The following is a 144,179-nucleotide window of genomic DNA, read 5'->3' as shown; positions in this document are numbered from 1 at the left end:
AGCTGCACGGGACACACACTGCCAGTGTGAGCGCCGCTGATCCACTGGAGCTCACAACTCCGAAAACGCCAGATAAAATGTACAAATAGGCACTCTTTATATAAATAAACCACAGATTTGAGCTTTAAACAACTACATTATCGACTGAAAAAGTCTTAAAACTCCGTTTTGTCACACATTAACAGTAGATTTTAACAAAAAAAAGATGTGTAGCAGCCCATGTCAGCCATTTCTCAATGAGACGAGCCGCTGGCAGAAGCCCCGCCCATGACACGGATTTGCGTCTGTTGTGCAGTGAATGTCACACGCGAATGAAGCGAATTTCACCCGCGAATGAAGCGAGTAAACTCAAAATGTTCAAGCGTCCACCTTCGCGCGAACAGCGCGATTTATTTGCGTCAATCGCGTCCGGTGTGAACGCCACATGAGACGGGCGTGCGCGGCTCCCGCTGCACATGTTCAATGAGTTCAATGCAGGATTCGCACAAAGGCTTGTCCTGAAAGATGGATTTAAAAACAGAAGCTGTTTACGGGCCACAACCTGTAAGTGTGATTTATTTTTCTTCGCAGTGTTTTCCTGTAATAGTTTGTATTGTTAATTGTACGTTAGCAAGGAAATAAACAGATGACAACGCTCATTTGGCTCTGCAAACCAGTTCGTTAAATGCTCATTCATACTTAACGTTATCCGACAAACACTTAACGTTACAAACTGCTCAAATTTGTATGGTTTTATAGACGCCATTGTACTACCCAAAGCACAGGCTAGTAGCCTGAGGCTACCGGTAAAGGGAAGGGGCGTGGCGTTTCCGACATACGTGCACTAGGCGGTTAGCGAATCACAACACACTGGGCCAGCTAACCAATCTGAGCCCATTGCGTATTTTTGAGGAACCGGCTTCATACAACCCGGAAACCATCAGACCGTTTTTACAAGGAGGGACAGAGCAGTGTAGAATAAAGGTCAAATATATGAAAAATAATGCTTTTTTTTTTTAAACGAAGCATGAACACATGTTACATTCCACCCCACAAACACAATCAAGCCTTCGAAAGAATGTGTTTTACCACCCCTTTAAAAGTAGTGTAGTTTAGGGGGATGGACTTGGCATCCCCAACCGCTTGGACTGTTCCAATATGGTGAATTACCTACGTATAGCAGCTCATAGAAACAGATGCTAAGGCGGCTTGATCTACAGATCTAATAAAGTGTTTATTGTACATTTTTGTTGGTGTTTTTTTACTAGCTTGTTCATGCTCTTCCCTACTGCTGTGCTGCTTCTTCTTCTTCTTCTTCTTCTTCTTCTTCTTCTTCTTCTTCTTCTTCTTCTTCTTCTTCTTCTTCTTCTTCTTCTTCTTCTTCTTCTTCTTCTTACATTTTTGGTAAACTGCTTAAAAACAAAACAGAAACATGTGCACATCTAATTTAAATCAATCAAGCAAATGCAAAAAGTGATCCAGAATCTCAAATTCTAGATATGCCACTGATTTTTTAGCTTCGACTAACATTTATATATCTTTAAAATCGATTAGTAGTTAAAAACTTCCATCTTGTCTTACCAGCAGATTCAAGGTCAGGGCTTTCCAAGGCTAATAATCCAAGAATAAAATAATACTGTAATATACAGTAGGCACTGCTTGGTCTACATGAACTGAATCAAACCTTGCTAAACATGCTAGTTAAATGAGATTAATGCCCATACCTTCTGAGGTGCCTGGAAGATCCTCGACAGGTCGCCTAACTCGCTTCAGTGCTGTGGTATGAATAATATAGCTTAATATTAAGGTTTTGGTGTCACATGTTTATTTATATACAAGAATAAACTAGAGTAAACACCATGATGGCTAGATCTCATCTCACTATTCTTTTAACCAGTCTAATAATTATCTTTGGTCTAGGCTTGTTTGAATGATTGCTAGTCTTTACTAAAGTGTTGAGTGGCTGTTTTGGCCTGCTTGTTTTGTAATAGGGAAGCAGGTTTGTACCATTAAATTTTTTTACCATTCTTTTAAGATTAATGTTTAATTGCTTTCCCAACCTGTATATACACCGATCAGGTATAACATTAAGACCCCCCTTCTAATATTATGTTGGTTACACAGTAAATATGAGGACATTATACACAACACGTATCCCTATCTGACTGTAGAACCCTCACCTGGATCTTCACTCAACCCCCACAACATGACATCAACAGTAAATATGAGGACATTATACACAACACGTATCCTTATCTGACTGTAGAACCCTCACCTGGATCTTCACCCAACCTCCACAACATGACATCAACAGTAAATATGAGGACATTATACACAACACGTATCCCTATCTGACTGTAGAACCCTCACCTGGATCTTCACTCAACCCCCACAACATGACATCAACAGTAAATATGAGGACATTATACACAACACGTATCCCTATCTGACTGTAGAACCCTCACCTGGATCTTCACCCAACCCCCACAACATGACATCAACAGTAAATATGAGGACATTATACACAACACGTATCCCTATCTGACTGTAGAACCCTCACCTGGATCTTCACTCAACCCCCACAACATGACATCAACAGTAAATATGAGGACATTATACACAACACGTATCCCTATCTGACTGTAGAACCCTCACCTGGATCTTCACCCAACCCCCACAACATGACATCAACAGTAAATATGACGACATTATACACAACACGTATCCCTATCTGACTGTAGAACCCTCACCTGGATCTTCACTCAACCCCCACAACATGACATCAACAGTAAATATGAGGACATTATACACAACACGTATCCCTATCTGACTGTAGAACCCTCACCTGGATCTTCACCCAACCCCCACAACATGACATCAACAGTAAATATGAGGACATTATACACAACACGTATCCCTATCTGACTGTAGAACCCTCACCTGGATCTTCACTCAACCCCCACATGACATCAACAGTAAATATGAGGACATTATACACAACACGTATCCCTATCTGACTGTAGAACCCTCACCTGGATCTTCACCCAACCCCCACAACATGACATCAACAGTAAATATGAGGACATTATACACAACACGTATCCCTATCTGACTGTAGAACCCTCACCTGGATCTTCACCCAACCCCCACAACATGACATCAACAGTAAATATGAGGACATTATACACAACACGTATCCCTATCTGACTGTGGAACCCTCACCTGGATCTTCACTCAACCCCCACAACATGACATCAACAGTAAATATGAGGACATTATACACAACACGTATCCCTATCTGACTGTAGAACCCTCACCTGGATCTTCACTCAACCCCCACAACATGACATCAACAGTAAATATGAGGACATTATACACAACACGTATCCCTATCTGAGTGTAGAACCCTCACCTGGATCTTCACTCAACCCCCACAACATGACATCAACAGTAAATATGAGGACATTATACACAACACGTATCCCTATCTGAGTGTAGAACCCTCACCTGGATCTTCACTCAACCCCCACAACATGACATCAACAGTAAATATGAGGACATTATACACAACACGTATCCCTATCTGAGTGTAGAACCCTCACCTGGATCTTCACTCAACCCCCACAACATGACATCAACAGTAAATATGAGGACATTATACACAACACGTATCCCTATCTGACTGTAGAACCCTCACCTGGATCTTCACTCAACCCCCACAACATGACATCAACAGTAAATATGAGGACATTATACACAACACGTATCCCTATCTGACTGTAGAACCCTCACCTGGATCTTCACCCAACCTCCACAACATGACATCAACAGTAAATATGAGGACATTATACACAACACGTATCCCTATCTGAGTGTAGAACCCTCACCTGGATCTTCACTCAACCCCCACAACATGACATCAACAGTAAATATGAGGACATTATACACAACACGTATCCCTATCTGACTGTAGAACCCTCACCTGGATCTTCACCCAACCTCCACAACATGACATCAACAGTAAATATGAGGACATTATACACAACACGTATCCCTATCTGAGTGTAGAACCCTCACCTGGATCTTCACTCAACCCCCACAACATGACATCAACAGTAAATATGAGGACATTATACACAACACGTATCCCTATCTGACTGTAGAACCCTCACCTGGATCTTCACTCAACCCCCACAACATGACATCAACAGTAAATATGAGGACATTATACACAACACGTATCCCTATCTGACTGTAGAACCCTCACCTGGATCTTCACTCAACCCCCACAACATGACATCAACAGTAAATATGAGGACATTATACACAACACGTATCCCTATCTGACTGTAGAACCCTCACCTGGATCTTCACTCAACCCCCACAACATGACATCAACAGTAAATATGAGGACATTATACACAACACGTATCCCTATCTGACTGTAGAACCCTCACCTGGATCTTCACCCAACCTCCACAACATGACATCAACAGTAAATATGAGGACATTATACACAACACGTATCCCTATCTGAGTGTAGAACCCTCACCTGGATCTTCACTCAACCCCCACAACATGACATCAACAGTAAATATGAGGACATTATACACAACACGTATCCCTATCTGACTGTAGAACCCTCACCTGGATCTTCACCCAACCTCCACAACATGACATCAACAGTAAATATGAGGACATTATACACAACACGTATCCCTATCTGAGTGTAGAACCATCACCTGGATCTTCACTCAACCCCCACAACATGACATCAACAGTAAATATGAGGACATTATACACAACACGTATCCCTATCTGACTGTAGAACCCTCACCTGGATCTTCACTCAACCCCCACAACATGACATCAACAGTAAATATGAGGACATTATACACAACACGTATCCCTATCTGACTGTAGAACCCTCACCTGGATCTTCACTCAACCCCCACAACATGACATCAACAGTAAATATGAGGACATTATACACAACACGTATCCCTATCTGACTGTAGAACCCTCACCTGGATCTTCACTCAACCCCCACAACATGACATCAACAGTAAATATGAGGACATTATACACAACACGTATCCCTATCTGACTGTAGAACCCACACCTGGATCTTCACTCAACCCCCACAACATGACATCAACAGTAAATATGAGGACATTATACACAACACGTATCCCTATCTGACTGTGGAACCCTCACCTGGATCTTCACTCAACCCCCACAACATGACATCAACAGTAAATATGAGGACATTATACACAACACGTATCCCTATCTGACTGTAGAACCCTCACCTGGATCTTCACTCAACCCCCACAACATGACATCAACAGTAAATATGAGGACATTATACACAACACGTATCCCTATCTGACTGTAGAACCCACACCTGGATCTTCACTCAACCCCCACAACATGACATCAACAGTAAATATGAGGACATTATACACAACACGTATCCCTATCTGACTGTAGAACCCTCACCTGGATCTTCACCCAACCTCCACAACATGACATCAACAGTAAATATGAGGACATTATACACAACACGTTTCCCTATCTGACTGTAGAACCCTCACCTGGATCTTCACCCAACCCCCACAACATGACATCAACAGTAAATATGAGGACATTATACACAACACGTATCCCTATCTGACTGTAGAACCCTCACCTGGATCTTCACCCAACCCCCACAACATGACATCAACTGTAAATATGAGGACATTATACACAACACGTATCCCTATTTGACTGTAGAACCCTCACCTGGATCTTCACCCAACCCCCACAACATGACATCAACAGTAAATATGAGGACATTATACACAACACGTATCCCTATCTGACTGTAGAACCCTCACCTGGATCTTCACCCAACCTCCACAACATGACATCAACAGTAAATATGAGGACATTATACACAACACGTATCCCTATCTGACTGTAGAACCCTCACCTGGATCTTCACCCAACCCCCACAACATGACATCAACAGTAAATATGAGGACATTATACACAACACGTATCCCTATCTGACTGTAGAACCCTCACCTGGATCTTCACCCAACCCCCACAACATGACATCAACAGTAAATATGAGGACATTATACACAACACGTATCCCTATCTGACTGTAGAACCCACACCTGGATCTTCACTCAACCCCCACAACATGACATCAACAGTAAATATGAGGACATTATACACAACACGTATCCCTATCTGACTGTAGAACCCTCACCTGGATCTTCACTCAACCCCCACAACATGACATCAACAGTAAATATGAGGACATTATACACAACACGTATCCCTATCTGACTGTAGAACCCTCACCTGGATCTTCACCCAACCCCCACAACATGACATCAACAGTAAATATGAGGACATTATACACAACACGTATCCCTATCTGACTGTAGAACCCTCACCTGGATCTTCACTCAACCCCCACAACATGACATCAACAGTAAATATGAGGACATTATACACAACACGTATCCCTATCTGACTGTAGAACCCTCACCTGGATCTTCACCCAACCCCCACAACATGACATCAACAGTAAATATGAGGACATTATACACAACACGTATCCCTATCTGACTGTAGAACCCTCACCTGGATCAACCCCCACAACATGACATCAACAGTAAATATGAGGACATTATACACAACACGTATCCCTATCTGACTGTAGAACCCACACCTGGATCTTCACTCAACCCCCACAACATGACATCAACAGTAAATATGAGGACATTATACACAACACGTATCCCTATCTGACTGTAGAACCCTCACCTGGATCTTCACTCAACCCCCACAACATGACATCAACAGTAAATATGAGGATATTATACACAACACGTATCCCTATCTGAGTGTAGAACCCTAACCTGGATCTTCACTCAACCCCCACAACATGACATCAACAGTAAATATGAGGACATTATACACAACACGTATCCCTATCTGACTGTAGAACCCTCACCTGGGTCTTCACTCAACCCCCACAACATGACATCAACAGTAAATATGAGGACATTATACACAACACGTATCCCTATCTGACTGTAGAACCCTCGCCTGGATCTTCACCCAACCCCCACAACATGACATCAACAGTAAATATGAGGACATTATACACAACACGTATCCCTATCTGACTGTAGAACCCTCACCTGGATCTTCACTCAACCCCCACAACATGACATCAACAGTAAATATGAGGACATTATACACAACACGTATCCCTATCTGACTGTAGAACCCTCACCTGGATCTTCACCCAACCTCCACAACATGACATCAACAGTAAATATGAGGACATTATACACAACACGTATCCCTATCTGACTGTAGAACCCTCACCTGGATCTTCACCCAACCCCAACACCATGACATCAACAGTAAATATGAGGACATTATACACAACACGTATCCCTATCTGACTGTAGAACCCTCACCTGGATCTTCACTCAACCCCCACATGACATCAACAGTAAATATGAGGACATTATACACAACACGTATCCCTATCTGACAGTAGAACCCTCACCTGGATCTTCACTCAACCCCCACAACATGACATCAACAGTAAATATGAGGACATTATACACAACACGTATCCCTATCTGACTGTAGAACCCTCACCTGGATCTTCACTCAACCCCCACAACATGACATCAACAGTAAATATGAGGACATTATACACAACACGTATCCCTATCTGACTGTAGAACCCTCACCTGGATCTTCACTCAACCCCCACAACATGACATCAACAGTAAATATGAGGACATTATACACAACACGTATCCCTATCTGACTGTAGAACCCTCACCTGGATCTTCACTCAACCCCCACAACATGACATCAACAGTAAATATGAGGACATTATACACAACACGTATCCCTATCTGACTGTAGAACCCTTACCTGGATCTTCACCCAACCCCCACAACATGACATCAACAGTAAATATGAGGACATTATACACAACACGTATCCCTATCTGACTGTAGAACCCTCACCTGGATCTTCACTCAACCCCCACAACATGACATCAACAGTAAATATGAGGACATTATACACAACACGTATCCCTATCTGACTGTAGAACCCTCACCTGGATCTTCACTCAACCCCCACAACATGACATCAACAGTAAATATGAGGACATTATACACAACACGTATCCCTATCTGACTGTAGAACCCTCACCTGGATCTTCACCCAACCTCCACAACATGACATCAACAGTAAATATGAGGACATTATACACAACACGTATCCCTATCTGAGTGTAGAACCCTCACCTGGATCTTCACCCAACCTCCACAACATGACATCAACAGTAAATATGAGGACATTATACACAACACGTATCCCTATCTGACTGTAGAACCCTCACCTGGATCTTCACTCAACCCCCACAACATGACATCAACAGTAAATATGAGGACATTATACACAACACGTATCCCTATCTGACTGTAGAACCCTTACCTGGATCTTCACCCAACCCCCACAACATGACATCAACAGTAAATATGAGGACATTATACACAATTCGTGATCCATTAAGGGAAACGCCTGTTTTACACTGCACATGTAAGCAGTATATTGATGATGTGGGGGCATAAAGGGTTTATTCACTATAGGAGAGAGTGATTTGTGATGCAATCATTTTTCCTTTTTTTCATATTTGTGAATGGCGAATGAAATGTGTAGTTTGAAGCCCTTCTCCTTTACTGTTCTTGATGTATGGCTTCTGTGTGAATGACTAAACACACAACATTGCTCCCTATTAAAGCAACATGCGCTTGATGGAACAAAGCTGGCTGAGATTTTAGCGGAAATATGTCATCGCCACATAAGCATATACCCCAGTCAGCATGAGCAACGCAGTAAAAATAGACTTGGCTCTGAAATTATGTAGGGCCCTATAAATTCCGCGATCACGGATGGGCAGACGGAATCGCAGAATTGGCACATTAACGCGGAATCTAGTGTTAACACGGAATTTCACTGAATTTTACATATTTGGAATGCAATGCTGTTTTGTGTGGGAGAAGAACGCATGTCTGGGGAAAATGCAGACCGGGGGAAGCACAACCCCCCCCGTCATTTCAGCCCCCCCTTCAAAACAATGAAAGCATGGCAAAGCGGATCACCACGGCTCTGCTTTCGCTGGCGAAAAAGTTAAGAAACTCAACGCTAAGCCCTCGGTACCGAGCAGTTCCCTCACGGGGAGTACTTACTGTATTTTCCCTTGCTTTTAATTCACTTTAATGTACTGTATGGAAAATTTCTTAAATTAACTTGTGAGAAAATGAGATGCGCGAGACAGCGTCAGATCTGCGTCATGTTCGTCAGTGGCCGTTTTTAAAGGGACAGGAGCACTGATGATGTCTGTCATTAATGTTCATCAAAGAACAAAAGGAACAGAGACAAATGTAGCTTTAATGATGAATAATCTAGATTATTTATGCAGTTAATAAAGGTGTTGATAACTTTATTCAATTTCTATTTAGGCTATGTCTAACAGGGCTAGGCCATGGGTAAATATAACATTTATTATAATGGGTTTATGTAAAGATTGTTTTAAAAGTTTTTTTAAAGCCTAATAAATGTTAAATTGGTATCTTTCAGTGATACTGTAATGTAACGTCATTAATGTTTCAAAGAGACATTAGTATCAGTGATACTGGCCTTCATTCATAAAAATCTGCTGTCTTTAAAATTGTATCTACATTAATTTGGAGAGTAACTGAAATTAATACAATATCAAAATATTAAAAACTCCAATGTTTTTTAAATGCAATTAATCATGATTAATTACAGAATTTTTTTTATTAATTTGAATTGATCTATTCACAGCACTAATATTTTGTTGTGACTTGAGGTACTTAGAGTGCAGTGTTATGTTGCATCATGCAGTATTTGTCTTGAAGTACAGAGTAAATGTTTGTTTGTTTCCTCAATCAATTTTAGGTCATTCCTATGTTCTATTATATTAACATTAAAAGCACAATCTTTTTACGACTAAAATAACAGTTAAGGATAAAAAAATATATAATTCCCAAAAATGTGAATGGAAAAAAATGTAATTTGGGGAAATAAAACGGAATTTGGGAAAAAATAAAACAGATTTTATAGGGCCCTAATGATGGCTGCACTGCTTATGAATGCTTTGTGATTTGCTCTTAGGTGCCAAAAAAAGATGTGTTGCTTACGCATTGCTTACACGTGCGGTATGAAATGGGTGTAACTCTCTGAAGGACATTGGCTCTCTAGGAGCAGGATTCCTTTACCCTTATTAAAGGGTTAGTTCACCCAAAAATGAAAATTATGTCATTAATTACTCACCCTCATGTCGTTCGACACCCGTAAGACATTCGTTCATCTTCGGAACACAAATGAAGATATTTTTGTTGAAAGCTGATGCTGAGAAAGGCCTCCATTGACATTCAGTACATTTACACTCACAAGACCCATAAAAGGCACTAAAGACGCCGTTACAAAGTCCATCTCACTACAGTGGCTCTACAATAATTTTACAAAGCGACGACAATAGTTTTTGTGCGCAAAAAAAAAAATCTAAATAACGACTTTATTCAACACAAACTTTGGCCTCTGCCGTGAACTCACGAAGCACCACGACGCATGTGCGAGAATATGACGCAGATCCGGCATTCGGACACGTGACCCAGACGTGAGGAGATGTGTTTACAAGCAGAGGAAGACGCGCCGTATCTAAGCTGTTGAATTCTACATTGATCCTGCTTTAGGTCTCGGCGTAGAGCTCAATATGGGACTAAAGTGTGCATTTCATGGATTCCCGAACGCCGGTTCTGCGTCATATTCTCGCACATGCGTCGTGGTGGTTCATGAGTTCACGGCAGAGGTCAAAGTTTGTGTTGAATAAAGTCGTTATTTAGATTTTTTTTTGCGCACAAAAACTATTGTCGTCGCTTTGTAAAATTATTGTAGAGCCACTGTAGTGAGATGGACTTTGTAATAACGTGTTTAGTGCCTTTTATGGGTCTTGTGAGTGTAAATGTACTGTGACTGTGTGCGTGACTGTGTGCGTGACTGTGTGCGTGACAGTGTGCGTGACAGTGTGCGTGACAGTGTGCGTGACAGTGTGCGTGACTGTGTGCGTGACAGTGTGCGTGACAGTGTGCGTGACAGTGTGCCTGACTGTGTGCCTGACTATGTGCCTGACTGTGTGCGTGACTGTGTGCGTGACAGTGTGCGTGACTGTGTGCGTGACAGTGTGCGTGACAGTGTGCCTGACTGTGTGCGTGACTGTGTGCGTGACTGTGTGCGTGACTGTGTGCGTGACTGTGTGCGTGACTGTGTGCCTGACTGTGTGCGTGACTGTGTGCGTGACAGTGTGCCTGACTGTGTGCGTGACTGTGTGCGTGACAGTGTGCGTGACTGTGTGCGTGACTGTGTGCGTGACTGTGTGCGTGACTGTGTGCGTGACTGTGTGCCTGACTGTGTGCCTGACTGTGTGCGTGACTGTGTGCGTGACTGTGTGCGTGACTGTGTGCGTGACTGTGTGCGTGACTGTGTGCGTGACTGTGTGCGTGACTGTGTGCCTGACTGTGTGCGTGACTGTGTGCGTGACAGTGTGCCTGACTGTGTGCGTGACTGTGTGCGTGACTGTGTGCGTGACTGTGTGCGTGACTGTGTGCGTGACTGTGTGCGTGACTGTGTGCCTGACAGTGTACGTGACTGTGTGCGTGACTGTGTGCCTGACTGTGTGCGTGACTGTGTGCGTGACTGTGTGCCTGACTGTGTGCGTGACTGTGTGCGTGACTGTGTGCGTGACTGTGTGCGTGACTGTGTGCGTGACTGTGTGCGTGACTGTGTGCGTGACTGTGTGCCTGACTGTGTGCGTGACTGTGTGCGTGACAGTGTGCCTGACTGTGTGCGTGACTGTGTGCGTGACAGTGTGCGTGACAGTGTGCCTGACTGTGTGCGTGACTGTGTGCGTGACTGTGTGCGTGACTGTGTGCGTGACTGTGTGCGTGACTGTGTGCGTGACTGTGTGCCTGACAGTGTGCGTGACAGTGTGCGTGACAGTGTGCCTGACTGTGTGCGTGACTGTGTGCGTGACTGTGTGCGTGACTGTGTGCCTGACTGTGTGCGTGACTGTGTGCGTGACTGTGTGCGTGACTGTGTGCGTGACAGTGTGCCTGACTGTGTGCGTGACTGTGTGCCTGACTGTGTGCGTGACAGTGTGCGTGACAGTGTGCCTGACTGTGTGCCTGACTGTGTGCCTGACTGTGTGCCTGACTGTGTGCGTGACTGTGTGCGTGACTGTGTGCCTGACTGTGTGCCTGACTGTGTGCCTGACTGTGTGCGTGACAGTGTGCGTGACTGTGTGCCTGACTGTGTGCGTGACTGTGTGCCTGACTGTGTGCGTGACTGTGTGCCTGACTGTGTGCGTGACTGTGTGCGTGACTGTGTGCGTGACTGTGTGCCTGACTGTGTGCGTGACAGTGTGCGTGACAGTGTGCGTGACAGTGTGCGTGACTGTGTGCGTGACAGTGTGCGTGACAGTGTGCGTGACTGTGTGCCTGACTGTGTGCCTGACAGTGTGCCTGACTGTGTGCGTGACTGTGTGCGTGACTGTGTGCGTGACTGTGTGCCTGACTGTGTGCCTGACTGTGTGCCTGACTGTGTGCGTGACTGTGTGCGTGACAGTGTGCGTGACAGTGTGCGTGACTGTGTGCCTGACTGTGTGCCTGACTGTGTGCCTGACTGTGTGCGTGACTGTGTGCGTGACTGTGTGCGTGACAGTGTGCGTGACAGTGTGCGTGACAGTGTGCGTGACAGTGTGCGTGACTGTGTGCGTGACAGTGTGCGTGACAGTGTGCGTGACTGTGTGCCTGACTGTGTGCCTGACTGTGTGCCTGACAGTGTGCCTGACTGTGTGCGTGACTGTGTGCGTGACTGTGTGCGTGACAGTGTGCCTGACTGTGTGCCTGACTGTGTGCCTGACTGTGTGCCTGACTGTGTGCGTGACTGTGTGCGTGACTGTGTGCGTGACAGTGTGCGTGACAGTGTGCGTGACAGTGTGCGTGACAGTGTGCGTGACTGTGTGCGTGACAGTGTGCCTGACTGTGTGCCTGACTGTGTGCCTGACAGTGTGCCTGACTGTGTGCCTGCCTGTGTGCGTGACAGTGTGCGTGACTGTGTGCGTGACTGTGTGCGTGACTGTGTGCGTGACTGTGTGCGTGACTGTGTGCGTGACTGTGTGCGTGACAGTGTGCGTGACAGTGTGCCTGACTGTGTGCCTGACTGTGTGCGTGACAGTGTGCGTGACAGTGTGCGTGACTGTGTGCGTGACAGTGTGCGTGACAGTGTGCGTGACTGTGTGCGTGACAGTGTGCGTGACTGTGTGCGTGACTGTGTGCGTGACTGTGTGCCTGACTGTGTGCGTGACTGTGTGCGTGACTGTGTGCGTGACTGTGTGCGTGACAGTGTGCGTGACTGTGTGCGTGACTGTGTGCGTGACAGTGTGCGTGACAGTGTGCGTGACTGTGTGCGTGACTGTGTGCCTGACTGTGTGCCTGACTGTGTGCCTGACTGTGTGCCTGACTGTGTGCGTGACAGTGTGCGTGACTGTGTGCGTGACAGTGTGCGTGACTGTGTGCGTGACTGTGTGCGTGACTGTGTGCGTGACAGTGTGCGTGACAGTGTGCGTGACTGTGTGCGTGACTGTGTGCCTGACTGTGTGCCTGACTGTGTGCCTGACTGTGTGCGGGACTGTGTGCCCGACTGTGTGCGTGACTGTGTGCGTGACTGTGTGCCTGACTGTGTGCCTGACTGTGTGCGTGACAGTGTGCGTGACAGTGTGCGTGACAGTGTGCGTGACTGTGTGCGTGACAGTGTGCCTGACTGTGTGCCTGACTGTGTGCCTGACTGTGTGCCTGACTGTGTGCGTGACTGTGTGCGTGACTGTGTGCCTGACTGTGTGCCTGACTGTGTGCGTGACAGTGTGCGTGACAGTGTGCGTGACAGTGTGCGTGACTGTGTGCGTGACTGTGTGCGTGACAGTGTGCCTGACTGTGTGCGTGACTGTGTGCCTGACTGTGTGCGTGACTGTGTGCGTGACAGTGTGCGTGACTGTGTGCGTGACTGTGTGCGTGACTGTGTGCGTGACTGTGTGCGTGACTGTGTGCGTGACTGTGTGCGTGACTGTGTGCGTGACAGTGTGCGTGACTGTGTGCGTGACTGTGTGCGTGACAGTGTGCGTGACAGTGTGCCTGACTGTGTGCCTGACTGTGTGCGTGACAGTGTGCGTGACAGTGTGCGTGACAGTGTGCGTGACAGTGTGCGTGACTGTGTGCGTGACTGTGTGCGTGACTGTGTGCGTGACAGTGTGCGTGACAGTGTGCGTGACTGTGTGCGTGACTGTGTGCCTGACTGTGTGCCTGACTGTGTGCCTGACTGTGTGCGTGACAGTGTGCCTGACTGTGTGCGTGACTGTGTGCGTGACTGTGTGCCTGACTGTGTGCCTGACTGTGTGCGTGACAGTGTGCGTGACTGTGTGCGTGACTGTGTGCGTGACTGTGTGCGTGACAGTGTGCGTGACTGTGTCTAACTAACTTACAAATATATTTATAAGAACCAATAAAACCATATACATACCATAATTGTTTTCCATTAAAACGGTATTCAAATAAAAACACTTCAAGTGAACTGTCATAGGTTTGGAGTCTTCTTTCATATTCCTCTTTATTAATGACCTCTCCTCGATATTCCATCAGAACATCTCCTTTTTGAAAGTGAGAAGTGGTGAAAACTCCCCGACCTAACAAAAGAATTAGTCTGATTAGTCAGAGAAAAGTTTTAAATAAAGATTTAGAGCAGGGGTGGAAATCCCTTACTCAAACATAGGTCTGCGTTACTTACCTTTGAATGAAGTGATATATTTTGCTTCAAATCCATCCTTGTCTTTTTACACATTGATCATAATATACAGCCTCCTCTTCTGGGCCTTATTCCTGCAATTTTCTGCAAAGGTCCAGCAAGTCATTTTTTTGTGATTTATTGTTTTATACATAAAAGCATCTTACATAATGAAAGAAACATTCTGTGAAAACATATCCTTGATATTTTGAATACTGAATAATACTGAACTTAATGATTTGACAGACAGGGTTACAGCTGAAACATACCTGAAACCTTAAGACACATTATTTATAACTCATAGCGATCTATTAGCTCAGACTAAGTAAAATGACAACATTAAAGTTATCATGCAGTTACAGAATCTGTTGCATTTCTTAGGGATGCACAAATAATTATTTCAGTACCGTTATCATTCAGATTCAGATTAATGTGTTACAGTAACAGCTGAAGCTGAGAAGCATTACGACATTTCGCTAAATAATGTGATCTTAAACGACAGTAATTATAGTTAAACTAAAGTTTGGGGTAAAACTGTGGTTATTTAAATGGTAATCAGTAAGCCAAACAAAACATGGTTACACTTTTACTATAATAAAACCATGGTTTATTTTCGTAAGGGATGTTTCACCAAAGCTAACTTGATTAAAAGTTCATGCTCTTTAATTTCACAGTTGTCTTAATAACAGTCATAGTTTAAATCGTTATAAACTAAAGCAGATTTTAACACAGATAGCAGCTGTGCTGATCATTGATCTTACCTGTGCGATGAGTGATGATATCGTCAGAAAAGACTTCGGTCAGGAGAAAAGGCTTCAGTGTGCAGTGTTTTTATAACTTAGTCCATGTAACATGTGGCTATTATTTTATACTTAGAATGATATATTTTCCAATACCGTCGTTGTCGTCGACCTGTGTTAAAGGGGCTTGAGTTTGACAAATTCCAACATTATGAGGACTTCTAGCGGTCAGCCAATCAGAAGCCGCGATTCATACACACGTATTAATAATTAATGAGGAGGCGCAGTACCAAGTCCGTCCTACAGAGGCGCACTTCCGATACACACGTCATACACAAATTCAGGTCTATGTGAATTATAAAGACATGTGGAGAAATTTTGGATTTTAGCTCCCCCTAGCTTCTGGAGCACTTCTACATTCCCCGAATTATGAGGACATCGGCCCTGTCCTCATAATTCAAAATGTCCTCATAGTGTGGCGTGTATTCATGTCAAATGTCCTCGTAAATCACATAGGCGCACACACACACACACACACACACACACACACACACACACACACACACACACACACACACACACACGATATAATTAAAGTATAAATGTGTAAATAACACAAGCCGCTAAGCATATTATATAGTTAGTGTAACTTATACCACATAGAGATAGTCGTTTCTGCTCTAGTCGTTTTTGCTGCTGCTCCTGTTCAACTTCAGCCTCTGGGTCTGATTCCGGATCATAGATGTATGGCTGTATCTGATTAAAAGCCATTTTTTATGTTGAATAAAGTTTTTTCCCGCTTTTAGGGATGACGCAGCTTTCAGACGCACTCAACACAGTAACAGCGGCGCGCGCTCGTCATTCTTTAGCTCCGCCCACACGATACGCCCCCAGCCGCACGGCTTTTTTCGGAAAGACTCGGAACAGCGCATCTTCCTTTTATAATTATAATAAAAATAAAGACTTTTCGGAGATATGCAGGATGCAATGCTACTCTATAGGTACTCAAGATTGACATGAGACTGACTGAAACTGAGTGTTTCCCCCCCCTTTAACATTTCTGAGCTTGTTTGCTACTTGCTGGTCAAACACCTTCAGACAGTCGTTATTTGTCACAGACAGCGTTGAATGAACCTGTTTTAACAATGTGAGTTTTGCCATCTCAGTATTAGATGGCTTTGCCTTGGCTCTGTCCAACCGAGGCCTTTTAGCAGTGTCACCACGCACAGACGCTGAGGTTTCCCCTTCCAATGCTGGGCTGCTTGGAGGCTGGCTGCAAGACGACATTTCAGACCATTGGCCGTTATCAATGGTGCACACGTCAAGCGTGGGATCATCTGCTTGGCTGTCCTCTGTTGCTCCAATGTCCTCTGAATCAGACTCAAGCTATAGTAAACAGAACCGGTAGAGACAAAGGGTAAAGGTACTTAGGTAAGAAACTTTCGCATTTACATTAATTTAGCTGATGCATTTGTCAAAAGGAAATTACAATGAGGATGAAGGACACAGAATGAAGGATAACAATGAAGTTACAATGTAATAAGTGCCCTCAGTGTAACAATAAGTACTATTTTGTATGCAAAGCAAAATCAGAGGATGACAGTGCAGAGTGTAAGCCAAGGGATGTAGTAGAGATACAAGAGAACAGAGCACAACTTAGGCTTGCAGACATTTGATATCTCTAACTCTCAAGAGTTGATTCGGTGGGTCTGTGCATCACATGGGCCTTTTAAAAAATCCAGATGTCGGAGGATCCAGTTTTGCTTGGAGGTAAGGGGTTTCTGTTGAGTTATGCTAAACTACTGTTGCAACTAGCGTTGCATTCGGAGGAAAATAGACGATAGAGATGGATCATCTTTAGCCGTTCTTGGCATATTTATTTTTCTAGCTGCCGACACATCAGTCTCACGATCAGACAGCTTTCAGTAAGAGATAACCGTAAATCAACTGGGACAAACATAACGCAAAACGTGTCTTCTGTAGTTTACACTTTAGTGCCTACTTGTGGCATACACATATGCATAATAAAGAACAGTACAGCATTACATTAATATACAACTGAGGACATAATGAACATATTTTAACAGTTTCTGTTATATTATAATTTTAACAGGCACTCTTTAACGAACAACAACACACAGAATTATTCCAAAATGTTTGTTTTGTTAAGTATCCTAGCAGTCTTAAAGGTGCCCTAGAATGAAAAATGTAATTAACCTTGCCATAGTTAAATGACAGGAGTTCAGTACATGTAAATCTCATGTGAGTCTCTTAATCTCTTCAGTACATGTGAGTCTCAAACACCATTGCCTCCTCCTTCATATGTAAATCTCATTTGTGAAAAACACCACGGAAAAATAGGCAAATCTCAACGTAACACCGAGAATGATGCACTCGTCGGGATCATTAATATGTACGCCCCCAACATTTGCATATGCCAGCACATGTTCACTGTCAGGCGAAACTGCGCAGCCGAATCATCTCTGCAGGTAAACAAGCGTCACGTGAGGATAGCGAACATGGCAGATCATGGAAACAAATGTTATGTTCCAGGCTGTGCAGGGGATGTGAAGACGTTTCGTACTCTTCCCAAAGATAAAACATGTCAACAGGCATGGTTGATGTTTATTTATAATCGGATACCGCAACAGTTTAATTCAAAGTTGTTAGTTTGCTCAGCCCATTTCACCACGGACAGTTTTTCAAACCTGGGACAATATCAAGCAGGCTTTGCTCAGCATCCGACACTGAAGAAAGGGGAATATTCCTGCAAGCAGTAAGTGATTTTTTCCACTTCTTGACTGTCTAAACAATTTAAATCGAAAGTTTCTTAGAGAGACAACATTAATGATAATATCCCCGTTTTTGTCTAGCTAGATCCAACGCAAGATGCTAGTACAGTAACAATAGGATAATCCAAGTAGCTTACATAACTAAATAGTATGTCTAATGACAAACGTTAATATTATTTCATGCCAGTGTTGTCCTAAATTACAAAATACAACCGTAGATACGTAACATACTATGTCAGTTTAGTTGCTTACACATAGCTCACTCGATCCTTCTAGCTAACATCACCTTCTCCACCATTTGTTGCATAATAGTGCTTTTCTGAGTATTCAAAAAGCTTTTTTTTTTACATATAAAAGGGTGGCTTGTATACATTACTTTGTTTGGCTAAATAAATCGACTTTTAAATCAGTACTCTACTGTCAAACTCAAACGTTACTGTACAAACAACATATTTAAGCGCTATCCAGTTCAGTTTGTGATTCAAAGTGAAGAAGCTATCATTGTAAAATCATACAGGGACACATTACAGTAATTAAAATGTTTTTACAATGCTAAAAAAGTTGTGACTGCTGATGTGTATATTTAATGCTATATGCTAGTTATCGTTTAGGCTGAAGTTCTGGTATGGACGTAATGATTTTGCAGGTTCCTAATTAAAATAAAGACTTAACTTACCATTCAGAAGCGTTCATTTCCAATCTCAAAACATGTTGTTGTTCCTCAAAATCTGTATCTTCGTCAGAAACAGGCTCAAACATATAAGGTTGAATGCCTAATCTCTCCATCGTCATGACGGTCAGTATAGATGTGCCTGCTATCATTGAGCCGCAGTGAAACAGCCAATCAGAGTAGAACTCTGCATTAATATTCATGACCCTTCCAAATAAGGCAAAAACAGACCATTTCATCCGTGGGAATATTTCTAGAGTTGTAAATGGACCTGTAAAACCATATATGGACAATTATTGACCTTAAATAAGCCATATACCCTCTATGTAGATATGTAGATACCAGAGAACAATTTAAAATGTTGTTTCAAATCATTCTAGGGCACCTTAAATAACGTCTTAAATGACCGTAAAGAGTTGTGAGGAAATGAGACGCATGTGAGATCCACGTCATGTGCAGCAGCGGCAGATCTTAAAGTGTCAATGAAGTGTCAATGAAGTGTTATTTCATACAGTAGAGACATCAGCTGTATTAGTGAGACTGGCCTTCATTCATAAAAACATGCCATTAAACAAGTATTTAAAATATACCGTCTTTATGTTGTTTCTACAGACATTTGGAAATTAACTGTGAAATTATTACATTATAAACCTTTTTAATGGTGATTAATCACAATTAATCACAGAGTTTTATTGATTTATGTGTATTTAGCCTGCCTCTGCCATCCAGCACCCCCAGAAATGTTCAATGTTTGAAAAGATTAGTACAGCGCTGAGCTGACTAGTACAAAACCTCCTTAGAAACACATTAGATTAACAAAACAAAAGAAATACAAAGTCACTTGTATTTAAAGGGCATTGTGACAGATTGAAATATGTATTTAAAAAAAATCATAAATCTCTCTAATATTCACGCTACTTTGAGCATGTAAAAAGTTTCTAAAATGCAAATATGTAATTTGTTAGTCATTTTGGGTTTATCAGTGATCAGTTAGTTTGGCACGATAAGGTGTGCAATCGATTACTCTGGTCTGGTTGAACACTAGGGGGAGAACGCGCGGGATTTCTCCATTCCTCCACATAAAGTTTGCAGTGTGGCAACAGCGAGGTTTTGTGCTTTTAATCTTCTTCCCCTTTTCAGGTATTTTAATGATTAGTTAAGACAGTGTAAAATGATGTTATATAATGTTTAAGAGTATGCACATCTATTATATCGATTGTGTGTTGATTGAAATGTTAAAATGTTGACTTAGTTCAGGGATGCACAAGCTCAGAGCTCCATTTTGAGTATGTTAGTAATGGCTTGAGGCCCACATAATGGTGCGAGGCTAGATAATGTTTAACATTACGTGTCTATTTTGTAAATATTTTTGTATTTAATGTTTAATTCTGTTTATTTTGTGTTGGTTTGTTGATTCTGTAAAGAAGGTGAATATATGGAATGTAAAAAGTGAATTAAGAATTTAAGATGCATGTTTTAGATAAAATAATTAATCGAAAGAGTGCATTTACATGTTTTTAATTGGTTTGTATTAATTAATATGCATCTATGATTAACCCCTAGAGGTCGGCCACCTCAATTTTTTTTCTTATCAATGCCAAAGAGACTCAAATAACTCTGTTGTTTTGTATGCATAATCTGCATAATCTGTTAAGTATATACTTTTATTTGTGTACAGAATAATTGGAGAATAATTTCTAACATTTTTCTTGAGGAACACTTGTGCTCCTAATTAAAAAAAATTAGGAGCACAGTCAAAAATTTAGGGGCACTTTCTGATCAATAACACTCATTCCAATTATACCTTTCCCATTACAGGACGATCTTTGTCCCTTTAAATGAATGTCCAGGGGCATTTTTACCATTAGAAGAGCAATGTTTTCTAATCTTATTAAATGTATGCATCATCTTTTGTAAATTTCTTCAATTAAAATGGAAAAGTTGTTTTTAAAATGTTAATTTAAACAATAAATTCAGTTAGAGTAATAAGACACAACCAGACTGTTACCAATCTAATTAAAGCTACACTGTGTAACTTTTTTAGTTTATTCTTAGCTAAAAACACTTAGTTCTTTCAAATATATGTGCTCATTAATGTATATTTACTTCTTCAAGTAATAAAGTAAAGTATTCTCGTAAGTTTATAATATGCCATTGAAAACACATACGGGTGAGGGTTTGAATGCGGGTCGCCATGTTGCCCCTCCATCTTGAAAGTACATTAGCCAAAGAGGGACATACCCGTAAATTCAAGCTTCGCCTTTGGCGTTTTAACACTCGATGGCACCGCGACGAATGGGTACGAGGTTGAACTGGAAGCCATATTAATCTTGGACTAAATGGGACACCGTAGGAGTTAAAACAAAATCAGAATTGAGAGGAACAGAAACTAATATTCACTGGATGGTCATATACAAGTTCACCACTAGATGGGGGAAAATATCACACAGTGTAGCTTTAAAAGCACTGAAAGATCCATCTTTGCAGTGTAGAAGTGGCACTGCAGCTCTATCTGAAGTGGCGTTTAGATACATTTACATAGACTTAATGCAGCTCATGGGTAAATAATGTTGTATGAATGTTTTTGAATTTAGAAATAGGTTATGTACAAGTTATACTTAAACTTAGTTAAAATATTTATATTTTAAATAAAAAGTACATGCAAAGTATCAATATGAAAATAACACCGCCAGTATACGAACTGGATAGTCAGAATATAAACACTTATTATATGTGTACCATAGTGATTCAGGGTAAGATAAAAACACGGTTTGGAAAATGGATTCATTATGTACTCACTCACATATACATCTAGTCATTATTTAAACACAATAAAAGTTATGGACTGCAGCTGATAAAGATTAAATCAAAAACTCTTTTTGTAAATATTTTTTATAAATTAATTTTTGGTGGCTCCAAATTAACAAGTATTTCAAGTTAATTTGGACTGGGCTGCAAATTAACATCAGCGCGAGGCGTCTGGAGTCCGTCGCACGCGTTGTTTGCACTTGCTCTGCTGACAGAAGACATGAAAAGCAGTTGATTGCAGCACGAAACGTAACAGTTGCTCAGCCAGTGTTGATGCACTTTGGCAGTTGTAGTTTTTATTCCGATTGTATTGTACATCTATTCATGAGAATCGATCGGGTTACTCGCACCAGTGCGCCTAAATATTTTTTCACAGTCGCACGCAGTAATTTTCAGGCGCAAATGCGCCCGTAATGGTCGCATTTGGAAAAAAAAATTTTTTTCACAATTTTTCCCCCAAATTTTTTTTGCAGTGTTTAGTGATAAACTCCTCTGCAGCTTCCGCTATAGTTGTTTTCGCTCTGCACGTGAGATGCGAATGACTATGTTTTATCGTTGTTATCACGGGACTAATTCTTATCGTGGGTAGAATTTTTACCAGTTTAATCGCAAACAATAAAATATCGCCCATCCCTAATCTCTGTAAATGATGGGCACAGAAGCGCGGTTTCATTTGCAGCTCACATGCACACGCGACACTCGCTGTCTATTTAGCCTGAGGACATGAAACCATAAACTGTCATTTCATGAGAATATACCGTCTCAAGGGTCTTCACGGCAAAATAAAAGTTAGGTTTAACTTGAAGAAATTGACAGAAATATATTAGGCTACTTTTGTACAGTAGATTTAGCTACATCTCTATGCAATAATAATAGGCTACTACTACAACTACTACTAACAATAATAAATATGCATAGATGGTTGCTTATTTTTCACTTGATCTTTTTTATAAACAATGTTTACTTTTAAACAGCATGTAGCCTTTTAATGTTTATGTATTATTTACTTATATTGATTATCATCATACACAATAAACTCATTGCATTTAATAAAAAAATGTAAATAGTTAAATATAAATAAAAATATAAAATTGGTACCGAGAACCGTAACTGTATTTTTATGGTATTGGTACCGACTACTGGAATTTTGGTATCATGACATCCCTAGTTAACTATATTCTAAATACACTACAATAAAATATTTATTTTGTCCTGTTCCTTAGCTCCCCCAGTCACATACCTGACTCAAAGGCTCTTTCATTATGCAGCTCATTATGGGTTCTTTTGTCCTCATGTGTAAATCACAGCATTATTCATGATCATTCACAGCCCTTCACATACATTTCACATGCCTTTGTAAAGAAAACGTGTCTTACAAAATGTAAATCAATATATTGTTTTATGTGAATGAGCAGGCACAGTGATTCTCACATCAGTTTAAAGCAAAAACTCTATGCAAATACACACTTTAGTCAAAAGTCTTGTAGACACAAATCTATTGTGTATCTATGTGGCATTAATTCAGTGACTTACTTTTTTTTTTTTTTTAAACCACGCATGAACGTTATTCTCTCAAAAATACAAGCATGTACATACATGTTGCTCATATATTATTGTAACCCAGTTTGTGCTTAATACAGTGTAATTACACTTTTGCCATTTAATGTGTTTATAAGCAACTGAAAAAAGCACAAATGTCAGAGCATGTCAACTTCTAAAGGGCCCCAAAACAGCTCAGACTCCTAGGGGTTAAAAAGAAAAAGATGTTGATTCACGGGTAATTGTAAAATGCCTTCAAAATATTTAATTGTATTTTCTGTACACTTTAAATAGTGTTATTGATTATCAAATTATTAATTATAAGTGTGTTAATAATTATAAGTGTATTTCTTTAACAACATATGTATGGCACAAATTGTTGAATGTGTGCATTTACGAAAGAATGCCAATGATGTTTTTTGAAAAGTTGTTTAATGTCAATTGTTACAAAACGGATTCCACATAAAGCACATACATAGCACGTCACAAAAATAATCCATGAGGGAAGTCCTTCTCCCTTGCTCTTAAACACTCCTAACAAAAAGGTAAAAGGCAAGGTCGATGGTTTGTTGAATTTCTTCTCACTACGCGTGTGAAGTACGGTGACTTGAAAGCTTCAGTTGATTTGATCAAGCTCTCATTTTCTGTCATCAAAGCCCTACAGTGAATTGTGTCCGCTCTTTTCTGCAGAAAATGCTCTATTTTTAGAGCAAGGCCTGGTGCTGTGTAAGAGTTGTTTTCTTCATCAAAACCAGACACTTTTTTCACAGCTTTGACAACTTTGTGAAAATTTCCAGGCTCAACAGCATCTTTGATTGTTTATATTGAACCACCACGCAAAACCATCAACACGCGTGCAAGTTCCCTTAATTTCTGACGAATATACTCATATTTTGTTGGGTCAGCTCATGCTTGTTTAACAGAGCTTGTGCCAGCTGCAAAATGCCAAAGCCATTACGAACAACTGTTGTTATATCATCATGTCTGGAAGCATGCAAACCCCTTGAGAGATACTTTCAGAGAACACGGACTGAGTTGTGGCCAAGACTTTGGGCTTTGTAGACTCACCAGAAGCCCGTTCTGGCATTAAGTGGCATCTGTGAGAGTGTCGCCACAATTCTTTGTGGGAAAACATTCCTTTGCAATACACACAGTGATTTGCTCTGTTCCATTTTTGAGAACATCTACATTGTACTGAAAGTTCCCACTCTTCTGTAACTTCTCCAGAAGTCGTCGTCTTTTTACTGAACGTTTTGGATAACTGAGAGCCTCCATCACTTCTGCTTCTGTCTTGTGTGTCTCTAGACTTCTGGCAAGTTTAGATTAAGGTTTTTGACAAAGATAACAGTAGTTTATTCCATTCACACCTGCTTCGTCTTCTGTTGCTTCATCTGTGGTTTTTGTTCTAGTATAAATATTCAATATTGCCTGAGAGCGGACCCTGGGACAGACTAGAAACATTCACAGAACTTGTATCCGAGTCGTGGTCTGGTACATAATCCTTATCTTCATGCATGTCCTCATCTGAATCATTATTATCCTCTGAGCTGAAATGATGTTTATCCTTAAATATAAAACGCATTTTTGTTTCAAAATTTACAAAAGTAAATCTGCAAAACCAAGCTTTACCAGTTCAACCACTGTACTTACTCTCTACTACTTGCGAAGTTGACTGGCGAGGTATGGTTTGATATTCTTTAGTATCATTTTGACTTATTCTGTCAACGGTTTTCTCTTTGGATTTTGGTGCGGACATGCTCAGCTAGCTTATCTTCATAATCCTCAGAAAGAAATGCTGAGAGGAAGGCTGTCTCAGGCCTTGTCCACACGTACATGGGTATTTTCAAAACCTATGCGGTTTGGCTGTTTGTCCACACGCAAACGCAGTATCCAGTCATCGAAACCAAACTTTATTGAATACTCCTGCTAGGGTAAAGATTTTTTAGAAACTATATATTAGGGCTGGGTAAAAAATATAGATTTCTCGATTTTAATCGATTCTCACTGTTACAAAACAGTATCGATTCTTAAATCCCAAGAATCGATTAGTCATCCTGTTTTCAGTTAATGAATGAAATAAACATTGTAGCACGCCTCCCATCCAATAAATCGCAATCATCTTTGTGCTTTATTACTATTGATATGAAACAAAGACTCAGATCTCAAATTACATACTTTTTTTTTTACGAAATTCAAAAACATAAATACCGTTTTGGCGCTGTGGCTCGAGATCGCACACATGAACGGATCTTCTCTTCCGCCTTAATACCAGTAACAGCGCGAAATAAACATGAATGAGCTTCTGAAAGTGTGTTAAAAGATGCAGTACAACTTACCAAAATCAGTATCATGTCACATAGAATAGCTCAATCCGTGTTTCAACCGCAGAAAGATGTCAGTAAAACGGCTTGTAAACAATATCATGTAACGTCACATTTAGCTACCTCAGAAAAACCATATCCAATGTCCATAATTCGTTAGTCAGCTAGAAAAATTAACTCTAGAGAGAAGCATTTTGCTAATAATATGCACCACATTACATAGGATATTCATTGTCAATGTTCTTCAATATTTAATGCATGCATGAATAAATCTGGCAAGTTTTTATGCAGCCACCATTTAAATGTTTATATTTCAAAAACCTTATTGGAGTAGAATTATGATTATGTAATTGTGAATTTATTATAACTTTATTATATATATATATATATATATATATATATATATATATATATATATATATATATATATATATATATATATATATATATATATTTAACATAATTTTGTGTCATTTTAAGTGTTTGTATTAGGGATGTCAGCGATTAATCGACGATCGATTAATTGTCGATAATCCTTTTAATCGATAAACCTTATCGATGATCGATTAAGCATTATTATTGTCATTATTAACGTGCATAGTTTGAGACGCGAGTCACGCCAAAACACAGCAGATGAAAGGGGGAAAATGAAGCGAGCACGCGAGAGTTTTGTTTGGGATCATTTTATTTCAAATGGTGATAATGTTAACTGCAAACATTGTGATTGTGTTTTAAAATATAATACGAGAACTAGTACCATGATATATCACTTGAAGAAAGTGCCTCCAGCGGTCTCCGGGACAGGAGGATTTGAACAATCGACACAGCCTACAATTACTTCTGTTTTAGCCTGGAGAAAAGTTGGAGCTCAGAAGGCAGAAGCAATTACTGAACTAATCTGTGAAATGATTTCAAATGACTTGTTGCCCGTAAGCGTTGTCGAAAGTGGTGGATTTCGAGATCGTTATGAAAAGAAAAAAGAAGAGCTAAAGATGTTGCTGAGTTCAGTTGAAAAGATCGCCCTCACAACTGACTGCTGGACCGCCCTAACAAGGGAAAGCTACATAACAATAACATGTCATTACATAGACCCTGAATGGCAAATGAGGTGCACGGTTCTGCTTACAGAGAGCTTGTCTGATAAACACAGAGCATTACAATAGTGTAATCGTGACGTAACGAAGGCATGAATCAGTATCTCAAAGTTTTGTCTAGAAAGGATAGACTTTACCTTGGCTAACTGCCTCAACTGAAAAAAGCTGGAATTAACGACTGCTTTAATTTGTGTGTCGAAATTTAAGTCTCGATCCATTTTAACTCCCAGGTTTGTAACTGTAGGTTTTACAGATCTTGTCAAATAACCAAGGTCCACCGAGAAAATTTTGCTAGTGTCCCTTGGCCCAATTATCATGACTTCAGTCTTTTTTCCATTAAAATGTAAAAAGTTCAAGGACATCCAATGTCATCAATGTACTCGAGTAGTTGACGGGCACAAAAGGTATTTCACGCTTCAAAGGGACGTAAATTTGACTGTCGTCAGCGTATAAATGGAACGAAATGCCATGTTTGCGAAGAATTGACCCAAGAGGCAGCATATACAATGAAAAAAGAAGAGGCCCCAGGATTGACCCCTGAGGCACTCCACACGTGAGAGAAGCCGTGGAGGACACAGTCACCAACACTTACACAAAAACTTCTGTTGGCTAAGTATGATCTGAACCACTGTAAGGCCAAACCCCGGATGCCCACCCAGTTTTCTAAGCAGGTCTGATGCATGCTCTAACGGTCTCAACCTCATTAGTAAAAAAGCCCAAGAAGTTCTCACACACTTCATTTGAGGCTTCCAGACTGGCTGATGGTGGGACATTAAGCACAGAATTTATAGTTTTAAAAAGGACATTAGGCTTCATTTAAGTACAGCACTATGCCAATGCTTAGCACAATAAACTACACATCATCATAAACATACACTTCAACTATATATCACATACCTGGCCACAGCTTTCAACAACTGTTTTCAAACCCAGGTACAAACCATCAATACCGTCTGTACAAAATATTGTAATACACATGATTATACAAAATAGCATGTTTGAAAACCATTACATAAAATTTGATTTACCTCAGAAAGAAATAGATTGCAGCCACCTCTCTGGCGTTGTCACACACGGCTTACGACAACTGTTTTCCAACCCAGGCATAAACCATCATTAACATAAAGAGGATTGACTATTAGCATGCAGTTTGGATTGGCGGTATGGTTCTGTTCTGGGCTAGAACTAAAAGGACAACTGGGGTGGAGAACCTTTGTGCGTCATCAATGGACTTTACAATAGGATTCAGTTTAGAAAGGTTTTTTATATTTCACACAAGAAAGAACAAATAAACAACCACATTGACATCTCAATTCTGGTTCATAAACACATCAAAAGAAAAATAAACAACAATAAATCAAAAATCTAGAACGGTCAATGCTGCATTAATTTTCATTTAAAGACCCACAGATTCGTGAGTTCCGTTCTCCCATAAACAAGAGCAAAAAGGTAAGAAAACAGTCACAATTGTATTGGGCAAGGAAAATAAATGACAAAACAAACAAAATAATATATGTTTCCGCTGCAACTTTCAGCAACGGTGAGACTCTGTTTGATGGTGAAAGGAAACCGCAACAGCTCCGATAGAAAAGATCCAGATGGTCGTCAACCCAGCTTGTGTTCTGCCAAGGTATTATTATTAAAATCCATAGAAAGCATAATTTCATAGTGCAAATCTGTAATTGTTGGCTAACATAGCAAAAACTTACCCTGAAGAGATATGCAGTCTCCAACAGACACTTCATCTCTGCTGATAGAGAGAAATGATAACCGTAAAATAAAATAAAGAAATATAGAAGTGTGGTGCATTTTACAGCATATTGTAAACTATATAGTAGTATACTAGTATAGAATATTGAATATAGTAAATGTCTCGGTTGCAAGTGTAACTTTGGTTCCCTGAGAAGGGAACAGCATCTGAAGTACAGGTCTAAACGTGACAATCATTAGCCAAATAAGGCTGTCAGTACGTGACATCACTAGCGGTGCGACCGCGAGTATAAGACTGGCGCCTGTAGGACACGTCATCAACGTCCTTGTCTCTAATCCTGTGTTCACACCAAACACGAATAGAGCGTCAGGAGCGAGTTATTTCAATGTTAAGTCAATGGAAAGGCACGTTGATGTGCGTCTGGAGGTCCTGCGGCGTGTTAGCCGCGACGCGATTCCGCTTCATTAGCGCGTACAATCCGCACGAATGACGCAAATTGAGCGTTTTGCGCGAGTGGTGCTTTTTGTGCATTCCCACGTTTGAAGCGAATTCGCGCCTGACGCTCGAGTTGAAAAATGTGAACTTTGGTGTCAATTCGCGCCACGTTAACCAATCAGGAGCCTGCTCGCTGCCGTTACGTGGTAAAGTGATGTGATGAGAAACCTGCATAATTTTAAAATACTATTATTGTGTCACAAAATGTAGTTTTAAGACTTTTTCAGGTGAGAATGTAGTTTCAACTCAAATCTGTAGTTTATATATAAAAAGAGTTCCTATTTAAAAAAAATTATCTTGCGCTTTTGGAGTTGTGAGATCCAGGCGCTCAGCGGCGCTCAGCGCTCATTAACCCCGGCGAGAGCAGCCTTTCCTCGGCTAGACCTTCTGCCGTCTGCCGCTGGCTCTGATGTCCTGTAGTGGTTCGTCTTGTGTGGATCTAACGGCTGATCTTTGGTGTCATGAATCTATAATTTGTTGTCTGATAATGTATAAAGGAGTCTATAAAGTAAAAAAAATCTATAAAGGAGTTGCCTGGACCACATTTGTGTGGCTATTAATGTTTAATATATATTTTTAAAGAAACTGAAATAAGGCAGAGTGGTGTTTTATGACATATTTCTCCTGGAGCGCCTATTTCGCTTCAAATGCTCGATTTATAGGCGTGTCTGATTCGTTGCGAATGCGCGAATGGATTTCAAAATGTTCAAGCGTCCAACTAGACGTGATTTTGACGCTCTATTCGCGTTTGGTGTGAACGCAGCATAAGGCCAGGAAGAAGCTGTTTCGGTGAACAACAGTCTCTGGTGGGGTTTTTGCCTAAGATTTCTAACTTGAGGGCTGAATAGATGGGAAGAGTATGGTTTATTCCACAACCTCGAAACTTCCTTATGGAGGTCAGGAAAACATGGAATTGAGGTAATGATTTTGGTGAAAAAAAGCCCAATCTCCACTTGGCAATGCTACTGGAGTGAGTATCTATGCCCTGTTCAAATTGAGGAGGGTAAGGGATCCGAGTCTAAATTTCGTGAATTAATTATTTACAATAATTCATGTGACTGTATATTTTTAGGTGGCTTGTCATTTCTCTTTAAAAAAAAAAAAGTAAACTCCCCTGCATCTAAGCGCATGACCCTGTTTACTGCTTGCTTGGCACAGTTCTATGAAAAAGAATGAAAAGAATACTAATAAACCCTCACTTGAGTCAGGAAGAGAAAGCTTCTTGCTGACTTTGATGGGGTTATTTTCTTCTAATCTTTCTACTTTTTATTTATCCACTTTGTATTCCTTACCTACATATATTGCTCACATTTAGGCATACTCATTTTTCATTATTACAATTTTAACATTTTATAATTATTGCCAAGTCATCAAAACTCACTCATGTCCTTAAAACAAACGATTTTGTGACAAAAGAAATGTGAAAAATAATTCCAAGGTTCCATTCCAGGATGTTTTAAATTTTGGGTAGCAGCTGTCTCTACCGGCATGTCTCCAAAGTTTCCAGGCCTTCTTGGAGGTCATCCAGCAGAGGTTTGCGTTACCTGGAGGTATTGCGAATTCGGTCAAGTTTCGAGATGAGGAGGGTCAGAAAGAATAAGCAGAAGCCATCCCATCTGAACATCGATTTCAGCCTAAAGAATGTTGAGGGCTTTGGCAAGGGGGCTCATGGTTCTGGCATACTCCTCCAGAAAGGCCATTTCAACTGGACTCAACCTATCACACATTCAAACAACAACAATTGATCATTTCATGTCATTACATTACATTACAATACAAGTGTGTGTGAAGGGCTCATTTTACAAATAATGGAATTACTAGGCCATAAATATGAGTCATAAATATGCTCCCCTTGTATTGTCCCCTGGATCTACTGCAATCAGATCCTTACTGGGCATTGAGTAGTTAACCCTCATCCTTCACACACTGTAACAAATCCTTCCCTCGTGGGTCAAAATGACCCACATTTTTTTATTAGTCCAGAAAGCGTATATCATTTCATTTTGATATTTTTTCTAGTTTTCTTTTTGTAGTTTTCTTTTTTCTTTTATGTACCTTTTAAATTACTAGATTTGATCAATAAATAAACAGCGATTTAAGCACATTCTTTCAAGTTCAATTCAAAATAACTTACAATTTCATGCATAACACTTTTAATTCAGCTAAGAATATCTTACATTCGATGTCTACTTGTGGAATAAAGATAATATATCATATTTCATGACTATTGCCTCTAGATGGCCTTATAGCTCTATATAGAGCAAGTGAGCTGGTCTGCTGGGTCCTAAAGTCAGTTTCTTTTTTTTTTACACATGTAGAAATTATAAAATAATTATTTGGTTGTTTTAGCATTTGTAGTTTGAATTGAGCATTTTTAGGTTTTTCTGTGTGTACTGAAGCATTCCTATGGGGGGTCAAATTAACCCGCGAGGGAAGGATTTGTTAAATTTCAACCACAAAACTCCTCGAATCCAGTCAAAAAATTTTTTGTGCATTCGCGGTTTAAGTGCGACAAAAGTCCTAGGGTCTTGGACCACTCTGATGAACTCAATTTTGATCAAAATGACCCCAGGGAAGGATGAGGGTTAAGCAACTATACAAAGTAATGCGTTTTTAAAAGCAGTTTTACAATTAACATTTCATTACTGGAAAACATTCCAAAAAACAGCTCTTACATTGGCAACCTGAGTGAAGTGCAGACAGTTCTGATAGCCCCCTTTCCCTGATCTTTAATGATTCAAAGCATTCTCTCAATGGAATTCCACCTCAATGTGTTGGGGCGGACCAGCTGAATTTTGCAAGTGACTTCTATAATCTCTGCAGCAGCAGCAGATCTGCCACACTTATTCCATTGAACAGGCTTTTGGCTGCAGCCACTGTGGAAACCAAGTTTAATCAGTGGCAGACACATTGATGATGTTTCGAAGTTCGTAAGCATCCTCATCTAAAACAGCTGTCACCTCTACAAAGCCCACCTCAACACTATCCACATCTCATCATTGAGCTCATCTTCGTCAGCCTCATCTGAAGCAGAGTAGTTGTTCTCATCTTGCTCTCCATATATACGAAATGTCTTTAAATATTTTTGACCAAAAATATTGGCCCTTTTTGACAAAAGGACGTTTGCAACAAGCCTTGAATCAGGCCACACCCTCAATAGCAAATTGGGATAAAAAATCTTCAAGTATGTGGCCAGCCTTAGAGTCAGAAGTTTCTTCCATCATTTATGAAGGCATTGGCACTCTCAAAATGTTGCGCTGTTGCATTGACATTGAACAGTATGTTCACGCTAAGTAGATACTGCCAACAGGAGCAACCAATACAAGTTCAAAACAAAGTGTGCGCTATACCCTGATTGGTGGCTTGGTCTTAGTTTGACCGGTCAAGTTTTTTTGGGTACTAGGTGGGTCAAGCACCCACCTAGTTCACTTATGCCTAAAAACGGCCCTGCGTTTACACAGAGTGTCTCTTGCGGAGATAGGCCTAATAATTCATTTCCACAGAGCTGTAATTATTTAGATGTTTATTACATAAATGTTGTATAGCAGACTTTAATATAATTCTAAGAGTTTTAAACGAGTGGGTCTTGTTTAAAGTTACATACGGTGACTATGCAGGAGCATAACCCGATGAGTTGAACGGCTGAACGCGACTTCACGAGATGAGCATGAACAGAGAGAAATAAATTCAGCTCTTTTATTTCCAACATGCTCTCAATCATGTAAAGTTAAGTCTTTATTGGGACAGGATGGATTACATGACGGATTACGTGAGTTTGTCTCTATTTTTAGCGCCAAGTTTAAACTAGCCTACATAACATAGCATCTTATTTGTGCACATCTCATTTGGACGTTACTGGTTATGTTAAATAAAGTTTATTAATTAAGGGATGCAAGTTATTTGACCTTTGAGCACCGTTGTTGACTCATCTCCCCTCAGACGCAGTGCTTTAATGGTGGGCTTGTATGAAATTCTCAAAACGTCCACAAGATGGCGCCATTTATCGGTGAATCCAATATAACAAAACCGATACCCGATTATGGGAAAATGCTTAAATATCGGGAAATCGATATATCTGTCGATCTCTACAAAAGACATTATCCAACTATTTTTACGTTATCCAACAATAATAAGGAAAACAAACTTAAAATAAGAAAAAAAATGTCTGAGGTAGAAGTCTCATTGATCTTTGAGACCAATACGGCATAGATTGAAATAAGCATCTATAAAATAAAATAAACAAAAAGGAAGAAAACAATAAATAGTTAATTCCTACATTGAAAACATATACTATTCTTGACTAGACTTCAAATCAAATCAAACCAAGAAACACAATCACACAGTGTTTGTGAATGTGTACCTGTGGCAAAAATTGTGTTGTGTGAGTGTGTGTTAATGTGTGAGATGAGTCGCTGGGCAATAATGGCAGGGTGGAAAAACTTTGGAAGGTATGAGGGTTAAGGACTGTAAAAAGTATTTGACCTGGAGAACTTGACCGCACTGTTCAGCACAAAAGACTTGCTTCGCTCTGTAGTCACGCAACACTCCAGCAATCACACCGGCAACTTCTGCTCAATCTTGCATTCGCACCAGCCCAAACACAGCGTGCTCTCACTGACTGGGTATTTGATTTCCCTCGTCTATTTGCCCGCACAGCATCAAAGACCTTATATGCTTTCTTACGAAGACTTCAGAAGACGCCTGTGAAGAGAGACTCCAACTCCTCCGACTTCAGAGGATGAAAACTTTGAATCAACATGCACCAATGCTAAATGTTCTATAAATTGTAATCATTATGTTCACAACTAGCGATAACTAGTGTCCTGTTTCAGTTCTGTTTAAAGTTCTTTTATCAATTCTGTGATTACTAATGATGGGTCAAAAGCACAATTATGCTGAATGAAATGGAATGATTCTACAAACAGATTAATTCAGTTGGCTGGACCATGGAAGAGGCTTTCCAATTTAATCAGCAAATAACCTTTTCTCACAGAACTTTTCTCACTGCAGTATTTTATATTGATTCGCCCTCCTCATCCAGTGAGGAAAAATAGTTTTTGCGCTCCTCTGTGACATTTACATAAATCGACAGCTCTGCCAGGATCCAATGTTCTTTCCAGCACTTTTTAAAAGAACAGCAGGTTTAAATTCAGCTACTGAATGAGATGCATGCTTTCTACTTTGATGAATAGCAAATGTTCCATACACATTTGTCTGAAAATCACAACACAGAAAACACATTGGACAGTTTCTTTATACTTTAGATGATGTCTAATGTGTAAAGCATTTATTGTCTGGTTATCTGCACAGTGGTGCCTTGTCAAATGTGAATGAAGGGCACTCAAAAATCTTAACGGGACATATCATGAAAATCCGTGTTTAAGTGCTATAATCGGGTTCTGGGTGCATCTACCAACCCAGAAAATGTGAAAAAGGACAACCCAGTAACTTTTTTTGGGAAGCATTTTTCTACAAGCATGTGAAAAAACGAGGCACTCCGATTTCTCTCCCCTTCTGATGTAGGAAGGGGATCTATTATAATATTACCACCCCTTAATCTGCACGTTTCCACCCACGGCGCTGACAGACTGTTCCATTTTACCATAGCTAACACCAGGGACGTCACTAGGATTGGAAGACAGGGGGGGCTTAGCCCCCAGGGTATTTGTAACTTGCGTTTGCAAAATCTTTGCACTCACATCTAGAGCTACACTAATGTCAACAACCAGTCAAGAAACCAAAGATGTTAACAAGTAAAACGTGACAGACATATCCTCTTCTTCCATTTCTACTCTGGTAAAGAAAAGTTACTGTAATGTTAGCTTTTAGACACATCAAAGCTGCATGGGGGAATTAACTTAGGCCAGACTTTGCTCCTGATGCGTTACTATAAGCAATGACTTAAATGCTGTCTGCACATGTAAATGTATGATAAAGTAATAGCAAACTATATCTAATTCCTCTCTATATAAGATAAGTTGTCTACAGAATGCTATTTAATTACACAGAACCGCATGTATTCAACCCATTTTTGAGCTAAAATACAAATATACAGCTAAACCTAAACCTAAATTGAGCTAAACCTATACAAATACCACAGCGGTACAATTTTCACACCCTATACTAAATTTACCCTATACAATAGCCCACTCATCTGACACACACACACACACACACACACACACACACACACACACACACACACACACACACACACACACACACACACACACACACACACACACACACACACACACACACACACACACACACACACACACACACACACACACATGTTTGTTTTTGTGAAATGTGAGGACATTCCATAGGCGTAATGGTTTTTATACCGTACAAACCGTATTTTCTATCCCCTTACACTGCCCCTGCCCCTAAACCTAGCCCTCACAGGAGACTGTGCAGTTCACTTTCTGTGAAAAAAAACTTGTTCTGTGTGATTTATAAGCATTTTGAAAAGTGAGGACATGGGGAACGTCCTCATATTTCACCCTCTTTTTGTAATACCTATGTCATACCCATGTCATTATACACATTTGTGTCCTGATATTTCACGAAAATATGCCACACACACACACACACACACACACACACACACACACACACACACACACACACACACACACACACACACACACACACACACACACACCTGGACTGAAGCAGCAAACATTCAGTGTAAGAGTAAACACATGACATAACATTATTTAATATTTGAATCACAGCTTATATAGTGTTTTGACATCGACAACCCAAGTGCATTTTACCTCAAACTTGCGACTAGTTAACTTTCTAAAGTAGCAATCGCTTCTCGGGTCGACATTAACACACTGGCAAAATTATATTCTGAATTAAAAATATTTTTATACCACTTTTTAATGTGTGATTGTGTAAAGGTGTTCTCGAGATACCAACCGTTCGCGAAGTTGCTTTCAACGTCGAACACTCGTTCTCATGGAGACGGCGGTGTGCACGGAGGGTCTGTGTGTGCGTGTGGCGCGCGTGTGTATGTGAGAGAGAGCGTGAGTGAGAGACGCAGGGAAAGGAAATGCAGCTGAACGTTATTTGCTCTATGAAAGACATTGATAAAGACGAAAACTAAGGACATTTAATCTATCATTTTATTTTAGTTTTGCCAAACACACATTACAGATTTGGTTAGTTATCGTTTTTTTATGCCTCGTTTTTATTTTTATTTCAGTTAACGACAACCCACCTAGTTTTCGTTTGTTTTCATTAATGATTATAACCTTGGTAACGACGAGACGAGATGAATCAACTTGCAGTAGCGCTCCGGTCTGCAACGCTCTGAAAGCAGCCACAGTTCACACAAATGCAACGAGACTCGGTGCATCTTCTTGATTGCACAACGACTATTTGTCCTTCTGTCCAACTTCCGACTTTTCTGCAATTTTTTTGTAGCTGGATTTATATCATTTGTTGCGTCTAAATATGAATGAGGATACGGTTATTGATAAATCGAATTGTCATTGTTGTTCTTATTATCATTTAGGGGGGCTTAGGAACATTTTGGGGTAGCTTCAGCCCCCCTAAAATAGGCCTAACGACGTCCCTGGCTACCGCCCTCAGCCAGATATTACTTTGACTCTTGTTTTGCTGTCAGTGTTTATTGGTTCTGTCACCCTCAGTTTCCCTGGCCTGTTTTTCACTATGTCTGATTGTGTTATCCCTGTCACATGTCTCTTTTTAATTAGTCTCTTCAGTGGTGTCACATTTCTTTGATTAGTTCCCCGTGTATTTAAGCCTGTTTATTGTTGCGTGATGCTGGATGTTCTGTGTGCCAGAGTTCTTTTCAGTTAATAAAGCCTGTAAAATACTGCCAATAGATCCTGTCTCATCCTTGCTGCAAACAGTGTGTGACAGAATAACTGACCAACATCATGGAGCGCAGAGGTGGACAAAGTACACACTCCATTACTTGAGTAAAAGTAAAAGTACCACTGTTCAAATATTACTCCGTTACAAGTGAAAGTTGTAAAAACTGATTTTTACTTAAGTAAAAGTACTGAAGTATTTGTTTTTAAAATTACTTAAGTATCAAAAGTAAATATAATTTTTTATGTCAATGCATTATTTTATTCTTGTTGCATTGTATGAAAGCATACTGTCATCATGGTGGTCTAAACCGGTCAGTGACGCGCTCCATCCGACATGCTAGCATACAACTACCTTAAACTTGTTTAATTACTTGTATAAGCTCTTAACAAAGTCACTTTAAGGCCGAATGCACGGATCCAATACACTGATACCAACCGATAGTCTCCCAACTGTTTACGTTCACCAAATATATACCAAAATGGACATTTTTGACATAATTTTGTGCATATTTGTCAGTTCAATTGTGAAAAGACACAAACAAGAGCTTAATTCAGTACTTGTGCGCTGTCTGTGAGGCAGCTTTCTGTGTGAGCACAGAGAACCGGACTGAACTAAGCTTTCTTTCACGTCATCATGCTTTTCAGATTTATCCATATGTCTGCTCTTCTCTTTCTCCCAGACGTTTACATTTTATGAGACATGCATCAAGGGTATGCCAACTAAACTAATTTATAGTCTTTTCAGAAGATTAAACAAAACTGAAACATACTGCCATGGGTGCACACACTGTGCCGAGGAACCGACTTCCATTTTGCTATAAACTGATCAGTGTTCCTAAAATGTTGGGAAACTTCACATGACCAAATGAGTGATTACTGATAAGCTGTCTGCAAAAAAAAACACAACAACTTTAAGAAAATCATCCACTGACTTTCAAAGCTGCCACAGAAACGACCTTTGTTTTCGAGTACCTTGATAGAAATGTAGTGGAGTAAAAAGTACGATATTTGTCTTTCAAATGTAGTGAAGTTAAGTCAAAAGTTTCCAAAAAAAATAATACTCAAGGAAAGTACAGATACTCAAAAAGTGTACTTAAGTACAGTACTCAAGTAAATGTACTTAGTTACTGTCCACCTCTAAAGCGGCAGTAAAACTGAACTGGGCTGAAGATACCCTTCTCACCATCCAGCAGAACGGATGGCCTTTGGAGCGGTATGTGAAGGAGTTCCTGTATGTTTCCCATCTGGTGAGCTGGGGTGATTAACCCCTCTGGAGTCTTAGCTGTTTTGGGGCCCTTTAGAAGATTTGACATGACAAGTTCTGACATTAGTTTTTTTTTTCAGTTGCTTATAAACACATTAATGGCAAAAGTGTAATTACACTGTATTCAGCACAAACTGGGCTACCATAATATGTGAGCAACATGTATGTACATACTTGTATTTTTGAGAGAAAAATGTTTATGCATGATTTTTGAAAAAAACTAAAAAAATTGATTTAAAATCAAGTCCTCAAAACACACAATAGATTTGTGTTCACAAGACTTTTGACTCCAGGGTGTATTTGCATAGAGTTTTTGCTTCAAACTGATGTGAGAATCATTGAGCCTACTCATTTACATAAAACAATACACTGATTTAAAATTTGTAAGACAGTTTTTCTTTGCAAAGCCAGTATGCGAGGAGGCGTGATATCTAATGAATAATGATGAGTATCACCTGAGAGGACAAAAGAACATAATAGCCCACATAATGAGCTGCATAATGAATGAGCTTAATTCAGGTGTGTGACTGAGAGTAACAGGACATATGTTATTTATTGTACTTATTTAGTAAATGCATCTTGATTTAAGAATGTTTAAATATTTGGACTAGAAACAAGACAAAAATTACTAAGAGCATTTTTTTAAAAACATTTTTGTACTATTTTTTATGTTTTTGAAAGTAGTCTCATGCTAAAAAAATAAATAATAAATTATTAAAATTAAGATACAATTTATACAAAACGAAATTCACTTTAAAGAAAGCAATTCACTTTCTACAAAACCAAACTCCAGAATCATTTATTTAGAATGTAGTCATCAAATGCCTATTATATTTTAAATTATCAAAAGATTTGACTACACTGCAAAAAAAATGCTCTTCTTATTTAGTTGAAAATTGTACTTATCTAGTAAATGCATCTTGATGTAAGAATGTTTAAATATTTAGACTAGAAACGAGACAAAAATTACTAAGAAGGGTATTTTTTTCTACATTTTTTTTACTATATTTTATGTTTTTAAAAGTAGTCTCATGCTAAAAAAACTAAAAAATAAATAATTAAAATTAAGATACAATTTATACAAAACGAAATTCACTTTAAAGAAAGCAATTCACTTTCTACAAAACACAACTCCAGAATAATTTCTGACAAACTTTGATATTAAATAGAAAAAACACCATTTGGCTATAATATTTAAACATGAATATGAAGCAAAATACGTTTGACTGGTACTATATTTTAACTTGTGACAAAGCCAAAATACTTCTTTTTGTAGCCTAAAGAAGAACTATTTAATTTCACTGGTAAAGACTTTTTTTCGTTACACTGAATTTAAAAACAAATGTTTTCATTGGCCAAAAGCAAATTTGGCCTGTTAAATACCAAATAAACATCTTGTTCATGTATACTTTCATTCTTTTATTGTGTAAAAAAAAAATCGGAAATCGGTATCAGAATCGGCCATGTAAAATCATGATCAGTGCATCACTAACATAAACACAGCATATTTGTTTTCGATTTGGTTTACATTTTTTAAAACACATTTCAGCGTTTCTTTAGACATAAGTCTCATGTTTGTGAGACAAGTATTCACTAAGCTAGTGGTCCTTTTCTGAAACGGAAAACGGAATCTGAATGAATGTCTTTGAGAGAGAGGCTGCAGATCGCGCATCATGTTTGTTTTCTTTATTTTGCAAAAAGCAAAACATTTTGTTTTTATTGTGACTATACACACACACAAAAAAGAAACTTAACATATTATAATGATGTATAACACTTGCCTGAATGATAAAAAAATGACAGAGTTATTTGAGTCTCTTTGGCATTGATAAGAAAAATAGAGCCGATCGCGCCAGCGCCACCGCCAACTCGAGAGGGTTAAGAACAAGTGTTTCCAATAGCGACTATAACTTTAACAACAAACATAACATAATCAACAATGACTGTTTACTAGCAGAAAATTTGCTGAAATCATTCCGTTTGCACCGTGAATCGTTATTTACTGTCTATCACCGCAAGCTGCTTGAATCCGTGCTGTATAAAGTGCTACACAAAGGCTACCTGACTTAAGTCTAATGCACAGCATGTTGCAGCGACAAGCCAGTTGCCAATGACAACAGATTTAATACAAGTTTACTAGCCTAAGCGATACGAATGGCCTTAGCGAGCATGCCTGCAATACCCTGATAGCATTTCAGCAAAGGATAAAAAAGGAACTTAGCTTAGTCTCGTGAAGATGAATGGAGAGTGAAATATAGCCAGCGGTGACGTGGATATTTGATTTTCTCTTGATATCATTCTTCATGCAGTGAGTGCAGATCTCATCAGAACTGTTCTTGAATCAGTCACATTAGAATAGCTTCAGCGAGTCCATGTCGACAATGCAGCGATGTGAGGACTTGCCATGTTCGACTCACCGCATCTGTATACTGGTGCGGAGCAGGGTCATTGTTTTCAATTAATTCCTATAGAAGTTGAGCTTGAACGTGAAGCTCAACTTCCATATTCATGGCCTGAAAATGCTTGCTCTGTGCCAGTGGACACGTACCATCAGGAGTACAAACTCCCGAGGATGGGATGACGCAAATTCGATGATTCTGCAAATGGTACAGCAGCATTCTTGATAATGTCACTCACCTCGCCTTGGCTACTCTGGTTATCTGCATATATTTACAATAAAACTAAATATAAAACACAGCCCTGCCTCTTTTTGTTTTCATTTTAAAAATATGAAACAATATGTTTTTCAGGCAATATGTGCATATGTACTCTGATTATCTTCACTGTATGTATATGTAAAATGAAATTACACAACCCTGTCTCTTTTTGTTAAATGCCAGTTTTAACAATCAATATCCACTATAAAAGTATAAGAAGCTATACATTAAGAAATAAAGACAAGCAAACAATTCAGTCACACGTACCTTAGGGGGAGCTAAATGCCACCAGGTGAAACAAACTGTAATTTGCACTACTGTCTGTTCAAAATAAATGAAAAGAAACCTAGCATTGGGCATTTGTTGCTTTTTCTTGTTGTACTAAACTCGTACGGAACCATAACTCCAAAACTGAGGTACGTACTGAACCATGACTTCTGTGTACCATTACACCCTTAAAAAAAATAAATCTACAACATATTAATAAAATTAGTGCAGAATCAACTTTGTGTATATACATATAAAAAAAAAAAAAAAAAAAAAATTATATATATATATATATAAAAGACTTTTTGTTTAAGTAGGAAATGAGAATCAATACAATTTTTGATTATATTTTGAGACAAAGGTCTTTTAATGATTTTCAATAACGGACGATTGTAAATGGCTGACTTTCCATTTTTGGACATGACATGGTTAGATTCAGATGGGAAATATATTGTAACAGTTTGGTTATGGTCAAAAGCGCACGATGACAAAGAAGATAAATTAAATAGCTTTTAATCCCAAACACACAGGAGATTCAGGAGAAGGGCAACCAAACACTAGCATGAACGCTTACATTTATGAGGACAGATAGAGACTAGGGGTGCATCTCAATCAGTTCCCTAGCTCCTGATCTCGTGAATCAGTATATCGTGTACATGCATTCGGTCACTGGTAAGGATGGTAAAGTACGCTGGCTCTCTACACATTGAGACCACTGATGACTCTATTTCCGCCAATCACATTATGACACATTAAATATATATATATATATATATATATATAATGTGACAACGTCCTCATTGTACAGCATCACTACTGGTATGTATGAACAACAGTAGAGCTGATATCTTTATTATATTACTTGTAATGTTATTTAAAGTACATTATGATAAACACTTTTCTTGGTTTCATATACATGCAACATTTCAGATGTAAATAAATTATAAATGTTAGCTAGATTGTGTTCATTACCTGTCTAATGATGTATGTTTATCCTGAAATTGAATAAAATAATGCTTTCCTATTTTTAAAAACATATATCGCATGATTTTATCAGTCATTATGTGTAGTGAGTTAAAGTTTTGCGCTTCAGAACTTCCGTTAAGGGAGCATAATGAGCATTGATGCACCCTGGGTCCCTTTCGAGAGTACTCTCGTATTGCGTAAGTTAGCTTTTTCTCCTTTTCTCGAGATTATTGAAGCCAAAATGATCCTTTTAATATTATATATGTAAAACGCTGCACAGCAGACCCCAGCAGAGCACTAGCGCACTGATTGGCTGTGCTGTGGCAACTGCACAAAGCTATGGTGAGGAGGTTGAGACGTGCAAACCAATCAGGTCGCTTCGCGCCCTAGCACATCAGTGCCTGCCAAAATGGGCGTGGCCTACAGCTATAAAGGCCCCCATTACGCCATAGGATTCAGATTTAATCTCCTTCATTTAACCTTCGCTGACCTCCGGATTGAGAAGTCACCACCGTCGAAAAGGCCTTCAGTGAAACAAGCCACCTGCTTTCCAGTTCTGAGGGCGCCGGTTCCTGTCTTCACTGGACACCGCCTTCAGCCCGCTGTTTCTGCTGCACCATCTGGCATGCTATATCCTTTATAAGCTGTGTTTGTTCGCCGCTGCAACACACGCACTCACAAAAAGAACAAGGCATTGTTTCAAATGCCTCGCGTATCCTGTGCCTCGTGCAGAGGCCCTCTCTTTGGTGGGGATTGTCACATCCTTTGGATCACGTGCTTAGGCCGTTACCACGCTGAAGCTGCAATCTCTAAGGGTGGCCGTCCGGAGTGCGATGAAATGGCGCTGTCAACCCTCTGGGCTCGACTCGCCAGCTTCAATGAGGACTCCATTCCCTCCGCTCTCCCTCTTCTCTTGCTCAGGCCGCGCAGAAAGAAGCGCAGCGGACAGAGAATGCCAGAGCAGACGAGCGAGCCCACGCCGGAGCTCTCAGAATCTCCTTCGCCAGTCTTGTTCACCCAGGATGACCAACGCCCCTCTCAGTTAGTGGCCGGTCCTATTTCCTTCGGCGGACCAGAAGCGGAGGAAGATGAGGATGACAGCCTTTCGTTCGCTGCATCCGGAAGTGAGGAATGGTCGGGCTCTATTGCTCACCTTCAGAGCCGTCAGAGCCGGCCTTGATGCTGAGCTCATTCGCCTGCTGACCAGGGCCGTCGGAGACCTCCGATTGGTCTCATCCCGAGGAACCCACGTGAAGCAGGCTGGAGAAGTGGTTTCTGCAAGGCCGCTCCAGGCCCCTCTGCAGAGGCCCGCCCCTTCTACACCCTGAAGTTCACGACGAGCTGACAAAATCGAGGAAGGCGCCTTTTTTCAGCTCATCTCAGATCCTCGGCTTCTTTAGCGCTTTCGACACTCGCCGGCGCGAAGGAGAAATTTGATGAGAGTCTTCCCCCTCTTGAGGAAGCGGTCTCTGCACATCTTTGCTCGCCCTCCGCTAGGGGATGGCAGTCAAAAGCGACGCACCCATCCAAGCCCTGCTGCACTACATTAGGTCTCGCTGGTCGAGCGTACGCATCCGCCAGCCAGGCTGGTGATTGGCAGAGTTGACAAAATTCACCCAGGGGACTGGACTCGCCTCAGAAGGCAATGCTCATTGCCCAACATTTTTCTCCAAGAGCAGGGATGCTCTGGTCCACGACTGGCCCAGCCGCCCGATGTATGCATTCCCTCCGGTCGCGATGTTCCCTCAGGTCGTCAAACGGATCAGGGAGAGCAAGTGTGCAGTGCTTTTAATAGCCCCTCTCTGGTTCTCCGAGTTGACTCAGCTGCTAGAAACAGCCCCATGGCCGATACCGCTGAGGAAAGGCCTCCTCACGCAGGCGAAAGGGATGACCTGGCATCCTCGTCACAACGTGTGGGCCCTTCATGTGTGGCCCATCAACGGATACCCGGGAACCTCCCAAAAGGGGTGCTGAATACTGAAGCGAGAGTGCCTTCAACCAGGCGACTTTACACTCTAAAATGGTCAGTGTTCTCAAGCTGGTGTGCAGTGCGGAATCTGGATCCACACTCGTGTGGAGTGACAGAAGTGCTGTCCTTTCTTCAAGAGATTTTGGACGAGGGTCGCTCCCCTTCCACGCTCAAAGTATTTGTGTCGCCCATAGCAGCGTTTCATGCTCATGTGGCCACACAGTCACTGGGGAGAAGCGACCTAGTCGTGCCCTTCCTCAGAGGAGCTAGGAGGCTGAACCCGCCTCAAACCCCATCGGTTCCTATATGGGATCTTTCCACGAATGGTACCCCATTTGAGCCGCTTCAGTCTGAGTGTGAGCCTGAAGCACTTTTCGCTCAAAACTGCTCTCTTGCTTGCACTAGCTTCAGTCAAGCGAATTGGTGATTTACATGCGCTCTCTGTGAGCACTTCCTGCCTTGAGTTTGGGCCTAACAAATCAGAGCTGTCCTCAAACCATGACACGGGTATGTACCCAAAGTGCTCTCCACTCGGTTAAGAGCACAGGTAATTTCGCAGTCAGCTCTTCCCTCGTCCGAGGATGAAAGTGATGCGAATCTACTGTCCCGTCAGGAATCTTAGAGTTAATCTAGGGCGTTCCGCCGCATCTAATCAGTCGGAACAGCTCTTCGTATGCTTTGGTGGTCGCACCAGAGGGTGCACGATTACAAAGCAGAGATTGTCGCGATGGATAGTAGATGCTATCTTGCTGGCTTACGAGGCAAGAGGTCTCTGCTGCCCCATAGGCGTTAGAGCTCATTCCACTAAAGGAATGGCCTCGTCATGGGCTTGGTCAAGTGGAATACCACTTGAAGATATCTGTGCAGTGGCAGGCTGGGCCTTTACGTCCACATTTATTACATTTTATAACTTGGAGGTTCCCGCTTTGCAAGCTAGGGTCCTTTTCATACAAATGTATAACACATTTATAACAACTATAAGGCCCGCCGCTGTCCGGTCTAGTTTTATCTAAATTATATGACACAGGAATATCAATTTTCCTGCAATATACCCTTATATGAGGCTCACCATTTGTTGGCCTCTTTTTGGGACTTGTTACTTTTACTCTTCTAGGGGCCCGGGCTCTCGCCTCAGGCCATAGTATGGGGCGAAGTTTATAAGCATGCACATCGTTTTAAATTGGGTTCCTATAGCGTGAGCTAACATACACAATACAAGAGTACTCTCGAAAGGGAACGTCTCGGTAACTAAATTTAACCTCGGTTCCCTGAGAGAAGGGAACGAGTATTGCGTAACCCACCGTGCTATTGTGCTTAGATCAGGGGATCGCTTCAGTCGATTTAACCTGAATCCTATGGTGTAAGGGGGGCTTTTATAGCCGTAAGCCACACCCATTTTGGCGGGCACTAACGTGCCAGGCCGCGAAGCGACCTGATTGGTTCGTGTGTCTCAGCCGCCTCGCCATAGGTTTGTGCAGTTGCCGCAGCACAGCCAATCAGCGCGCTAGTGTGCTCTCCTGGGGTCTGCTGTGCAGCTGCACTGCGTTTGACATATATAAAATTATAAGGATAATTTTGGCTTCAATATTCTTGAGAAAATTATTTTTTCCCATAGTGTAAGCTAACTTACGCAATACTCGTTCCCTTCTCTCAGGGAACCGAGGTTAAGTTTAGTAACCGAGACGTTTTGTGGTGCATTGTGGGACTTTTAGGGAGCGAACGTTTGAGTGCACGTGATTCTGCGATTGAGACAGCTCTTAAAATGGCCGACTCCCTGATCAGTGCCCTGACTACTGAACTAGGGAGCTGATTGAGACGCACCCTGGGTGAAAACAAAGGCCTTAAATGAACAGAGAGAAACCAGATAATTATTGAACACATGTGGAAACTAATGAACTAATCAACAACAGAGAAAACTAGGGCTGAATCCGAAATAAACCCCTAAACCCTCATTTAATATTCCCTATGTTAGTCCACTAATATAGTTCACTTGAAGGAGTGAATTAAAACGAGTGTGTGTAGTCGGACAGCCGTTGTGTGTACATCGGCTGTACACTTGTTATTGTGGTGCAATGTGGTGCACTCAATAATGTCCACTCTGGTTTCGGACACCACTACAAATGGCTGGCCCCACAAATAATGCCCTATTTGAGGTATAGGGGGCGATTTCGGATTCAGCCTAGGTCACAGAGGCAGGGCTGTAACCACCATAGACATTGAGGGGGACAAGTCAACGGTTTTTATAAAATTTCACCATTTTGAATTGAAAATATGACATTATTTATGTAAATCATAACTGAATATGACGTGACAATATTTTTTTTTGCATTTTTACATATTAGGCAGACGAAAATAATAGTGAATGTGTGCATATTTAAGAAAAAAACAATATATGCAAATACTTTACTTCATAAACAATAGAACTGGAACTTTTACAGCCCCCCCCCCCCCCCTTATTTACTTTAAATCCATTTTAATCCTTTAATAATTGAATTCCTTTAAATAATAAAACCAATAAAAGTCATGGTTAGGGCCTTGCACAGAGGGCAGAACTAAAAACACAAAAGATTGGACATGTGGCTTATATTAAGTTGGTCGTCCACCTTAGAGATAATCACCCTATTTATAATGAAAGCATCAGATTTAAAAATATTATATGAATCATATAATAAAATGTAATATTCAATTGTTACTACTGTAAAGCTATATTAATTTATTATGGGATCTCATTCAATGCTTTCAGAATAAGTTTTTGTTTCTGTATTGTTAAAATGACAGTATATTCTGAAAATGTATCAAAATAAACAGTACAAACTTTGTATTAACAATTTTTAACCGAGACTAACAGATTATTTTAGCTAGAGTATTTGTATCAATAATTTGTACCTTTTGCCCTGTGTGTGGGGTCATTTTTTTTAAAACTAAATAAACCCCTTTTAAGATTTATTTTCACACAATATCTGTTGCTTCATCAATGTTCCAAAAAAATTATATATAATTTCTTTCTGCAACCATACACTATGGGAGTAGCCTAATAAAAAGCACATTTTTCTTAACGTGTTCCTTTAGCCCAATATAGTCCCGTGAAGCAGCAGCAGCAGCAGCAGCATATCAACACGATGACAACAGCTGCTTTAACACAAGACACAAAAAGCATTTTTTTTTTTCAACTGCTCGTGTCAACACAACGCATGCAAGAAAAACGGAATCATTCAACGGTGTTGCAAGTATAGACAGGGAGGCACACAAACCGTGCGATGACCCACAGGGTTATCTGAGGAATTTGAGAGGAGCTCTGTCGAATGCGCTGAAGCTCCAGCCGCGTTTCATTACGATTTAATAATCTTTGCGCAAGACTCTGTGCAGATATGAGGAGAAGACCAGTGCGCGCTCGAGCTCAAATCTTTCCACATGCACGCGTACAGTATCACGATCAGATGACTCTAACACGTGTTGTCATATCTCGCTGGCTCCAGTCCAAAATTAATCCAGGATTACACTTTAACACAGAGAGAACTCAATGACTAATAAACGCAGCTGACGGAGGTTTCAGTTGCCGAGGACTTTGTGAAAAGAAAAGCAACCGACTCCAAAATAAACAGAAGACACAGGCGAGATCCAAAGCTAAAAATGAGGTCCAAGGGAATGTTTGTGCTTGTGTTACTGGGCGCGTTAACGGCTTATCACGTTTATTCACCAATCCCGAATAACATAGAAGAGAGATGGAAACTAATGCTCACTGACTCTTTCTTCAAAACTTTAAGCCAGTTGGTAAGTGTGCTCGCATTTGTATTTTAAGACTGACAGATATCATTGTAAAGTGTAATGCCAGCTAAACGCACGCATATTGCACCGCTACTGCCATATCTCTCGTGTCGCGTTATTATTTTGGGCAGGGTTGATCAAAGAGTGTGATTACGCAACTCATCGCAGTTGTAACCTATTTGCTGGCTCAGTTAAGCGATTGAGTATTTGTTTGGATTTCACAAGTGTTTGGCATGACGCCGCTATCCCCATGAGTGTGTGTGTGTAAATAGAGTGAGGCAGATTTACAGTTTACAGATTGTCAATTCTTAATCCGACCATTGTAGCGTAAGCTTTGTGGCTAATAATAGAAGGAAATTATAGCAGGAATGCAAAATAACTAAAGACAGTGGCTTGCAATAGATTCTCTTTACACTAAGTGAAAATAGCATTGATTTTATATAAATAGCTATTTTCTTTGCAATAAGTGCAAATAGTTGTTAGATGCTATTTATACTTATAAATAGTGACTGTTTGCACCTCAGTGTTGTTGTACCTGAAAAGGTATGCAATAATAACCGTGTAAATTATTATATTATTACAATTATTATGGATGCCGCCTCATTGGGACAATAAAGCCCTCCCTACACCGACCCCAAACTGATAAATACTTTATTATTAAACACACGTTAGACTCTGTATTTTCTTAATTTTTAGTGAATTGATACGCCTTCCGATCTGATATGTGATGGGAAAAGGGAGTAGAGCGAGTTTGGCAAAAGTCGGGTTTGAACGATTTGCGTCAAAACTTTCCGCTTTACCTGCACTATTGCTATTGTTGGCAATATGGTGTCTTCCATAATTTTGTCTGGCCTAACCAGACATCAGTGGGCGGAGTTGGTGTATGTAGCCTCTGCCAACAAGGTGGGCTATTTATTTAATTTAGTGTAGACCGTTAAATAAATAACTGTGTAAAATTACCCTTAAATTGGGGGGAGGGTTGCAACAAGATTTGCTTAGGCTAAATGTCTAACTCTGTGTTGTTGTTTCTTTCTTTCCCTGGTCTCAAGCCAGGTTTCCATTCAAGGGTTTTTTTTGCGGAAAAAGTATTAGCGCATCAAAATATTTACTCAATAGCTGATGGAAATGGCAATTTTTTTTGCAAATGTCGACACAATCTTTTTCGTCTAACTTCAGCGCATAAATTCTGTGTTCATACTTCAAATGTCGCGAAAAAATTTTTGGAAACACTTTTTGTCAAGAAAAAGGGCTTTAACGCAAATAAATGTGGCATCACGTGACAGAATTAGCCTATTATAGAAAGCGTCTGCACGTGGCATTGCTCTCGTTAAAGCCGTTTCTCTGTAGTTAAAAGGCGCATTAAATCTATTATATTCATATTATATTTTTATATTGTATATTAAATTATTTTATAACCATTGGTAAGAATAAGACGTGTTACCTCTCAAACATCATTCATCCTTATTTACAGTATGTAATTTTGTGTTTTTTACAATCTAATAAAAGTTAATCAGAAAAATAATAGCTCACAGCTTATATAAAGAACTGCACCTGTTTCTGAATATTGCTTGATCAAGTATTCATCTAAATAGTCTAAACAAAGTACAAAAACATGACACTTATTAATTCAAATAATTTTATGTATACATTTTAATAATATTGCCTAGTTTTGTTTTAAAATGGATGAGGATAATATTGCGCCTTAAAAATCTCTGCAGCTCGACAAAAATAAAAAAGTGGCGTCTGACAAACGAAGGAAGGCTGTTGGAGTCTGACATAAATAAAGGTGAAATAAACAATGTGTCTGAATACATACAAGTAATCATAAAATCAGATTTCATGGGCAGGATCTGGCTACTTGACAAATGAAAATCACAAACATGACACTTAATTTAAAAATAAAGTAATTTTATAAATACAATTTATTAATATGTAATACAATTTTACTTCAAACAAATTAGGAAAATAAAGTGGGTTGAATCCAAAAAGCTTTAACTGAATTGTAGAATTGTTAAGCTCTATAGACCATTTAAAAAGGTTAAATATAGGCCTACACAAATGAAAGGTTTAGGTTACAGCTGCATCTGACTCTGAGAGAAAAACATTAGCAGACATTTGATGTTTTTGACCTCTGAAAACAGAACGAATATCTTATTTGGTTTGAATGATCTGAATATGTTCTCGGCTGTGTGTTCAAGGCATATTGTTGCTATATGACTGAACACTTTACTGTACCAATCTTTTTCATGGATACTAAAATGTTGCTTCCAGGACAATTGAGCTGCTCAATGTCCAAACTGGTGCCTGAACCGATACTTTAAAAAAAAGCCACAAAACAGCGGTGAAGGACATTAAAGAATGGCTTTTTATTTTTTTTAATTCTTTAAATTGAACAATTTATTAAACGCAATTTACTTAACAAATTCACAGTAAAACTTAAGCCACCTAACCCATCTAAAACAGGCCTAATGTAACCCTGAATAACATTTACAGTACTAATAACAGCAAAGTATATTCTTGGTTTGCTACAAACCAGCTTCAAGGTTCAGCTTTATTTTGAAATATGACCATATTCTCTGGCTAAATATTTTAGAACGTATCGCCTTATTGTTTTCATGGCGACACGTCATGCTTCTCACATGACACACAGCAGCCGCAATAGTGCTATGACAGCTGTATCGATTTTATTTTGTTTTCTGTTTTTTATTCAAAATATTCACAAAATTGTTAACTATGTCACAAACTATCTGATATTCTGATTTTCAGATATGTGTGAGTGAGTGTGTGTTAGTTGATCTATAATGCGGGATGGGCGTCATGTTAGTTTGCGCCTAAGAGAATCAGATCTGTCGGATTTACATCACGCATATGTGCATTTAAATGTCTGAAACCTAAAATAAAAATGATGTGGTGAAAACACTGAATAGTTGTGATATGTGACGAGCGCGTCTGTCTCTGCCAGCCAAAGCACGAAAGCACGTTTTAATTTAAGTGGCACCGGAATCTGCATTCTGATTCGGTCCGGATTACCACAACGACTACCAGCATCACCGAGACACGCCCCGACCGGCCTGACGGTCGCTACAGCGAGCAAAAGTACGAAATGGCTATGTAAGGCTTGGGCCAGGGGCGTTTCTAGGATATTCATTTTAGGGGGGCTCAGCCCCCAGTGAGGGTATGGTAACACTTTAGTTTAGGGTCCAATTCTCACTATTAACTAGTAGCTTATTAGTATGTATATTAGGATATTGGCTGTTTATTATTACTTATAAAGCAAATATTAATGCCTTATTCTGCATGACCATATTGTACATCCCTTAATCATACAATGTATGATTACATGTTTATAACATAGACCTTAAAAAAATCTACATATGTGCATTTTAAGATGTTCTGAACAATAGCTTGAAAACCATGTCAGTGGGCAGATATGACTGATTAAGTTTTTTCCATTTTAGTCAGCGAAGACAGTAAAACATATGTTTAACTGATATTTATATTTTTTATGAATAATTTTTGTAGACATGTTAATTTAAATGTATTAAATTAATTCACAATATGCACACATTCATTACTAATCGTATGCCCAATACAGGCTACAAATGGAATTATATTAATTTACAATATGCAAACATTCATTACTATTAATCTTATGCCTATAATCTGAAGAAAACAGCTTTGTTAATATTTCTTGTTTGTTAATTATATTATAAATGACATTACATAGGCCTATTTCAATTCAAAAGGGCAAAATTAGACAAAAGTTTATTAATTTGCCTGAATATTTTTGTCATTTGTTTAAAATTTCTGACTTACAGAAGCAGCTGTCAAATATGAAATGTTTAGTTTAGCTTCATATCTCGCACTTGACGTCGAGTCGCGCTGCTAAAATTCACGCTCAGCCTCAGCAGCTTCTGTGAACATAAAGCCCGCCTACTCTGATTTGATTGGTTTTCTCAAATATTTTGACATTGACAAGCGATGACAGACCAATGAGGCTCAGATCAACACACACACCTCTGCTTCTGACGTGCGCTCTATTCGCCGCTGCTGTGGATTGAAGAACACGCTGATTAAAAGACGGTACGAAGGCGAAGCCTCCCGCAAGTTTCATATGTTATAAAGTTTAATCACACATTTTTTAGGGGGGCTGGGCAGTAGTTTAGGGGGGGCTGAAGCCCCCCTAAAAAGGGCCTAGTGCAGGGGTGGGCAATTCCAGTCCTCGAGGGCCACTGTCCTGCAGAGTTTAGCTCCAACCCTGATAAAACTCACCTGCCTGTGGCCTTCTAGTAATCCACGAGACACTGATTAGCTGGTTCAGGTGTGTTTGATTAGGGTTGGAGCTAAACTCTGCAGGACAGTGGCCCTCGAGGACTGGAATTGCCCATGCCTGGCCTAGTGTCACCCATGGCTTGGGCTCAAGTGTCTTATGTCGTTGGAATCCTTGGCTCAAGACGGACAAAATGCATGCCTCGGATTGGCTCGCCCTTCAGGCGCCAATTTCGAGAAATTTGTTTTTTTTTGAAAAACCTACTTTTGCGAACTAGTCCCACGTTTTTCCCCTAATCGGAACCAAACCACAGTAGAAATGTTCTTTGGAGAGAGACTATCAATAATTATGAAAAAAAAATTGATTTTTCAATTCATGGTCGCTAAGGGGAATCAAAATGTTCGTGTCGGGGGCCACTTTTACTAAAATGACTATAACTTGTGAACAGAACAAGATATTTTCGCTAAACTCTGAAATGTCGGTCACATGACAAAAATTGCGACGATTGTCCACTTGGTGGCGCTGTAAGCTGAAAAAATGTCATGAAAATGTCTATAACCACACCCAACCATTAGTCTGATAATAAGTGGCATGCAGTGTCTTTGTCCAGAGTGCCATGATAGTCTATGAGAACATAGGTGTATCTCAAAAAACACAATTTGCATCATCGGCACAATGCCTTGAAGGAGCCTAAGAAGTTTCAAGCCAGTATTTTTCACTAAAGTCGCCTCCTTAGACTCCTGAATCCTTGCAGAGTCCATAAAGTTTTGCCTTATGGTTTGTGTAAAAGTGTAATTAGTGCTTACAAAACTTCGATCTGATCGAGACATTTACATTTACGCATTTGGCAGACGCTTTTATCCAAAGCAACTTACAGTGCACTAATTACAGGGACAATCCCCCTGGAGCAACATGGAGTAAAGTGCCTTGCTCAAGGACACACTGGTGGTGACCGCTGGGATTGAACCAGCAACCTTCTGCGTATCAGCGTATCAGTTCCTGCGTATCAGTTCCATGGTTTAACCCACTGGACCACCATCTCACATGAGACAAAACAACCACAAGAAATTTGACAACACAGGTCAATAGCTAAACAATAATGTCCAAATGTCAAAACTATGATAGGAAGTAAAATCCAATCAATGTTGCCCATTAATCATTTCTGTACTCTCATAAATATACTGTGTCTATAACGGTGTGTCCGATCCTGCTCCTGGAGGGCCACTGTCCTGCAGAGTTTAGCTCCAACCCCAAATCAACACACCTGTACCAGCTAATCAAGGTCTTATTAGGAATACTAGAAACTTTCAGACAGGGGTGTTGAGGCAACTTGGATCTAGACTCTGCAGGACAGTGGCCCTCGGGGGCCGACTTTGGACACCCCTGGTCTATAACCTAAAAATTAATTGAGATATTTTTTTACAAATTTGACACACATATGTATGGACACACTCTGAGGACACCTAACAAAGTGGTGGAGATTGGGCAAGACGTGGTGCTATAACTGCCAATATTTTAAACATTTTTATTTAAAAAAATGATTCCTTAGTAAATGGCCTTTTTTCATCTATGATCTAAGTTTATTTATTTATTTATTTGGATCCCCATTAGCCAATACCTAGACAGTGGCTACTCTTCCTGAGGTCCCAACAAGTAAAAATACATGAATCCATAACAATAAAAAGTAAATGAAACATACAAACCCCAAATTAATTTCAAATATCAAAATCAACAATTTACTATCGTGCCATTAAGGGTGCTTTCACACTTGGTTCGATTGCCATGACCGAACCCGAGTTCGATTGCTCCCCCCTCCCCCGTGCCCCCGCTGGACTGTGTTCATATTATATTATTTGGTTCCGAACCGGGGTGCGTTTGCGTCATTAAAGCAGCAGCTGTTTACCCTGTTGCTTAGTAACGACAGCGAGCGTGAAGGCGGCAAAATGCATAGCGTGGCTCACCTCACTTTTATATTTTTGTTTCTTAACCATTGGTTTTGTTTCTAAAGCTTCAGTACGTAATGGCACTTGCGTTGATATGCCGCAAATGTACTGCAATGCTCTAAAGAATGCTGAAGACGAGCAGAAATGAGATTTACAGCTCTCTGCTTGCAGTATGTCAGTCACGGTCGTCAGGAAAATGAGTGAAACACACACAAACACACATTTTTATCAAATCATACGTCATTAATAGCGGTTCACTTCCGCGCTTTAGTACGATTGCATTCACATCAGCAGCGAACCGTACCGGAGTTCACATGAACCGTACCCCAGACCACCCTTTTTAAGCGGACTCTGGTACGGTTCGCGGGTGCGCACCTGAGTTCGGAAGACCGTGTTCACATCATCCAAACGTACCGAACACTGACGTCAATCGAACCCGGGTGCGCACCAAAACTGCTAGTGTGAAAGCACCCTAAATGTTCCTTTAAAGATTTTTTACCACTTTTTTTATTTTTAATTTACTTCAAATACTTCAAATATGTAATATGCAATGGTAAATCATTCCATATTTCCATTCCTCTATATGTTACAGTACGATGTTTTACAGTAGTTTTCGTAGTTTTCAAGAAGTAAAAAACATCCCTTTGATGCATGCCTGGTGTTGAAATTATGACTAGTACTACGATGTAAAGGTTGACATTACAGGACATTAGGAACTCTCGACAAATGATTTCTTATAAAACAAAGCAGAGAGACAATCTTCAATTACCTTTAATTATTAATGTGAAATAGTTATTATAATAGTATATCTGGCTTTGGTGAGTGACATTTCAGATATTACTCCGATTTATGGATCACCAAAATGCTTTTGGTTTTTGTCAAGTTTACAACCAACTTATTATTCTGTACCTACTTTGACCAATTGTAATTCCTCATCTAAGCAGTAGACGACTGCTTAATTGATGTTGCAGTTAAATATAATTTTGTTTAATCGGCATACATGACTGTCCGTGCTCACTTTAAAACAAGAGAAAGTTTATTGGTAAAATAGACAATAGTAATGGTCCTGAACAACTTCCTTGAGGAACACCACATTGCAACTCTTTCACATCTGAAAAACTTCTAATATAAAATACATAATGTCCCCTATTAAACAGATCACTTTTAAACCAATGTACAGTATGAAAAGTAATTGTAAAATAAAATCTAACAATACTGCTCCTAATTTATTTTCCTCAATCTGTGCTAAGCAATCGTCTGTCATCGGTGTTAATGCTGTTCGTGTTGAGTGTCCCTCTCAATGTGCATGCTGAAAATTATTAAAAACTTACATTTGCTCACAAACTATTGTTTCCAATACTTTGCTGAGAACCATTAGCCACCGTATTCATCATATTTACGTTCACTTATTTTAATGTAACATACAACATTCTTTTATTTTTCCTATTAATTTTTGTTACTTAAATTCTTAATGTGCAATTGACCTCCCAATCCTCCTTGCTCCCAGTTCTGTTGGCTGTACCCTTTGAATCTCTTATATGATCTTTTATAAGATACTATGGTTTTCGAAGTGGTTACATGCTTGCTAAATAAAACATAATATCTTTTTATGCATATGTGCTTAAAGGCCTTAAACTGCTTGAACCCCGATAAATTTAATTATTCTGAAAATAGTAAGCAGTATTTGAAGTAGTAAGAAGAGAATTTCAATCTTCTCATCTCTGCATTTTACAAATATCTGGGATGCGAAAGATATAATATAATTTGCTATATACACGAAATTATGTACGGAAACAACTCAAGGCCAGATTTTTTTTAGCGACACAACATAGCTTATGCAACAATGCATTTTTTTAGGGATGAGGTCATTATGCACAACATTTTATCGGTAAAAGGCCCATTGGATGGAAACAGGCTGGAGACAGCAGATTGAGCAATCTTTTATTTAACGCATATTCACTTTGTCAATAACAAAACAGTGGAAAAAGTGAATGGAAACTTACTATCAGTTTGACTTTTACAAGTTACAGTTGTTTTGAAATCTACATAGTACATCTTATTAACTTTTATTAGTTAATTTTTTACTTATAAAAATATGGACATCAGTTGCAACGTCTTGTTAACAAGATTTACTTTTAAAAGATTTAATTTAAAAGTGTAGTTTGTAGTATTTATGTGGATCTATTGACAGAAATGCAATATAATACACATTTTCAGTGGTGTATAAAGACCTTACATAATGAACCGTTATGTTTTTATTACCTAAGAATGAGCCGTTTCTATCTACACACACCGCGGGTCCCTTTACTGTGAAGTCTCCATTTTGCTCCGTCATGTTTCTACAGTAGCCCTAAACAGACAAACTTCTCTACAGAGCGCTAGTCTCTCTCTGCTCTCTCCAACAACATCATTTTTTTAAATGAAAAGAAAATGTTAGGGAGGGACGATTAGGGAAGAGATCCAGTCAGAACAGTCAGAATGCGCACATTTGAATTGTGACGTGCTGATCTAACCGCTGGAAAACATGGCGCTGTTGCACTTCTACAGACTCACGCGACAGCACTTCTGGGGTGCGTTTCCCGAAAGCAGCGTTAGCCAACTATGGTCGCAAGTTTCGTCCTTATCAGCATATTGGTTCCAACGAACATTCACAAACAGCATCGCAAAGTTGTGTGGTTGGATCGACAGCTCTCGACCTGTGGTTAGAACGATGTGGACTTAATAAATCCTTATCTTGAGCAATATAAGCAAGCTGACATTCAGTACAATCTATATCTTTAATTTAGAATACATACAAATGTCATTTACGTCTTTTAGCTTGTCAAGAGATTTAAAGCACTGTTTTTAAAGACGTGCTCTAGTATGTAAGGACGAGCCAATGATTGAATCTGGAAATAAAATCTAGCATTAAAGGTCCCATGGCATGGCATTTTTTAATTATTTTATAATGTTTCCTGTGGTGTACTTATATTGTTAGTATGATTTTTACATCATAAAATGTCATAATTTAGAAATAAAAGGCATTTTTTCTATACTGCTGTTTGCCCTGTGGCTGAATGCCCTGTTTCAAGAGGCGTGTCTGTGGTGAGACTTCAGTAAAAACGCCCACAGTTGTGATTGGCTGACATCTTTGCATTTGAAATGAGCAGAGGGGGCGTGGTTTAACGAGGTCTACGAGGCACGAGCTGCTGCCAGAGAGACGGATGGACCTGAGTTCACTTCACATCAGTTCTGTCAGTCTCAGTTCAGTGAACTGTTGTAGTTACAGCATATACTTCAGGTTAGTCTATTTTTAGTCGGAGGGGCTGTCACTCATGTCAGAAAGTTAGTAACTTTAGTAAATTATGGATCAGCGCTGACTCGAGACGCGAACCGTTTAGAACGATTCAGTCCGATTTGGTGAACTGATTCGGTTCACTAAAAAGAACCGGTTCAAAAGAAAGATTGTTCGCGAACCGGACATCACTAATGTACCAGAGACAGAGCTCAGCGATTGCTAACAGAGTTATTTATAGTAACTACTGAGTTTATTGTGTTTGTATCTGAGAGTTCTGAATAAACACGAGTCCCAGTCACACCGAGTCCGTCTTCATCATTATTACCAACTTTGTAACACATGCAAAGTACCATTACAGCTGTCGAGATGAAAGAGTTAAGAGTAAGTGTTGATAATAACATTATTTTTAGATATGTTCCTATCATATGAAAAGCGTCTGTGACGCGCATTGAGTACACAGCGCAAATAAAGACACAACAGCAGTAATCGAATGTAATCCAGTTTATTGTGGGGAAAGCTGGCTAGCCTAGCCGGATACCCTCACGCTTACCCCCCGTCTGCTTAATCTCGCGCCGCGTTTGGTGCCTCCGCTGTGGGCCAGATGCAGTACTGGGGGTTGGGGATGTTGAAGGCCGACCGGTCAGTTCAGCCCGAGCTTCGGCGTGTGTGAGGTTTATCTCTAAAGATGTTACTCTGCTGATGTTGAGCAGAAACGACTGTATGCACATGGTAGAACAGATAGACGCGACGAGGACGTACAAAAACACTGACTCACAAGAACGAAAACACCGGGAGAGAGAGAAGCCGCTGCGTGTGCACGAATTATAAATAATTAGCTACACATCAGAAATCACTGATCACAGATCAGAAGAAACTGAAAAAAGACTTCTGTTTTCATTTGTACATCCAAACACTGAGAAACTGCCAGCCTTCACTCGTTCACAAGCAATGATCTCTCAAGCGTTTGCATGGGCGTGCCAGATTCTCTGGGCGGAGGAAAGGGAGGAAACCGTTCCTGCTTGGACGTCAAACCAGGAGACTTCAGGATTGGCTCGTCTGGCCTGTCATTTTCTCAAAGGCAGAGAAAGACAGCCAGAACTCGGTTTACACCGATCAACATTTCTATCCACTTGGGGACAATATTCAGGCTAGGGGAACTCCTATTAATGTTGAAAAACCTCATAAAATGAAAATTTCATGCCATGGGACCTTTAATTCAAACTTAAAGGGATTCATTAAAAGAAGCTATTACTTCACCACCTGCGTGACATCTTTAACCAACGTGGTTGGACAACAGATTTGCGACAGTACGATTTGCGGGACACAGTGGTCAGTAGCTAGTTGATTTCTTCAACGATGCATCGTACTATGGTAGTTAAGCAGTGAGTTACGCCGTTGTACGGGAAACGCACTACGGGATCAGATTCCCGCGTCCGTGAGCGCCCAGTCGTGATCACGTTCATTTGACTGCTTTAATTGTGAGAAACCCTCCTAAAATGTCTATCATACAAAAGAGTAGATTCCTAAGATTATATTCATAACAATACAATAATGAATTACCTTGCAGATATAGTGATATAGAACGCGTTATACTCGTAGCTCAACAGCGGCTGGCTGAACTGCGGCATGAGTCGCATTGGAGTGACATCAACTTCCCTCTTCGATTGATTGGCTAGAGGATGAGCTGTCAATCTAGAACTAGTGGACCAATGGCGATGCTAAGACCCGCCCTGATTTACATGAAACTCAAACGGCAACATTTTGAAACGCAAGCGCAGAATGTGGAAACGAGAACAAAGGAGAAAAGAGATTCATGATTCAGTTTTGAGCAGTATAATTTTAAACTAGTTTAAATGTTTGATTCACGTTTATTATTTTTATTTCCGTGACCACGTTGTTTGTGATTCTGGTTAACTTTGCATTGATTTTTCAGTTTTGTGCGTTATATTTTCACATGTGTTTTAAAATGTTTATTCATGCGTATTATTTTTTGATGCGTGACCACAATATATTAGGCGGGAATCTGATCCCATAACGCACCCGCACATTTATAATGGTAATTGTTTATGAACTGTTGTTTACTTTACAATGTTTACTTTACAATGTTTACATATATTAATATAAATTAGTATGTTTAAGACGGTTGTAACAATGCATATTTTATCTCTCTCATCTGAACTTGAATGAGCAGCTGCAACTGCAATAGTAATACATTTCAAAATAAGAGTCAATGTGTATTTTAAGCTTGTTTTATAATTCATGCGTATTATAAACGTTTTTGGTTACACAATAAACTGTATTATAAATTCATTCCCATTTAATTCATAGTCAGGAGGAAAGACTAGGAACAGTATTTGACACATGTTATTCAATAAAGTATCAGGGTTATAATAGTTCACTAAAACCCTTAAAACATATTCATTACTTGAAATTAAATAAATGTTAACTGAAATAAAAAAAATAAACAAACGTATTTAAAGCTTTAGCTTAACCTGATATACTAACTAAAACAGAAATACAACATTATAACAACTATATAGATGTTTTTAAAAAACAAACAAAAAAGTGAATTGAGATCTTTCGTGTATTTTTGCGCTTGAATGGTCAAAATCACAATTATGTCAATGTCAGTTTTGACATGTATTCAGGTAACAGTCGGTTATGTAAGGCTTAAATGCTCAATTAATGCATTACAATTGAACTAAACTCATTGGATTTAAGTCGACTAAAACTAAAAACAATTCAGGTGACTAAAATATGACTAAAATTAAATTACATTTTAGTCAAAAGACTATGAAAAAAATTAAATCAACATTTGCTGTCAAAATTAACACTGATATGAACAACATTAAAAACTAGATTTTCACCACAGGGGGACAAATATGAATGTTTTAACATGATGCTGACATGTTTGAGCACATTAAGTCATGTCGGATAAATATATTTTAAAGTTGAAGACATATATATGTGGAAATTCAGGAGTTTTTTGAGCCCAGTGTTTCTAAGTTGCAGGTGTGTTATAACGTGAGAAAACATGTTGGACAAAATTAACAAATCCAGCATTGTTTTTTCACATGCAATAAAACTAGCTAAGTTTCATTTACCAAAGTACGATAGTCTTGAACAGTTATGAATTAGAATTGTATTATAGAATCAGTTTACAACACCTTCATAAACTGAATTAAACATAAAAAAGCAATACAACCTAATAATTCATAATTTTGCAGAAGTAGAGTTAAAAAAAACTTGCTGTATTTTTAGGTACATCGCAATCTTGCTCTGACCAAAGTTATTTGATTTCACCTGACGTCATGATTTCGACTTTCCAACTAAGTACTGAACTTGACAGGAGCAATTTAATGCATTATGGGTATTGTAGTTCTAGAGATTGAGCATGTGAGATCTTTGTAGTTCCAGTGAAGGTCATGGTATGAACCGGAGGTAGGAAGTGAGTTTTCATCACAGTGCTGTGACGTATTTCCAAGTGACATGGAATATTGAATAGAGGGCAGGGTTTTACTTCAGCGCTCCTCCTCTCATTCTCATTTGCGAGTAAATCTTCACTCTTGGCGACCTAATAATATCTATCATTAGCCATTGGCTAATAAATGCTTAGATTTTACTCAGGCCAGTAAACACATAATCAGAGAAGGGTCGCTGCACAAGAAAAGGGAAGTTATTTTGTTTAACTCTCTGGAGTCTGAGCTCTTTTGGGGCCCTTTAGAAGTTTTGACATGCTCTGACATTTGTGTTTTTTTCAGTTGCTTCTAAATTGTTTTAAAATTAAGGCCTCAAAACACACAATAGATATGTGTCCACAAGACTTTTGACTCATGAGTGTATTTGCATAGAGTTTTTTCTTTAAACTGATGTGAGAATCATTGAGCCTACTCATTCACATAAAACAATGTCAGCATCCTGCCTCTTGTTGTTTGTCTCCGGGCCTCTAGTGGTCCCCTGTGTTCCCCTCTGCCTTAGTTCTTCCTCGTGTGTCCTTGTTAACGTTATCCAGGTCACCTGTGCCTTGTTTCCCCTTGAGTATTTAGCTGTGTTTTTTCACTTGTTCCTCACTCAGTTTTTGGCTAAGCGTGGCTAAGCGTGTCCTGCTGTCTCCCCGCTGAGTCCTTCCAATCGGTCTCAAGTAAGGTGTTCTTAGTTATTGGTGTTCTCTGGTTTTGTGATCAACTGATCACATTCGGTTGTATAGCACAAACACAGCATTTATTCTTTTTTTTTTTTATTTCAAATCCAAAAGTTGTTACTGAACATGGCTTGTCATTGCAATTCTCAATTCTTTACACTTTCATAGATGTCACGTTTTAACGTAGTACATTTAAACAACGTTTTATTCCAGGGCTCCAGACTAACTTTTTTCACTTGGAGCACAGTGGCCCCCAACTGAAAATTTTAGGGGCACAACCAGAAATTTTAGGGGCGCACACCATAAATCAACATGCTAACCAAATCTACTAATTTCCACTGTATTACTAATAGGGATCGGTATCGTTAAGGTTTTAATGGTTTTACTACTCTTACCGATACTGCTTATTGATCCGGTACTTTAACAGTATTCTTACCGATTCTTTTTATTATACTTTTTTTTTTTTAATATATAAAAAAAAAAAACATAATTAAGAACATAATTAACATGGCTTTATAATCTGAAAAGTAAAATATATATAGCAAAAGAAACCGCAAAGTTTGAACAAAAATATAAAACATCTATTTGTAAATGGACCAGTGTGCAGGCATTCGGAAGGTCTACTAACATTAATATTACAGTAAAGAACAAACCTACAAAGAAATCTAATAAAGTAATGAAATGTAAAATAACACTGCATAGTTTTCACTGTATAAATTGATAGATTAATGCTTATAAAAGCTAAAGTTATTAATTCAAGAGATGTGAATATTTTCTATTTGCCTTTTGTTCGATTCGAATTAATGGCTCAATCGTCAGCAGGTTTATTAGACGCTGCCCCTTTAAGACCGATCGAATGTAGAACTAATAATATCATATTCTCCTATTTCTCCAAACTATTTACGCCCATTTAAGATATAAACTGTTAAAATAACTACTCTCCAATCCGGTCAATTTGACACCGGCTATTTGTTGTTATTTGATGGTTTAGACGCGCACACGAAGCCTAAAATATTAACTGCAAGTCGGTCCATTTCGCAGCACACACACATAAGCCGCCTTGAAGTTGGAAACAGCGTCTCTTGCGCGGATTATTGTGCATTTAATAGCTCTTTATTATCACACACATCCCGCAGTTTAGCAACAGTAGAGACTGCAGTTTACAACAATCACTGAATCTGACGTTTAGTTTAGGTTTAGGGAGAAATGACAGCGCAGCTGTGAAGGGAAGGATGAGCTCGACGAACACGGCTATAGGAATAGTTTTACCTCATATCATCTTTTTATAATTCTTGGAAGCCAAAATCGAAAATAAAATTAGATTAATATCACAGCACATCCCTAAAGTTTAAGTAGACTAAACTTCTGTGTAGTTCTCTTGGCCATCCTCACTCATTAAGCTGACTGTGGTGTTGTGTTCGCTGCAGCTCCACGTGAGAGCTCGCTCGCTTTCTCTCTCTCTCTCTTCTGGATTGCGAATGGCAAAAATGCATCACGGACAAATTATTTAATATTATCTCATATAGAAACGGCTGGCAAAGATAGAATTTGCCAGACATAACGTCTATCAATTATAATTAGTAAGTGTATTTTCTTAATTTATCCAGTACCGACAGCAGGCAAATTTACTGGTCGCACATGTGCGACTGGATGTAAAATTCAGTCGCACACTCTCAAATTTTAGTCGCAAAATGCGACCATTTAGTCGCACTCTGGAGCCCTGTATTCAATTCATTACTTTATATTTATATAGCCTAGTAGCCTACTTTAGATTTAACTCACACAAGTGGCAAAACATTTAAACGTTATAGCCTATAAACATTTAAAATTAGAAACTTTCAATAGGCTATACAAAAACAGCCGACTCTCGTCTTTTCTTTCGTTTTTAAACCCTTTTAATAGCAGGTCATAAAGACCTTTGTATTTCCACCTCCAAGAACGTACGAGTGCTATCCATTATTTCAAATTGTTTACCTAAATGCCAGGTAAGGTGTCGCTTCCTTGCTTTACCTGAAAAAAAAGCCATGTGTTGACTTTGAAACATAGTATATTTTAAATGATATGCATCTGTGGTAAAATTACTAGATTTTCGCGTCAGTACATGTTTATTTTAATGTGAACAATGTGCTGTCACTTTAATTCAGCAGTGCAGCACAGCAAAAAATAGATTTGGTACGGTCGCCGGACTGCTGCAGACTGGAACGGACTGACGGACAGCATCCGCATGCAGTGTGAAAGCTGTAATCCGTTAACATGGGTACGGAAAAAAATACGCACTGCAAACAGAGTACGTGTGAAACGGGCGTAAGTGGTAGATCTCTCACTCACCACACCAGAGACCCGAGTTCGAGCCCGGGCTTGTGACAAAACGATATATTAATTTACAATTTGTAAGACAGTTTCTCTTCGCAAAGCCAATATGCGAGGAGGCGTGATAGCTCTTGAATAATGATGAGAACACCTGAGATAACAAAATAACATAATCATCTGCTTAATGAATACGCATCTGGTAGGCCTATGTGAGAGAGCAACATTTTTTTTGTCGTTTATTTTATTTGGAATGTAGTCAACAAAGGCCTATTATATTTTAAATGATCAAAAGATTTGACTGCACTGCAAAACATTTCTTCTTATTTGGTATTTTTTCTTGTTTTCAGTCCAAATATTTAAAATTCTTAAATCAAGATTAATTTACTAGATAATAGGGCTGCTCGATTATGGAAAAAATCATAATCACGATTATTTTGGTCAATATTGAAATCACGATTATGTAACACGATTATTTCACATGACTTTGGGAATGTGTTGTATTTATTAAAAATACACCTTTCAACAATTCAATTGAAATTGTAACATTTGTTGTACTTTTTGAACTATTAAAATAAATAATATAACATATATTCAAATCAAAGTATAAAAGTATTCACGTAAAAATGATAATCACAAATAAATAAGATAAACAATATGGTTCGGCTAGATATGCTTTTCAGGTACGTCTAACATTAGTTTTCAGGTACAGAAATGTCTCAAATGTAAAATAACATTGCATATTTGAGAGCATAAATAAAAGATTAATCCTATTAAACTTACAAAAGCTATTCAATCCGGATCGGATATGCGTCGTCTTTCTCGACTGTATAAAGTTCACTTAAGGCATATACAGACTATGTCTGCTAGGATACTCATCAAGATGGACATGTTGACATACGTTTTGTGTGAGTTTGTCCGTTCAAGAGCAAGACTTGAAAGAGAACTCAATATTTGCGCGCTGAGAGACGTGTGCGCGCTCTCGGATGATACATTATCAGATAGATACATTTTCTCACAGCGCGCGGCTTCTCATTCGCGTCTTCTGGCACTAAACCCGGGTGACGACGGTGAAAACGACTGGTCATATTCTAACATATGGCAGCACTCGCATGCATTGCACAAAGTTTACAAAGAGAGAATTATTTGAAAAATATGAGGGGGAAAAAGGACGTTTACACGGCACCCCTGCTCTCGTCAGTTTTTGTTTCTTTATTAGATTGTCATAGGTCACTCTGTTTAATTTTCAAGTGGTTAAACAAATTCGTGGTGTTCTCTTGCGTTGCAGACACTACTTGTAGCAAATCTTGCACGTAACATGTTTTTGCTCGTCGTCTGATTCCTCGAAGCCAAACTGTTCCCAGACAACGGAGTTGGTTTTGCCTATTTTGCTCACCAAACGCTGCTGTAACTGCCCTCCTTCTGCCATCTTTACTCGCGCAGAGTTTTTAAATTCCAGCGGATGATATGCACACGAGACTCCCGATCTGAGAGAGATTGTGGCTTCGGGAGGGGCGGATGAGCGCATGCGCGTTTCATTCAGAACGCAAGGCAAAATAATCGTTTTTTCTCGATTGTACTATTTTGGTGATCGTTGGGAGGCAAAATCGAAATCGAAATCGAAATTCGATTAATTGCACAGCCCTACTAGATAAGTAAAAATTTCTGGGGGGGAAATCAAAATGAAGTGAGTTTTTGCTTAGTAAGTTAGTTAACTTTATTGTCCCCAAGGAGAAAGTCTGCTTGGGCACAGTGCAGAGTTGCTTCATAAAGGTAGACCAGATAACTTAAAACAATCTATATTCTCTGCCACAACAATTTATGATTTATTACACCAATTTATTAAAACACAACAATTAGCTAATGAGATTAAAACCATGTTTTTACTCCAAACTTTCTTTATATCACAAGTCAAATGTTTTAAATAACCTTATGTGATCTCATTTGGCTTTGGATCAAAAAATCAGACAGAAAATATATAATTTTACAATATTCTGCATAATTATAAAAGCTCAAATAGCATTGCATTATAAATATAATCTATTATGAAAACACCCAACATGGTTTAAATAACACAGATAAGCCATATATTGTCGCGATTGTGTGTTTATTATCTTCAGACGTGTCTGCCTGCATGTTATAGCAATTTCTGGAAGCTGTTTATGTCAATGTCACATGGTATCTTCTTCATGCGTGCTATATATCGACTACATGTGCGAGTATCGGGCTACTCTGCTACATCAGAGTATCGGGCGCTCATAATGATTATATCTGCAATTTAATAAATAACACTTCTCTGTATAGAAATTTGACACAGACATACGAGAATCTATCAATATTTCTCCTCATCTGCACACTTTTGAACTAAAAGCCCTGAGGGATGTTGTTTTGTTGTGAGTCTTCATGACGAGAATAGAGGAGTTTTTTATGAATGAGATCAGCTGACGCTCATATTACAATCAAAGGTTTTCATATTCATAACTCCTGACACATATTAACAAATTACGGTCACTATATAAGAATAAAACAGAGGTCAAAAATGGAAGCTTGAGTCTTAGATCTTTTAAACGATGTATAGTTTGTCAAGGTAATTACTCACATCTGACAGTAATTTTGAGCTAATTTAAACAAAGAAAGCTTCAGTGCGTCCTCGCGCAGGTTTTTGCATTTAATATTCACAGATGCTTACAGAGTAAACTTTGCCTACTTACACACAGCAGGGGATCGTTGCTTTCAGAAATGAACAGCTTGTCATGGAGAATTATTCCAGGATTATTAAACGCGTCTCAAAACGATGTAGTTGAAGTAGGAATGCAGTACTTGATGTGTTTGTTTGAGTTGTGTGTGGGCGTCGCCTCCAGAGCCTCAGTATTTGGATCTCAATAGAGCGCGCGCTTCGTGGGCGTGGTCGCATTAGTGTATAATGAGCCACTCAGGAACGACTAACATCGCTCTGCTTTCAAACGGATTACATAAGCACAGAATATTTGTTTTTGATTTGGTTTACAGTGTTTAAAACCTGACATTTCAGCGTTTCTTTAGACATATGTCTCATGTTTGTGAGACAAGTATTCACTAAGCTAGAGGTCATTTTCTGAAGACTATCTGAATTAACGTCTTTGACAGAGAGGCGGCTGATCGCGCATCATGTTTGATTTCTTTATTCTGCAAAAAGCACAACAATTTGTTTTCATTTTGACTGTACTAAAAAAAAAAAGGAAACTTTACAGATTATAATGATGTATAACACTTGCCTGAATGATAAAAAACGTTATTTGAGTCTCTTTGGCACTGATAAGAAAAAAAGCGCCAGCGCGACCGCCGACTCGAGAGGGTTAAAGACAATGAGGGCACATTAATTATAAATATATAATAAAAATACATGATGTGCATGGATAAACCATTAATAATAAATACTACAAGATTCCATTAAAAAAAATTGTCAATTTTGATTTCATGATGACTTTTGACTTGGACTAGTAACAAGAGATTTGACTCAAACTTCTGTGAACATGCTGGAGTAACATTATTTAACATTAAGTGGCTTAACAAAGGGCTGTTGTGCACTGAAGCAAATATTTAGGGTGTTCTGGCTATTAGTGAGGTGATCTCAGCTGATCAACCATGTGTCTGACTTGCTCCTAACCTCTGTGAGAAAATACAGCCATGCATCATGTTACAAGCTCTTTTGTGGAAGCTCTCGCACAAAATAACCCAAACACTGCCATTTTAATGCATTTTTATTTTTTCCCCGTTTACAGGCAGAACTTAGTGAGCAGGTGGGACTTTTGGACTTTTGGAGAGTTATGATGTTCATCACCTTTGCAGAGCGAGTAGTACCTGTATCAGATGAGAGGGTGCAAGTGTCAGATGAGATTTTCGATGGGGTAGAGGTGATTGTGTATCAGCCTACCCAGCAGGAAGAAACAGGAGAGCTAAGAAGAGCCATCATTTACCTGCATGGAGGAGGATGGTGTCTTGGCAGCTCCCGTAAGTACCATTAACCACACACTCCTGTATAATGGAATGTTCTAGCTTTCATATCTTAATAGTAAGGTAAATGTATTTCTATTCAAACTGACCACTGGAATGTCATTTAAGTACTCAGGGATTAAAGTTCTCCTGTTGCTGCAACAGATTTCTGTCAATTGGATTATATGAGATCAGTGCAGATCAGGTTCAGAAATTAACAAGGGCTTGGGGCAAAAATTCAAACAAAATGAACAAAAATGCCCCCTGAAGTCAAGATGTGAGAATGAAGTGAAATGCGATGATAAATGAAAAGGGTTGCAGCATTTAAATTTAGATCTGCTCGTTGCATCAAAGAAGGTATGCTAAAAATGTCAGAGTGTGTTTCAGAGCACGCTAACTGACTGAATTCTGCACTCACGAATTCTATTAAAATAATAATCAACAAAGTGCTGTATGATGTAAGTGGTTCATTTTGCAGTGTAGACAGCTTCAGTGATTAGAACGGAAGTTTTTGTGAGTGTGCTGAACTGAAGTCATTGATAAGAAAGTTCTTTTCTCTCTTCTGTATACAATTTATTCCCATTTTGGATGACTTTTGTTTTTCATGCTGCTAAGATAACCAATGTGAAGTCTTGCTTTTATAATGTGTAAAAACACAAACTAATTATTGAATATTTGTATAACTTAAAAAGTGTGTCAATATTGCAATATCAGGGGTATTTCATAGATTGAAAACTGCTTATGACACAACCTTTAGATAAGCTGTTCTAAAACATATTTTAAAGGTCCCGTTTTTCGTGTTTTTTTGAAGCTTTGATTGTGTTTACAGTGTGCAATATAACGTGTTCATGTTTCGCGTGTAAAAAAACACAGTATTTTTCACACAATTTACTTATCTGTATACTGCTGTTTTCACTGTCCTCAAAACGGCTTGAAAGATTTCCCTGTTCTATGAAGTCCCTCCTTCAGAAACACGTAACGAGTTCTGATTGTGCCAGCGGTTCCCGTGTTGTGATTCGACAGCAGCTTAGCGCACGCAGAGCGCACGTTACCGGAAAGGTCACGCCTCTCACCATAACAGGGATGCATGCGCTCAATGATCTCTAAGTACAGCGTCCCTGGGAAAGCCAAACAAAGGTGACTTGACTCCGGGATGAAAATAACAGCGTCTCGACGACATGGCGACAAACAAACTATATACAAACGCAACGAACGCAACACTTCCTCTTATCCACACGGGAGCAACAAGACCACGCCCCCTTTTTCGTGTACTCTTGTGGGCGGAGGTTAGTCGACAAACTGCTCTACTGACGTAATTAAAGCAGGATGTACAGAGATGTAGTCCCAACCTGCCGTTCGCTGTAGGCTTTGAAAGGGAACTTCTGTTAAATAAAATATCTCGCTTGGCATTGAACTTTGAGCTTTATAATTTTACAGGTATTATATATGCTCTAACAGCAACATTACACACTAACTAAAGTTTGAAAAATGGGATCACGAAGAACGGGACCTTTAAAATGCTATTGGTCTCACGGATTAAAATAAAGTGATGGATAAAGGAATATGTCCTAGCCTAAGTTTTCAGCCAGAATCAATACAGTAATCCCTGGGTACTGATTCATAGAGGCTCAATGAAATGAAAGTCAAAATGATTTTTTTCTTTATCGCCTTAGGTATGGGCCCATACGATCTCCTAGCCAGGCACATGGTTACAGAGCTCAATGCAGTTATTGTATCTGTAGAGTAAGTATCTAATGTTGTTTATTACAGCCATTACATTGTCAACTCAATAAATATCATCTGTAACCCGATTTGTAATAAAATGGTAATAATTTGTGATAGAATTCTCAAAAAAAAAAAAAAATCATTTTAAGCAGGTCCTGTTAGGAGCTTTATCTGTATACTACACAAAAATATGCAAAAATGTGTTTTGCATTTTACTATCAGTGGCAAAAAAGGGTTATTTTCAGCAACATCAGTTGAAACCATCATGTATGATGGGAAGTCCGATACTTTTCTGCAAACTGGTTAAAATTTAGTGTGAAATGACAGTATACTCCAGGTTAATAATTGCATGACTTTCACAGTAATTCTCTAACTGCACTCTTGGAATATCAGACTGTATTTCTATAATGCATATGTACTATGAATGTACCCAGCATGCAGTGCGGCATGAATAGATCATGCTGTGGAGTTTCTTGATTCTTGGTTCACTTAAAGCAGTTTGTTTGATTTGTAATGTTCAGAATTTATCGTTATCATTATTATTATTATTTTATTTTTTTGGAGTGTCACCATTGTTGTGTTTTGTATGTTGAGTATTGATGTCTGTGCATCATTAGGTGATGGAAGAAAAAATAATTTTGTGTTGCAAGAAAAGTCTCAGCAGCTGCTTTACTATTGTGAAATGACCATCTACAAACAATTATGAATTTGAAATACGATATTGGTAATTGTTTATGCTGAAATAACGATAATAATTGTATTGTTTGACTAACTTATAATCAGCCATATTCTAGCTTGTCAACGTTTTAACAAATATTTTCATTTGTCACACTTCTAACTTGGCTAGCTCAGAAATTTGAATATGAATATACAAGGTCCAAGATCCCAAGCAAATGCAACACTGAAACAATTACACTACTAAATGATATCATTTCTTTCAGTGGCATGGTTAAAGACAACTTTATTATGTGAATTCTCAGTAAAAAAAGAGCAGTAAATTACTGATATCAGCATAATTTTCCTGTTGATTAACAGTAATTCGTAAGAAAATTACCCAGCATGCATGAATCCATCCATCCATCCATCATCTTCCGCTTATCCGGGGCCGGGTCGCGGGGGCAACAATCTAAGCAGAGACGCCCAGACTTCCCTCTCCCTAGCCACTTCCTCCAGCTCTTCCGGGGGAACCCCGAGGCGTTCCCAGGCCAGCCGGGAGACATAGTCCCTCCAGCGTGTCCTAGGTCTTCCCCGGGGCCTCCTCTCGGTGGGACGTGCCTGGAACACCTCCCTGGGAAGGCGTCCAGGAGGCATCCGAAATAGATGCCCGAGCCACCTCAGCTGGCTCCTCTCGATGTGGAGGAGCAATGGTTCTACTCTGAGCTCCTCCCGAGTGACTGAGCTTCTCACCCTATCTCTAAGGGAGCTCATTTCGGCCGCCTGTATCCCACAGCTCATGACCATAGGTGAGAGTAGGAAAGTAGATTGACCGGTAAATCGAGAGCTTTGCCTTACAGCTCAGCTCCTTCTTCACCACGACAGACTGGTACATCGACTGCATTACTGCAGAAGCTGCACCGATCCGTCTGTCAATCTCCCGTTCCATCCTCCCCTCACTCGTGAACAAGACCCCAAGATACCTGAACTCCTCCATGAACTCTCCACCCACCTGAAGCGGGCAAGCCACCCTTTTCCGACTGAGAACCATGGCCTCGGACTTGGAGGTGCTGATCCTCATCCCATCCGCTTCACACTCGGCCGCAAACCGTCCCAGTGCACACTGAAGGTCCTGGCTCGAGGAGGGCAACACAACAACATCATCCGCAAAAGCAGTGGCGAAATCGCGTGGTCCTCAAACCGGACACTCTCCGGCCCCTGGCTGCGCCTAGAAATTTTGTCCATAAAAATTATGAACAGAACCGGTGACAAAGGGCAGCCCTGCCGGAGTCCAACTTCCCCCGGGAACAAGTCTGACTTCCTGCCGGCAATGCGGACCAAGCTCCTGCTCTGGTCGTACAGGGACCGAATAGCCCTAAGCAGGGGGCCGCCGACCCCATATTCCCAGAGCACCCTCCACAGGATGCCACGAGGAACACAGTCGAATGCATTCTCGCCTTTGGGCAAACTCCCATGAACCCCCCAGCACCCTGGAAAGGGTATAGAGCTGGTCCAGTGTTCCACGACCGGGACGAAAACCACACTGTTCCTCCTGAATCCGAGGTTCCACTATCGGCCGAATTCTCCTCTCCAGTACCCTGGCATAGACTTTCCCGGGGAGGCTGAGCATGCATTAATTTCACTTAAAATTTCTACAGTACTACAGTAATTTATTGTAAAATAATACCCTTTAATACTGTAAATTCCTTGAAATTTTTTACAGTGTAGTTTTAATCAACTCACACGACGCAGATGCTCACATCAGCAGGTCATTGGTTCTTCACGGACATTTTTCTCAATTCAGTGTACTGGTGACTCGAGAACTGTTGAAACCATTAACCGACCTTGTGACTCAAGAGAGAACTACTATTGGTGACTCGCAAACTACTGGCATCAGATCACTGTTATATGTCCAATACCTTTTATTTGTCATACTTTTATTTGTTATAATTCTGAGTTTAAAAGCAGGCTACTTCAAGTAATTATTACAATAAGTTAGGCTCCATTGTGTAACAAGCTAATTAAAATACATTTATTATTCACAATATGGAAAGAGGAAATAAAACATAGTTCGTTAAGAGCATGACTCAAACATGCCATTAATGGGCTTATTCAAGTACTCTTTTATTTTTTGAGTTATTTTTATACATTCCGCATCTCCCACATATGTGTTTTAGCAAGGTGGTGTGTGTGGCAAGTTGGTGAATGAAGATACTTAGGTTATGTGTCACTACTGCTTTATTCATTTGTCCAATTTTTTTAACAGAGTAACAGCTCACTACCAGTTACAAAAGACACTAACAGTATGTCAACAGGCAATTCTAGTTGCATTTTTCATCAATTAATTTCTTAAATTATCCCTTGACTATGTTCTTGCCCGCCATTTAGTGGTAAATTATAGTTTTTGGCCCAATGCCAAATTTACTTGTCGACCCCTGCCCTAAAGACTTTTCTCAGTTCCAAGGGAGGGGGAGGAAGGTTGTAAAGGCCGGGACTTGCCTTGTTATTTACCATAGAAGCTTGGGTAACTTCACCTTCTGTTGGAAGATATCTGCTTAGGGAGTGTATCAGTGTTTCTCAACTGGTGGGTCGTAAGACCGTTATGAGTGGATTGCAGGACGTAAAAGAAACAACAAACGTAATTCTATGTTTTTCTGATGCAAGAATTTTATTTTGAAAGACGTGTAAAAGCTCTTGACACTTCTGTCAGACGGAATTTAAGTAAAGAGTGCCTGAGAAAAATGCATTGTTTAATTCAGTATCTGTGCTCAGATGTGACTTTGTCAAGTTATGTGTCAGTGTCATTATTCTAAAGTTATTTTTCGTAACTTGTTAAACTTTCCTATCCTGTCAGATATTATACTGTGTTCGCGGCATGCACTCTTCAATTGCATGTGCAAATGCAGCAGTGTGTGCTATATATCACTTCATAGGCGTGTAACAATATTCATACCGAACCGCAATACACCACTCACGGTACTCATGCAGGATTCAGTCCATCAGGTGTTGGAACATGACAGGTGCCTCATTCAGTTTAGTTAAGTTTACTTTAGTTTAGTTAGGATTTTGCAGCACAAAAAAGAACATAAACTTTTAGCAACATAACCTAAAATGCGTCAAACATAAATAACACAATCCAAAGGTTATCACTATAAAAAAATACGGTCCTAAAGGGAGTCAGAAATGCCATGTACGGCCTTTTAATAAAACTATAACTTAACTTCACACAATACAAATTAAATTACTGTCTTAAATCAAATAAAAGGCTATCTATATTTTTCTATCAGCAACCATTTGGAACATGAACTGCTTTTGGTAGCCATTCTGAGGTCAGCCCACCATGATGTTGCAACTGCAACACACCACTGTCACTCATCCACATTGTCATCAGTGACAAAGTGGGTCATATTTGGACAGTCTGGGAAAGGGCAAGAGCAAAACTCTGTGCAGGTCAAGCCCACTGAAAGACACTGGCATTTGGTGGCATCGTTGCCGTTTCCGTCTTTACATTAGAGGTAGGTGATGTCTCTAACTTCTTTAGGTGCTGGTGCCTTCTGGAACATCACAGGTTCAATGCACCCATCTTCTCTGAGCCTCCATCCTCTACCAACTGGGTTCCAGAGAAGAGTTTTGGCCAGGTGGCTGTGACGCCACACTGCCGTTTGGTACAAGGCTCTCAGCTTGTTGCTGGAAGGCATCTTCTGTTGGGGGTAGATTTGCAGCTGACAAATCTGTGGTAGATGCTAGTGTGTACCTCAGCTCATCCAGGTTAGTGCAAGGATGCCCATCCACCTTTTTCTTTTGGCCATACAGGAGGAGCGCATACCTTCTTGCCACAGGCAAAGCCTCTTCCAGGCTAGAGAGTCCAAATTTGGTCATTTCCTGTAACTCACAAAGATGGGTCTTCAGTCTTGTGAGGGCAGTGGCCTTCCCAATTCTGTACAAACTGCTTGTGGTGTCACAACCCGTGAGGGCGTGGCATGCAGGTAAACACTCACAAAGCACTGCTCCAAGCTTCTGAGCGATCGAACAGATAGGGACGAATCTTTCCTTAAGGCCATGTCCAGAGTGCAAAAACAGTGCTGAGGATCCAAACATTCCTTTGCTTGAATAGTACAGAAGCAAAACTAGTACATCTGTATCATCACATTTGACAATTAGACGAGAATGTGACTGTGCAAGGTGTATTGCATGTAACACCAGCCTCGTGTCAGCCTCCTCCTGGTCACTGTAAAGATCTTTCAAGCAGTCAATGCCTGATTTGCTAACCTTCTTAACCTCCTGACCATTTAAAAAGCCACCTGCCAAGATGATGGTGTTCCCTGAAGAAATTCTAGTTGGCCCAGTACTGGCGATGAAGGTGCTGACAAAGCTACATAGAGCAGCCTTGTTTCCGCTGATCCTGAGGTATTTTCTGTAGTTTGGAACACTTGTTTGTCCTGTGATGATATGTGTTCCCCTTCTGGTGTGAATGGTGCCTCTTCTTTGTCTTTCAAGATCTTTGACTTAGTGTTGGTGGTCATATCTATCAAACACTTTAACGACACAGCTGAGGTTTCCTGAGGTTCATCTTCTAATAAACATTCCTAATTCTTCACTCGCACTTGAATCTGTCTCTGATTCCTGAGACCAACCCCATGGTTTGCATTCAAACAAAAATTAAGTATTGCAGTAAGAAGTATAATTTTTGCACTGCTACAAAACATACAATAGTAGCATTATGGGGGGAAAATTTGCATTCCAAATTGAAAATTGCTAAGCAGTCATCAATAACTAAGTGGAAAATGAATATGCATCTTGAAAGAAAGAAAGAAAGAAAGAACTGTCTCATTGTCTACAGACAAGAGGATTTTCTTTTCTGTGCCCAGTAGCATGGATGCCTCCTGAGACATTGAGCTTCTTAGCCTGTTCTTAACAAATTTCAGTGTTGAGAAGCTTCTCTCACAAGTAATCTGAGTGATTGAAATTGTCAACAGAAACTTAAATGCCAAACCAATTACATGGTAGGCATCAATGAGAAGGTTGTACTGTGAGAGGATGAGATGCACAAAAAAGGCACAGTTTTTGCAGCAGGAACAGGTCCTGTTCTCCAGCTCTACCTCTGCTTCCATATACAATGGTCCACCTGTATCCTCCTCACCTCCTACCAGCATCTCACTACTTGTCCTTACAAAGTAGCCCTCCAGAGGGGACTTCTCCAGCCAGGCAGCTCAGCATGTAATGTGCCAACAATGGCTCTATCATCAAATTTAAGCAGACACTTGCTGATTTCTTGGAGAGCTGAGCTAGGGATCCCATTTGCCTTAATTTTACCAAAGGTTTTAGGGTCAAGACAAGCAAAATCTGAGAAAAGTTCTGCATTTGCTGAAAACCTTCTATGTATGCTTCCTGCCACAGTGTGCAGAATAACATTGTGTACATTGATTTTCTTTTTTCAAACCCATTTCTTTAGAGTTGCAGTCTGAACTATCTCAATGCTGTCACCCTCTTGCAGATTTTGATTGGCCCAATCCTCAAACTCATCAGCTGCTACTTTCACTCCCTCAAAGTCTCTGATAAATGTGTTAAGGCTGAGTGGTTGCTTGGCCCAGGTCCAATGGCAGGACCAACATCGTTCCTGGCACATAAATTGCTTGGAGATGATGGCTGTGTTTCAGAATCTGAGGCACTTCCTGCCAGACCTCAGGGGCCATCATGTGCTAGACAACACATTTGTGGTCTCCTACATAAACCATCAGGGGGTTTGAGATTGCGCCCGTTATACAAGCTGGCTTGCCAGGTCCTCCTGTGGGCCCAAGGGAAACTGCGTTCCATCAGGGCAGATACATCACAGGGTACTTCAATTTGGAAGCAGACATCTTGTCGAGGCAGGGGCTGAGGCCCAGGGAATGGTGACTCCACACCAAGGGAGTGGAGTTCCTTTGGGAGAACTTCGGCAGAGTGGAAGTAGACCTGTTCGTGTCATCAAAGACTTCTCACTTGTCTGTGGTTCTCCCTAACGCCTCCAGCTCCCTTGGGACTGGACGCCATGGTACAGGAGTGGCAGAGGCTGCTCCTGTACGCATGTCCCCTGATTGCTCTGCTTCCGGGAGTTCTAGAGAGAGTGCATCGGGACTAGGGTTGGGTACCGAAATCCGGTTCCAATATGGCACCGGTAATTATATAACCGGTATGTACCGGACCGAATCAGAACGCTGATTTCGGTTCCTCATTTCGGTGCCAAAATTCAAACGTGCTTTCGCGCTTTGGCTGAGCCAGAGACAGACGCTCAGCGCTCGTCACATCACAACTCATGACAACTATTCAGTGTTTTCAACCACATCATGTTTATTCCAGGTTTCAGACATTTAAATGCTCATAAGTAGGCTACTAGCAACAAAACACCCACTGATGTCTATGAAAGCGGCAATGACAATCCTTTCAGGCGGTTATAATTTGACTAACGTTACATGTTTTATTCACATCAGATACATACATGCACATTATATAGTAACTATATTGTTTACTCTATTCTTCTTCCAGTTCACTGGTCACTTACTTTCATGTATTTCGTGAGACGAGAATTAACTCAAGTGTTGTAAATCCGATAGATCCGATTCTGAGGCATAAACTAACATGGCGCCGCCCATTGCGCTTTATAGATCAACTAACACACATTCACTCACACATTTGAACATCAGATAGTTCGTGACACAGTTAAGAAGTTTGTGAATATTTTGAATAAAAAGAAAAAGCTAAATAAACCCGATACAGCTGAGCTGTCAGCGCTATTGCGGCTGCTGTGTGTCATGTGAGAAACATGACTCGTCGCCATGGAAACATTAAGGCGATGCGTTCTAAAATATTTAGCCAGAGAATATGATCATATTTCAAAATAAAGCTGAAGCTCGAAGCTGGTTTGTAGCAGAGCAAGAACACAGACGACTGCTGTTATTACTGTAACTTTTATTTAGAGTTATATTAGGCTTGTTGTAGTTGGGTTAGGTGGCTTAGGTTTTACTGTGAATTTGTAAATAAGTAAATTATAATTTGTAAATAAGTAAATTGTGTTTTGTATTTATTTATATTCATACATTTAAGTATACATTAAACTTTTAATAAATGGTTCAATTTAAATAAAAAATAAATAAATAAAAAGCCATTTAATGTCGTCCACCTCGTTTTGTGGCCTTTTTTTTTTTTAAGTATCGGTTCAGGCACCGTTTAGGCACCGGAACCGTTTTAAAAGTATCGGTTTGGCACCGGAATCGAAAAAAACCCAAACGATACCCAACCCTAATCGGGACAGGGCCAGTCTGTTGCTAGTTGCCCCGTTCTGGCCGGGCCGAGTATGGTTCTCGGACATAGTGTCTCTCCTCGACGGCTCTCCGATGGAGATTCCGATCAGGAGGGACCTACTCTCTCAGGCAAGAGGGGCAATCTTGCACCCTTGCCCGGAGTTGTGGAAATTGTGGGCTTGGCCTCTGAGGGGGCCCAGCTCATAAGTTCAGGTCTCTCAACTGAGTTTGTGGAGACCATTCTACACTCTAGAGCTCCCTCCACGAGGAAAATGTATGCCTTGAAGTGGAAACTCTTCACTTCATGGTGCGGAGATTGCCAGTGGGACCCAGTTAACTGCCCAGTGGGTGCAGTGCTGGACTTCCTGCGGCCTTAGCTGCTTACCACACTCCTTTGGTTGGTGTATCTTTGGGGCGACACCCTCTAATTACTTGTTTCCTTCATGGCACTTTGAGGTTAAGACCTGCGGTTCGCACTAGGGTGCCAGATCAAAGAAGTTCCTGAGAAGTTTCTCACGTTAAAAACAGTCCTTCTGCTTCCTATTTGGTCTCTAAAGAGAATATGAGGCATTACAAGCATTGTCAGTGGCACCCTCGTACTTGGAATTTGCCCCTGGTATGGTTAAGGCCTTACTACACTCTAGGCCGGGCTATATTCCTAAGGTCCATACTAATACTGTAAGACCAGTCATACTGCAGGCCTTTTGTCCCCCTCCCTTCCAGGTGTCAGACCAGGAAAGACTTAGGGCGTTTTCACACCTACCTTGTTTGGTCCGGATTTTCAGACTTTTCAGTTTGGTTCGAATCAAAATTACAGATGTGAAACCTCCCCCGTACCACGGGCCGGACCAAACAGATGAAATTTGGTCCGACAAAAAGAGGTAGTCTCGGTCCGGATCAAACTGAACAAAGGTTCGGTTCGTTTCTAGTGTGAAAGCATTTTCTGTATGGTTCGGACTTTCAGAGCATTTACAGGAAGTTCCTGTTTATTTTTAATATTATAATGTTATTTTTAAATTCAATCTAGGCCTCATTGATTATGAAAAGTGAAAATATGCGCAATGTGTCAGAAGACAGAAAGTCAGAAATAATTTTGAATGAAATTTTGTATGATTTTGCTTAGAAAGCATTAAATTAATGGGAATTTCGTTTTGTATAAATTGTATCTTAATTGTAATTAACTTTTAATCAGATAATAGCCTGGATTTAATAAATAAGAAGCAAATAGTCTATAGCAGACAATAATCGCGGGAGCGATCACATGCTTTGCACATGAACTGGAGCGGGTCTCAAATAAACCGAAACTCAGCAGGCTAGTTGTCTCACAAACATGTAAAGTATGTAAATATAAAGCTTGAAATGTCCACTTTTAAACGTAACAAATAAAAATTAGTCCAGCAATGCGCAGTGTTCAGTAGTGGCAACGATATGCGTCCGTTCATTCATTCTTGTCAAAGACGCTGACGTCAGACGCACGTCCGTTTACAAACCAATCAGTGTCCAGATGCCGCCCACATAGATGATGATGCCAGGACGCAAGTGTGTCATGTAAAGTTCTTTAGTCCCCTCGCATAATTGCAATGTGAAACCAAACCAAAACTTACCGAATGTATAAAAAGTATCAAAACATGAACTTCGGTTCAGACCTTGGTGCGGACTTTCAGGTGTGAAAACGCCCTTAATCTGCTTTGCCCGGATCGGGCTCTAGATGGACTGCCCCCACCTGGTGGAATGACCTGCCTATCTCAATTCGAGCAGCCGAGTCTGTAGCCATTTTCAAAAAACATCTTAAGACGCATCTCTTCCAGCAGCACCTGACCAATCAAGAATAGCACTTAACATTCTATTAATTTTTCTGTCTGTCTAATTTATTAAAAAAAAAAAAAAATCCTATGTGTTCTGTGTTAGATTAACTGAGACTTGTTACAGCACTTGCATACTGTAGCCTCTGACTGTTGTAGTTGCTTCTATTGCTCTCATTTGTAAGTCGCTTTGGATAAAAGCGTCTGCTAAATGACTAAATGTAAAATGTAAATGTAGATGCTTATGTCCACAGAGCTTCCCTGTGGAGAAAGACTGAACGGGTGTTCATATGTTCCGAGCCCCCCAGCATCCAAGCAGAGAATGAGCAAGTGGGTGGTCGAGGCCATCTCACTGGCTTATGAGGCGGCCGGTCAGACTTCACCTTTGGCTGTACGGGCCCACTCTACAAGGAGTATGGCTGCTTCAAAAGCGCTACTATCAGGGGCATCCCTGCAAGAAGTTTGTGAGGCAGCAGAGTGGTCCTGCCACATACATTTGTGAGGTTCTACGAACTTGACCTCAACTCTACTCTGGGGGCACGGGTGCTCGTTCCATAGACAATGACACACAGACGGACATCTGGCGCCTATGGGGACGTAGGGATAACGCTCCCACAGCGGTGACGCAGCGCGAGTTCCCTTTAAAGGGAACATCTCAGTTACATATGTAACCTTGGTCCCCTAAATGGGGAATGAGACGCTGTGTCACTCGGCCATACTCCCTGCATGCCCGTGATCGTCTTGCTTCAGCCTGACTGTGTTTGGTGCAGGTGTGCTTTATAATTTCCTAGTGGATGACGTCACCCGCCTATGACGTTCTGTCACTCCATTGGACTGATTAAATACGTGCTTCATGACGCAATCACGCAGAGGCTTTCCCACAGCGGTGAGGCAGCGTCTCGTTCCCTATTCAGGGAATTAAGGTTATATACGTAACCGAGACTTTTTTATTTTTTTTTATTTTATGTCAACCACTTGCGGTTGGTTGGATCTTTTCTGTGATAAACTTTTGCTATGTGATGTTTCGGTGGCTGTTGAGGATGATAACTGAAAAACATGTAAATATCCTTTGACTGAGGATAAGCAAAATAATCAAACTTATCAGTCTCCTCATCTACACGAATTGCCTGTGGCTCCTTCTGCCTGGCTGCTGTTGTCTCCCTGAAGATCAATGTCTCTGTCCCTGTCGCTTTCTTTTTCTCACTTCTCTGAGTTCCCTCAGCATCAGAATTATCTGTATTGAACCACAATCACATTTAAAATAAGTCCATCCATCCATCCATCTTCTTCCGCTTATCCGGGGCCGGGTCGCAGGGGGCAGCAGTCTAAGCAGAGATGCCCAGACTTCCCTCTCCCTAGACACTTCCTCTAGCTCTTCCGGGGGGACACCGAGGCGTTCCAAGGCCAGCCGGGAGACATAGTCCCTCCAGCGTGTCCTCGGTCTTCCCCGGGGCCTCCTCCCGGTTGGACATGCCCGAAACACCTTCCCGGGAAGGCGTTCAGGAGGCATCCGGAACAGATGCCCGAGCCACCTCAGCTGTCCCCTCTCGATGTGGAGGAGCAACGGCTCTACTCCGAGTTCCTCCCGAGTGACTGAGCTTCTCACCCTATCTCTAAGGGAGCGCCCAGCCACCCTGCGGAGAAAGCTCATTTCGGCCGCCTGTATCCGGGATCTTGTCCTTTCGGTCATGACCCAAAGCTCATGACCATAGGTGAGAGTAGGAACGTAGATTGACCGGTAAATTGAGAGCTTCGCCTTACGGCTTAGCTCTTTCTTCACCACGACAGACCGGTACATCGACCGCATTACTGCAGAAGCTGCACCGATCCGTCTGTCAATCTCCCGTTCCATCCTCCCCTCACTCGTGAACAAGACCCCTAGATACTTGAACTCCTCCACTTGGGGCAGGAACTCTCCACCAACCTGAAGTGGGCAAGCCACCCTTTTCCGACTGAGGACCATGGCCTCGGATTTGGAGGTGCTGATCCCCATCCCAGCCGCTTCACACTCGGCTGCAAACCGTCCCAGTGCATGCTGAAGGTCCTGGTTAGAAGGGGCCAACACGACAACGTCATCCGCAAAGAGCAGAGACGAAACCGTGTGGTCCCCAAACCTGACACCCTCCGGCCCTTGGCTGCGCCTAGAAATTCTGTCCATAAAAATTATGAACAGAACCGGCGACAAAGGGCAGCCCTGCCGGAGTCCAACATGCACCGGGAACAAGTCTGACTTACTGCCGGCAATGCGGACCAAACTCCTGCTTCGGTCATACAGGGACCAGACAGCCCTCAGCAAAGGACCCCGGACCCCATATTCCCTCAGCACCCTCCACAGGACGCCGCGAGGGACACAGTCGAATGCCTTCTCCAAATCCACAAAACAAATGTGGACTGGTTGGGCAAACTCCCATGAACCCTCCAGCACCCTGTAGAGGGTATAGAGCTGGTCCAGTGTTCCACGACCAGGACGAAAACCACACTGTTCCTCCTGAATCCGAGGTTCCACTATCGGCCGAATTCTCCTCTCCAGTACCCTGGCATAGACTTCCCCGGGGAGGCTGAGAAGTGTGATCCCCCTGTAGTTGGAACACACCCTCCGGTCCCCCTTCTTAAAAAGAGGGACCACCACCCCGGTCTGCCATCCCAGAGGCACTGTCCCCGACCGCCACGCGATGCTGCAGAGGCGTGTCAGCCAAGACAGCCCCACAACATCCAGAGACTTGAGGTACTCAGGGCGGATCTCATCCACCCCCGGTGCCTTGCCACCGAGGAGTTTCTTGACCACCTCGGTGACTTCAGCTTGGGTGATGGACGAGTCCTCCTCTGAGCCCCCAGCCTCTGCTTCCCCAATGGAAGACGTGACGGCGGGATTGAGGAGATCCTCGATGTATTCCTTCCACCGTCCGACAACATCCCCAGTTGAGGTCAACAGCCGCCCATCGCCACTGTAAACAGCGTTGGTAGGGCACTGCTTCCCCCTCCTGAGGCGCCGGACGGTTTGCCAGAATCTCTTCGAGGCCAGCCGATAGTCCTTTTCCATGGCCTCACCGAACTCCTCCCAGGCCTGAGTTTTTGCCTCCACAACCACCTGGGCTGCAGTCCGTTTAGCCTGCCGGTACCTGTCAGCTGCCTCAGGAGTCCCACAAGCCAGCCAGGCCCGATAGGACTCCTTCTTCAGCTTGACGGCATCCCTTACTTCCGGTGTCCACCACCGGGTTCGGGGATTGCCGCCTCGACAGGCACCGGAGACCTTGCGTCCACAGCTCCGAGCAGCCGCTTTGACAATGGAGGTGGAGAACATGGTCCACTCGGACTCAATATCTCCAGCCTCCCTCGGGATCTGGTCGAAGCTCTGCCGGAGGCAGGAGTTGAAGATCTCTCTGACAGGAGACTCGGCCAAACGTTCCCAGCAGACCCTCACAGTACGTTTGGGTCTACCGAGTCTATCCAGCTTCCTCCCCCGCCATCGGATCCAACTCACCACCAGGTGGTGATCAGTTGACAGCTCCGCCCCTCTCTTCACCCGAGTGTCCAAGACATACGGCCGCAGGTCAGATGAGACGACCACAAAGTCGATCATTGACCTACGACCTAGGGTGTCCTGGTGCCATGTGCACTGATGGACACCCTTATGCTTGAACATGGTGTTCGTTATGGACAAACTGTAACTAGCACAGAAGTCCAATAACTGAACACCACTCGGGTTCAGATCAGGGGGGCCGTTCCTCCCAATCACGCCCCTCCAGGTTTCACTGTCATTGCCCACGTGGGCGTTGAAGTCCCCCAGTAGAACGACGGAGTCCCCAGTCGGAGCACTCTCCAGCACCCCTCCCAGGGACACCAAGAAGGTCGGGTAATCTGCACTGCTGTTCGGCCCGTAGGCACACACAACAGTGAGAGACCTATCCCCGAGCCGAAGCCGCAGGGAAACGACCCTCTCGTTCACCGGGGTAAACTCCAACACATGGCGGCAGAGCTGGGGGGCTATAAGCAAACCCACACCAGCCCACCGCCTCTCACCATGGGCAACTCCAGAGTGGTGAAGAGTCCATCCCCTCTCGAGTAGTGTGGTTCCAGAGCCCAAGCCGTGCGTGGAGGTGATTCCGACTATCTCTAGTCGGAACCTCTCAACCTCACGCACAATCTCAGGCTCTTTCCCCGCCAGTGAAGTGACATTCCATGTCCCAAGAGCCAGATTCTGTGTCCAGGGATCGGGTCGTCTAGGCCTCCTCCTTCGACTGCCGCCCGATTCGCTTTGCACCGGCCCCTTATGGTCCCTCCCGTGAGTGGTGGGCCCACGGGAAGGTGTCCCCACGTCGCTCCTTCGGGCTGAGCCCGGCCGGACCCCGTGGGGGAAGGCCCGGCCACCAGGCGCTCGCATACGAGCCCCAACCCCAGGCCTGGCTCCAGGGTGGGGCCCCGGCTGCGCCGTACCGGGCGACGTCATGGTCCTCGTTTTATTTGTCATCATAAGGGTTTTTGAACTGCTCTTAGTCTGACCCGTCACCTAGGACCTGTTTGCCTTGGGAGACCCTACCAGGGGCATATAGCCCCGGACAACATAGCTCCTAGGGTCATTCGGGTACTCAAACCCCTCCACCACGTTAAGGTGGCAGTTCATGGAGGAGTTAAAATAAAATAAGTTAAAATAAGTCAAAAGGCTAAAATCACAGAAATTTAATTGAAACAGATAATCAAAAGAAAAACAATTTAAATGACATATTTCCAATCAGCAATAAAATCTGACATGAACTGTCCGATAAATGTTGTTTCTTATGCTCAAATAGTCCCACAGGAACTTAACACATATAGACATGCAAAAAAATGTAAGAGAAAGCAGGCGAGTTTGTCGGCCCAATTTATTGAGTGGACAGAACGGCCTACCGGGAATTCTCCCAATTCTCCCGATGGCCATTCCGGGCCTGAGATCAGGGATGGGCAAAGTGAGTCATGGAGGGCCACTGTCCTGCAGAGTTTAGCTCCAACCTTGATAAAACTCACCTGTCTGTAGCCTTCTACTAATCGTGAAGACCTTGATTAGCTTGTTCAGGTATGTTTGATTAGGGTTGGCGCTAAACTCCAATCAATCAAGTGGATATGGTGGAGAACAACAGCTGTCCATCAAGGCCTTTAACGGAACAAATGTGTTTATGGGTCTGTTCAGATTCTTGTAGGTGGTTCAACTACACAGATGAGGTAGGTTTCTCTACCTGTACCATGGTCTCTTCCTTTTCCATCTCTGTACCATCAGTGCTCCCTTGGCTGTTCCCCCCACTTCTTCAGGAGGTTCAAGTGTTAATCTTGTTTGTCTTTCCCGTTGTCGGGATGCAAAACTTCTTAGGTCACTGGTTCGGTCTTCTGGGATATGGTGTATGACCCTTGACATTTTCCCAACAGCTTTTTTGTTTATCAGGGCTGGAGTAGAAACATCTACTGGTCCAGCCAACATTTCTAGACTGTCCCTCATCTCCAGGATGTATTTGACTATGCTCTCTCCAATGGTTTGGCTGCCTTTCCCAGCTCTTCCTCAGCAAGTCTATGGATCTTTGAACTTAACACCCATAGAATAACTTGAAGGTGGAAAACTTCAAACTTCTCTTTATGCGAATCTATCTTGTTCTGTGTCTATGACACACATGGATTTCTTCAACATGGATTTTAGCATCCAGTTGAACCTCTCAACCAGGCGTTGGTTTGTGGGTGGAATAGGCTGGTCCAGATGTCTGTGATTCCAAGCTACTGCTAAAACCGAATATCTGAAATTCCAACTCAGGAGAACAACTGAATTAGGGTATGCATTACCTTAGGTGTTATGATGGAGCGTAGGGGAAATGCCTCTGGGTATCTTGTCGCAAGCAAGATTGCAAACATCTGTGTACATGGTTGGCCAAGGTGACCACCCAAGGAGCAGTGTGTGCTATGTTTAGGACAATTTGACAACAACATTTTGGCAACACCAAATGCCAATGCTCAGTTCTTATGCATTCACAGTCACATCCAGTGTCTGAGATGAGTCAGCCCTCACATTAATATCATTGACTTCCTTTCTTGGGTGAGCGTTGACCACCCCAGAGAGCATTTGTGTACTGTTGTGCTGCTGTTAGTCCACTCGTTGGCTCATGCTCCCATCTCCATGTTTTTATCTCATAGGGAAGCACACACAGCTGTCACTCCATAACAATCAGCTCCTGATTCTCCTCCTTTGTGGACTGTTCTAGTCTCACCCAGCGACAATATATTTTCTGCAGGTGATGATAAGTCTCCGTTGGTGACTAACCAGCTGGTACTGTTGTCACCCAGAATCGCTGTTGATATGTCTCAAGGTGAGATCTAGAACTTCTCAAGGAGCTCATACAGATATGCCTCCAACACCTGGCCTGTTAGCAGCAGCAGCACCAGTCTGCAACTCCACTCCTCCATCGGTCGTCTCCAAGTCTGCCGCATCTGGTCGAAGTGACCAAGGGCTGTGACAGTCTTCCGAATGGTCATCCCACCGCTGTCACCAAATGTGAAGACATGAACCAGTTGGCCTACATGGTAAAACACTTCCTTTTGTTTCCATCATGTAATAGTGAGTAAAAGGCACTGTGCCACAACTGTCAAAGACACATTTTACGTAGACCAGGGTTCCCCAAACTCGGTCCTGGAGGGCCAGTGTCCTGCAGACTTTAGCTCCAACCCTGATCAAACTCACCTACCTGTTATTTTCTAGTGATCCTGAAGACCCCAGCTTCTCCCGACGAGCTGGATGGCGCCTTGCATGGCAGACACCGCCGTCGGTTTGTGAATGGGTGAATGTGAGGCCATGTGTAAAGCGATTTGGATGGCCATTGGTCTGTTAAAAGCGCTATATAAATGCAGTCCATTTACCATTTACCTTGATTAGGCTTTTAGTTTGCTAATAAGAAAGGTTTGTGGAGCTTTATTAGCTGTGTATTTTGCTGGAATTTGTGTGCTGGCGCGGAAGACCTGTGAGTGTACCTGCACGAGTCCCACGAGCAAGGACAAGGCACTTAAGTATATATTTTGTAAGTGTATTTTTCTTTTTCCCTTTTCTGCTTCTACCGTATTTTCTATCCCCTCTCTTTTTTTCCACCTTCATCATTATTTTCCATCATTTCTTCATTACTTTTACAACTTACTACTTGAGCGCGGCATGCAACCTTCAAACATGCCAGTCTAGTGTAGGGCTGTCAAAATTGCTCAAAAATGACGTTCGAATATTCCCTCTAAAAAAAGCACGAATATTCGAACTATTCGAACATCTGGTTGCGCATTTTTTCAATGACGCGCATTACTTCAATAACAGGACAAATGAATACAAAGAGACATAACTACTTATATAGGTAGTCTATTTAAGTTTAAACATATTTGACAACGTATTTCCTACACAAAAACAAGTAAATCAACTAATGGCTAAGACCGCAGACCTCACTCTCTCTCGCCCTCACCCTCTCTGCGCATAACGGTTTAAATGAACAAACACATTTTGAGGCTGATCAAGAGTTTTGTGCAAGCAATTTAAGGTCGCGACTCTTGTCCCAAATATAGCAGGCTTCATTCAGTGATTGAAACAAATATTAATATAAGTTTTACAGCATATTATTGAACGCTCCGAGCGAGCTGTGCTGTGGTAAACATGGAACTTTTCCTTGACATGAAACGGTAAATAATCAAACCAGTGGAAGCAGTGCATTATCCTTCATTCATGCAATATCTATTCATTCAGTACCTCGGTTCCATTGCTTGACAGAACTCCATGAAGCCTGCCCCATCCACCACACTGATCGCTCTTAAATTAATTTCTCCGTTATGGCCTCTTGTCGTGTTGCAGACAGAGAGCTTGTGGCGGGCGATGCAAAGTAAGGCTGGTCCAGTTTGCACATACAAATTAGTTGCTTATATTTACAAAACGAGCCTACAAAAGCATAAAAAAGCCCGTTTAATAAAGAAAAGTTCACGAAACTAAGTGAAAACTCACTAAAGTGTTTAGATATCATACATTGAGTTGTATAAGTTAACGTTACATTTCTACATACATTTTGTTCTCATGTCACAAGTAATATCAAGGTTTATTTTGATCTGTTTTACATGATTCTTTTGTAGTGTGGTTTTCGGTGAAGTGTACTAAAATGAATATCGTCACCTGTGTACATTAGCCCACTTCTTCTCGACGCTTTTCCTGATAGTTTATAGAACAATTACTCCGAGTCACCATCTGTCGTTTCAAAGAAAAGCACAACGGCGAGCGCGTCAAATATAAACACCTCGTCCGTTTGGGGAGGAGCGCGCGCAGTCAGCGGGGGCTCGCGCAGCAGAGACAGGCAAAAGTACACAAGGCTTCAGGCGCGCTAGCGCGCCCACTCGCAAAGCAGACAGCCACGCCTCTACTACCGCGGGCGTTTTTTCCCCCACATTTTTATTTATTTATTCGAATATTCATTTTCACCTTCGAAATTCGTTTTTTAAAAACTATTTGAATATATATTCGAATTTAGAATATTCGTTGACAGCCCTAGTCTAGTGTGTGATTACATAGAAAGACTATGGAAAATAGTGCAGTGGAATGGAAAAATGTGTTCTGTGTGAATGGCCCATAATATTATATATGACTTTGTTTTGATTTAAAATGAGCAAAATCTTCTTGTAATTAGGGATGTGCACAAGTACTCAAGTAACAGCCCTGAGAACTCAATTAACACCAAAGTGAAACCAATGATTGATCATGAAAATAATCAGGCATGATTATGCAAGATGTGACCTTTTAATAAATTCAAAATTTTTACAAATTCAATAGGGACCTTTTTTTTTTGTGATTGTTACGGCATTATTCTTGGTAGAGCATAGACAGGATGCATTGAACTCTTAAAATAATTCTGACACATTGCATCAAAAACACAACACTGAGTGCAGAAATCTGAAGTCATTTGTGACAAAATGTGTGAGTAGTTGAGATAATTACAGTAATCTGCAAACAATAAAATAGACCTGCTTTCTGAGGTGTTTTTTATTGAGTTGGTCAACAGGTCAGACTTCAGCGAGAGACTCAGGGTACTGTCACTGTACTGTTACCTACCAACTTGAAATCGTGTTATTAATCAAATTAACCTAAAATCAATAGATAATGTAACATACATCCTGTCACCATGCTTACTTATAGTGGTATATGTTAGAATAAACTTACTTCATCAGAAACAATATCTTCCGTTGGATCAATCGCGTTCTTCTTCTGAGGTAAATTCAAGGCTTATTCCTCATAGCGAATCTTTTTACAAACTCGACGAAAAGCAGAGTTTGTTTATCAAGGTGATGAAGGTATTTACATGCTTGTGTGGCTCGGGTGAATGATTACCGTGTAAATAGCCTGCACATGGGTGTGGTCACATTACAGATAATCAGCAGACGTGAGAAACTGTACCTCTCTTTTGTTGGCTTCATACGGATTACATAAACAGAGAATATTTGTTTCCGATGTGACTTACTTAAAAGTAGCCACTTCAAGCTTTCTAAAGACATCTGTTTTGTCTGTATGACAAGTATTTGCTGAGTTTCGGTTCATTTTTGTGACGTGTTTCAGAAAAAAGTTCTGATATAGGCATTAAATACAGGCATACTGTAAACAGAGATCTTGCGAATGATCAGAGGCCTTACTTATGATAGAGACTGCCAAATTACTGTAAAACACCCTTCATTTGAAAAAGACAACTACAGCTGAGTCTGTCAATAAGTGAAGAATAATTTAAGGATTAAAAAAGAAAAATGTTACAAAATGTGACGTTACTTCTCACTATAAAATAAATAATGTGGAATAGGCTAACATTATTAGATTCTCACATTATTTCTGGGAGATAATCTAAACTCTTTCCCCGCCAGCATTTAAAAAAAAAAATTGCCAGCCACCGCCAGGGTTTTTGGTCATTTTCACAAAAGTGTAATTACCCATAGAATATTTTGTTGTATGAATATCTGAACATGCAATATGTCAAATGAAAGAATAGACCCTCTGCTTAAAAAAAAAAAAAACTTTTATTCTAGCTTCATGCATTCCTTTTTTATCAACACTGTAATATGGATAAGTTTCATGAAATAAGCAACATTTTGAACAAAAAGCTGAGAAAATCAAGTTTTTGTCAAAGACTACATCCAGATCATATTCAGAACGATGATCAAACACAGATGGAGTAGATCAAGTCCATCAACACTCCTAATGGTCGCACAGTCCTATAGCTCATCCTGGGTCGACAACTCATTCAGTAACATTAGGCAGTTTTGATTTATATGATGTTTAATGTTGATGATCACGTTATTTTACATGCATCTGATAGGCCTTTATCACACTTCCTATTTCCGGAAAGTGAAGCAGTGCACCTCTACTTCCGGTCCCATCGCGACTCAATCAAAACGCGGGTGTAACTGCAGCGATCCCGTGCTCTAATACTAATTAATGACATCCTTACCTCAGATTTGAACATTTCCTGACACTAAAAGAATAGAGGAGAGCATGGGTGAGACTGATATGGTGGGATGAAGTTGTATGTTTGTGTGTTGTAGGCCTATGCATTTCCAAACTGCGGATGTTTACGTCTCATATCGTCAGCCTGCTGAAATGTTCCCATCCAAATGTGCATTCTGAATAATAAATACATTTCTAACCTGCCGCAGTCCAGTGATTGTCTTCTCATTAACAGTGTTTCTCTTGCTAATCATATTTCATACCTGTTGTTAAATTTTTTTAATTAATTTGACTGATAAACACCCTTACGAAAGTTAACCATGGTTTTATTATAGTTTTTTTTTTTTTTTTTCGTGGATTGACTACCATTTGTATTAGTTTTACTACAAATACCATGATAAACTACAATAACCATGTTTTATTTTATTTTTAATAAAAACTATGGTTCATTTTCATGTAATAAATAGATTAATGAATGCGCGGTAACTGCCTTAAAGAAAGTAAATAATGTTAAGCATTTAATTAATCTTAAACAGTAATACGTTAACAGCGTGACTGAATTTTGGCATAAATGTGTGAATTACATATACTGTAGGCTACAGTGAAATGATTGTCACTGAAAAGTGACAGAACAATGACTAAAATATTAATACAAATCAATATGTTCATTCAGATCTTATTCGTCAGGTCTCACACACTTAATCGCGGACACTATTTAGACGAGCACTGACACCGTGTGGTGAAATAATCACGTATGTTGACGACCCTCGGCTTATGTCGGATTAAAAAACTACAAGTTCAACAGAGTTTGGAAAATCCTGTACACAGTAATGATCAGTTTATCTCTTCTCCTGTCTCGGAAAATGTCTGGATTTTTAAATCATCCTCCAGATGCTTATTTTAATTGTCATTTGTTCAGCTAGGTGTTCAGAGCACATTGAAAACATGCATAACCGGAAGAATCAGCACACTGCTTCGACGCGCACTTCCGGTATTCAATTCCTCTGTGATAAAGGCCTATTACATATGATCGCTTGTTTGTTTGCGTCTTCCTCACCTGTATTTTGATCAGGAGATTCTGTACTCATTCAGAAGATGCGTAGTAGTGCCCCCAAGCTTCTAACAGTGAAAACACAGAAACCCGATAAATTCCATGTTTGGCAGGGAAGCGTTTTCTCACATATAGCAGAAAATTCTGTTTGGCGGGGAAAGAGTTAACAAAGTTGCATGCCCTAATAGCTATGACAGAACTCACTGATTGGTTTACATGTATCAATTATATCTTGCTATACCTGCCCTAGTTTGCTGACAAAGCCAAATTCATTGTGTCCGGAAAGTATTCACAGCGCTTCACTTTTTTTTGTTATTTTACAGCCTTATTCCAAAATGGATTAAATTCATTATTTTTCCCCTCAATTCTACAAACTATACCCCATAATTACAATGTGAAAGAAGTTTGTTTTAAATCTTTGCAAATATATACAAATAAAAAAAAAACATTGCCATTACACTCAAAATTGATCTCAGGTGCTCCTGTTTCCACTGATCATCCTTGAAATGTTTCTACAACTTGATTGGAGTCAACCTGTGGTAAATGTAGTTAATTGGACATGTTTTGGAAAGGCACACACCTGTCTATATAAGGTCCCACAGTTAACAGTGCATGTCAGAGCACAAACCAGTGCTGCATCCCAATTCGCCTACTTGTACTACGTCCTAAAAGTATGTACTCTTTTTGTGTAGAAAAAGTACATACTTTTGAGTATGTAGCAGAAGAGTATGCAAGCTTTGGGACATACTACTTCGTCATCTTTAACAGACTCTGTTGCTTAGTTACATGCATGCCTTCACTGTTTAAACTGCCCTGTCAATCATCGTCACAGTTCAAATCCTCCACATTCAATTTAATTTCCAACCGTATCAGAGAGAAATGTAGACGCACGTTGATCTGCCATTCGTGGGTCTTTAATGCAGAGACTCCTCACGTGTTTACAGTTGAAATATAATGATGCATTTAAAAGTTAATGGCCATACATATCATTACAAAAGTTATCAATGCTGCTGCAGGTGAAATACAATGTGGATAATATTGAATAAATATCTTTTCGTCAGGTTAAATACTGATAATTGCTCACTCAAACCCCTTTATCTAATCCTCTGTACTTAACCATCCGACTCACATAACTGTCATGTTTATAGTTTTTTAACACTTTTTATCTGTGTATGTAGTTCTAATCAAATCCTCGTCCATTTCGCAATGGGTTGTGGGCAATATCAACCTGCACTTTGAATTCTGACCGGATAAAGTAGACCATCCGGGAATCTTTGGAATACTCTATTCAACATACTACGATTTGGGACATACTAATTCTTTTTTCAAATACTATTTAGTATGGATAGTATGCGAATTGGGACGCAGCACACGCCATGAAGTCAAAGGAATTGTATCGAGGCACAGATCTGGGGAAGGGTACAGAAACATTTCTGCAGCATTGAAGGTCCCAGTTAGCACAGTGTCCTCCATCATCCTTGAATGAAATAAGTTTGGAACAACCAGGACTCTTCCTAGAGCTGGACGCCCGGCCAAACTGAGCGATTGGGGGAGAAGGACCTTAGTCAGGTGACCAAGAACCCGATGGTCAGCATTTCTCTGTGGAGAAAGGAGAACCCTCCAGAAGAACATCTGTCTCTGCAGCTCTGCACCAATCAGGCCTGCATGGTAGAGTGGCCAGACGGAAGCCACTCCTTAGTAAAAGGCTGCCTGGAGTTTGCCAAAAGGCACCTGAAGGACTCTCAGACTATGAGATACAAAATTCACTCGGCTGATGAAACAAAGAACTTTTTGGCCTGAATGGCAAGCGTCATGTCTGGAGGAAACGAGGCACTGCTTATCACCTGGCCAATACTATCCCTACAGTGAAGCATGGTGGTGGCAGCATCATGCTGTGGGGATGTTTTTCAGCGGCAGGAACTGGGCGACTAGTCAGGATCGAGGGAAAGATGAATGCAGCAATGAGACATCCTTGATGGAAACCTGCTCCAGAGCATTCTGCACCTCAGACTGGGGTGAAGGTTCCTCTTCCAACAGAACAACGACCCTAAGCACACAGCCAATATAACAAAGGAGTGGCTACGGGACCACTGTCCAATGTCCTCGAGTGGCCCAGCCAGAGCCCAGACTTGAACCCGATTGAACATCTCTGGAGAGATTTTTAAATGGCTGTGCACCGACGCTCCCCATCCAACCTGATGGAGCTTGAGAGGTCCTGCAAAGAAGAATGGGAGAAACTGCCCAAAAATAGGTTGGCCAAGCTTGTAGCACCAAAATCAAAAAGACTAGATGCTGTAATTGGTGCCAAATGTGCTTCAACAAAGTATCGAGCAAAGGCTGTGAATACTTATGTATATGTGGTTATTTTAATAAAAAAATTATTTGCAAAGATTTAAAACAAACTTCTTTCACGTTGTCATTATGGGGTAGTGTTTGTAGAATTGAAATAAATAATAATAAATTTAATCCATTTTGGAATAAGGCTGTAACATAACAAAATGTAGAAAAAGTGAAACGCTGTGAATACTTTCCAGATGCACTGTAATGCACTTCCTCAGCACTAGCTCTGTTGGAGCATTTTCAACAAAAGGACATCAATAAGAGGATGCTCTGTTCTGAACAAACAGAGGCTCTAGGCTGTTCTTGCTGTTCACATATTACCTTTTAGTCAAACACAGCAGGAATGCCATAGATAAATTTGCTGATGACACAGCTATGATCTGATAACCATCAACAATGAATCTGTTGTGAGAGCAAGCCCTTTCTGCATGTGACAGCGCTTCGGCGGTCTAAATCAGAATCCCTGTATTATCATGGACAGCAGAAAAACAAGGACATGTGATATTCCAATGGATCGTAGAAAAGAGATCAAATTTAAACATAAAAGCCAAAAAAAAAAACATAGTGAAGTAACAACAAAATGTTTGAAAGCTTCAGACCAAAAGTCTGATGCATTCCTTTTTATCTTCTTTACATATCATAAGTAGACTTGGCTGTCTGGCTTCCTGCTGCCAAACTGCGTGCTGCTGTGAAACTAAACAATTTGACTGCTTGCCCATTGTCCAACTGTTGGAAAATATAGTGTGGATAACACACAAAACATACACTTGTTCATCAACATTATTTGGCTAATTAATGTTGGAAAAAAGACTGACTGAAATTACAGGCAGATTTCTAGGAATGCAGATAATGAACTAACTTGAACCAAACTGTTTTACAGACAAATACTTTGAGCCTTGATATAGTCCTGATTATATAGTTGAGCAATGAAAATTTGTATCTATTAATCCTTGCTAAAATGTTTTCAAGGAGGGGGAGTGAGGTTCCTAGTAGGGCTGCAACTAACGATTATTTTAATAATCGTTTAGTTGACCGATTACTTCTTCGATTCATCAATTACTCGGATTAGAAAAAGCCCAATTTTCTTTTTCTTTTCTTTTTTGTTGACTAAACACTATTTCACATCCTGCCCAATGCTGTCCTTCAAACAAACATGTTAGCAACATGTGTGCAATGAATACATATATATATTGAATAAATGTGCAAAAGGAATGTTTACATTCCTACTTTAAAAAAGATGATAATTAAAGAAAAATAAAAACAAACTCAGTGTTAACATGTAATGTTTTACAGGAACACACACATTCATTCTGGACACTATAACCTATTACTGTCATGTCTTTATCCTACGAAAATCCATTACATCAATTACATTTATATTCAATTACAGCGATATTTAGCATGATCCTTGATTAAACATCACACGCACTTATCAAAGCGCCTGACAGGGCAAGCCATGTTAAACATTATGCGGCTAATGTATTAGCTTGAAGCTTTAGTTCATGAGTTCTCATGTTTTTGGTGCTTGGATCACGTACCTTTCCAGCAGCAGCTCACTCTGTTTTATCCACTATTTTTAGATGCATATTGTACATATAAATGCATTATTCAGTGCTGTAATTTGACGCGACTGGCGGAAGTTTTCCGTGCACGGTTGGCAGACGCGACTAATCAATGACATTTGTTGTTGATGATTTTCATTATCAATTAGTTTTTGCAGCCCTGGTTTCTAGTATGCTCCATCATATTCCCACCGCCTGCTTTTTAATCAATAATCAATATTTTTCAGTATTTGTCTTTTATGGAAGGATTTTAGTGAGTGATCAAAATAAATATAGAATAGAGTGTGTGTGTACATGATTTAAGTCATTTTGACTCCCATGTTCCTGCTAGAAGCAGTGTTGGGAGTATCGCTCCCATCTCCACTCTGAAAGTTATTATAAAAGTAATGCCATTACAGTAATGTATACATTTTTGCTGTAACGCAGTAATTAAACACATTACTAATACAATTTTGGTAATATTACACCAATTATAATCTCAGTAACGCATGTTACAACAATGCATTTTAACCTGGGTTAGGGTTAGGTTAATTAAGTGGTTGTTTTTGATTTAGTGGTAGTTTTTTATATTTCCTGTTGCTGGAATTTTATAGTTGAGATGACTGCAGAGATTGATTCTACATTTATGAGATGGACATACTCCCATTATTTTCAGGTCATCAGAGTAAAGGACAAGAATGTAATAGTCAAGTGCAATATATGTACGACGCAAAGGGAACTCTCTACATAGAGGAATAGCACAAGTAACTTCAAGAAACACTAGTCAAAAAAGTAACTCAAAACTAGCGCAAAAGTGGTGTAACACATTACAATTCAAGGACAGTAATATAGTAATGTAACTAATTACTTTCAAGTGACAGTAACTAGAAATATATAATGTATTACATTTTGGAAGTAACTTGCCCAACTCTGGCTAGAAGTGATACAAGACCCTTTCTGCATGTACTTGAAACATAGGGTGATAACAGGCAGGTGAATGGCCTGACATGTACATTTCAACAAATGGACATTTAGAAATAATGATTCATAACCCATGTCTTGATGGCCTCTGTGAGATAAAATGCTGATATTTTGCTAAATACAGATTTGTATAAAAAGCATTTTTAGTTACTGACCCAATTTACCTGAATGTGTTAGTCATTAAAGTCAGAAAGTCACATAAATTATATAGAAAGGATGTCTGCCAAGGAAAGGGCAAAAAATACAATCGGTGTGTAGAGGAGCGGATGAGAGGAGCATTAGCTGAATATAGGGAGACAGTTGAAAGAGGCCTAAAAGCAAGTGCACACTTTTTTGCGAGAGCTTGGGATATTCCACGAGCCATGCTGCAAAGCCGTATCAGTGGAAATATCACTGGCATAGACAATTTACGAAAGAGGGTTCCCACTTACCAAAAAGGATGTCCAGCAGCAGTACACCAAAGAGAATAACATCAGTGGGTTTTCACAGAAAACTGGCAAGGCAGGTTACTATTGGTTCCAAAATTTCTTGCAAAACGCAATGCAAATCCTAAGCATGAGGAAGCCAGAAGCGCTGTCAGCTGCAAGAGCTGCAGGACTGAATGAGCAAGTGGTGAGCCAATGGTTTCATCAAAATGAAATGGACCCCTAGCATTAGCTTTGGAAGATGCAACACTCCTAGTGGAGTGGACTCTAACCCCTTGAGGTAAAGTCATTCTGCACACCTTGTAGGAGACGTAGATCATATCAGTGATCCAATGCGAGATACGCTGCTTGGTGACCGTGTTTCCTCAATTGCGGCCACCAAAGCAGTGGTAGACATGGATTCTCAAAGCCCAGACTAGACATAACAGTGCAGACAATTTTGCTTTTGCATCTCATGAGACAGAGGTAAGAGCCTGCAAGACCACTGGCTGAATAGCCATAGAAGGAACTTTTTGGAACATAGTCCAGTTCACAAAGTCTAAGCAGCAAGAGGCTACTAACTGGGCCTGCAAGTCTCCTACTCTCTTGAGCTAAGTCAATGCTAGTAAGAGAGCCACTTTAAGTCAACATTTTTTCCAAGACTGACTGAAATAGGGCTTCTGCTAATGCTCCCATGACCAATGCTAGGTCCCAGAAATGAACTTTCAACCGGCAGATAGGCCTTGGACATCTAGCACCTCACAAGAACCGAGACACCGGACAATGTCTCCCAACAGAATCTCCATCTAAAGTTATGTGGCTAGCCGAAATGGCGGCCACATAAACCTTTAGTGTAGTCAGGGTCAAACCCGTTGAAAGGCATTTTTAAAGTAATTGAACCAACAGGGACGTAGACTGGGTTCAGGTGGTGCTGCCCGCACCATGATAAAAAGAGTCTCCCTTTAAGGGCATACAGATTCCTGGTGGAAGGGGCTCTAGAAATCCTAATTGTCTCAAAAACCTCGGTTGAGAGATGAGAATCTATGAGCTGGTACCCCTCAGGAGCCAGACCCAACTTGTCCAGATCTCCAGCTTGGGGTGGTATATCGTCCCTTGCACTTGAGACAGAAGGTCTCTCTGAAACGGAATCTCCCTTAGAATGCCATCTAGGAGAGATATCAGGTCCAAGACCCATACTCGGACCGGCCAGAACGGAGCCACTAAGAGAAGGTGGCCTCAGTCCTGGCAAACCCCTGCTAGAACCTTGCTAGCAGAGCTATTGGAGGAAAATTGTACAGACACTGCCCTGGGCATGTCTGTACCATGGCATCCAGCCCCAGAGGAACTGGAGGTGTGAGAACGAACCAGAGGGGGCAAGTCCGCTTCCACCTGGAAACTACTTGTGGATGGAGTCACCATTCCCCGGGCCTCGACAGGATACCCTCAAATTTGCACTCGGGAACTGCTTTCAATGACTTGAATTTCTCTTCCGCCCAGAAAAGGCCTGAAAAGGGGGCACGAACGCAGAATCGTGATTTAAAGTGACTACTGATGTGTTGTCTGTGTGGACCAACGCATGTGGAAGGAAGTATTTTAATGATAGAAAAACTGCCCTCATTTCTAGGCAAAATGTATGTGATGGCAGCATGCCCTGAGAGCCTGGGCCTTGTTTAGGAACCATGGCTCCTTCCAAAGTCACATGTGACCCTTACGACCCTGGAGGGATGGTTCAGAGAATTGGATCTTATGCTTTTGAGCCAGAACTGGAATGATCTCATGTGCAGGTAGGCCTAGTGGAAAGACGATGGCCGCCATGAGACCTAGCAGTCTCTGAACCTGTAAAGGTGATGATACACAGGGAAACTTTGTTGAGCAGTGTTGCCAAGCTATCTTCAGAGTCAGACTTCTGCTCTGAAGAAATCACAGAGAGAGCTTCAGATTTCAGAAAGCATCCTCAGAGTCAGTGGAGAGGGCAAGAGAAAGGGCCCCATGAGCAAAGTCTCTTTGAAAGAAGAAACAAGCAGGATCTGAGCTTATGGATGTTGCATCACATAACTCCTAAATCTTTTTCCTGACAGGATGTTTCTAATTTCTTATGCTGTTTTCAGTGATGTACTACGCTGCATCGCATCATCACATTCAGCCAATCGCTTTAGATCCAATGTTCTTTTTTCAAACTCAGTTTCCTCATCTCTTACCTCTTTGTTCCACCCAACTTCAGTTTCACTCAATGTTGCACCTTCCGTCTCTTTAATTTGTCCATCATTAACAGTGGTTTGTTGTATCTCAGTCTCTGCCGTATGCACTTCCATTTCTTTATCTCCGTTGTCCTCTCTCCTCATGTAGTCCTCCTTTTCTTGTTGACATAAATCCTCAGAAATTCCATTCTCCTCCTGGATGTCGTCTTTCTCTTTAATTTGTCCATCATTAACAGCAGTTTGTTGTATCTCAGTCTCTGCCGTGTGCACTTCCATTTCTTTTTCTCCGTTATCCTCTCTCCTCATGCAGTCCTCCTTTTCTTGTTGACATAAATCCTCAGAAATTCCATGCACCTCCTGGATGTCGTCTTCCCTTGTACAACTGCGTGTCTCTTCCATTTGCTCCTGCACCTCTGTCTCCATTTCTGAATGACCCTCCTCTTCAGATTCACATATGCACCTCATCCATGTCTTTTCACAGCTTTGGCAAGCCCCGCGCGAAATGCCCCTGTTCCAAACAATCTCTACAGGTATATTTAGGACAGTCTTTTTTTTCATGATCTGTGCTTGCACATAATCTGCAAGTCTTAAGTTGGTCATCATGAATTACTCTAAAGTATTTCAGTCCTTCTTCCGTGTCAAACTTCACATTGTATGGCAAAGTCGCAATGTCCTGTGGGAATTGAACTCTTAAAAACCTTGTTCCATCAGCAACAGTAGTGCCCGGATGATATCTTCTTCTTAACGGAAGAATTGGATTTACTCCCCAGTCCACCAGCTTCTGAATTATTTCATCGTCTTTAATATAGTTGGGCAAATGCAAAAAGGAGACCATTCTTTCAATTTCACATAATTTTTTGATCGTACAAAATTGTCCATCCACCAGTAGTCCATCCTTTAGCTTGTCGCAGTCCGTCTGATTTTCCATTGTTAGTTCATATTCAAAGTTACTTTTTTTTCTCAGTCCAAACAGTTTTCCAACTCCAGTCTTCTCTTCCACAGTCTTTATTATCATCATCACAGTTATTTTGTCTGGATCATTAACAGTCATCGTTAACGTTGCCTCTTTTTTGTAATCTCTCTGATATTTCAATTGGCTTTTTATCTCTTTCATTGTCTCATTTCTTTGACCTTCTACTCGTCTTCCATCCATATTGTATCTTGATTGTGTACCTTGACTTTTTTGGGGCTCTTCTGTTCCTCTACTCTTTGCATCCCTTCCATTCTGTTTTCTCCTCATGGCAACCATAGCCCATGTTTCGTTGTCCTCTTTGTCTTTTCCATTGTCCTTTTCTTGGTTCCTTTCAGTGTAATCATTATCCTCAGTCTCTTGGTCTAACATCCATTCCTGTTCCATAGCCGTAGATCAGTCATTATGAAAATATAAAACCTCAGACAGTAAAAACTGTCTGAGGTTTAAACAAAACAAAAATAAATTAAACGCACAAACTATAAGAACTTATCAAATTAAATCAAAATAAAGAAACACAAAAATGTAGGAGAGCCTTTCTCTCCAAAACTGCCACCTCTCACTTCCTGGATCGTACCAAGCTTCATCGACTCACGCAAACCGTCCCATAGCATTGAGCCATGATGCAGTGCTGAGTTACACTTGAAAGGGAACAGGTAATTAATAGCCTATATTAAAACCTGTGTGGCAGGCACTAAATATGTTATTTGTGCAGTTATTATCAAAGCTTGGGGCCATTGGGCCTTTGGCTCAGGATGGCATTCCTAACCTGTTAGTCAAGAAGTGGAGGGCAAATTGTCAGGGCTTTATGTTATGGGTGTCAGCCGCAGAGCACATGATGCCTTTTTCTGTCCATCTTTCAGCATGTAAACTGCTGCCAAATGTGTTATCCCGGGTCCTATGAACCGTAGGAAAGGGATTTTCTACCCTTTTTTGGCACGGTCCACCTCGTTTCATGCTTCCCATGACAGCTGGTGTTGGAGAGGCTCTGGTTTTGAAACAGGAAATCCTCTCCCTTTTGGAGAAAGGACCCATTGAGAAAGTGCTTCCTCCCAGAATGGAATCTGGCTTTTACAGCCAGTTCTTTCTAGTGCTGAAAAAGGATGGATGTCTGCTTCCCATTTTAGACTTGCATGATCTGACCTACACTGTTCTAAAGTGCATTTTTAGTATGCTGACGTTGAAGCACATCATGGTCATATACCTCCCGGTATGAAGGTTGTTTGGCATACATCTGGAAGAGCGAGCATCTCTCATGGTACATACATTTCCTAGAGATGTTAGCAGTGGTTTTGGCCTGTGGGTCATTTTCTTCCAGACCTTCGGAACTGTCATGTCATCATCAGGACAGATAACATAATTTGGTAATTTCATACAGAAATTACAGAGGAGTTTGTTTGCAGCCCATATGGAGCTATTCTTAGCCCAACACACTCTTCTTAGGGCTCTGGACAGTTTTCTGTCCCTGAGAGCGGTGCATATTCCAGAAGTGGAAAATCTGGGAGCAGATTTCCTCTTGAGGCACAGAGTTCTGGAGTTCTGATAATTCAATTATAAGTAATTTATAAATTATTAGTTAATGATGAACTAATCATTTACAAAACCCGACTATACATTCATAAATTATTAACAAGTGATATGCTTACATTTGATGAATGTTTTGTCAATTCAGTCAAAAGTAATTTATTAATGATTAGTTAATATGTTCATATATTATTAATACATGGTATGCTATACTGTATATATCTGTGATTAATAGTTTACACTTTACAGAGATATTTACATAGAGTAACAGAGACATTTCTTTCTGAGCGTTGTGTGTGTCATAGTCAGGACATTCACAGACAGTGCGTTCTCTTTTGTCTTGTCGTGCTTGAATGGTTTAAAAGCATTTGCATTTGCATTTGCATGGTCATATAATGTAATGCTGGCCAAAGGATGATAGAAAAAATGGATGCTGCATTAATTGCGTTAAATATTTTTGATGTGTTAAACTGGAAAAATTAATCGCATGCGTTAAAGTGCTAATTTGACAGCACTAATTAAAACTGCAATATATATATATATATATATATATATATATATATATATATATATATATATATATATATATATATATATATATATATATATATAGTTTGTGCTGACTATGGACAGCCGTGCTATCAACAATATCACTTCTGCTCATGTGGTATTGCTTAGGTTAATCAATATTTTAAGAATTTATTTATTCTGACAGAAAAATAGAATTAAGAGGAACAGTACCAACATAAATTGCTCTGTGCAGGTATCGTCTGGCCCCAGCTTATCATTTTCCTGTCCAATTTGAAGATGTGTATCGTGTGATGAAATACTTTCTTCGTGTTGAGTTCCTGAAGGGCTACCATATCAATCCAGAACGGATTGCTGTGTCTGGGGACAGTGCAGGAGGCAACCTTGCAGCTGCAGTGACTCAGCAGGTAAAATAAAAAAAGAGTTGAATTTTTACAGAGTAATATATAATCTTGATATGTTTAATATGTATGTACGTATACTCAGTTGCAGAAGGACCCACAGCAGCATGTCCAGCTAAAGGCCCAGGCTCTAATCTACCCTGTCCTGCAAGCCTTGGATCTTAACACCCCTTCTTACCAGCAGAACCAAAACATGCCTATATTGCCTCGCACACTGATGGTCAGGTTTTGGAGCGAGTACTTCACCAGCGATAAGTCATTTTTCAGAGCCATGATGGCAAACAGACACAATAACCATGAATCAGCTGCTTTGCTTAAATTTGTCAATTGGAGTTCATACTTACCTGATTCCTATCGCCAGGCATACAATTACAGTGCTCCACCTGTGGTCACTGGAAAAAGTCCAGTGCATTCTATTGGTCCACATCATTCTCTTGCAGATCCACGAGCATCGCCATTGCTGGTGCCAGACACAACACTGCGTTTACTGCCTAAGGCCTATGTGTTGACCTGCGAGTATGATGTACTGCGGGATGATGGTTTGATGTATGTCACACGTTTGCGTAATGCTGGAGTTGATGTCACACATGAACATTACCCCGGTGGATTTCATGGTGCACTAATGTTCATTATGTGGCCAACAGACTTTGATATTGGACACAGGATGATGGACAACTATGTAACATGGCTTAAGCAAAATCTATAAGATTAATGTAGAATGCAACAGTGCTTTATGCATCAGTTTTGGTTAACTGGGTTATATAATTTCTTTTTTTTATTTATTTCAGGGGTTTTTCTGTTGTTTACAGTGCACCACTTTTTGTCTTAAAAAGGGCACACTTTGTATTAATCCATCATGGTACAGGCATTCCTATTATGACCATATCTGGTCTTAAGAAACACTGGACTATATTATTTTAAAGGTCAATCATAAATGAAGAGGTTGATGATGTATCCATTGCTATCCCTTAACTATGTATATGTTACTAATGAAGTTTTTCAACATATTGGCATGACAATAATATTTTAGATGATCAGTCTTCTTAACATGACACTAATATTGTTTTATTTTATTTATTATTGTTCTATATATTGTACTATTATTATTTCTCTATTACTTCTCTTTTGCAATTGTCACTGACTGCTTGACATTTTGACAGGTTTGGTTTGATATGCAGTAAACTGTCTGATGAATTTTCTGGTTCTTTGAATTCTTATCTTTAAAAAAATGTCGAGAAGATCAACTTTAAAGAGCTTAGATGGATTTGTATATTTGTTTTCTGTTGGGTAAAAAGATTACAGTAAGATCAAATCATCAGTAGAAACAAGTTATTTGCTTCTGAGAACTGACACCATGGCTTGAATCAACATCTTTTTGCTCTACCTAAACATATGAAAGTGCCTCACTGAGTGTGAAAGATGAAGTAGCTGCTTTACTTAAATTTGTCAATTGAAGTAAATTTTTATACAACAGTTCTGTTAGGACCACCATCATTCAAAGATGATTGACAATTAGCATACAGTTTGAATTGGTGGCATGCCTGTTTTCAGAAGTTCTCATGCAGCCTAGCATGGATAAGAGCAGGGAGAGCAATGAAAACCCCTTAAAGTAAACAGAACAGAACCAACATAATCCATTGCAGATATCATTAATGTTCAATCATTTAATGTACAGCATAATTCAAGAAACATGAGTCTGAATCTAAGAGGAATATCAGAGGGCCAAGTCCTGACTGGACGAGAGGAGGAGCTGGGGATAGAGGAGGGTAATTATCGCATTAGAGTAATGTGATAGAGCTAGGGGTGTAACAGTACACGTATTCGTACCAAACCGTTTCGGTTCAGGGCTTTCAGTTCGGTGAACGGTTTCCGAATGCAATCTTTAACAGTTAACAGTCGGCTTGTTTTAAGCACGGAACACACTTCAATCTGAGTTCCCACATGAACATATTAAGTATTCTGTCCATTTTATCACGAAATTCAAACGATAAATGCCGTTTTGACGCTCTATGTGGCGTGACTGATCGCTGATCACAGTTCAAGCGGCCGCGCGATGTGTGTGTGAACGCGATCATCTGTGAACGCGATCGATCATATCTTCCTAAAGAATAAACATGAATGAACATCTGAAGGTATGCTGAGGATACATTGCAACTTACTGTCACGTATCGTATGTGGTGTAATCGCTCAATCAGTGTTTCAACGGCGGAAAGACCTCAATATAACTGCTTGTAAACTAAACAATGTCATGTAGCATCACATTTACCTCAGGCAGTCATTCAGTGTCCACAGAACTTTATTCCCTTGAGAAATCAACTCTTTCACTAAATATATGCACTATATTAGCCTCTATATTCATTATATTCTACTGAACCTGTTAGGGATGTCTTGATTATTTCATGTATGTTTAAATAAACCTGTCCTGAAAATGACAGTCACTGTGTATAAATTATTATATTTCAACAACGAATTGGAGAAAAACTATTTTATAATTAGATTTAGAAGTTATTGATAAAACTGCCTTATGTGAAGTTTACATGTTTGCGTACTGTTATTTGAGTGTTGATTATTATACCTAAAAATAAATAGCAACTGAATTTAGGCTAATAGTTTGCCTAAATAGGACCTTTAATATAAATGTGCAAGTAAGGGCTCCCTCCCTATACAGTTTACAGCAATATCTTCAATAAACTTTTAGTTATAATTTAATTAATTTAAGGACAGACACTTTTTTTCCCTCAGTAAACCACTGTTTAATAAAAATAAATTAAAAAGCAATTTTGTAAAACTGCTGTACCAAACCCGTACCGAACCGTGACTTCAAAACCGAGGTACGTACCGAACCTTCAGTTTTGTGTACCGTTACACCCCTAGATAGAGCTGCTGATAATACTGTGATAGGCGTCACATCCTATAGTTAGACATGGATCCGAGTCAACGAGCTTGAGTAACGTGACCTGCCAGAACTAACACTCCACTTGATTTGTATAAACAAAGTCGTTTACTTAAGTTAACGTTTACGTTCTCCTCCAACAAAAATAGTAAAAAACAAAGCACAGTCTGAAAGCTGGCCTCGAACAATGTATTTGAATGGAGTGGAGCAACATAGATTTTCCTTTGCCCACTCAAAGTGTTCTATGATCACTTGGCTTCAGCACCAAGTTTTCCATTTAATCATTAGAAAGAGAAACACAGTCTGAGAAATCATGGAGTGTGAGAAAATACTTATAAACAAATCGGAATTACGCAACCATGTGCCATAGCGTCCCACAATAATTTGTTCTAACCAACAAGCTTCAAAATCAACCTCATTTATGCTAGATCCTTTACCCACCAAGCTATTGAAATAGGTGTCACCTGTAATATCACCTTCACATTCTTTTGACCCAGGAGAACTGGTTCATTGTAGACCAATCTCAAATCTCATATTTATGCCCAGTATAGTGTGGTCCTGACTATGTATGTTTCTGCAGAGTGACTTGCACTTCTAATTTCCTTCTCAATTATGACAAAACAGCGGTTAGCCCAAAAACCTCTAAACATAAAACGGTAGAATATAATCTATCCATGAATGGAATTACGGTTACGCTCACAAGTTAAGAACCAGGGCCTAGTTATTCAGAATTATCTAGATTTGGAAATCACATGTTTTGCTATCCAGGATCAGGCAATTCATCTTACTTTTGTACCAGTTTTTCAAAGCAACATTCGATTGGATCATTCTGATCCAGATACACACTTTTTTTTTTTCAACAGGTAGTCAGTGTGGGGTCACTTTAAGTGTTTTTATTTGAAGAGAAAGGACACAACCTCCGCCGGCTTGCTTTCTTTCCATAGTGCATCCTGGTGCCATGTGTTAAGCAACGCACATGCACCCGCCCATCCACATGGTGTAAAAGAAAATGTGATTCATCAGACCAGGCAACCTTCTTCAATTGCTCCGTGGTCCAGTTCTGATGCTCACGTGCCACTGTTGGTGCTTTCGGCGGTGGACAGGGGTGTATATGGCTAATCATTTGATGTTTGCGTGTAAAATTACTACCAAGCGGCAACCTCTCGCAGTTTCTCTTGAAGCCAATATGGAAGTGACATATACTGCAATTCATTGACTGGCCACTAGAGACAGGCTCCAGAAGGAGCAGAATCTCATTGAGCTCATGTTAAAATACCCAACTTTACAGCAGAAGAACACATGTTTACAGCCTGGTACAAATTGTGGTTTTGGTCTATAGGGCTAATTTTGCCCTTCATGACGACTGTGAGGGGGGTGAATTTTTTTATAACTCATTCGCTTACATTATATAAAGCATTCAAGTTCTGCATAATTAAGGGCATGGCCACTTTGAGTGACAGGTGGAGAGCCATTTATCTGCTGTCTGTTAGTCATCACGTCACTTCAGCTCCGCCCACATCCCACCTTTTTGCCCATTTTCTGTTATCTGGGAGTGACGCGCTGCCAAGATGGCAACGGCCAGCTCGACCCTACTTTATGCTTCAAAACTGCTCATCAGAATCCTATGGGTGACGTTACGGACACTACGTCCATATTTTTTTACAGTCTATGGTTTCTACGCAAAAAAGATGCAAGAGATGTGTGACGTTTTTGTGTGTCTTTTGTGGTTTTGAGTGTAGTGTTTCAAGAATTGGAGCCATAGTTTCAGAAATTGTGTATAAGCAATTAAAAAAAAAACTGTACTATTATCACCATATGAAAACTATCGCCCAGCTCTAAATGGCAAAATGTGGTTAATTACACATTAAGGTATTACAAATATTTACATCATACATTTCTGTAAATCTGCTTTGAAACAATGGGTATTGTGAAAAACAAAACAAAAACGTTCACATTTAAACCCGCTCTTCCCTGCAGGCAAAATTACACCAATCAAAATCAAATCAAAAATCTAAATAAAGTTAAATTATCTGCCAATGGGGTAAGAAAAATAATCTTGTTTCTGTTTGGGACAGAAACCTGAAACAAGATTTCAATCAGAAACAAGATTATTTTTCTTACCCCATTGGCAGATAAGTTTGCTTGCTTTAAGCAAAAACTCACTTCATTTTGATTTAATATTGCACAAAACAAGAAAAAATGTCTTATGTCATTTTACTTAACTAGAAAATGCATCTTGATTTAAGAATTTATTGATATTTAGAAAACAAAAATGCTAAATAAGAAAAACATGTTTTGTAGTGTGTAAGCGTAGTAATATCTCAACTCAAAAATTAGGAAAAAAACTTAAAAGCAATAGATCAATTGCATTTTATCTTGGAACACTCAAAATAGCAAGAGATTATCTCTGGCTGAACTTAATTAAATTGTGGCCAGTGGTAGATCCCGAAATTCTGTAAATTAACACGCAAGAATGAGGAACTAATGGATAAAAACTGGTTGCATTATTGTAATATTGTAAGCAGCCTGGGGATTGACCAACATTTGTGACCTGAAGCATGCAAAGAAAAGTCCCATAAGACAATGTGACATTCCAAATTCCTCTGATTCCTTTCTGGGATAATGAGTTCAGTGTGACTGAGATTAAAATGGTCTATTTCACTCAAGTGTTTCAGTTTTGTATATGTTATCACGGGACTGAGATGAACCAGACAATAGTGATTATACCTTTGGCCTGTGCATGAAAAGGCTTTTTATATTTATTATGTTACATGTATGTATTTATTTATTTATTGCATTTGCATTTCTACACACATCAGTCTTATGCTTTGCTCTGGGTATGGAGAACACCTGACCGACTTTTTTCAGCCATAGGTTGTGTTATGATAGAAATGAATAAAATACTTTGTTTATAGAAAACAAAGGATGTGCAATGACATTGGGCAATGGATGAATTGTTTAACATGGTGCTTGTACAACTTGTACTATTTATACTGGTTCACTGTTTACATGTATTTAAATGTGCCACCCCTCTCTGAGTCTGTGCCCCAGCCTGGCCCCCCCACGAAACATTTTCTAGACCCGCCCCTGTGTACAAGACATCTCTCGATGTGTATTGTTACCTCCTTCACTCACAATTCTAGAGTAATTATAGAATGCAACACAAATCTTATTTTAAAGAACAAAGGTCTGTACCCTGCCAAATCACCACAGACAACAAGGTTATTTTAAAAGCTTTATTAAAACTTGTGAATATAAATTAAATATTAAATAACTCAAATGGGAAGCATCAACTTCAGGAAGGGGATAAAGTTTCTCCATTTGTGAATTGTAAATGTCTGGTAATCGTGCGAAACATAGGGGACCATATTTAAAAAAGTTACCAGACGACTCTGTCTATATTTTTTGCTGCAACAACAAGACAAGTGGAAAGATATGAGTATGCTTAATGACATTTTTTCAAGTATGATAGATGGTGTTAGATGGTGTGACATGTATGATCGCTACAGTTACGGTAATGCCATGTTCACACTGCGATCTGAGAGAATCGCTGATGAGTCGCCGACGCCCATGAGATATTTAGGCATGCTAAATATCTGGACCTGTCGGCGATTCAAACTCCTTCTGTGTGAAGTGTGTTCTGACTGAAAATTACATTGCGTGTGTTTGGTTGTGAAACGTCATTTGAGGACTGGACAGAGCTCCTCTGGCCAATTAACAAACAGCGTATTATTATTATTATTATTATTATTATTCTGGCAGCTTTACAGCTCAGAGGTCATAATAGATCAGAATATTCGAGGGACCGGGGGCAACATGCTGGAGACGGGTTTATTGAGGATGATGTTGATTAAATAATTATTAAAGTGCAATATTCGAATGACGGGAGGCAACACGCTGGAGACGGGTTTATTGAGGATGACATATCGATTTAAGTATTATTTAATTGTAATATTCGAACAATCTGAGTCAACACGCCGGAGACGGGTTTATTGAGATGCCGTGTCGATGAGGCAGTTCCAGGGGAGTCTAATCACGGTCTCTGCAGACACTTCAGGGTCCTGTGTTGGTCTTCTCTGGGCGCAGGTCCACCATCTGAACTGGATACGGCCCGGATCCGGCTGACTGCAGTAAACCTCGGGATAAAACAGAGAGACTATCATTAGCGTAGATGCCATTCTTCTGATGATGTAACGAGTACATCAGGTGTTATGGGAAGTGTTCCCGGTTCCGGCTGACCTAGTTAATGCAGCCTAACAATCATTTCATTGAAAAAGTGTTTTATGTGTATGCCACAGTAAAGAGATGTGTTTTTAGTCTAGATTTAAACTGACAGAGTGTGTCTGCTTCCCGAACAATGTTAGGAAGACTGTTCCAGAGTTTCGGAGCTAAATAGGAAAAGGATCGACCGCCTGCAGTTGATTTGGATATTCTCGGTATTATCAACTGGCCAGAGTTTAGAGACCGCAGTAGACGTGATGGAGTATAATATGTTAAGAGCTCGCTCAAGTATTGGGGAGCTAAACCATTTAGTGCTTTGTAAGTAATAAGTAAGATTTTAAAATGTATGCGATGTTTAATAGGCAGCCAGTACAGTGTTGACAGAACTGGGCTAATATGGTCATACTTCCTGGTTCTAGTAAGAACTCGAGCTGCTGCGTTTTGGACCAGCTGGAGTTTATTTATTAAGCGAGCAGGGCAACCACCCAGTAGAGCATTACAATAATCTAGCCTTGAGGTCATGAACGCATTAACTAACTGTTCAGCATTTTGCATTGAGAGCATGTGCCGTAATTTAGAAATATTTTTAAGATGGTAGAAAGCAGTTTTACAGATGCTAGAAACGTGGCTTTCAAACGAAAGATTGGTATCAAAGAGCACACCCAGGTTCCTCACTGACAACGAGGACTTGACAGAACAGCCATCAAGTGTTAGACAGTATTCTAGGCTACTACTTGTGGAGCTTTTTTGTCCAATAATTAAAAATTCAGTTTTTTCTGAATTGAGTTGCAGGAAATTACCAGTCATCCAATGTTTTATATCAGCTATGCATTCCGTTAATCTTGTGAATTGGTAAGTTTCTTCAGGGCGTGAAGAAATATAGAGCTGAGTATCGTCAGCATAACAATGAAAACTAACGCCATGCTTCCTAATGATATCTCCCAGTGGTAGCATGTACAGGGTGAAGAGTAGCGGTCCTAGCACTGAGCCTTGTGGTACTCCATACTGAACTTGCGATCGGTGTGACATATCTTCATTTACTACTACAAACTGATAACGGTCGCATAGGTATGATTTAAACCATGATAAAGCAATTCCACTAATACCTACATTATTTTCGAGTCTATTCAAAAGAATGTTGTGGTCGATAGTATCAAATGCAGCGCTAAGATCGAGTAACACTAATAGAGAGATACAGCCACGATCGGATGATAAGAGTAAATCATTTTTAACTCTGACGAGAGCAGTCTCAGTGCTATGATACGGTCTAAATCCTGACTGGAAATCCTCACAGATACCATTTCTTTCTAAAAAGGAACATAATTGTGAAGACACTGCCTTTTCAAGTATTTTTGACAGGAAGGGTAGATTTGAGATTGGTCTATAATTGACTAATTCTGTAGGATCAAGTTGCGTTTTTTTAATAAGTGGTTTAATAATAGCCAACTTAAAAGTTTTCGGTACATATCCTAATGACAAAGATGAATTAATTATATTAAGAAGAGGATCTATGACCTCTGGTAGCATCTCTTTTAATAGCCTAGTCGGTATAGGGTCGAGCATACATGTTGTCGATTTTGATGATTTAACGAGTTTAGCCAATTCTTCTTCTCCTATAGCAGTGAATGAGTGTAATTTTTCCTCAGTGACACTACAATGCTCTGTCTGATGTGATACTGTAGTAGACGGCTGCATGGTTAAAAAAATGTTCCTAATATTATCAATCTTACATGTGAAGAAATTCATAAAGTCATTACTGCTGCGCTGTTTACAATCATCAGAAGTTGAAGCTTTATTTTTGGTTAATTTAGCCACTGTATCGAATAAATACCTTGGGTTGTGTTTGTTTTCTTCCAAGAGAGTTGAGAAATAAGCAGATCTAGCAGTTTTTACGGCCTTTCTGTATGTGATCATGTGCTCTTTCCACGAATTACGAAATACCTCTAATTTTGTTTTCTTCCAGCTGCGCTCCATTTTTCTGGCTGCTGTTTTAAGGGCCCGGGTGTGCTCGTTGTACCACGGCGTTGGACTATTTTCTTTAATCTTCTTTAAGCGCAGAGGAGCAACTGTGTCTAAAGTACTGGAAAAGAGAGAGTCAATAGTTTCTGTTGCAACATCGAGTTCTTCTATACTATCTGGGATGCTAAGCAGATGATACTGATGAGAAAGATTATTTAAAAAGCAATCTTTAGTAGCGGCAGTGATTGTCCTGCCATTTTTGAAGCGAGGGGGCGGCTTTGCAACCTTAGCTAAATTAAGTATACATGATCCTAAGTAATGATCTGAGATGTCATCGCTCTGCTGCATAATTTCAACGGTATCAACATTTATTCCATGTGACAATATTAGGTCTAAAGTATGATTATGGCGATGAGTGGCTCCTGACACGTGTTGCCTAACTCCAATAGAGTTTAGTGTGTCTTTAAATGCTAATCCCAATACGTCTTTTCCGTTGTCTACATGGATATTAAAATCACCAACAATTAGTACTTTATCTACGGCCAGTACTAACTCTGATAGAAAATCAGCAAATTCTTTGATAAAGTCTGTATTATGCCCAGGTGGCCTGTATACAGTAGCTAACACAAATGTTGAACGGGTTTTATCATGTACACTACATAGCGTTACATAAAGCACCAAAACTTCGAAGGAATTATATTTGAAACTAGACTTCTGAGTAATACTGAAGATATTATTATAAATTACAGCAACCCCTCCCCCTTTACCTTTCAGACGCGGCTCATGTTTATAACAATAATCTTGGGGGGTGGACTCATTTAAGGTAATGTAGTCGTCAGGTTTTAGCCAGGTTTCTGTCAAACAGAGCACATCTTGATTATTATCTGTAATAATATCATTAACAATAAGCGCTTTTGGGGAAAGGGATCTAATATTCAGCAACCCAAGCTTTATCAATTGTTCATCTGTATTATATCTTTTGTTTATTTGTTGGACATCAATAAAATTTTTACTGTTGAATGGTTTTGATGTTTTTTTGTATTTACTAATTCGGGGAACAGACACAGTCTCTATATGATAATATATCTAGGTGAAAGAGTCTCTATGTGCTGGGATTTATCTGACTCCGGTAACGTGAGACAGCTAGCAGACGGTCGGTTTAGCCAGTCTGTCTGCTTCCTGACCTGGGCCCTAGTGAGTCAAGGTTTAGCTCTAAGACTATATGCCAGATTACTAGAGAGAAGAGCGGCACCACCCCAAGAGGGATGGATGCCATCCTTCTTCAACAGGTCAGGTCTGCCCCAAAAACTTTTCCAATTGTCTATGAACCCTATGTTATTTTGCAGACACCACTTAGACAACCAGCCATTGAGTGATGATAGTCTGCTAACTATCTCATCACTCCTTTTTACAGGGAGCGGTCCAGAACAAAAAACAGCCTCTGACATCGTACTAGCGAGTTCACACACCTCTTTAATGTTAATTTTGGTGATCTCCGACTGGCAAAGTCGAACATCATTAGTGCCGACGTGAATAATAATCTTAGAGAATTTACGATTAGCTTTAGCCAGCACTTTTAAATTTGCACACTACTGATGTGACAATAGGGCTTTCGCACTGGGTAGTTCTAGGAACTAGTCAGGGTGGTTCCCCGATAACTAAAAGTTCCCCTAGGTTTATTTTCCTGATTGCATTCACACCACCAGTAGGAACCTTGAAGTAATGTAAGTCGCCCTTATTGTGACCTTTATTTTGACGGCGATGAGAATGACAGAGGCTGAGCTCTCACATTCTCCATCTTCATTAGTTTATGATCTGTTTAACAGGCATGTCTGAAACGTTATTAGATAGAACGGTTACACAATGAAAGTAGACAGTTTATGAAAAAGTATTAGCGTTTGCCGTGTGGTTGATGACCAATGTCGCTAGCTGAGCAGAAATACATAATCATGTTTCGCTTGGTCCTGTCATTGTTGTGTTGGATTTTCTCCTTAGGGTAAAGGTTGAGAGGTCCATATCATTGTTTTCCATGTTTGTAAAGATATAGATTTTTTTGAGTAAATATATAGACTATAATCTGTGTGTGTAATCTTTAAAAAAAAAAGGCAGGTGCTGGTGTTTTGCGTTTGCTCTGCCAATCAGTGTACACTTACGTCACTGGTAGTTCCTATTGTGCTGGGTTAGACCCTACTCTGAAGTACGACTGACAAAATTAATACTACTGTGATGACTGACTTGGATAGGTATAAGGCCAAAATCTTATATAACGGGTTAAGTCATAGGTCATAAGGCTGCCCCTGGACCTCAGTTTATGGAGGTAGGCTAAAGACTACCAGCGCTTAAATGAAAATAAGTTTGTTTCTGTTGCTGTCAGTATTGTTTTTGGAAGTTACATTAAAATGCAGTTTGCTCAAAAATATGAGGGCATGCGACAGGTACTGTTTGAAAGATGATGCATCTGTGTATGTTAAATGCATGGCGTGTGTGTTTCACCAGCTCCGTTTCCATGGGCACATTTGATTTATCTAATTCTGGATATTTACAGTTGATAACTTAGAAGACGTGTTATTAATAATAAGACCACAACAAGAAAAACCCATTATACTCTGTGATGCTATGACGTGAAGTGACGCGACAAAATGTTCTACTGTAACCAACGCCTCATTCTATTTTAGATCTTTGAAATATGCATTGTATTTTAAGCGCTTGTCACATGTTGTGCATGTAAAAAATAGGAAATATGAATGTGAAGTGAATTTGTGCTCTCATTTCAAATGCATTGATCAATAGGCTTGCGTCGACTTCACTGTAGCCTATATGTGCGCTGCTTCCTTTCCGTGTGTTCTGTCTGGTAATGGAAAATATCAAGCACTTCCATTTCAGAGTCCCTGTTATCAGATCTGTTGAAGATGTTGCTGTTCATGTTTGTTAGCCCAGGGCATTTTACAAATCCAGACCAGACAATGTTCTACGGCCATGTCTGGAATAAAGAGTAGCCTTACCATGTTACACAGTACAGTTAGGGTGATATGACTTAACCCGTGATATAAGATTATCCAAGTCATTCATCACAGACAGTATCAACGTCAGTAGGCTATACTTGTATTTCGGCCACACCACAAGGTGTCACTGTGGCCTCAACAGTGGCTTCGCCCTCGCCTACTCTGAGCTCGATTGCTATGTCGGAGGTAAACCACACCCTCCACATTACCCTACGGACAAAGAAATGTAAAAATACTTAAATGTAAAAATAAAGAAATGTATAAATAAATAAATGTAGAGATGAATAAATGTGGAAATAAATAAAAATAGAAATGTGTAAATAAATAAAAGAATAAATAAGTAAATGTGGAAAACAATAATATATACATAAATAAGGAAACATGTATAAATAATTTATTTCAGTTTTTTTGCTTTTCTATGTATATTTATTTATGTATTTATTTTATTTTTTTTAATTTTGGTAGCTTTGGAATTCCATACTTAGCTTAAGACTTCTCTCTGTTCCCTTAGTAAAAGTTGGTCTCAGCAACTTTGTGAATAGGTTAAGAGAAAACTCTTAGCTGAGAACTTTTACTGCTATTTAGGAGAACTCTTAGTGGTAAGATAAAATGTTTTGTGAATATGGCGTTTATAAAATTAACATAATTTCTTATCTTACAAATCAATAGTTTCTTATTTTCACTGGCATGTCTCTCAGGTGTTGAGGACTAGTGCATCGTTCAGTACGAGTAAAATACTTAAGTGCTGTTAAAATCAGATACTTTAAGACTTTTACTGAAGTCATATTGGAATTGGTGACTTGTAACTTATAATAGATTCATTTTCGCTGTAAGGAATCTGTAATTTTACTCAGAGTATTGTTTTCAGGTACTCTTTACCAGGGGCGTAAATTTAATCTAAACTCAAAATGTTTCTAAACTTAAAATGCATTTTTTTGTCCTGTTTGCGTTTGTATTGTTTTACTAGTTACACATTTATTTTAACTATCTATCATTATATTATTTACAATACTCAGGATGGTTTTTAGGGGGGGACAGCCCTCAGGACCCCCGACCCCCCCGCGATTTACGCCCCTGCTCTTTACATCTCTGCTAGCCAGTCCCTGCATGTGTGCACTGTATGCCTCCAGCGCAGTAAGAATTTATGGTTGTTGTGAACTGGACTAGCTAGTGAGGCGTTTTCCTTTTTTACTTTGTCTCTACTTTTCTTTTGTTTGTATATCACTTCCCAGCCTCGTGTTGCCAGCCAACCTTTATAATCTTGTTACCATATTGATGCTTTAAAAACACATTAATTCATTTGCATGAGTTTATGTTTACAGTGGAATTAGGTGTTCTTGTTTGGAGCATAGGTTTGTTTGAGTGTTTTACATTTTGTGTAATATGATTTTGGGGGTATTTTTGTAATTTATTTTTCTCTTTATTTCGAATTCTGTGTGACGAAGCTGGGATTGTATTGGGGTTATGGAGGGTTGGCTGGTTATCAATATCTTTTGAGGGGGAAATTAACTTTTCTTATACAATGTATTTTTTGTAGATTAAATTCCGTTTGTTATATTAAATAATTTATTTGTATTAATAAAACAAATTATTTTTGTGAGATACAAGTTCTTTTTTTCTTTTTGGTGGAAAAAGGGTCACCCTTGGTTACATTCGGAGCCGTGTAGTCGCATCAGCGCTGACAGCCCATTCACCTCTGAAGAAAGCAAAGCTGTTGGAATCTGAATGGAGCATTACAGCGGTCTCTCTTCCCATGCACAGTTAAGTGCAGAAAGCTCCACTGGGCGTTTCTGTCTGCCTCACTGCTGAGGGGTTTGTGTTTGTGTAGCTCTGTATAACTTTGTTTTGAATCTCTATTATACAATCCTTCCTTGTTGTTTATTTTTCTAAATATAACAATCATCACCATATGTATGATATTATCTAATATTGCCTATCATTGCTAGCTTTTAATCTAAATCACTTACACTACACCTTAGCATTTCACAAGTTTAAAGCTACACTGTGTGATATTTTCCCCCATCTAGCGGTAGCGTTGCCACCCGTCCCGGTTTTCCCGGGATTGTTCTCTTTTTTGAGCTAATTTGAGATAATTCCCATGCTGGTTTATGCTGGTCTATGCTGGTTTAGCTGGTCTACCAGCATGGTCTCATTAATGATGCAGGTCTACCAACATGGTCCTGTTTGATTTATTTTAGCTCATTATTTTGTACATATTTATGCAGGCAGTTCTTACATGGTCCATTTAATAAGTTTCTTGTGTAACAGCTTTCATAGATGAGTAGTTAGCCAGGTGCTATACCTGAAGAAGTAGGCAAGCAGAACCTAAGGCTAGAAAAATAATTAAAGGTGCCCTAGAATGAGTTAAAACAATATTTTTAATTGTTCTCTGAAATCTACATTGAGGGTATGTGACTTATTTAAGGGCAAAAATTGTCCAGATACGGTTTAACAGGTCCATTTACAACCCTAGAAATTATCCCTAGAATTAAATGGTCGCTTTAGCTTTAGTGACAGAAACACATCTATACTGTCCGTCATGAAAATGGAGAGATTATGCATCCAACCTTATATGTTTGATCCTGTTTCTGATGAAGATGCAGATTTTGAGGAACAACCAATTGTTTTGAGATTGTAAATGGACGCTTCTGAGTGGTTTAGTCTTTATTTTCAGTAAGAACCTGCAAAACGTAACGTCAGTACTATAACTTCAGCCTACATGTGAACTAGCATATAACATTAACTTTACACGTTAACGCATTACGTCAGCAGTCACAACTTTCAGTCAAAACACAAGTTTTTAGCATTGTAAAAATATTTTAATCATTGTAATGCGTCACCGTATGATTTTAAAATGATAGCTACTTCACTTTGAATCACAAACTCTAAACAGCGATCTGGGTAACACGTAGATATGTTGTTTGTACAGTACAGTAACATTTTTTCTTAACAAATTGACTAGATGCCTTGTTAAATTAAAGCCAATTAAATTGTTGCGGTATCCGGTTATAGATAAACATCAACCATGCCTGTTGACGGTTTTGTTCTATGGGAAGGGTATGAAAAGTCCTCAAATCCCCTGCACAGCCTGGAACATAAAATGTATTTCCAGGATCTGCCATTTTCGCTGTCCTCGCGTCACGCTTGTTTATTCACAATACCTGCAGAACTTCCGATGATTCGGCTGTGCAGTTCCGCTTGGCCTTGAACATGTGCTGGCATATGCAAATGTTGGGGGCGTACATATGAATGATTCCAACTGTTTCGCAACAGTCGGTGTTATGATGAGATTTGCCTATTTTTCCGTGGTGTTTTTCACAAACAAGATTTACATATGAAGGAGGAAGCAATGGTGTTTGAGACTCACTGTATGTGATGTCCATGTACTGAACTCTTGTTATTCAACTATGCCATGGTTAATTAAATGTTTCATTCTAGGGCACCTTTAATATGATAAATAGGAAGGAAGAAACAGTATACTCAAGATTAAAAATGGGACATACAGGATTGAATGCAACACTGAAGCTGGTAGGAAAAGGAAAGGGTTTATGCACAGAATGTCAAACACAGGAAGATGTGAAACATGTTTTATTTTGATGTAGGAGGTACAGTGAGCAGAGACAAAGATGGCACGATATGGGCGATAACATTTTCTTGGGGAACAAGGAATGCAAAGCAAAAGAATTAGAACCTTTATTTTCCTTAAAGACAGTGATTTAATAAGAAGAATTTAATACGTTTTTATTTTATTTTATTGAATAACCAAAGGTTTACTGCAACACTCTACACACTCCTGTATAGGGGGCGGTATGCAACAAATGAACGATGCAATCTGCCAAGAAACGAAAAAGAAGAAGAAGGAAGAAGTAGGCAAGCATGTGGATAGAGGAAGCAATGGCTTTCTCTCGCTATTCCGTTTGACTTCCGTTTGACTTTGTGGGGTCCTATGATTGAGGAATATGTTTTGTTTTGGTCAATCAGTAAGTAGTATATTTTTTTACGACAATCACCAAAACCAGAGCATGCATTTAATGTGTAACTATGGTATGGTAAGTGCTGACTTTTGCAAGGACATTTCATTCATTAAGAAAACCTTGTCGGCTTCAAAAGCAGCTACGTTTTGTCATTCTCATTTCCAGTCCAGATTCCACAAACTCTTAAGATTTGGGATTTGGGTTGTTGAATACAAATTAAGTGCAAAACTTGGGCCTGTTACTTTAGACATAGAGTTGGGTAAACCAAAGCAGACTAGTTTTTATCTATACCCAAGTTAGTACCAAGCCTTTTCGTCCCAACTCTGATATATAACTTAAACCAAAACGGGGTAGAGGTTATACTTGTTTATTTCTAAGTTTAAATTACTGAAATAGAAGGCAATGAAATAGAAATTAGGCTAGCAATGCCAATGAGTTCTTTAAGGGAAGTACATTTAATATATTGTAAATACTTGGTCTGCAATACAACACATACCACTATTTAAATTTTCATACAAATTCATTACAATAAATAAACAAACTAAAACTAAACTAAAGATTCTTGAACATTAACGTGTTTGAAATAAGTTTTATTATTGCAACAGAATATTTGCACGTTACATTCACATTTATAGGAATTAATTGATAGCATTGCTACCATGACAATATATACAGTACATTCAGTATTCACATTAATAATGTATCATGCTTCATCTCCCTTGATACTCAATGTGTGAGATGAATACATGCCTCTTTAACCCTCTGGACTTGAGAAACGCGCCCACGCGTTTTGCTTGATTTTTCATCATGACAGTGTAAAACAACGTAAAATACTCCGTCATTTTTGGCCTCACATACATGAACGATATGTTTTTACAAAGCTTAAAGTGTCTACTTTTATTTGTGTACACTCAAAATAAAAACTAAATTTTGTGCTTTTCGCTAAATAAAGAAAACAAAGAGGATGAGCGTTCTCCCGTCGGTCTCCCTGTGATGTCCATTCTGAAATGTGTCAGAAAATGACCTCAGAACTCAAAGAATACTTGCTTCACAGACACGACAGTTATCTCTTTATAAAGCTTGGAATGTCTATATAAAAAACAAATATTCTCTGTTCATGTAATCCGTATGAAAACAGTGAAAGGTACAGTTCCTCCAGCGGAGCCTCATTATCTTTAATGTGACCACACCCACGCATGCGCAAAGCGATTCACATGCAAATCCACGAGGAAGGAACACAAACCTGTAAACGCCCCCATCACCTCAAAACGAAAGAATCAGCTTCATCATTTTCATCGAGTTTGGAAGACACGCTGAGTTTACCTTGGATTTACCCCAGAAATAGAACGTGATTTTTGAGAATGTTTAAGGTAAACATTTCTTCTCACTTATATTAGCGTTATTGATGCATAAACTTCACATTGTAGGCTACTAGTTAAACTATTGCTAGATTAAAATGTGTGAAATCAACGGAAACATGTTATAATATGAAATAGGTAATAGGCAACCATTCAATGCTAAATAAAGATACACGTACAACATTTTTTATGCTCTATAATATTAAACACAGTAGGGTTGCCAACTGTCCCGTATTAGCCAGGACGTCCCGTTTATTGAGCCTAAATGTCCCGTTCATGACTGTCCTGTTTATTGACGGCTATGCTGATGTAACCACCGACTAAGCCGTTCACTTTTGCGCGCTCAAGTTTGTTATTTTAAATGTAGACGCTCGTTTTTGCCAGCCACGTGAGATGAAAAAGCTTAGGAACGGCAGACGTGGCAGGAACATCTGTTTGTGTATGCATTTGTAGATTACATTGCAAACAAATCATGATATTCACGGTGATACTGTAATGAGAAATCCATGTTGAAAACAGTTATGTAATTTTTTTCCAGGATTCATTGATGAATAGAAAGTTAAAAAAAAAACAGCATTATCTGAAATAAAAATAAAAAGTTTTGTACCTTTTGACACATGTAATGCATTGTTGCTGAATAAAACTATTCCTTAAAAATTATGATTTATTAATAAAACTATTAAAAGCTTTAGTTGGTTTGTGTGTAACAATTGACATTCATTTTTATGATGTTAAAATTCTCTTTAGGATTAAATTGTGCATTAATAGGTTGAGCAAAACAAATGTGTTTATATCTGAGAGACTTTTATACACACACTTAACTGCAGACACTGAAATGACATACCCAGTGTGGTAGAATCTTCTCTTCAACCGTCTTCTCTTCATCATGAATACTCTCGTCCTGTCTTCTGCTGCTGACGCCTTTTGATCCTGTGCGCATGAAGTTACATTCACATTGAGTAAAGGTGCCATTTTTTTGGTTTGACTTGTGTGGTGAAGCAGCCATTTCGTTTAAGGCTACAACTTACCCGAGCTACATTCAGGCCTGCATCATTTGAAGGGTATTTCACATTAAGCTAGGTTTTTGCTGGCATTTGTGACCTGAAAAGTGATTTTGACAAGACATATTTAATTTCTGACCTACGTTTTCTAAGTAAATCTGTTATACTTTTTTTTATAAAACAGTTGTGGTTACTGACACTTTTGATATTTTAAGTTAATTAAGGAAAAGAGTACATATTTTTTTGGTTTAAATATGAAAGTGTTTATAGGATAAAACTAATAGGCCCTTTTCACAATGACGTCAGAAAACGATACTCGGTTACTTAACGTAACCTCGGTTCTCTCTAGAAGAGGGAACGAGTATTGCGTAAGTTCCTTACGCTACGGGAAAGTATTCTTTCTTCGAGATTTCTGAAAAACCCAAAATTATCCTTAATTTTGTAACATTGTCAACGCAGTGCGGCAGCCTGGCAGACCATAGCAGGCTATTCCAGCGTGCTATTGGCTGCTCTGCTGGCAACTGCAGCAGCCTATCGGTGAGCCCGCGTGACGTGGCGACCAATGAGGGCGCTTCGCGCCCACCTGGCTTCATTTGCCTACAGGTGGGGCGTGGCCACGTGTATATAAGCAGGGCTCACGGGCTGCATATTCGGTTTTCGTAGTTCTGAAGCGTAAAAGCCCGCGGGGCGCACGGCAAGGAACGCAATACTCGTTCCCTCTTCTAGAGAGAACCGAGGTTACGTTAAGTAACCGAGTATCGTTCTCTTACGAGAGGTTCTCTCGTATTGCGTAAGTTCCTTACGCTACGGGAACATATTGTCAACGCCGTGCGCGCCTCGCATACAGCATATGTATCCCAGGGAACCGGGGAAAAAACACTGCTCGGGCAGGGTGGCCGGTAAAGGAAACGGGCCACCACATATACGGACACTTCATTTGAACTGACGGGTGGTTACAACAGGTGGTTACAACACCCTGTCCCATGAATGAGGGAACGGCACCTGCCGGTCTCCTTCAAATTCACCACACCTTGTCTCATGAATGAGGGAACGGCAACGCCGGTCGCCTTCAAATTCACAATATCTTGTTATATGAGTGAGGTAACGGCACCGCCGGTCACCTTCAAACTCACAACAGCTCGTCTCGTAAATGAGGGAACGGCACCGCCGGTCTCCTTCAAATTCACATGAGCCTAGTACCGAACTTACTACCAGTATGTGAGCTATGTCTGCGCAGAATCACTGGGCAGAACCAACAGCCCTATTGAACTGATAACACTTTCGCCTGTAAGGCAGGAACTTCCAGATTGTAAAATCTCACGAACGTAGACGGGGAGGCCCAGCCTGCCGCCATACAGATATCGTGGATGGAAATCCCTCTGGCCCAAGCCCACGAAGAGGCCATGCCTCTGGTGGAGTGTGCTCTGACACCTAGTGGGCACTGCAGATGTTTGGAAGCGTATGCAGTTGCAATCGCGTCCACTATCCACCTGGACAGGGTCTGTTTCGAGGAGGCGAGACCTTTAGCGCGCCCTCCAAACGAAACAAATAGCTGCTCAGAACGCCTGAAGGCGGCGGAGCGTGTGACATAAACCCTCAATGCCCTGACAGGGCAGAGGATATTGCCACCGTCCCCCTCGTCGGATGCTGGCAGAGCCGAGAGGGAGATAATCTGCGCCCTGAAGGGAGTGCCGATCGCTTTGGGGACATAACCATGCCTCGGTCTGAGAATGACCTTAGAGTCATTAGGACTGAACTCCATACACGTCGGGCTCACTGAGAGCGCGTGTAGATCCCCCACGCGTTTCACTGAAGCCAGAGCTATCAGGAACGCGGTTTTTAGCGAAAGGAACCTTGGTTCCACAGTCTCGAGCGGTTCAAAGGGATGAGCCTTCAGGGCCTCTAGGACCAAGGCCAGATCCCATATAGGAACCAAAGGGGGCCGCGGGGGATTCATCCGTCTGGCTCCTCTGAGGAAACGGATGATGAGCTCGTTCCTTCCTAGCGTGCTACCTAGCGTCGTCTGAGCGAACGCTGCTATAGCTGCCACATACACTTTGAGCGTGGAAGGGGACCTGCCCAGTTCCAAAAGCTCTTGGAGGAAGGAGAGCACCCGCTGGACCCCACATTGCTGTGGGTCCAATCCCTTGGAAACACCACTCAGTGAACACCGACCACTTAGAACTATATAACCGCCTCGTCGAGGGGGCTCTAGAGTGTGAAATCGTGTTCATAACCCCTTCGGGCAGGTCAACGGGTATCTGTTGGTCACCCATACATGCAGAGACCATCGCTCTGGATGGGGATGCCAAACTGACCCTCCTGCTTGAGAGAGGAGGTCTGCTCTCAGCGGAACTGGCCAGGGGGGTGAGTGCGACAGCTTCACCAGCTCTGGGTACCAAATCTGGTTCTCCCAGCGCGGCGCTATAAGGAGCACCGGGCGGCGCGTCTCCCTGATTTTCTCTTTTCTCTTTTCTCTTTTGTTGCAAAGAGGTCGAGCTCCGTCGAGATGACCTTGCGGTGTGAGATGGCTCCCATCTTCACTCCCCTCTGGTACCAGTCGGCTACTAACCAGGGCTCTAGGCTGAAACACAGCTCTGAGTCACTCTGATCCTGAAGCCTCCGGACGCCCAGCTGAGCTGTGTGTGGACAAACAGTCATGGGTGTAGAGAGAGTAGAGCAGGGGACTCAGCACACAGCCCTGTGGAGCTCCAACACTCAGGGTGATGGAGGTGGAGGTGAACTGGCCTACTCTCACCGCCTGGGGTCTGCCAGTGAGGAAATCTTCAATCCAGAGGCAGAGAGAAGAATTCAGGCCTAGATCCAGGAGTTTGTGTGTTAGCTTAATGGGAACTATGGTGTTAAAGGCTGAGCTATAGTCAATAAATAGCAGCCTGACATAGTTCCCACTTTTGCTGTCGATGTGAGTGAGGCAGGAGTGAAGGACGTGAGAGATGGCATCTTCAGTCGATCTATTGGGACGATAGGCAAACTGAAGAGGGTCCAAAGTGTCAGGAATGGAGGAGCAAATGTTGTTTTTAATGAGTCTCTCAAAGACCTTCATGACTAAAGATGTGAGAGCCACTGGACGATAGTCATTTAGGCAAGAGGGTTTACTGATCTTAGGTACAGGGATGATGGAGGATCGTTTGAAGGAGGTGGGGACAACAGATGTAGCAAGGGACTCGTTAAATATGGGTGTAAAGAGCCCTGCGAGCTGATCAGCACAGGACCGCAGAACACGACCTGAAATACCATCCGGCCCAGCAGCTTTCCTGACATCCACACGTTTGAGTGCCCTCCGAACCTCGTCCTCCGAGACAGAGATCACGTGACCGTTGCTGCTCTGAGGGACTCTCTCTGACGCGTCACTCGCCGGAGTCGCGCTGCCGCGATTACCATCAAAGCGAGCGTAGAAAGAGTTTAACTCGTTCACCAGCAACGGATCAGCTCTCACCTCTGCAGAGGATTTAGTTCCAAAAGCACAGATGGACCTCAGTCCTTGCCACATCCGCCGGGAGTCGTTGAGTTGGAAATGAGATTCCACTCGGTCTTTATAGCGGAGTTTTGCGGCTTTAACGGCGCGCCGGAGGGCGTAACATGAAGCTTTGTACTCCCTCATATCCCCCGTTAGGAGACCGGCATTGTACGCGATAGTGCGCGTGTTAACTGCAGTGCGGATTGAACTGTCCACCCACGGTTTCTGATTAGGGAAGGACGTTATAGTTATTGTTTGTGTGGCTTGCTCTGTCAGTGTGTTAATAAAGCAGAGCGCCACTTCTGTGAACTCGCTGACGTCTTCAGAACTCGCGCGGAACATGTCCCAGTCGACGTCATCAAGAGCTGCCTGTAGCGTGATCTCTGAATGGGATGACCAGCGTTTGACTTCCCTCCTCACCGGGGGCTCTTGAACGAGCCTTTGTTTATATTCCGGTGTGAGGAAAATGGCGGCATGGTCCGATTTGCCAAAAGCTGGCTGTGAACGAGCTTTGTAGGCGTTCTTAAACGGAGAGTAGCAATGATCCAGTGTGTTTGCTCCTCGTGTGGGACAGGAGACATGCTGGTGAAAGTTTGGCAATACTTTCTTTAGGTTAGCTTTGTTAAAATCACCCGCGACGATGAAAGCAGCGTCGGGGTGTTTGTTTATGAAGCCGCTGGTCACATCATGGAGGGCAGATAAAGCCAGCCCCGTGTCTGCCTGTGGTGGAATATAAACGGCAGTGGCGATGACCGAGGAAAACTCCCTCGGTAGGTAGAAAGGCCGGCACATGAGAGTTAAATGTTCCAAGTGAGGCGAGCAGGATCGCGAAAGAATGGAGATGTTCCTAGGATCGCACCATTTCTTGTTTATCATGAAACACACTCCACCGCCTTTAGATTTCCCGGCCTCGGCTGTTCTGTCCATCCGAAAAACAGAGAAGTTCTCGGACGGCGTCACGGCTGTATCCGGGACCGCTGGCGTGAGCCATGTTTCGGACAGACAATAGATGTTGCAGTCTCTCATGTCCCGTTGAAAACTTATCCTGGCTCTAAGATCGTCCATCTTATTCTCCAAGGATTGGACATTTGCGAGCAAAATGCTCGGGAGAGGAGGACTGAATGCTCTTTTTCTCAGTCTGTTGCGGATCCCAGCGCGTTTCCCGCTGTGTTTTTTTAATCTTCGCCGTCGACTCGAGTGGCCATTGTTCAACTCGGCGTCCCGGCGAATCTCAGATGGAAGATTGGAGAAAGTGTCCTGAAACAGGTCAGTGTAGCGGTAACCAATTTCCAGAAGTGTTTTGCTGTCGTAACAGATCAAAGCAGATGATCCGTTGGAAAAAATAGAGAGTAAAAGAGAGTAGAATAATAAATAAAAGCAAAGTCTTAGCGGAGCGACCTGAACGGCGACCGAGCACGGCGGCGCCATCTTGCCAAATTACATAATTATATTATGTATAGACGCCCAAAAATACTCGAGCGCCACGTGGTGCAAGTTAGCTTTCTGTATGTAAGAAAAGCTGGCCGCGAGCCCGGGGAAGCGGACAGTAAACATTTTTATCTGCCGCGAGAGCTGGGCTCGAACTCGGGTCTCCGGCGTTTCAGCCGCTGATTTTGCCACTGTGCTACCGGGAGGGACACAATAGCATTCAGTTAGCGCGAGCATACGGCAGTACGTCCTCGTGCTTGTTGGCAGTCGTGCGTGCATAAAAGACAGGCTCGTTACTGCAATAGTAATATTTCCAGCCGCCTGAACTGGAGAGGGGGCTGAGAAATGCTAGAGAAAGGCGGTTCGTCCGGCCACAGCGGGACGAAAACACCCTCTGTTAATTTTCCGGTGAGTGCGGCGCGCACGCGCGCGCTGAACATGCTCGTGACCGTGCGCACTCTCATTCCTTGTGAACGGCGCAATCTGCGCGGTCCAACAGGGGGGAGTGCGGGTTCATTGGAGAGCATATGTCAGCGTCATGTCTCATGACGGCGTTTGTTCGCTGGCGTGCGTGTCTTAACAGGCTCGTGTACAGCAAAATGAACAATTCCAGTCGCCTGAACTCATGAGGGGACTGAGAAATGTGCGCGAGGGTGGAACATGTTAATGTGTAGGCCTATATTTATTTTTTTAATAAATTTTTAAAATGTAAACGAAAAGAGGCATGGTTTTGTTTTATATTTCGTTTGTTATAAATATACATTCAGTGAAGATGATCCAGATATGCGTTGCCTGAACCACATCTGTGTGGCTATTTATGTTTAATATTTTTTTAATGCAAATAAAAAGAGGCAGAGTGGTGTTTTATGACATATTTTGTTTATTGTATACATACAGGAGTGAGAGCTGTCATCCAGGCGTAGCTCCTGGAGCGCCTTGAACGTGCATCTATTTCACTTCAAACGCACAAAATTTCTATGCGCGTCACTGTGGACGCGTGAAGGGATTCAAAATGTTCACGTTTCAAACTAGACACGGCAGACCCGAGTTTGACGCTCTATTCGCGTTTAGTGTGAACGCAGCATAAAACTCCATAACGTTTCACTATGCAGGCGGAAGTAATCATACACAGCTCTGTGTCGGAACGGAAGTTGCGTGACGTCATGCGAAAAGGGCCTATTTCAAGACAAATTTTTATTTCCTGTTAAAGGTGTCATGAACTGGCTTTTTTTTTTTACACTGTTGTCTGAGGTCAACTTATGACGTTGGTTTTTACAAAAACATCATAATGAATAAGTAATAGGCAATTTTCTGCCTTGGTTTTGAGGCTCTCTGAAAAACACTCAGATTTGATGGGCGTGCCGCACTGAACACTTGGAAGTAAACGTCCACGGCTAGGATTGGATAAGATTTGCACATTTAATGAGCTTCAGCCACTGTCAGTCCATATGGGTATCATCTGGGGAAATGCTCAGAGGACTCGTAAAATATCAAACAAACACAATGATTAAATCACAACAACTCTCGCAGACACACACACACACACTCACTCACTCGCGCAGACACACACACACACTCACTCATTCGCGCGGACACACACACACACTCACTAAAGCGCGCGCCCGCGCGGGCGGACATACACACTCACTCGCGCGGACTCACACACTCACTCGCGCGGACACACACACTCTCTCTCACACACACACTCACTCACTCGCGTTGCACGGACGCAGAGACACACACACTCGCGCCTGGCCCATAACGTTGCAAGTCCAATCACGAGTGAACCAATAACACCATCTCCACCCTGTGACAGCGTGCTAAGGTATGTAATCAATAGATTTTAAACGATCTGTAATGTTATGCAAAACTAACACATATAAAAAAACATGTTTTAGCCTAATCACATAAGTGTGTGTTCAGAAGGTGTTCAGATGTTTATAGCACAGAGTTTTACTGTTTTATTAAACTTACATTGTTTGAAAATATTGATTAGAATATTGATATGAAACAGATATGTTCCTAATTCTGCGTATCTGAATTTTAGTGTATACTAGTCCACTGGTAGTGTATATAGGAATTTACTTCAAATCTACTTTACTCTTTCCCCAACATTGACTGAATTTCCAGCTATACGGTAGGGGGCGCTATGACACATCTTCTAGTACAGAATCACCAGATCAAAATACAGGAGAAGAATAAGCAGAAACAAGTGATAGAAGATGGCTCACACAAATGTAAAATGATCATCAAACATTAAACAGCATGTAAATCAAAACTGCGTAATGTTACCAAATGAAATGTTGAACCCATTAAGAGGGAATGACTGTAAAGCTTTGGGGTGTTGATGGACTACTCCATCTGTGTTTTGATCATTGTTCTGAATCTGATCAAGGTATAGTCTTTGACAAAAATGAAATTTTCTCAGGATTTTGTTTAAAATATTGCCGTTCTTTATGAAACTTACCCACATTCAAGTGTTGATAAAAAAAGATGCATGAAGCTATAATAAAATGTTTTCAAAATTAATAAAAGTACAGTAAAAGGTATATTTCGAGTATAAAAAAACAGTATCTACATTTGAACATAGTAGTAGACTGAAAGTGCAAAAATAATTTATAAATAGTAACCTATAAGTATAATGTTATGTTCACTTAAAGAAAACTTACAAGTATACTAAACTAGTAGTTAAATGATGTATACTTCAAAGTGTACTTTCATAAACAAACAAAAAATACTTGTACTTGTATTAAAATAGTAAACTACTAGTATACTTAAAAGTTCACTTGTAGTACAGATGCAGTACAAATGACAAACCTAGTTGTGCACTTAAAGTTTACTACTGGTACACTTATAGTACACTTAAACGTATACTTTTATATACTAAAAGTGGGCCAATTTAGTCCCAAGCAATATTGAAAAAGTTTACTACGAGTACACATTGATATTAATATACTTACTACGTACATATATATACGTAAACATTACTTAAGTATACTTCATAAATATAACATGAAGTATACTTCTTTTTCTAAGGGTAATCCCAACCCAGTGTGAGCTAAAAGGTTTCATGTCATGTCATGGTCCAAGTGTTTGTTTATTTACTATTTACTTTTTCTAAAAGCATTTGGTATGGGAAAGTGGGGAGAGACCTTTGGACCCCACCTGTTGTTCACCGAAACACTGTTTGTCTGAATGACTACATTGCCACGGTATCTAAGGTCAGTCAACCCGCATTATGAAGTAGAATTTCCCCTAAATAAACCTGAAATAAGGCTGGCTTAACTGGCAATCTTCTTCTTTTTTTTAAAACAATATTTTTATTACATTTTCTTGAACACACAACAATGTACATCACATGTCTGTAACAACACATATAATGTACACAAACAAAACAAACAAACAGGGGCTCATATTACAAGAAAAGTGCAATAGCACAAACCGACATTGGGTAATACAATATGTACTTAGGGAGCCAGAGTTAACAATACATTACAATAAACAATACCCAGATATATAAGCAATAAAGTAAGGTTAATATATTGCACAATAAAATACATTTTCATTTGAATATAATACCTAATCAAGCATTTTGTTCCTCCTCTGTTATATGGTTAATATCATCATGATCAATAAATAATAAAAGGGACTCCAGACCCACTTAAATATGTCTTCTTTATCCTTAAGAATATATGTTATCTTTTCCATTGCAATGCATGAAGATATGTCTCTTAACCATCGAGTTATAGTAGCCGTTCTGTCTTTTTCCAATAAATGACGATGAGCCGTTTGGCATGTAGAATACACATTGCAATCAATACTTGAGTATCCTTTTTAATATTCCAGTTATCTGGATGAATACCATGAATGAAAAATCCAGGATCCATTGGTAATCTAACCGAGACTCATCATCATCATCATCATCATCATCATCATTAACTTTATTTTCCAGACTCATGGTCCATTCAGAAGGCACAGACATGACATGCAACATACATTAAAAAGAGAGAGAAAAAAACATATACAAATAGATAAAAACAAAAGAACTACAATACAGCATTTCTATAAAAGACACTTATACCAGTGATTCCATAGTGATGATTGGTATCGTATGGCACTAAACCCAGGATTTACTAGCAGCATAACAATGCTGTTCTGGGAGTCATTCAGGTGACAAATTAATTTGTAGATGAGTCTCCTCAACAAGGCCTGAAAGGTACTGACCCCTTCATTACAAAACAGGCAGTATCCTCATACAGTCATTATAAGCAACCTTAAGCGTCTGCATACTTGCCTTTTTAAACTTAGTCCATAAAGAAGCAGTATACAAAGGAGTGCAATATGCTTTAAACAGGCTAATTTTGACTTCATCCGTGCACATGTGGAATTTTCTTACCAGCATGTTAGCTTGGGCATATAATATGCAACGCTGCCTGTATATATCCTCATCTTCGGATAACTGATTTATATTGCTATAATGCTATTCTTATAATGCTGTCAGGGGCACCTTTGGCTCAGTTTTTCAAATAGCTTTTGATGATTAACTCTGTCAAAGCCCTTAGACGCATCAATAAACCCAATTGTCATGGAAGAATTCTGCCTTATGTACCCATGTGTTGCCTCCTTCAAAGCATAGATACACAAATCAGTATCAAACTTAGCTTTGAAGCCAAATCGATTATCAGTGGTACCAATAAAAGGACCTAAACAATCATGCAAAATCCTTCCCAGTACTTTAGATATCATACTGGCTAGGGCTAAGCCTATAATTGTCAAAACTCCCAACCTTGCCAGCCTTGTCCTTGATGACAGGCACAAGAGTAACAGACAACATAGATTCAGGTAACAGACCATGGGTCATAAATCCAGAAAAGCAAATGGCAAGCAGTACTGCCACCTTAGGGCTAGCCAATTTACAGGATTTGTTCACCCAAAAATGAAAATTCTGTCATTAATTACTTACCCTCATGTTGTTCGACACCCGTAAGACCTCCGTTCATCTTCAGAACACAAATTAAGATGTTTTTGTTGAAATCCGATGGCTCAGAAAGGCCTCCATTGGCACAATGTATTTTGCACTCTCAAGACCCATAAAAGGTACTAAAGACGTCGTTACAAAGTCCATCTCACTACAGTGGTTCTACAATAACTTTATGAAGCGACGAGAATAGTTTTCGTGCGCAAACAATGATTAAGAAAGTTATAACGAGGAATTGGTTGAAAAGTGAGCCTTTGAGACTGGACCAATGAAGGAATATCATGGAGGAAATCTTTGCAATGAAAAAAATTACTTGTGACCTGAGATTGGAAGCACATAAATCTAAACTACGATGGTGGAAATGGACTTATTATGTAACTCACTCAAATGTATGAAACAAATGGAGACTTTTATTTGTAGTACCCTACCAGTTGTTATTTTGTTCTTTGTGAATATAAAAAAATGCAACCAAAAAAAGAAAAAAGAAAATGCCACAGCCCATACTGTTAAAAAAAAAAAAAAAAAAAAAAAAAAAAAATATATATATATATATATATATATATATATATATATATATATATATATATATATATATATATATATATATATATATATATATATAAATGCTTTCTCATGCATACTGAGCTTTTTACACTGTTAAAGACTTGGATTCCCATGCTAAACATGGACAAAGTTTAAAATTTCTGTATTTCTGTGCCAAAAATACTCCTTTCGGTTTCTCACAAGTTTCAGAATTTTTTTTTCGAGTATGGGCCGCCCCAGTTCAACTCCGGATTTGTAGCTCGTCTAATGCTGAAAAATGGAGCAGCCCCAGCGATTAAGGTTCACGGTCGTGCGTTGGAAGCAGGCGGTGAGTAAAACTGCTTCAAATGTCTGTGTTGTTAGCTATCTATGCGCTACTATTCCATTGTTTTACTTTGTAAACACGCACTATTCTGATGTGCAAACCGTTCCGCTTGCTACTGCTAACATTAAATCGCATGCAATAGTCCATAAACCAAATTATGTCCCTCATAAACCATGAGTAAGCACACAAAAATGTTGTAAAACTTGCGCACGACAAGCCGCTAAGCAAGTATATAAGTTACAGTTCCAGTCCATACCATTGAGACGTCCTGCTGTAGTCGTCATTGCTGCTCCTGTTCAATTTCAGCCTCTAGATCTGATTCTGGATCATATAGTATGGCTAAATCTGATTGATCTCAATGGTTTTTTTTAGGATAAAGTTTTTTCCACGTTTAAGGATGTCACAGCTTTCAGGCGCTCTCAGCGCAATAGCTGCGCGCGCTCGTGCTAATATATAACGATACAGTTTACAGTGGCTTCATAGATTAATTAAAAACATAAAAGCTTAAAACTCACATGATGCGCACTCTTTGTTTTGCAGAGTTAACAAACCTTGCTGTATTTTCGCAAAATTCATTTAAAGAAGGTACACCGCTGTGGGATTACAAATTTATACATTGTTATATCTAGGTTCCAATGTAACAAAATATAACTGAAAACATTATCTATATTGTGTTTTACATTTTGAAGTAAACTTGAGGAAATTCTAAGGAGATTACGTCAGGCCGTGAAAGTGGTTGAGACATTAAGTATTTTGTCTTTATGCACTTCCTGACTATTTACCATGACAAGCTTAGATCAATACTGCCTGAGTGATTGGATTAGCATCAATGCATTTGAATGACACTGTTATGCTGATTGAATTAGGACGGGTCACACCGTTATGTCTGAGGAACATTTGCATTCTTTTGTTTGAATGTCTCCTCCCCTGCTGTATAATCCCTCCCCCTGAAATGTAGATAAATTGCATTGTTTTGTAGTGTTAAGTCAGACTTGTCGATGACCTCAGCGAAGAACAGCACGTGTCTCAATAAAAAGTAAACGTCTGCTTGAAAGATATCCCAACGTCTCCTGGTCTCTTCTTCAAACGAGGAAAAGGATATTCACAACACCGCCATCTTGCTCCGACCAAAGAGACTTGAACGCACATGATGTCTTAAACACGACTTCTCAGCTCGTAAATACGAACATCACAGGAGGACTTGAACGCACCATATCTGCCTTGCGTTTTGCTGTGTTTGTTGTCAGATCGTTGTGTTGCTCATGTCCTGTTGTTGTTGTTGTTGTTCTTGTGTTAGTCTAGTCTTTGTTCCTGTGTCTGAGTACAGCCCTTTTGTGGATTACCTGCACTTGTGGATTTCTCTGCCTCTTGTGGATTTTCCAATTTGGTTTGGATTACTCCAACTCAGTGCTTTCTCTGTGCTACTAGGACCTGCATCATCTGCATGACAACATCTGACCATTTGCCTTGCTTTATATTTTGCTACTCACTTAATAAACTTTAGTTGTTGCAATTGCAATTGGACCTTGAGTTTTGAAACCCCTGACAATGTGGTGCAGAGGATCACCGCTGCTACTTCAGCTACATTTTCTTCAGTGTTTGAGGTGGAGCATTCCCAGTGTCCTGATCTTGCTTCATCAGAGCTCAGCCCAGACGAACTGCTCTATAATTTTAATTCTGTTTGCAGTACAATTTTAGATGATGTCGCTCCACTGAGGACTAAACATCAAAAGTCAACCCCGAGCCATGGGTGAATAATGCCACTCGGACACTGAAACAGGCCTGTAGAAGGGCCAAGAAGAAATGGAAAAAGAACAAACTACAGATCTCTTATGAGATGCTTAAAGGGTCATGAAAACCTAAACCAAATTTTCTGAGATTTTAACAGAGTTATGTGTGTTGAGCATCATAGAAGTCAATGTTACCATCCATTCATTTTGATTGTAGGAGAAAACTAGTTAATTGAAAAAGAAATTGCGCCATATTCAACTTCCGGATTTAAATTCATCTTTGTACCAACGTCACAGAATGTGATGCTTTGTCGTACTATAGTACAGCGACGACTCATCGATGTCTCATAATTATTCACTAAGTCTGCGTGTCCTTATCCTATGAGAAGAGGCCTCACTTAATTATTCATGAGACTGCGTGTCCTTATCCTATGAGAAGACGTCTTGCTTATGTATTCACGAGTCTGCGTGTCCTTATCCTGCGAGTGAGATCGCATTCAGTGAGTGAGAGATGCATTATTGGATCCAAAACGAGTGATTATTTTTGCTTTGTAAGAGTTTCTGCTTCCCATAAGTTCTCTACAGTAGATCCTGAGTCTTCGAAACAAACGCAATTCATTCACACTGTGAGTGAAATGCTCTTTAAGCCCATTAACCGATCAAACGGCTCATAAGTTATCAATGATGCAACAGCGTGTTCGTATATATTTTCTATGCAGAGAACATGCGGATTGCTGTGCATTTATTTGTGCAATAAATAATAGCTGTCGATATGTACTTTATGTATTTGTGTTATTTAAGGTAAGCTTACACAACCATGTGTATATTGTATGCTTTGATGCTTTTAACTCTGAACCAGAAGCCGTTGCTGTGTTGTTGTCAGTCAGTCTCCCCTCATCCCCCTCCACTCCGTTGTTTAACCACGCCCACTTTTATAGCATTTATAGCATTATAGCTGTCAATCTGAAGCTCTTAGAGGAGATCAAGCATTTTCCATAGCTGCTCCAAGACTTTGGAGCAGTCTGCCTATTGAAATTATAACTGCTCCATTTTCAAATCTAGGTAAAAAACTTTTTTATTCGATCTGTTGAATAAAATTCAGTTCAGCAGCCACTGCTTCTCTAAACTGTACCATGGGATCAAATGTGGTGGATGCTGTTGGTGTTGTGCGTGTGTTTTCCTTGAAGAAACTTTTCTTCTTGGCTTTAGCAGCAGGTGGATTTTCCCCATCCAGGCTATCCTTGTCCATCTCTGCATTGCTTGTTTGGGCTTCAGGCTGCTGCTGATGAATTTCCTGAAACAAATAAAAAATTCACATGTTTTAGAAATCTGTTACATGGAATTGTAGACAGTTAAGTAAACACTGTGTTTTCACTAACTATCAACTCAGAGATGACACGTTCCTTTAAGGTCTGGGTCTCTTCTGCAGAGATGTATTGTGTTCAGAGCCTTGGGTGTAGGAATGTGGACATGTTTAGCAGGTCCTGAGTGACTTCGTATTTCTCGTTGAGGTAGTTCAGAATTTTTGATTTCAGTGATTTGGTCAGGGCAGTGTCCTCTTCCTCTTCAGCCAGCACAGAGGTGTTAAAAATATGCAGAGCAAGCTTCACATAGTGTTCACCTGAAAGGGCATCCGTGAAGTCCTGGAGTGAGTGCTTTTTTCCCAGATTCCTGCCACGAGGGCAGTAGGTGTCGCAGTGATGTTTAAATATTGTGTTCAACTGTTTACACAATTACTGTGGAAAACACATTTAGTAGTACATGTTTAGTAGTACATGTTCATGTATAAAAGGCCTATTTTATGTTGCAAATACTCAACGGGCGGTGTCAACTTTAACAATTGGATTTATTTATCATGTTGCAAATGTGAATAAAGCCTTTTAACTCGCTGGGGAAAAACAACTGTTGGGACTACGGGAATAATGTCCTTGCTGCATCTGCACAGTGGCGTTCTTTTCCAAGCGACGCTTAGCCAGCCGTCAGAAATACATCCTGCATCGGTCTGCCTCAGGTGAGTGAATTTGATTAAACATGTAAAATAGTAAATATTTATCCGCCTAACATGAGAAAGATTTGTGTTCATTGTCCAGGAAACATCATTTGTTTTTTTTAACCGTAGCCGAATGTTTAGTGTGTTAAGCGTCAATAAGCCAGCGAGCTCTCACGTTTTGCAAAGCTGTTTAGGTATTTATTTATTGGGTATGATTGTTAATAATTGTTTTTAAAAAAGACTTAAAGGTTAACATGCATGACACTTTAAGTTTGAACTCCTAGCAGTCCTTTTACCAAATAATATGCAGTAGTTAAAACGACATTGTGGCGAATAATGTTGTGTAGTTTAAAAAGCGCGCCACTTTGTGCCACCTGGCTTGTTTAAAATTGTATTGATTACAGGATGAATACATTGTGTTCATGAATGTGTGTGTTATTATATCTTTTATCTATGAGGATCAAATCACATTTACTCTAACAATTTTACACAGAGTTCTCGCGACTGTCTTCATAGACATGCCAGCCTTGGTAATACATGTTTAACTAAGCTGCTGAGCACTTTGCACAAATGTTGTTTCATAATTTGTTAATATTAATACTATGATGTTTCTGTTTTATGCACTGCAGGTGGACATTGAATTTTCCAAGATTACAGGTGGGAAAGAAGACATGTTTACAAGAAATGGGAGGGGACGATTATCTCAAAACTCAAGGAAATAGCATCCTTTGAGAACAAAATGGATATCAGACACTTACTGGAGAAAGCTGACAATCAGCAGGATGGTACGGATTTCTTCTTTTATTTCTGTGGCATGTTTTATGTGACAATGACATGTACATTTTAACATTCAATTAATGATTTAAAAGTTATAATTTCAAATAGAATTTTGTTTTTAATCTTTTACATGTGACCTGAATCTTTACTCCATCAAGATGAGCTGTGTTACACTATGTTAAGGATCCTCATTCATCTTCTTCCACCCACGGCATCTGGGAGAAGCATCACCGGCAGTAAATGCTGTCAATTCTGCTCTCTCATACTTGTTGGAATTGGCACCAGTATGCATTGTGTTAGCTTTTAATAAGGTTGCAATGACGTATGCAACAACATTTTCTGATGCTTTTAGTTGTTTCATCTCTGTAGGCTGGTACCAGTGTGACGTCTTTGCTTACAGAAGGCATGAAAGGATCTCCAAAGTCAACTCAGCCGCAGCTGGTTTCCATCGGCTCTCCAGGACATGAAGCTCAGTATGTTATTGTGGCAAAGAATGATTATTTTGCTCTTCCATGTTGAAAGCCTCACTTGTGCTGTAGACAAAAAAATTCTACTGGCTGTGTAATCTTCAATATCCATGAAAACTGTCTTCAGTTTTCTCATTTTTTTGAGTATGTATATGACCTGTTTTGTCCCAGTTGTCTGTTGTGATAGCAACCTGATGCTACTCACAGAGGTCCCATGCAGCCAGGGACTTTCTCAATGTTCTCTCCCGTGTGGTCGGCTTTTCAGTTAAAACTCCTCGTCGACAAAGTGCACGGTTAGGCTAATATAGGGTTCCATTGTTCTGCTTGACCACAGGTCCGTAGTTGTTGAAAAGAACGTCAACGTAGCCATTTCCAGTTGAACCTTGCCACGGCATTTAGCAGCTAGTACCTATTGTCTAGTGTGTGGATAATTTTTGAAATCCCCCTTTGCTAATGGTGTATATGGGCATCATGTCTCCTGCCAAGCAGTGCGTTATAGAGTCTGTGATTTCTTTATATCTCTATGAGGACCTTTCATATGGCGCGACACTCTCAAACACATCTGTAATTGTGTTTTTTTTTTTTTTCAGCTTACATGTTGTTCTGGTGTTCAGGTGTTTCTTTACTAATCTGGGCTTTCACCGCCATGCATTCATCATACTTTTCTCTGTGCTGTTTCAGGTACTGATATAAATCTGTTGTGTTGCCACGTGATGTAGCAACTTTATTTTTTACAAATTATGCACAGTACCTCTCTCTGCTCAGTGCGGTTATCTTATATCCAAAATATCCCCATATAACAGAGGTAGCATTTTTTCTGGCCACCAGTTTAGTGTCCGTCTGCTCGGCATCCATCTTCACCCATTCTCCGCGTTGCACACCGGAAAAAGTCACGACATGACCATATGCGCCACTGCCTAAACTGAAACCGACTGGTCTTCTTTTTATTAGCGGTGTATAAAATGGGCAAACTGCTCTCAGAGAGAATGGGTTGTCATGTCCACACATGCATTTATTTATTTAATAAAATTGCAGCATTTTGGAATATATAATCACACAGGCTTGACATCGCGATATGATTAATCGTGCAGCACTAGTGCCCATGGAATTGTCAATCAACTATTACGTGCCTTAGATGGTCAAGTCAAGTCAAGTCAACTTTATTTATATAGCACTTTTAACAATGCAGATTGTTTCAAAGCAGCTTTACAGTGTTAAACAGGAAAATAATGCAGCATAATTTTATTCAGCCGTCTAGCCATTCTGGAGAAAAAATGTCATCAGTTCATTTCAATTATCATACAGTGACAGTGTGGGCTTTAGATCAGTAATTAGAGCAGTAATTTAGTTTATATGGTTAATTTAGTTTAATAATTAGATTTATTTCGATGTTTAGTTGAACATTTAGTGTCCCCAACTGAACAAGCCAAGCTAGAGGCAACAGTGGCAAGGAAACCAAAACCCCATTAGGTGACCTAATGAAGAAAAAAAAACCTTGGAGAAATCAGGCTCAGTCGGGTGCCAGTTCTCCTCTGGCCAATTAACAAACAGCGTATGATTATTAGTCTGGAAACTTTACAGGTCAGAGGTCATAATAGATCGGTATATTCGAAGGATCGGAGGCAACATGCCGGAGACGGGTTTATTGAGGATGACATATCGATTTAAGTATTATTAATTTGTAATATTCGAACAATCGGAGTCATCATGCCGGAGACGGGTTTATTGAGGATGCCGTGTCGACGATGCAATTTCAGGGGAGTCTAATTGACACGGTCTCTGCAGACACTTCAGGGTCCTGCGTTGGTCTTCTCTGGGCGCAGGTCCACCGTCTGATCTGGATACGGCCTGGATCCGGCTGACTGCAGTAGACCTTGGGATAAAACAGAGAGACTATCATTAGCGTAGATACCATTCTTCTGATGATGTAACGAGTACATCAGGTATTATGGGAAGTGTTCCCGGTTCCGGCTGACCTAGTTAATGCAGCCTAACAATCATTTAATTGAAAAAGTGTTTTATGTCTGGTGTTAATTTTACCCAGGATTTTCAACCTATAATACTAATAGGGCTCTCAAGCTATGGTGCGATTGTGTGTTTATTATCTTCAAATGTCTCTATTTGCATCTTTAGCGATCTCAGGAAGCTTTTATTGTGGACTTCTATTACGGCACATGGCATCTTCTTCGTCTGTCTGTACATGGACTACATGTGCACAGAGCGCCCTCCGGCTGCCAGTATGAATTGAAAACAACACATAAGAGTCTCCATCGCTCATGATTAGGCTACATCTACGCATTTTGAGGAAGTATTGAATAAAAAATACTCCTCTGTTTAGAAATTTGACACAGACATATGATAATCTATCAATATTTCTCCTCATCTGCACACTTTTGAACTAAAAGCCCTGAGGGATGTTGATTTGTCGCGAGTCTTCGTGATGAGAATAGAGGAGTTTTTTATGAATGAGAGCAGCTGAGGCTCATATTACAATCAAATGGTACCGATGCGGTTTTCATATTCATATCGATTGAAGTATTATTAAATTGTAATATTCGAACAATCGGAGTCATCACACCGGAGACGGGATTATTGAGGATGCCGTGTCGACGATGCAATTTCAGGGGAGTCTAATTGACACGGTCTTCGCAGACACTTCAGGGTCCCGTGTTGGTCATGTCTGGGCGCTGGTCCACCATCTGATCTGGATACGGCCTGGATCCGGCTGACTGCAGTAAACCTCGGGATAAAACAGAGAGACTATCATTAGCGTAGATGCCATTCTTCTGATGAGGTAACGAGTACATCAGGTGTTATGGGAAGTGTTCCCGGTTCCGGCTGACCTAGTTAATGCAGCCTAACAATCATTTCATTGAAAAAGTGTTTTATGTGTGGTGTTAATTTTACCCAGGATTTTCAACCTAGAATACTAATAGGGCTCTCAAGCTATGGTGCATCAGTAATGCTCGACCGCAAGTCTGGAGTGGCAGCAAGACTTAAATCACTCTTCCAAATACACTGAACAAAATTATTAATGCAACACTTCTGTTTTTGCCCCCATTTTTCATTGACTGAACTTAAAGATTGAAGACTTTTTCTATGTACACAAAAGGCCTATTTCTCTCAAATATTGTTCACAAATCTGTCTAAATCTGTGTTAGTGAGCACTTCGCCTTTTCAGAGATAATCCATCCACCTCACAGGTGTAGCATATCAAGATGAGATTAGACAGCATGATTATTGCTCAGGTGTGCCCTAGGCTGGCCACAATAAAAGGCCACTCTAAAATGAGGTTTTGAGGGAGCGTACAATTGACATGCTGACTGCAGGAATGTCCACCAGAGCTGTTGCCCGTGAATTGAATGTTAATTTCTCTACCATAAGCCGTCTCCAAAAGGCGTTTCAGAGAATTTGGCAGTACATCCAACCGGCCACACAACCGCAGACCACGTGTAACCACACCAGCCCAGGACCCCCACATCCAACATCTTCACCTCCAAGATCGTCTGAGACCAGAGCCACCCGAGCAGCTGCTGCAACAATCGGCATATCCAAAGAATTTCTGCATAAACTGTCAGAAACCGTCTCAGGGAAGCTCATCTGCATAGTCGTCATCCTAATCGGGGTCTCGACCTGACTGCAGTTTGTCGTAGTAACCGACTGGAGTGGGCAAATGCTCACATTCGATGGCGTCTGGCACTTTGGAGAGGTGTTCTCTTCACGGATGAATCCAGGTTTTCCCAGGGCAGATTGCAGACTGCGTGTATGGCATCTTGTGGGTGAGCGGTTTGCTGATGTCACCATTGTGGATCAAGTGGCCCATGGTGGCGGTGAGGTTATGGTATGGGCAGGTGTATGTTATGGACAATGAACACAGGTGCATTTTATTGATGGCATTTTGAATGCACAGAGAAACCGTGACGAGATCCTGAGGCCCATTGTTGTGCCATTCATCCACGACCATCACCTCATGTTGCAGCATGATAATGCACGGCCCCATGTTGCAAGAATCTGTACACAATTCCTGGAAGCTGAAAACATCCCAGTTCTTGCATGGCCAGCATACTCACCGGACATGTCACCCATTGAGTATGTTTGGGATGCTCTGGATTGGCGTATAAGACAGCGTGTTCCAGTTCCTGCCAATATCCAGCAACTTCACACAGCCATTGAAGAGGAGTGGACCAACATTCAACAGGACACAATCAACAACCTGATCGACTCTATGCGAAGAAGATGTTGCACTGCGAGAGGCAAATGGTGGTCACACCAGATACTGACGGATTTTCGCAAAAAACCTGCCTACTTTAATAGAGCATGTGAGCAAATGCTCCACTTATGAACCGCTCACCGGTAAAACGATGTGCACTCAAATTCTCTGCTACTGTAGCCTACAATAGGCTACTTGTTGTAGCCATTAAAACGCATTTAGTTTAAATATTAAATATGTTTAAATATTATAATGTTTTTTTTTATTTGATCTACGTTGATTATGAAAAGTAAACAGGACACATTATAAGATGCACAATAGGTCTATAGATATGGTGGAAAGAAATAATTTTGACCACTTCATTAAGTTTTGTTTTGTTGAAAGCCTTTCTTTAAAGTGAATTTCGTTTTGTATAAATTATATCTTAATTTGAATAAATGTTTTATCAACCAATTGCCTGGATTTAATAAATAATAAGCAAATATAGCAGACAATGACATGGAGGCACCGGTGCCGCGTGAACAACGGCTTAAAAAAACAACAAGCCTACTAGAAAAAAACTTTAATTTTATCCCTAGCTACTTATTTCAGATAGGCCTATATCTATATTCGAACCAGTCACAAAGGGCATTCTGGGTTGACCAGATGAGCTTTAGAAATGAATGTAATCTTCAGAAAGGCACTCTCCACTGGAGGAAATATTACCGCTCTTTCTTCGCACACGGCCACGGTCACAATATGACCTCATGTTGGTTTTAAAAACATAATTTAACATAAAAATAATAATTTTAAATAGGCCACTTAAAGTATTACAAATAAATTACTAAATGTTAAAAATGGATAGATGTAAATGAAAAAAAAATTGCATTGCATTTGCAATCCAGGCTAGCTACTAAACGTCATGAACAATATTCATTGAAAAATATAGGCACAGCTGAAATATATACTGCACATACAAATTAAGTCAATCAAATTAAAATGAATATCAGCAGTATGGATTATGCTATTTTATGAAATGTCATATTATAGGCTACAATTTTATAAAAATCTCGAATTGATTGTCTCAGGTGGGAGCAGAGGTAAACAAAAAAAAAAAAAAAAAAACTGATGGATAAAAAAAAAGAACAGAAAAAAATTAAACCTAGCCTCTTAACTCTTCGGGCCCGCGGACCGGATCCCACTTTGAGAACCACTGGCATAAGGCACACCTGTGCAATAATCATGCTGTCTAATCAGCATCTAAATATGTCACACCTGTGAGGTGGATGATTATCTCGGCAAAAGATAAGTGCTCACTAACACTGATTTCGACAGATATGTGAACAATATTTGAGAGAAATAGGCCTTTTGTGGCCTACAGAATTGAGCTTAAACGATGTGCTAACGAATTAGACATTAAGTTGTGCAAGATTGGCCGGGTTGTGGACAACAGATGGGTTGTGTCAAGTTTTAGATCTGTCAAAGCTGTATGGAAAAATTATCCTGCCCTCTACAATCATTTCAGTCAGACAGCAAAAGATTCTTCCTGTGACAGGGTTACCCGTGCAAACTACAGTGTCCTACACTGCAAAAAGAGATGTGTTAAAAATGACACATGTTGTGCAGAATTTTAACACATGTAGCGTGTGTGCTCAGGGACAACACATGTTGTGTCGAATTTAACACAACAAATGTGTAAGCCATTTTAACACACAAATTGTGTCAGGTAATTAAACACACAAATGTGTCATTTTAACACATTAAGTGTTGATTAAGTGCATTGAAAATGTCCAGAAACTAATAATTAATGTGTTAATATTAAAACATTTTAATTTGTAATTCTAAAACATTAAAGCAAAACAGACAGATGTAAGAATAGTAGGTATTTAATCAAAAGTACAACAAATACTTTCATCAATTTTAAATTTTCATCAGCCTACATTCAGTAACCAGCTGGTCAAGTTAAACACTTGAACACATTACAATTGCTATAGTTGGGAATTCATCTAGCAACACGACAGTAAAAAAACATGCCACAACATAGTTGTCATAAAGCAATAAACATGAATATACATTTTCATTCTTGATCATTGCAGACCATTTTTAGAATAACATTTGAGAAAGTAATTTGTGACATCTCTTATTATGCATGCTGTAGCTGAATACATATCTCTTAAATGGTCAGTTCACCCAAAAATGTATATTCTGTTACACTTGGTCACCCTTAGGTTGTCTCATACCCCCAAGACTTATGTTCATCTTCTGAACAAGTGACAAAAATATCTCAGTTAATAAAAATAGAAAAACCTCACACTGTGTTCAGACATTAGTAATTAGTATACCTTATGATGTTTTGAAGGTAAATTCTGATTATTATATAACACAAGTGCATTTGTAATGCACTATAGCTACAGCATGCAAATAAAAACTGTTAACAACACGACTCAACAAGACTGACTTCATCTCATAACAAAACTCATACTTCTGAATGTTTAAGTTAAAACATTTTAAATCAGACAACATATATACACCTTGAAATTGTGACAAATGGCTCCTAAACAGATGCTATGCATTATAGTAAAATTGTTTCAAGGTAGGTTATTAGAATACATCACTGAGATAGATTACAGATTGTTATTGATTACACTTCAAATGGATGGCTCAATTAAAAATGTAAGTTCTGTCATCATTTACTCACCCTAATGCCGTCACAAACCTGAATAAGTTTCTTTCTTCTGTTGAACACAAATGTCGACATTCTGAAGAATGTTGGTATCCAGAGAGTTGATGGTACCCACTGAAATCCACTTCCAAAAAAATATCATGCAAGTCAGTGGGTACCATCAACTTTCTGGATACCAACATTCTTCAGAATGTCGACAAACGTATTCAGGTTTGTGACAGCATTAGGGTGAGTAAATGATGACAGAACTTAAATTTTTAAGTGAGCCATCCCTTTAAAAGTCAAGTCAATCTCAAGTCTGGCAGTTTGCATTCTTGGGAAACTAAATAAACTTGTACCTTGGATTTAAGTATAGTTCATCTGTATTGAAACCCAACATTATGTCCAAAGGTCTGGCATCTGCAGCATTGGACAGGGTGATCATTTTATACTCTTTAGTTTGTTGTACTGCAAAAGCATAATAATGATCATCAAAGTACTTCACTGTAAGAATTCTTAAAAACATCAGAATTGATACATTATCAGCCTGTGGGATAATGTGAATAATTTCACCAAACACAGGCTCTCATTTAGAGTCTATTTCAAGAGGCAGCACAGAGCCAGTTCTGTAAGTATGGCCAAGAACACTAACAGTGTGAGTGACATAGATGGTGCTGTTCAAAGTCAAGTCATCGGAGGTTGATCTCAGATTGTCTAGGACAACATCAGCTTGCTTCAAAGAGCTGATGGTAACAGGGTATGCATTTGTAACACTCATTTTCACAGAAAAAGGGTCACCTAACTTGAAGCTATACATTTGCTGAACTTGATGTTTGTAACTCAGTGTTTTAGAAATGTTTTTGAAGTTTCCAACAACATGAGCATGTCTTTTTAATGGATTATGCTTCGCCTCCTATCTCATACACCATAGCTGAGAAAGAGGTCCGAACATAACCATCATCCTTGGGTAGTGGATCATGAAATTATGTTTGGGGATCAGATTTCGATCATAGAGCTTCTTGAATAACGTGTGGTGCTCTATAATAAGTTCTTTCAGAAATATAGCAAGCCCATGAGTAACAACGGGAGCAAAAACAATGCTGCATATTTCCCTCAGTAGAATGAATAGATGCCAGTGTTGACTTCTCTTGTCAACAAGATCACCAACTAAAAAGGGCAACACTTGCAAAAGGCACCACATTTGTGATGCAGTCTGTTTTACGGCATTGTCTGAGGTTCTCAGATTGAGAATAACACTTGGCTTGTTTTTCTCATTTCCATATCCATAGTTAAAACCAGAAATTCTGTGATTCAACAGTTCTAGGGTAAAAAGCTGTTCTTCATAGATGAAATGGCGTAATATTAGTCGCACCTCCAAGGGGGCTACCCCCTCAAGGATGTCATGCATAATGTCAACGCACGTGTTCTCTGTAACATGAAAATACTGCAGCTTATTTAAACAAGAGTCCTCTTTAATCCCAGTCGAGCTTGGATCATGAAGTCTGACATGCTGCTGATAATTTTCTCTGGTGCGCTTCTCAATTTTGTCTTCATCAAACACAGACTGAGCAACTGTTTTGTCAACCATGCAAAAGTGACA

At 40.3% G+C, this 144,179-nt stretch overlaps 1 protein-coding gene and 1 long non-coding RNA gene across 3 annotated transcripts; one reads left to right on the top strand and one right to left on the bottom strand.

Annotated features, from left to right (window-relative positions):
• Positions 1-26,475: 26,475 nt before the first annotated feature.
• LOC307130866 lies at positions 26,476-30,820 on the bottom strand. The gene is made up of 3 exons (XR_013817099.1): positions 30,649-30,820; positions 28,608-28,648; positions 26,476-28,520 (listed from the first exon to the last, which is right to left on the bottom strand). It is a non-coding gene; the product is annotated as an uncharacterized lncRNA (long non-coding RNA).
• Positions 30,821-47,147: 16,327 nt separating this feature from the next.
• On the top strand, positions 47,148-104,028 carry aadac (arylacetamide deacetylase). 2 transcript variants are annotated; one of them, XM_079824125.1, is made up of 5 exons: positions 47,148-47,851; positions 67,545-67,773; positions 69,429-69,498; positions 101,439-101,610; positions 101,690-104,028. In XM_079824125.1, exons 1-5 carry the CDS (start codon positions 47,711-47,713, stop codon positions 102,308-102,310), a joined length of 1,233 nt encoding a protein of 410 aa, XP_079680251.1. In that variant the 5' UTR covers positions 47,148-47,710; the 3' UTR covers positions 102,311-104,028. The 2 variants fall into 2 exon arrangements, with proteins under 2 accessions (XP_079680251.1, XP_079680252.1); XM_079824126.1 differs by having other exon boundaries at positions 47,158-47,851; positions 101,696-104,022.
• Positions 104,029-144,179: the final 40,151 nt, after the last annotated feature.

Source organism: Gobio gobio (genome assembly GCF_949357685.1).
Source record: "Gobio gobio genome assembly, chromosome: 8".
NCBI lineage: Eukaryota > Metazoa > Chordata > Actinopteri > Cypriniformes > Gobionidae > Gobio > Gobio gobio.
This window is presented reverse-complemented; position numbering and strand designations above follow the sequence as displayed.

Excerpts from the sequence above, each read along its gene's own strand:
- aadac (XM_079824125.1), top strand. The coding sequence starts at position 47,711 with ATGAGGTCCAAGGGAATGTTTGTGCTTGTGTTACTGGGCGCGTTAACG. Across the intron at positions 69,499-101,438 it reads GCAGTTATTGTATCTGTAGA|GTATCGTCTGGCCCCAGCTT; the intron begins GTAAGTATCTAA and ends TGCTCTGTGCAG. Across the intron at positions 101,611-101,689 it reads CAGCTGCAGTGACTCAGCAG|TTGCAGAAGGACCCACAGCA; the intron begins GTAAAATAAAAA and ends ACGTATACTCAG.